The sequence below is a fragment of the Podarcis vaucheri genome (assembly GCF_965113315.1).
Source record: "Podarcis vaucheri genome assembly, chromosome: 1".
NCBI lineage: Eukaryota > Metazoa > Chordata > Lepidosauria > Squamata > Lacertidae > Podarcis > Podarcis vaucheri.
This window is the reverse complement of record NC_138759.1, coordinates 9,817,974-9,962,152: the sequence shown is the minus strand read 5'-3', so window position 1 is coordinate 9,962,152 and position 144,179 is coordinate 9,817,974. Positions and strand designations below refer to the sequence as shown.

General features: G+C 46.2%; 1 protein-coding gene across 1 annotated transcript; it reads right to left on the bottom strand.

The window, feature by feature from the left end:
- Positions 1-27,845: 27,845 nt before the first annotated feature.
- On the bottom strand, positions 27,846-133,900 carry PRKCH (protein kinase C eta). Its single transcript, XM_082217824.1, has 14 exons — positions 132,450-133,900; positions 101,615-101,678; positions 84,077-84,227; positions 82,984-83,018; positions 81,717-81,805; positions 80,283-80,412; positions 77,683-77,810; positions 75,654-75,797; positions 75,008-75,181; positions 68,482-68,636; positions 40,956-41,094; positions 39,052-39,240; positions 31,024-31,167; positions 27,846-29,391 (listed from the first exon to the last, which is right to left on the bottom strand). Exons 1-14 carry the CDS (start codon positions 132,795-132,797, stop codon positions 29,209-29,211), a joined length of 2,073 nt encoding a protein of 690 aa, XP_082073950.1. The 5' UTR covers positions 132,798-133,900; the 3' UTR covers positions 27,846-29,208.
- Between the last annotated feature and the right edge of the window lie 10,279 nt (positions 133,901-144,179).

Genomic DNA, 144,179 nt, shown 5'->3' with positions numbered 1-144,179 from the left:
CTTCACCTGGTATGCAGGCTGAGATCCTACCTGCCCGCGGACTGTCTCGCCAGAGTGGTGCATGCTCTAGTTATCTCCCGCTTGGACTACTGCAATGCGCTCTACGTGGGGCTACCTTTGAAGGTGACTCGGAAACTACAACTAATCCAGAATGCGGCAGCTAGACTGGTGACTGGGGGCGGCCGCCGAGACCACATAACACCGGTCTTGAAAGACCTACATTGGCTCCCAGTACATTTCCGAGCACAATTCAAAGTGCTGGTGCTTTAAAGCCCTAAACGGCCTCGGCCCAGTATACCTGAAGGAGCGTCTCCACCCCCATCATTCTGCCCGGACGCTGAGGTCCAGCGCCGAGGGCCTTCTGGCGGTTCCCTCATTGCGAGAAGCAAAGCTACAGGGAACCAAGCAGAGGGCCTTCTCGGTAGTGGCACCCACCCTGTGGAACGCCCTCCCATAAGATGTCAAAGCGATAAACAACTACCTGACATTCAGAAGACATCTTAAGGCAGCCCTGTTCAGGGAAGTTTTTAATGTGTGATATTTTAGTGTATTTTTGGTTTCTATGGAAGCCGCCCAGAGTGGCTGGGGAAACCCAGCCAGATGGACAGGGTACAAATAATAAATTTTTAAAAAATTATTATTAGTATTATTATTATTATTACTACTACTGCAAAATGTGGCAATCTGGTTCTGCAAGTCCTACCCTGATAGTACCACTGTAAAAGCCCCAATTGCTTTTTTGTAGGGAATACTAAAAACATTCAGCGTTACTGGTCCCCCGAAACAGGATTCCTGTTTGTTTTCATAATTGCATGGCAGGCTATTACGCTTGCCACCTGAAGAGGTTCCGGATAAGGAAGGCATTGTGTGAGATGGTAAGAAAATGACCTTTTGTCACTTTCCTTATTGCAATCTGTGGGCTAGGCAAACAAACGTATAAAAGAGAGAAACAAGTTGTGTTCTTTATTAACTTGAAACTGCATACAGAACAGGTGGTAAGCCAGCAGGCTGCAATCTAACAGATGCAGCTTTCTGCCTCTCTGCTGACTGGTTTACATGACAAAATAAGCCAAAACTATGGCTTAAAAGGACTGCACAGATTGCCAGTTTGCTTTCAGGTTTCAGCTGGGGACTTGCCAGCGACTAGCTAACCACTATACTATGCCAGCTGAGCCTATGTGTCACATGGCGTTAGGTGTTGGCTGTGCAAGTGAGCTTGGGGCATGTCGACCTGAAGACGAGGAAGCTCTGGAAGATTAATGAAGCTCATTGTTTCGCTTGGACACGTCTCAATTCTGTACACTGAGCGCCAGGAAAAGCCAGCTAATGCTGGCCATGAGAAAAATCTAATTAAGGTTTCAATACCTCCTGCCTTTTGTCTATGGATTCAGCTGTAAGAATCTGGCCAAATTCGACCTGTAAGCGCATCTTGCAGATCCGTCCTCTGGACACACATTTAGCCTGCTGTTGAGGCCTGTCTAACCAAAAAGCTTGCACACCACTTTTAAATTGCTCTTGACCAAGCGAAGTATAAAAGATATGAGATCTGGTGTTCAATGGCTGCCTCCCGACTGCACAACAACACTCATCTCAGACAGTACTGATGCCTTTGCACAATGTGCAGGCATGAAAGCGATTTCTGTCACATCTCCATGCTGGGAGATGCTAGGTCTGTTGTGTTTCTGCCTGTGAAAGATCTCCGGGCGTTGGCAGCAGGATGCCCTGCAATCAGTAGATGTCATGTCAGAAATCCACAAGGCATGAGAAAACGTTTGTTCTTCCTGCTCAGTTGCTGTTTGCACTGGCTAAGCATTGTGCACCACTCACCATGGGCATAGCCAGGATTTTTGTTAGGGGGGAGCATTTGTGTTGATTTTTATTGATGGGGGGGCAGCTGCCCCTACCTGCCCCCCCCCCGGTTATGCCCATGCCTCAGGGTTGTTGTGAGGATAAAAATGGGAGGGGAAGACCATGGACGCCGCCTGGAATTCTTTGGAGGAAAAGGTAGCAGTCTATAGGGTTGCCATATACGTCTAGAATTTCCCAAACATAGCCAGGATTCGGCCATTGGAAACAGTGTCTGGGTGGAAATCGCTGAAATGTCTGGGGAAATCCAGACGTATGCCAACCCATGTTGGTAGTGTAGGTTTTGGCGAATTTCCTTAAAAATAGCTGAACTTCATTTCTTTTTTATGTTGTATTTTAATATTTTGTTATTGTATTTTAATATTTTAATATTTTGCTATTGTATTTTAATATTTTGTTGGAAGCTGCCCAAAGTGGCTGGGGAAACCCAGCCAGATGGGCGGGGAATAAATAAATTATTATTATTATTATTATTATTATTATTAGAGATATTGCAAAAAATAAATAAAAGCTCAACAACTTTGGGCAAAACTATATATATATACCTTTCCTGTCCAGATTTTCACTTTTTGAAATACGGCAGCCCCACGTTACATAGACCCTACATTATATGTAGCCTGGAGAAGAGGAGGTTAAGGGGTGATATGATAGCCATGTTCAAATATATAAAAGGATGTCACATAGAGGAGGGAGAAAGGTTGTTTTCTGCTGCTCCAGAGAAGCGGACACGGAGCAATGGATCCAAACTACAAGAAAGAAGATTCCACCTAAACATTAGGAAGAACTTCCTGACAGTAAGAGCTGTTCGACAGTGGAATTTGCTGCCAAGGAGTGTGGTGGAGTCTCCTATTTTGGAGGTCTTTAAGCAGAGGCTTGACAACCATATGTCAGGAGTGCTCTGATGGTGTTTCCTGCTTGGCAGGGGGTTGGACTCGATGGCCCTTGTGGTCTCTTCCAACTCTATGATTCTATGATTCTATGATTCTATGATTCTATATAAATATAACAAATAAATTGAACATGTGCATTTAAACATGCCCACATTTAAACTAATTCTGAACAGAGGAGAGGTGCAAAGAGCTTTTTTCTCTGTGAGCAAGTGCGGCAGCAGCTGATGTGGGTGCCATTTTTCCATTGATGGGAGGGGCACATCAGCGCCATTTTGTGTTTTCTGCTCTTTCAGATGTAGCAGCCATTTTGTGTTTTGCCACCCACACCCACACGCCATTTTGTGACTGGAACCTCCGTCACCTTCAAAAAATTTCAAGGGTTGTTTAGGCCGTCATCCAAAACGAAGTGAACAAGCCTTCTTCTGTCCCCTGCTCCATTCCTTGCTTGCTGTTAGCAGCTTAGCATTTGCACCATCCAGAATCGAGCCACAAAATGACTCCTCAGTTTATCCTCTTATTTTAAGACTGAGGTTTCCTTTTTCTTTCTCGAGACAAAACAGAGCAACAAGCACCAAAAACAGCTCCAGATATTTTCTTTGTTCCCACCCTCACCAGTTTGTCTTGTCAAGACAGCCTAGTCATTTTCTGCTTCCAGCAAAGAAAAAAAAATTATAGGTTTATTCACAGAAAAAATGCTGCTTCCACCGGTTACGACCCAAAACCCTTTCTAAAAGTGAGGGAACCTTTCCCTCTGACTTACAAAAAAACAAAACTGGGCATAAACGGCACTGTTTGTTAGTTTGCTTCTTTGCTTCAGTATGCTCTAGCTGGCTTTTAAATCAAAATTCTCAAGACAGCTTTGAAAAAACGTAGCTGAAAGACTGCAAGGAACCAGCTAACAACTGTATAAATAAAGCGGAATAAAAAGCAAACATCAGAAAGGCACCAAAATAGGGCATTTTTGTTTATTCAGCCCAAACCAGTAAAATGTGTGAGTGAATAAAAAAATAAAAAGGATGTCTATTACTTTTCAGGTTGTACACCGGGAAAGCAGCTCCATTGTGAGGAAAGCATTCCATAATTGGGATGAGAGCCTTTCTGTTTTTGCCACTTTTTGTTTGTTTTTGTATTACATTTATATCCCTCCTTTCTTCCAGGAAGCTCAAAGTGGGATGCATGGTTCTCCCTCACTCCCCAGTTTAACCTCACACCAGGCATGTGAAGAAGGCGCCCTGCAAACACTGAATCCAGTGCTTTTTCCCGGGGGGTACTGTTGTAAATAAAAATATGCCCTTTTCCCTTATGGGGTATCCAAGAGCCCATATAGAGTCCTTACATAGGTTCCCTATTGGTAGGAGAAAATAACAGAGGCCAACCAGAGAATATTGAGAAGCAAAGCAGCTAGTAAGCTTGATCTTTATTGATCTGTTGCAACAGGGTGCTCCCCTCACCCGCAGGAGAGGAAGAGGACCCAGAACAATAGCCTGCAAGGCCTTATAAAGACTTTTGAAATTCCCATCCTGTAGATCAAGACCACCCCCAGAAACATTATGCATACATCACAGAAGGGGTGTAACCTAAGACCACCCCTCAGATACATCCCACCTACATCACAGAAATTTTAATGTTGTTTTTCTCTTCTCCTTGTTTATCTCCTGTCTAGCAGGTTACTTGATTGGATTTTCTGGGGAGCCTGGCCATTCTTTTGTAGTGGTAAAATACTTATTTCCTGGGCCAGGTCACAGGCTCACACCTTATTCAAACACAGATTAAGACAGGATTTGTGAAGGAAGAGACAATGGGGAGGCTTTTCCATTTTTAACCTTGCAGAGAAAGGATTTGGTCAGTTTAGGAATCAAAATGGTTCCAGGTTGGCTTTCCTGTGCTGATCTATGTATGTGCAGTTATGAACATTACTATATATCTAAGACCAAAAAATTTCTATCACAGTACGCAGGGGTACGCATACCCCTAAACATTTTGTGAATCTTTGTACTTTTGCCCATTTACTATATGTTATGTACTGAGTTGAATAGGATCCAAACTGCAGCAGTCTGATTGGTCCTAGAACAATAGGATCCAAATTGCAGCAGTCTGATTGGTCCTAGAACAATAGGATTCAGAATGCAGCAGTCTGATTGGTCCAAGAACAATGCAGCAGTATGATTGGTTGGCAGGAACCACCCAATCATGCTCCAGATATAAGTGAATCCACAACCTGATTGGCTTACAGTAGAATTCCAGAATTAACCAATCATGTGCAGCCCATTGTGTAAATAATGTATATAAAGCAGATACTTTGAGGGGACTTCCATTCATTCCTCCTCACCACTATGAGCTGAATAAAGAGCATGAAATCACTTTGCGACTCTGAGTATATTTCACTATATTTATTTTTTCCTGATTTGAACTATGAAATGGTGATTTTACTGAGTCAAAATGAGAGTACCCCTAAACATTTTTTTTTAGAAAAAAAGCACTGACTGAATCTGATATTCAGCATCTTGAGAATCTCATTTTAAAACCCGGGTTTCTAGCCCATGAGAATTCCTTCCCCCTGTCTTCAGTTCCAATTTTATTTACTATTTGCAAAGTTATAAGAAGCATGGCATCAGCCAACCAGCCCTCCCGTTGTTAAGCACTGAATTTCCATTGTAACCTGGAACTGCAAAACCTGGATAATTATAAACAGTCCAAGGTGGGGATCAGGAAGCTGCGACCCTCCAAGAATTTGGTCTCCAATTTCTATCAGCCTGAAATATACTCGGGAGTCGAGAGTGGATTTCATGCTCTTTATTCAGCTCATAGTGGTGTGGAGGAATGGAAGTTCCCCCACAATATCTGCTTTATATGCATTATTTACACAATGCACGTGATTGGCTAATTCCGGGATTCTCCTGTAGGCCAATCAGGTTGTGGATTCACTTCCACCTGGAGCTGGATTGGGTGGCTCCTGCGGACCAATCAGACTGCTGCATTGTGAATCCTATTGTTCTAGGACCAATCAGACTGCTGCATTTTGGATCCTATTCAACTCAGTACATAACACAGCCCCAACCAGCGTGGCCAATATCCAGGGAATATGCATAGAACTACACAACTGTAGAATTGGAAGGGACCCTGAGGGACATCTACTCCAACCCTCTGCAATGCAGGAATCTCTACTAGATCATCCATGACAGATGGCCATGCAACCTCTGCTTAAAAACCTCCAAGGAAGGAGAGTCCACCACCTCCCAAGGGAGTCTGTCCACACTCGAACAGCTCTTACTCTCAGAAAGCCCTTCCAAATGTTTAGTCGGAATCTCCTTTCTTTTAACTTCAATCCATTCTAGTAACTTCAGCCCATTCCATCCTACTCTCCAGAGCGGGGAAAAACAAGCATCTTCCATGTGGCAGCCCTTGAGTTATCTGAAGATGGGTTGGGGAAGATGGAGGGCAGAAGGAGAAAGGGACGACAGCGGACGAGATGGTTGGACAGTGTTCTCGAAGCTACGAACATGAGTTTAACCAAACTGCAGGAGGCAGTGGAAGACAGGAGTGCCTGGCGTGCTCTGGTCCATGGGGTCACGAAGAGTCGGACACAACTAAACGATTAAACAACAAGAACATCATATCTCCTCTTAGTCCTCTTCTCCAGGCTAAATAATACCCAACTCCCTCAACTGTTCCTCATCAGGCTTGGTTTCCAGACCCTTGAGCCTCTTGGTGTATGCATGGAGGAGCACACGGCGGCAGTTCTGTGCTATATCAATCACTGCACAGACACTGTCACAGTAAATAAATCCATCCGGTTTTACCCCAATCAGAAACCCTGGATGAATAGAGAGGTCCAGTGCCTGTTGCGGGAAAGGAACAGGGCTTTCAGGTCGTGCGAGGTGCAGCTTTACAGTGTAGCAAGAGCAAACTTGAGGAGGGGTATTCGACGGGCAAAATTGGACTATAGGCTGAGGATTGAGGATAATTTAAGGAGCAACAACACAAGACAGATGTGGCAGGGGATTCAGCATATTACCAACTACAAACCTAACCTTGGTGCTGTCGACGGTGACCCCTTGCTGGCAGAGGAGCTTAACCTCTTCTTTGCTCGCTTCGAGAAGGAGCCACCTGAGACGCCGGTATTACAGCCACCAGCCCATAGGGGCCCCTCATTCACGGTAGAGGAACATGAGGTGAGACAGGTTTTGAGGATGGCGAATCCGAGGAAGGCGGCTGGACCTGATGGCATCACTGGAAAGGTGTTGAAGGGCTGTGCGGATCAGCTGGCGAGGGTCTTTACTAAGATCTTCAATAAGTCCTTACACCAGTCTATTGTCCCACCCTGCCTGAAGTCGTCAACTATTGTCCCTCTGCCTAAAAAATCCACAATCAGTAGTTTGAATGACTATAGACCAGTTGCACTGACTCCAATCATCATGAAGTGTTTTGAGAAACTGGTGCGCCGTCACATTATCTCCTGTCTTCCATCAACTTTTGACAACTACCAGTTTGCATACAGAGCAAATAGATCCACAGAAGACGCCATCAATACCACTCTCCATGCTGCTCTGTCCCATCTGGAGCAGCCGGGGAGTTATGTGAGGCTGCTGTTTGTGGATTTTAGCTCTGCTTTTAACACTATCCTCCCCCATAGACTGGTGTCCAAGCTAGAGGCGATTGGACTCTCCAACTCCACCTGTCTCTGGGTTTTGGATTTTTTGTCAGAACGTTCCCAGAGGGTTAGAGTAGGGTCACACATGTCCACAGCCCTTAGCCTTAACACCGGCTCACCACAGGGTTGTGTGTTGAGTCCCCTGCTCTACACTATCTATACGTATGACTGTACAGCCATCTATTCCAGCAACAAAATCATCAAGTTTGCTGATGACACTACGGTGGTAGGGCTCATTTCAGGAGGGGATGAGTCCGCCTATCGGGACGAGGTGGAGCGGCTCTGTGTTTGGTGTGGAGAGAACAATCTGGCTCTTAATACGGCTAAGACCAAGGAATTGGTGGTGGATTACAGGGGAAAAAAGGCGGACATTCAGCCCTTGTATATCAACGGGGAACGGGTGGAGAGGGTGGCGGAATTCAGGTTTTTGGGAGTAGCTATCGATCAGGGCATGACTTGGAGCGCACATACCACTGCTCTGGTGAAGAAGGCCCAGCAGAGAATTTATTTCCTCAGACTTTTAAAGAAGAACAATCTGAGTGAGAGACTGCTGGTGTCCTTCTACCGAGGCTCCATAGAGAGCATTCTTACATACTGTATTTGTGCTTGGTTCTCCAGTTGTACAGCTAGGGAGAGGAAGGTGCTCCAGAAGGTCATAACCACAGCCCAAAGGATTATTGGTCATCCTCTCCCATCTTTGGAAGAACTGTACGGTTCCCGTTGTCTTAGGAAAGCAAATAACATCCTGCAGGATTCATCTCACCCGGGACACTGTCTGTTTGCACTACTGCCTTCTGGCAGAAGATATAGAAACATCAAGTCAAAGACAAATAGACTGAAAAAGAGCTGTGGCCCTTTTGAATGCTGTAACTCGTTAGTGTGACCTGGGAGTTTGATGGGTGTGGTGTGGGTGTGGCTGGAATGTGTTTGGTTGTTTGGTTGTTGTTGTTGTCTTGCTTTTGTTGTTTTAAGGGATGGCATCCAATTTCGTTGCACTTGTGTAATGACAATAAAGAATCTATCTATCTATCTATCTATTTGTTCAGAAATGGTGTTCTAATTCTTTTCCCATTTCATATTGCTGCCTCCAGCTAAGGAGGCAAGAGTATAGCCACCATGGCTAGGAGACATCAGCATCCATACCCTCCATGAGTTTGTCTGGTCCTCTTTTAAAGCCATCTAGGTTGGTGGCCATCACTGCTATAGAGCAAGTTCCATAGTACAGAGTCGTGATAGGACTAGTCCTGTCTCTTTAGATATTGATATGCCAGTTGGAGAGGGTGGCTGGCTTTGCAGAAGGGGCTGGTGGGGACATGGGGTTAGGTGGGGTTGGCGAGCAAAGCGAGCAGGAACACTACCAAACAACCACACACACACACCCCATTGCAGAATTCAGCATACACAAGTAGAATTTGATATATACAGTGGTGCCTCGCAAGACGAAATTAATTTGTTCCGCAAGTTTTTTCTTCTTGCGAGTTTTTCGTCTTGCGAAGCACGGTTTCCCATAGGAATGCATTGAAAATCAATCAATGCGTTCCTATGGAGACCGTCCAGGGACAGAGGGGAAGCGCCCCTCTGTCCCCTCTTTTGAAGCAAGGGGCGGAGGGGAGAAGATCGCTTCTCCCCCTTGCCGCCCCTTGGTTCAAAAGGGGTCCAGGGAGAGAGGGGAAGGCGCTGCACCTTCCCCTCTGTCCCTGGAGCTTGCGGGGCTGGCAACGGGGAGAAGTGATCTTCTCCCCGCCGCCCCTTGCTTCAAAAGAGGTCGGGGGACAGTGGGGAAGACGCACTGCACTTCCCGCTATCCCCGGAGCTTGCGGGGCAAGCTTCGTTTTGCGAAGCAAACCCATATGGAAATTCGTCTTGCGAAGCAACTTGAAAACAAAAAAACCTTTCGTTTTGCGAGTTTTTCGTCTCGCGAGGCGTTCGTCTTGCGGGGCACCACTGTACAATGTGTAGTGCTTCTGTTCAAATACTCCACACACACACACACACACACACACCCTTCCTTCCTGACTTTCTGATTTTTTTCTCTCCCACAACCATTCAGTACATGATCCTTGGGCCCATTAAAAAGAAGAAGATACTTAAATTGCAAATATTTTCTTGTACTTCTGCATAACTTGGGCTTCTCCCAAGTCAGCCAGCACTATCCTCTTTCGCCTAGATGATGCCATTTTGCCTGTTTAATGGCCAGCACTTGGAGTTTCCTTATTAGTACATACAATATTTAAAATTCTACCGACAACCGTTTATACTTGTTAAAAGAAGGCTAATCATTCTGCTCCTGCTAAATCTCACAGGATCCAAGTGTTTCTGACATTAATGTTGGCGGCAAAGCAAACACATTACAATAACCGGAGGTTGTGAGAAATTGCGGTTTCTGCTCAGGCAAGAGTGCAACATCGATGCATTTACTTCTCACATGAACTGGCCCAGCGGCAACAGAATGAAGCAAGCGCTCATCTGCTTTTGGAAAATGTTTTCTGGAGAAAACTGGGAGCCTCTGCTTTGGGGGTGTGCAGATTTATTATTTTTCTTAGCAGTTTTGTAAGAGTCCCTTAACTGGACTTTTTCTGCAGTAGAGGAGTAGTCACTTAAGGGCCGAATGACACAGTACACTACCCATACTTAAGAGTGCTTAAGCTGGGCAATTTTATTTTGAAGAGAAAAGTAATTGTGGGGCCCTGACGTGGAATATACACCTAGCGGGGGGCTCTTGACACAGTTTGGTGGGTGACAGATCCTTCAAAGCCCTGGGACCCTCAGCCAGGGCTCAAGCTGGCCAACTGCTGGCGCCACACCTGGGCCCAAGGCATTTTGCTGCCCGAGGACAATATGGTGCTCTACCCATTCTATGTACACAGAGTCCAACCAGACCAGCAGTTGAATCTTCCTGGGGTCAGGACTGTGCATACCCTCCAACATTTCTCCAATGAAAATAGGGACGTCCTATTCCATAATAATAATGATGATGCTTTTATCATTTATATCCCACCACTTTGAATCATAGAATCATAGAATCATAGAGTTGGAAGAGACCACAAGGGCCATCGAGTCCAACCCCCTGCCAAGCAGGAAACACCATCAGAGCACTCCTGACATATGGTTGTCAAGCCTCTGCTTAAAGACCTCCAAAAAAGGAGACTCCTTGGCAGCAAATTCCACTGTCGAACTTTGACTGGGTTGCTCCAGTCACTCTGGGCAGCTTCTGACATATATAAAAACCACAATAAAACATGGAACCGGTAACAACTTCCTTATACAGAGCTGCCTTCAGATGCCTTCTAAAGGTTGCATAGTTGCATAATTACTTATGTCCTCGGCTCTGGGGAGGGTTGCAAAACTCCATACCCTCCAACATTTCTCTGATGAAAATAGAGACATCCTAAGGAAAGGTGGGACATTCCGGGATCAAATCAGAAACTGGGATGGCTTCTGTAAATCTGGGGCTGTCCCTGGAAAATAGGAGTTTTGCCCCCCACCCCCCGAGCCAAGGAGAAAAGTAACTGTGCAACCTTTAGAAGACATCTGAAGGCAGCTCTGCATAAGGAAGCTGTTAACTCAGGCATAGGCAAACTCGGCCCCCCAGATGTTTTGGGAGGGTCTGACAGTGTTCTTCACTACACCTGAGGGCAACAGATTAGCTTAGAAACGATGCCATCATTTCACGTCTGGGATCTTCCGTCTGAGGTGGTTGCTAGTCTAAGGTTACCAGATGTCCCTGTTTCCCGGGAACAGTCCCTGAATTTACAGCTTTCTCAGCATTCACATGTACATGTTGTTGTTGTTTAGTCGTTTAGTCGTGTCTGACTTTTCGTGACCCCATGGACCAGAGCACACCAGGCACTCCTGTCTTCCACTGCCTCCCGCAGTTTGGTCAAATTCATGCTGGTAGCTTCAAGAACACTGTCCAACCATCTTGTCGTCTGTTGTCCCCTTCTCCTTGTACCCTCCATCTTTCCCAACATCAGGGTCTTTTCCAGGGAGTCTTCTCTTCTCCTGAGGTGGCCAAAGTATTGGAGCCTCAGCTTCAGGATCTGTCCTTCCAGTGAGCACTCAGGGCTGATTTCCTTAAGAATGGATCGGTTTGATCTTCTTGCAGTCCATGGGACACTCAAGAGTCTCCTCCAGCTATAATTCAAAAGCATCATTTCTTCAGCGATCAGCCTTCTTTATGGTCCAGCTCTCACTTCCACACATCACTGCTGGGAAAACCATAGCTTTAACTATACGAATCTTTGTCGGCAAGGTGATGTCTCTGCTTTTTAAGATGCTGTCTAGGTTTGTCATTGCTTTTCTCCCAGGAAGCAGGCGTCTTTTAATTTCGTGACTGCTGTCACCATCTGCAGTTATCATGTCACATGTACATAGCAAACAATAAGTGTCCCTGGATTCATTGAAAAACATCTGGTAACCTTATGCTACTCTCTGCCTAATAGTAGGGCCAGCACTGGCTCATGATTTGGATTGTAACCCCTTGCCAGTTTACCGCTGAAAGTCATCCCCCCACCACAAAGCTGTTTGCCCCGGAAGCTGCTATTTACTGCAAATAGCACCTTCAGAGGCAAACTACAGCCAGGGAGAGGGCAGAAGTGGCATAGAATCCCCAATCCGGCTCAGAGCCTGGGGTGTTCTTTAGGGCCTGCTTCATTTCTTCTTATTTGTTACTGCTGCTGCTGCTGTATTTTCCTTATCTGATTTTGAAGGGAAGCGATTACGTTCTGTGCACCTACTCAACTGCAGAGTTTTCTGTTACGTGATGGAAACCCCACCCGCAAATGATATCAGTTCTGAAGCCTAATCTCCATGTGCCCCATTCTGGATTGCGTTTCTCCTTTGGGCTTTCCATTTTACTTCTGTTTTTTCCATCTGCATCTGAAATGCTTTCGAAGCAACCGCTGGTGCAAAACGACGACACTGGAAACCCTGTAAGAAGCTTGCTTCTGAGCCAAAGGGCATGTTACAAAGACTGACGCTTGGCATATACATTTGCAAAGTCAACAACTTAGCTCTGCCGCGGCCATTATTCCTCCAGCAATACCCATGCTCTGCTGCCTACGGCATCCTCGGTTCCACTGACCTATCTTGTGTGCAGAGAAGCTGCACTCCTCTGCCGCTCAGCTTTGCATTGTCCTCATGGAGAGGTCATCGCTTGCAGGCGAGCAGCGAAAACCGCGCTCAAAATAAAGAGCATATGATATTATCCCCCCCCCACGCCCAAACACCGCTGATGCGCAGCTCTTCAGTGGCTGCCAATGGGAAAGCTGACCTTGTTTGCTCTTGGACTGCCTAAGTCGCTGCCCTCCCTCTGGCAGGGATTAATTAAACACACTCATTCATGTAACGATGCAAGAGTGCAGTTAAATGCAGGCAAACCAGCAGAAAAGGGGTCGGTTTATAGATAAAGACGGCTTTGTCCATTTGTGGGGCGCTGGGATTGTGAGGGTGCTCTCGTAGCATTACTAGGGGAATGCCACAATTGGACATTTGCACATCTTTCTCTCGAAATGGACGGGTGAGAGAGAGAATCGATATCTAACGCAGCATGTGACTTCCACGTCACCCAGTCCGCCGAAATGTGGAGCAAATGTCAGTCCAGGACACCTTCGCTACTCATTAGGGATGGGGGTGGGATTTGGTTTGGCTATCAGTGCCAAGCTACCTAATTCGCGATTCCTGGAGCAACACGTGCAATGGATTGCGGGTGTCCTTCAAAAGCCACGCTTCGCTGGATTTTGTGATGCAGTTGTCCAAGCCAAAAACGCATGCAGGAATGAATGTATTAGGTGGAAGCATGCATTAAAATGCAAATGACTAAAAATAGCGTACAAAGATGCACTACACTGGGAAACATTGCTCGCAAAACTGCATGTTGGAAGTAATGCAGAAATTTCCAGCTTTTTAAAAAAATGAGCTCAAATAATTGCAAGGTGATACAGAAATATACAGTGAGCCGAACTAGGATTGGGGAGGTGGAAATAGAAACTTGAGTGAAACTGAAATGGACAGATTTGTCTTCTATTGCTGAAAAGGTCATTTATACATCTCTCTCCCTCAGACAGGAGAGCTGAACGGAGGCTCACTCTGGCTTCTGCTATCAGCCAGCTGAACCAGGCACAATGGGAATCTGTACCTCCTTCCCTCCTGAAAGAATATTATGGTCTGGGGGAGACCAACTGGCCACATCCATTGGGCAGTAAAGAAGCAGCTCCTCCAATGCTTGCTTTATTCTTCCCTCCTCATTCCCTTTTCCTTTTAGATCACGTCTGTTAGATTCTGAACCTGCAGACAGGAAATACCTTACCTTTCAACAGGGGCCACCAACCATTTTTGGCACATTACGCCCATTTGCAATGTGGAGTAAGTGCCATGGGTGCCAGTCACAAAATGGCTGCCATGGGGGCATAGCATAACACAAAAAAATGGCTGTTGTTGGCGTGTGTGGCAGAATACAAAATGGCTGCCACATCTTAAAAAAGACAGGACCACAAAAGGATACAGGCATTGCACCATCTGCATCCCCTCCACTGAAGACTTCAGGTGTAAATACGTACAAAATAAACCAGATTTCTTCAAGATACCAGCTTCTAGTGGCCAACCTTGGGATGAGCCTTGAAGAAGGCTGTCAACAGGGGGGAATGAAGGAAGGTGAGGACAGGTGACCCCACCTAGGCCTGAAGTCCCCCCCCCAACCAGGCCTCAAACTGTCCAAAATTCCTTTTGTCTTCTAAAAATCCAAAACAGCTTTTCTCTGCTCTTCTCTGCTTTTCTCACAAGATGCTGTGGCAAGGGCAAACCGTTACTTTTTATCAGTACAAGAATGCTTCAAAAAGCTAATGAATAGACTCTGAGACTGACAGTTATCTCACTCTAGTTGCAACATCTTTGGACATGCTGAACTGCTCTCATTCCCCCTTTCCTGGGAAGGGTGCCAAGTGTCCCAAAAGAGTCCCAAAGCAGGAGCTTTCTGTTCATTCTCAGAGGAACTCATGGGGCAGGACTCTGGAAGAAGGAGGAGAAAGGAGGAGGGAATTGGAAGGGAATATAAACTCTGTGCTCAGGATTGTGAACTCGTGCATGCTTTTTGTGAACTATCACACTTGCTCCTTCTACCAGTTCATGGATGGTAGAAATAAATGCCTTTTCTCCGAAACTATTCCTTGAGTGTCTGTTGACTACCATCTCCCTTTCCTGGGCGCAATATTTTTCCCACCCGAGGGCAAAGCCTCATAAGGCTACATGCTGTGCCTCAGTTTCCCCAACGTAAGCCCTGGGTGAGCTCCTCAAACCCCCTGGAATCTTGTTGCTGCTCGGCAGAGATTGGGGGTGGCGCGCAAACCTTCGTAACAATAATTTTGCATAGCTGTGGCACTTTGCATATTGCATTTTTGCTGACAATCTTGGCTGTTTCGATTTTAGTGGTTTCTTGTAATTATTGGGGGGGGGAGCGTTAAAGCCATATGAAATATGCTTTATATGTGACCACCATTATGTAATACTAGATCTAACGTGTGCTTTAAGCTACAAGATGTAGATTTGGGTTGAGTGTGAGAGGAGGCTTCATGATGATCCAAGCAATTTAACAATGACCTGGGAGAGGGGGCTGTCCTTAAAGACTGAAGGAGAAAAGTGCTGGATTTCTTGACTTGAGGCTAGTTCTGGACTCTGTTATCCTACTATTCTCCTCTTTGCTGTCAGAGGAGAGCTGTAGCCACAAGAGCAGCGCATGCTCGTGTCAAGCCTCAAGAATGCGTTGCTGCTCTCTCGTGTTATGGATGCAGACCGCAAGGCATTTCCCAAATCTTTCTCAACATGTTGTGGTTTGTAAGGTTTTCAACATGCCGGTTGCTCAACAAGCCCTATGGATACCCAACAGCCCCAGAAAAGCAACTGCAGCTCCCTGCGTGATTGGTTCATGAGGGCCTCAAAGTGATGTTTGTTTTAAGATAATGATCCAGGTGTCATTAGCAACGTAATAAAACATCCACAAACATACACATCTTCTTATTCTTCTCCCTTCACCAGCAAGCAGCATATATTTCCAGTTTCTACACCAGCCACAGATAGACACTTCAGGCATACAGGATCTATTTTGTTTTTTTGCTAGACGTCCCTTAGGTGGTTCCTGGTAGAAAATGGCGGCTCCTGAGGCAGCACCAGTTATTCAATGAGTGCTTTTACCAGGTTGACTTAAGAGGAAAGGTTAAAAGATGTGTGTGTGTGGGGGGGGTCACTTGAGAAAAAAAGACAAGGAGTGGGACATGATAGAGAGGAATGGAATTATACATAGTGTATAAAATTATGCATAGTGTGGTCGTAGCTCAGTATAGAACCATAGAATTGTAGAGTTGGAAGGAATTCCGAGAGTCCTCTAGTCCAATCCTCTGGGGGTTATTGGGTTGTTTTTATTTTGATTATATATTTTGTTGTTTTATATTTGGATTTTGTTCTGTGAACTGCCCTGAGACTTCCAGGTATTTGGTTGTTGTTGTTTAGTCGTGTCCGACTCTTCGTGACCCCATGGACCAGAGCACGCCAGGCACTCCTGTCTTCCACTGCCTCCCGCAGTTTGGTCAGACTCATGCTGGTAGCTTCGAGAACACTGTCCAGCCATCTCGTCCTCTGTCGTCCCTTCTCCTTGTGCCCTCCATCTTTCCCAGCATCAGGGTCTTTTCCAGGGAGTATTCTCTTCTCATGAGGTGGTCAAAGTATCGGAGCCTCAGCTTCAGGATCTGTCCTTCCAGTGAGCACTCAGGGCTGATTTCCTTAAGAATGGATAGGTTTGATCTTCTTGCAGTCCATGGGACTCTCAAGAGTCTCCTCCAGCACCAGAATTCAAAAGCATCAATTCTTCGGCGATCAGCCTTCTTTATGGTCCAGCTCTCACTTCCATACATCACTACTGGGAAAACCATAGCTTTTACTATACGGACCTTTGTTGGCAAGGTGATATCTCTGCTTTTTTAAGATGCTGTCTAGGTTTATCATTGCTTTTCTCCCAAGAAGCAGGCGTCTTTCAATTTCGTGACTGCTGTCACCATCTGCAGGGATCATGGAGCCCAAGAAAGTAAAATCTCTCATTGCCTCCATTTCTTCCCCTTCTATTTGCCAGGAGGTGATAATAATAATAATAATAATAATAATAATAATAATAATAATAATAATAATAATAATACAGGAATGCATGAATATTCAGGTGTCCCATATGTGGTAGAACACCTGCTTTGCTGCAGAAGGTCACAGGTTCCATCCTCAGCTTCTTCTCTGCCTTAAACGCTGGAGAGCCGCTGTGTTTCTGTAATTCGGCAACTGCAGGTGGAAGCTCCTGTGCAGTTCAAATTAATTTCACCAGCGTGTTTTGCATTGCAGAACTTTGTGACAGACTGTGGCCTGTGAAAATGATGCAAGGCAGAAATTGCTTTGGCAGGAGTGGCCAAACTGAGGTCAGTGTCTGCGGGTTGGGGAAGAAGAGAGCAGATACAAGAAGCACTCACATATACATATTCATCTCTGAGTAAGCAGGAAGTCCAAATTGTCAAAGTTCAAAGGCTTTAAAAACCCCAACAAATTGGGGATGGAATCTACCAAATTGGATGAACCTGTGACAAAAGGAGTGGGCAGGGGGTTTATCCATGCATTCCAGGCATGGTCCGTGTTAGGTTGTGGGTGAACATATCAGACGACACAGCGATTCTTCAAACAGCTCTTGTTTATTCACAGACCCAGAACAGAACTGAACTGAAGAGTTCAGCCAGCCTGCTTATATAGAGCTCCACTACAATGCAACAGTAACCATTTTCTATAACTATCCAATCACTGAATGTCACTTTCAATCCCTTATTTGCATATGTGGACCTGAGTGAAAACTATCTACAGTATCCCCCTGCTGGCCCAGGGTGAGAACTTTAATACATAGCAGTCCGCACTTTAACGTTCCGTGTCTGAGCACCTTTGTTTTTGCTTCCGAGCTTTCACTGAATTATCAGAATTTAGGGATACATTCCAGCTGAGCAAACAATCTTGGGGATGATGCATGACTTGTGTAGAATCATAGAATTGTAGAGTTGTGAGGGACCACAAGGGCAGACCCCTATTTTCCAAGGACAGTTCTGGATTTACGCAAGCCACCACGGTTTCTGATTTGATCCTGGAATGTCCCACTTTTCCTTAGAACGTCCCTATTTCCATTGGAGAAATGTTGGAGGGTATGGAGTTATGCAACCCACGAGCCAAGGAGATAAGTAACTATACAACCTTTAGAAGATATCTGAAGGCAGCCCTGTACAGGGAAGATTTTTTTTTTAAAAAATGAATGTTTTATTATGTTTTTAAATGTGCTGGAAGCCACCCAGATCCATCTTGAGTGTCAATATCCCAGCGTCAGAGTGTAAGTCTCTAATCTATAACACAACAGAGGGGATGTAAGAAGAAAAACACCTGAGGATGTCCGGCCGAGAGAGGCTTTGAGGTCACTTGGGTATAATTTCTGTTTATGGCCCTTAGCAGAGGAGGGGAAAGAGCAGAAATCAGACAGGCAGGCTTAATCTGCTTCCAGTTTTCAAATGCCTTCTTTTCATCCTGCCTTCCTCATTCTTTTCTTTTTGTGTGTGGAAGATGCAGGTTTTCATTTCCCGTTTTACTGTCAGCTGTAAAAAAAAAATTAAAAATTAAAAGCTTCTTAAGTTCATACACTGATGGGATCTGACACTTCGATCTTCAGCGAAGCATTTGGCTTCAAGGTTTAATCACTTCTCCCACAATATATATTTAAGCAGGATGGGGGTTGTTTAATTGCATGTTCCCATTTAACACAGTACTTTTTAAAACGAGAAACGAGAACCAATATTGAAAGATCAGTCCATTTTAGGGGCACTGTGAGAAATCAACGAAGGTGGCTAGATTTCTTGCAGTGGTAGTTCTGCCTCCACAGCCAGGTAAGTCCTCAAACCAGGATTCGGCCCTTCACTGAGCATGATGGCTGAGGTTGTCTTCAATCACTTCTTTCTAAGATTTTCTGAGTCACTATCTCCCACCCCACTGAATCACAAATTTCCTTTGATTTTGCATCCTGGCGTGTTACCAAGACAGAGCCAAGCAATGATGCCTCACCTCCCTGGCTCCATCCAACCAACCACTGATTCGAAACCTGCCTTTCTGAAACCCCACTGATGTCTACAGGACTACCCCAGAGGCTTCCTGTGGTTTGTGGACAGCAGCCTTACACTTAACCTCTCAAGTGTCTCTGGGCTGAGCAAAGCATTTAAGCTCTTCCTCCCTGAACAGCAGACATGAGGCATGCAAGGTCAATATCAGGAACTGCTCTCAGAAGCCACTGCTGAGTTGGGTGTTCCTCAAACATATCTCCCCAATGTATGCAGAAATCTTTGGCGTTATGAGCATCGTGAATTTTTCAAAGGCTCCCAGAGATTCAAACTCCAAAAGCGAAACCTGAAAGTGTTAGACCTCTTTGAGAACATCACATGCAGATTTCACACCCAATTTTGGATGGGTGTGAAATCTCCATTTAAAAAAAATAAAAATCTTTTTGCACATGCAAGGCCCGTGACTTGAGTGGAGATTTGCAGGGGAGTGAATGAGGCATCGCAGGTCAAACACCAGGTGCAAAACATTCACCCTCGTGGCCTCATGTCACCCTGGTGGCTCTCTGGAGGGATTCAAGGCAACTGCGCCTCTTGCTCGAAATCTTCTGCCTATCTGGCTTTGTCACTGGGCTAGAAGTGATCCCAAAGATGAAATGGATTAATGGTTAAGATGCAAAGCTATGGAGTGAGCTGCTTATTTTGGCCCCATTTATAGTATGACCTCCAGAAGCATCACTTAACACAATAATCACTGAGGTCAGAATGTGATGGTTTAAATATCCCTCTAATGCGAGCGCTGAACTGTATCTACGATACATAGCCCTCTAACACTCTTGCTAATTGTTGGATTTGAAAGAGAGGGGATTAACTTTCGATCTCATTATACTTATCTAATAGGCTGCAAAAGTGAGCGGATGTGCCTGGCATTGTTTTATTGTCTTTGTAAAGAATTGAGAGGACTGTCATCAAATCTGCAGGTGACACCAAACCGGGAGGGGTAGTTAGCGTCACAGAAGGCAAAATTAGGATTCAACTGGTTGGAGAACTGGGCCCAAGCCCAACTGAATTTCAGTAGGGACAAAAGTTAGGTCCTGTACTTAGCAGGAAAGAATCAGCAGCACAAATCTAAGATGGGGCACACCTGGCTTGTTAATAGCACATGGGGAAAGGATCTGGGGGTCTTAGTGGGAGTCACTGGTGTGATGCAGCAGCAAAAAAGACTAATGCTATTCTAAGCTGCATCAACAGAAGTCTAGTGTCCAGATCAAGGGAAGTAATAGTACCACTCTATTCTGCCTTGGTCAGACCACACCTAGAATACTGTGTCCAATTCAGGGGACCACAATTTAGGAAGGATGTTGAAAAGCTGGAAGGTGTGCAGAGGAGCGTGACCAAGATGATCAACGGTCTGGAAACCAAGCCTGATGAGGAATGGTTGAAGGAGCTGGGTATGTTTAGCCTGGAAAAGAGGAGACAGATATCTAGAGGGCTGTCACATGTAAGATGGAGCAAGCTTGTTTTCTCCTGCTCTGGAGGGCAGGACCCTAACTGGGTTTAAACATGGGTCTGGAGAAGTTCAAGGCCACACTTCTGTATTAGTATCAACAACAGCCACTCCAAGTCCTCATACGCTCCATTAAATTAACACACATTGATATCATTCTCTTCCCTTCATGCACATCAATCATTATTTCTATCTGGCATGCAAGGTAGATACTCTGCACACACAACTTGTTCATTATGTCCAAGGGCAGGGCGTGTGAGATGGGTGGAGGCAGCAAGGAACAGGTTGTCCCTGCAGCATCAAGAGCCTCCAGACTGGGGCATATGCATTTCTTTATTTAATTAAAGTATCCTTACCCTTCTTTTTGGCTAAAAAACAAAGCTACCAGGGCAATTTACCATGATCAGTAATAAGGCAGTACCTGCCCCTGGACTTGCAGCCTACAGCCACAACACAAAAGGAAAAAGCGATTGGGAGGGAGGAGGAAAAATGAAGATTCAGATACTAGGTCTTAAGGCTCATCTAATAGGTTTTTCGTTTGCCCTAGTACTTTCCCTGGGAAAACCTGCTGTTTACCGCTGAATTGAAACAAATGTCTATCTGCAGAATACCCAATTGACGTTTGATTTGATTCAGTGGTATACAGCTGGTTTCCCTGGAAGAAAGCAGTGGGACAAGCAGGAATGTGAACGATCTTTCCATGACAAAGTTCTTTAAATTATTGGGGGGGGGGTGTTCTTTCAACGGGGAGAGGGGGTAAAGCAATAGGGCCAGGGTGATCTCTCCCCTTGCCTTGATGTTGTCTCCTGACAGCCACGGGGAGCAGCCTCCCAGAGTCCCCTGGCAGATGTCAGAGGCCAGAGTGTTTTTCCCTTCAGCTCTGAAGTCTCAGGGCAATGAGCAATTGGAGTTCCGTGTATTTTCTGATAGGAAACTTAGAGCAACTCTAAATTGTACATTTATCAGGACAAAGGCTCAAGTACAACTCATCCATGAGTCCCTTTGGAGAGGCAGGGCAGCTGGCTCTGGAATCAACTGGATCCCTTTTCTCCCAGTGCATAATGGGTGGGAACAGCTTTGAGCTGTGCACGGTCACCAGAAAGGCCTCACACACATGCATGCTGGGTCCTGGCAAGTCTTGGTCACATCTGCCCTCAGGGTGGGAGATGGGGGCTCAGCGAACCCTCTTCCTCCCATGCCATTGGCAGCATGTGACCTACTTTAAAGACCTCTATGTGAAAAAAGGATCTTCTTTCTTAAGGGCTCTCCCGTCTAAGACTGCTTTAAAGAGAAAAAACTGTAAGAAGGGAGTTAGCCATCAAAAGTCAGCGGCAACACTGCAAACTCAACAGGCACACTGATCACTTGGCCAAAGTCTTCTTCCCCCCTATGTATGTCTATTTAAATGACAGCAATTACCTCTGAATTTGCATACATGTAAAGTAGCACATAGTTAAAGCTATGGTTTTCCCAGTAGTGATGTATGGAAGTGAGAGCTGGACCATAAAGAAGGCTGATCGCACTTCCGGGTTGGCGCGATCTGGAAATGGCGGATTCCCTCCGAGCTCCGGAGGGAATCGGCTCAACTGAGGACGGGTCTTTGCCGCGCCGGCGACGCGGGGACCCTTAAAAACCGCAGGCGCGGAAGCCTGCGGACTGAAGACTCGGTGGGTGCCTTAAGCGCCCCCGATTCACGAAGAGCCTTTTTAAAGGCTGCAGAGAGGATACGGGGGGCGGCGTGGCGCTGAGAGTCGATCGCTACCTCGGTTGAGTGAAGCCGCGAGCCATGACCGGAGAGCGCTGACTTCCTTCCTTGAAATTCGGACTGAAAAGAATAACCTGTGAGTAAGACGGAATTGGACTTTAAGAATTTTATCCCGTGAATTTGAGACGACCGGGGGGTGTGCTAAAAGGAAGTCCGCACCCCCCCCCTTTGCAGACGATCTAGAGCAACGATATAAGAACTAAGCTGGAGAGCCTACCCTACGAGGGGTGAGTTAAAAAAGACATTAACTTCCAAGATTTGGCAAAAAAGAAATTTTGAGCAGGAGAGTGGAGTTTCGGAAGTTTCCTTTTTTGTTGTTGTTGTAAACAACCCCCCCTCCCGGGCCCGGGAGCGTCCTGTTCTGGAGTTTGTGTAAAAGGTGCAGAGTTTGACAGCTGTCAAACGGACAGTTTAGAGCGGAAAAATTCTTACTTAAGATCCCTCTGGACTAAAATGAGTTACAATTGAACTAAAATTGTTGGAAACAAAGTAATAACATTAAGTTAGAGGATTGTTGGAAAAAAGAATACCAAGTAACCAGATTCCCTCCAGGGGGAACTCTGTGAAATTACAATGGCTGTGGATGGAAAGATACTAGTGGAAATCGAAAGAATGTTTCATTTGGTGGGAATCTTACAAGAGCAGACTCTGGCTATGAATAAACAACTTATGATCTTGACTTCTGGAACAAGCAGCTCTGCTCAATGTAGTGAGGACTTGAATGAGAAAGAATCCACAGCTGAATCCGAAATGATATCTAAAGAAGTGGAAGAGACTAAACAAGAAAAAGAGAAAGTAAAGTTGGAAAGTACCAACCAGAAACTGACACCTGTGGAATATAAGCAAGGAGACTTTTGGATTAAATCTACTACAAATCTGCGAAAGATGCAAAAGACGAAAGTGGAGGTCCCGGGAGTTTATGGAATGCAGGAATTCAAAATAAAGAAATATAATTGGGGCCTCCACTTTGACTCTGACTTTGATTCTGAAGATCCAGGCCTTGTGGAAATTTTGCAGCAGTTGTTTTCAAATACCCTTATGGGAAGAGACTATGGGTTGATGGTGATAGAACTCTTTTGAGATTCGATGACCGACATAAAGGACTACCAACAAGACCGGCGGAGAGGGACTGAAAGAGACTTGAGAGCCTCGGACGTGAGGAACCCAGGCTAAGAACTGTCATTTTGGACATGTATTGGGAAGGGACGAAAATCGGGGATGGGAGGGAGGGAAGAATGGAATTAAAAAAAAAAAAAAACCACTCAAGACCATGGGGTTTAGTTAATATGATTTTTATTTAAGACAAAATGGGAAATCGATGGAAGGGAACTGGGGTCCAACTTAGAAAATTTTATTTTATTTTATTTTATTTAAAAAGGAGTAATAATAAGATGGTTAAGAGGAAAAATACCAAGTTGCTGACATAATTTTGGGAATAGGGATGCAAGGGAGGGGGTGGGGGGAAGTCAGGGAACAGGGTTAGGAAAATAAGATCTTCTGAAATTATACATGTTTTTGTCTTTTGTCTTTTTCTGTGTGTGTATTTGTCTATATAAAAGGTGAAAAACCAATAAAAATTTCTATTAAAAAAAAAAGAAAGAAAGCTGATCGCCGAAGAATTGATGCTTTTGAATTATGGTGCTGGAGGAGACTCTTGAGAGTCCCATGAACTGCAAGAAGAACAAACCTATCCATTTTTAAGGAAATCAGCCCTGAGTGCTCACTGGAAGGACAGATCCTGAAGCTGAGGCTCCAATACTTTGGCCACCTCATGAGAAGAGAAGACTTCCTGGAAAAGACCCTGATGTTGGGAAAGATGAAGGGCACAAGGAGAAGGGGACGACAGAGGACGAGATGGTTGGATAGTGTTCTCGAAGCTACCAGCATGAGTTTGACTAAATTGCGGGAGGCAGTGGAAGACAGAAGTGCCTGGCGTGCTCTGGTCCATGGGGTCACAAAGAGCCGGACACAACTAAACAACTAAACAACAACAACAACAAAGTAGCACGTGCAATTTTCATTCAAATCTGTACTGGTGCATAAGTGACTACATAGCAATGGAGTTTATTCCCAGATAAAATGAATTGCCCTGAGTCTCTGGGCAAAGGACCCTGTTCTGTGGCTGTTCTCCATGACAACACTGTCCCTGGGAGGGGAAGCACTGGAATGGATAGGAGTTGCATTGTGACCTATTCCTGTGTGGCCCCAGGGCATCTCATGTTAGCTAAAAAACAATGTAGTGGGTCCCATACCATCAGTCGGCTAGCTCAGCTGTTAAAGCATGAGACTCTTAATCTCAGGGTTGTGAGTTCGAATCCCGCATTGGGCAGGGGGTTGGACTAGATGACCCTTGCAGTACCTCCCAACTCTTATGATTCTATGAGAGAAGTGTGCCTGAGGTTCTGGAGGGCTCATGTCTGCCCATATAGACCAGGGGTAGCCAACACAATACCTGCAAGTTGCTGTCAGACTCCAGCTCCCATCAGCCTCAGCTAGCAGGGCCCAAGGATGATGGGAGTTGTAGTCCGACAATTTCCGAAGGACACCGCATTGGCTACTTCCTGATGGGCTGGATGGATTAGGGGCCTGAGAGGAACCCCTTGCTTCACATGGTACCTGGTGACCTTTTCAGCGCAGTGAGAGACAGGATCGTGATTTGTGCAAACTTGTCTGGGGTAAAGAACAGGGCAGGGACAAAGAATCTTGAGATTAAGTGGAAGCGGAACTGGAAGAAAGAAAGGAAAAACCTCCAGCAGGCTTAAGAGGAGAGACTGAAAGATCAAATTCAGACAGCAGCAGATAAGCCGCCAGCCTATTAGTGGCGATAGAACGCTGAGTCAGGTTTAGCTGCAATGCTTACTCAACTTTTACAGCTCGCTCCTTCCCGCAAACTGCAGGGTGTGTGCGACAGCAAGCGAATCCTCTGGCGAGAAGTTATGTCGCAACGTTTATGGCAAAATCCAGTAAGGGCAATGTTGCTGCTTGTTCCAGTTCCTCCTCCCCCTTCCCCACCCCACACTTTCTGGCTTGGTTGCAAACTCACAAAGGAAATTTCCAGATGAGACTTTTCTGGGCCTGCAAAGATGGAGAAAGGGCAGTTTTCGGCTTGCCCTAGCGCTGGACGTTTGCAAGGAAGCGGTTGGTTCTAACTAGGCTCCTTGGACACCTGAAAGTACCTAATGTGGCACATGAGAACATGTTTTCGCAGTAGGATGGCACATGCTTACGTTTGCACAGTGGCAGCAGGGCAGCAGGGGGAGAGAAGTCAGTGCTCTGTTAAAAAACGCAAGGACATGACGCTGCCACCTCACAAACCCACATTCAGCAGCATTTAGTGCCAGTGGTGAAATAATTCAGCAGCATTGCTGCTTGAATACAGATTTCCACTGGCTGAGCCATTCACTTACCATAGGTGCATGCGTACACATCCCCTCCAACATTCCTCTGATGAAAATAGAGACATCCCATTCCATAATGATAATTTTATGATTAATACCCCACACATCTAACTGGGTTGCCCCAGCCACTCAGGGCAGCTTCCAACATACTTGTATATAAAAACATAATAAAACATAGAATCATAGAATCATAGAGTTGGAAGAGACCACAAGGGCCATCGAGTCCAACCCCCTGCCAAGCAGGAAACACCATCAGAGCACTCCTGACATATGGTTGTCAAGCCTCTGCTTAAAGACCTCCAAAGCAGGAGACTCCACCACACTCCTTGGCAGCAAATTCCACTGTCGAACAGCTCTTACTGTCAGGAAGTTCTTCCTAATGTTTAGGTGGAATCTTCTTTCTTGTAGTTTGGATCCATTGCTCCGTGTCCGCTTCTCTGGAGCAGCAGAAAACAACCTTTCTCCCTCCTCTATGTGACATTATATATTTGAACATGGCTATCATATCACCCCTTAACCTCCTCTTCTCCAGGCTAAACATGCCCAGCTCCCTTAGCCGTTCCTCATTAAATAGTTTTTTTAATTAATTTTTTATTTATTTTAATTTCACTTTACTTTTTTTACCATCCCTACAGGATTGCCTTCAGATGGCTTGGGGGGGGGGTCACATAACTCCATACCCTCCAACATTTCTCCAGTGAAAATAGGAACAGAAAAGTGGGACCTTCCGGGATAAAATCAGAAACGGGGACGGCTTCTCTGAATCGGGGGCATCCCTGGAAAATAGGGACACTTGGAGGTTCTGTATACAGGACAGGAATAGTGAACCTCTTGCCCTCTAGATGTTGTTGGACTTCAGCTCCCATCAGCCTCAGACAGCATGGCCAATAGTGAGGGGTGATGGGAGTTGTAGTCCATGACATCCAGACGGTGCCATGTTGGCTACCCTCACTGAATCAGAATTCCGGGAATGAAGGCTAGTAGGTACCATTCTTCTCATCACTTGCTGGGCTCATGTAAGGTGGACCAACCTGAAGATGGATCAAGGAAACCAGGCCTATCGTGATGGGTTAGGTAAAGGGTAAAGGGGACCCCTGACCACTAGGGTTGTGGCGTTCATCTCGCTTTACTGGCCAAGGGAGCCAGCGTACAGCTTCTGGGTCATGTGGCCAGCATGACTAAGCCGCTTCTGGCGAACCAGAGCAGTGCAAGGAAACGCCGTTTACCTTCCCGCCAGAGAGGTAACTATTTATCTACTTGCACTTGACATGCTTTCGAACTGCTAGGTTGGCAGGAGCAGGGACCGAGCAACGGGAGCTCACCCCGTCGCGGGGATTCGAACCGCCGACCTTCTGATCGGCAAGTCCTAGGCTCTGTGGTTTAACCCACAGCGCCACCCGCGTCCCTCGCGATGGGTTACCTCTTGGTAAATGCCACACCCAGGGTGGTTCGCAGTGATGCAGCAGAAGCCAAATGCTGAGAGTCTGATGGCAAGGAGCATGATTTTTATGGCTCAAGCTGGGTAAAGTCATGATGCGCAAATAAATAAATAGGACTTCCCTTGCTCAGGGCTGCTGCGACCAGCGGCACGGGGCAGGAGGCACCTTCTCCCTGGCTGTGCCACGCATCTGCGCCCCCTCCTGACACCCATTCTGCTGGGTGCCCTTCTTGGCCCTCGCACTCTGTGTCCAGCTGCCACCACCATGCGCTCCGGCTCCCCTCAGGCAGGCAGGCTCGGGATAGGGGAAGCGGGCCACGGACAATTTCCAAGTTGCCTCTCTTACCTCCCGCTCTCTCTCCTCCCCTTGCCCCCTCTCTATTAAAGTGGGGTGCTCCCCACTATACACAATTTCCCTTCTGCATGTTGGGGCCCCCACGTAAGTTTTGGGGAAGACCCCTGTACTGAACACAGTCTGCTAGCCGAAATCAGTACCCCACTTAACTCATATAAACTAATGTTACTTGTTATGTACTGAGTTGAATAGGATCCAAACTGCAGCAGTCTGATTGGTCCTAGAACAATAGGATCCAAAATGGGGCAGTCTGATTGGTCCTAGAACAATAGGATTCAGAATGCAGCAGTCTGATTGGCCCTAGAACAATGCAGCAGTATGATTGGTTGGCAGGAACCACCCAATCCTGCTCCAGATAGAAGTGAATCCACAACCTGATTGGCTTACAGTAGAATTCCGGAATTAGCCAATCATGTGCAGCCCATTGTGTAAATAATGTATATAAAGCAGATACTGTGAGGGGACTTTCATTCATTCCTCCTCACTCTGAGTATATTTCATTACTCATTCAAATAAATATACTTTTAATCAACTTAAGAACGTAAGAAACCAAGAGGAACCCTGTAAGCCAATGGGCCATCTACCTGTAGTCCAGCATCCTGTTTTCAAACTAACCAACCAGGTGCCCACCCACTGGAAGCCTGCAAGAGGGCCCTGAAACCAACAACCAACAACCCCCCCCCCCCACTTCTGATTCCCCGCAACTGGGTATGCAGAAGCACATTGAGAACCAAGCAGTTGTGGCATAAGAACCTCATCTTCCGCTTGTGTGAAATTTCCCTGTTTTGTCCCAAAATGAGGTCCTGAGTTGTAAGCTGAGTGCCTGGCAGAAAGGTCATGCCGCCAGTGGCGAAATAATTTGAGGGACCACCATTTTGGTTTCAGTTTTTTCTTCTTCTGTTTTTAATGAGCCCTGAAGAAAACATCCATATTTTTTCTCAAGGGAATCAGGGTAAAAATCCTCTTTGAGGTAAAAGGCAGAGAGTACTTTACACAGTCTGTTTTAAACAGGAGAGGAAGCACTGAGGATGGGAGAAGAAAATGCTTAGGAAGCCCCAGGTCATCTCGGTTCTTTGACAAACACAGGAAATAAATTCCCTCTCATCTTACGGTTAGGAAGGACTCATCCAGAGTCTGTAGGCATGGATCCAAGCAGGTTGTTTTGTTTTTGTCCCATTGTGAATCACCATAAAAGTCAACTGGGTTTGCTGTGGATTGGCGTTTTCTCAGATGCAGCAGTAAACAGCCAGGTTTTCTGAGGAAAGCAGTGGGAGGAAAAAAAATCTACCCTGCTCTTGACGCATGTCTGGAAAACATGGACCTGCACCTACAAATTGTGGCACAAACGGAAGTCTCTAACACAGAGAGGTAGCAGGTGGTCTCACTCTGTTAACAACAGTCACAAACTTTCACCCCAACTCAGCAAGGAAGATTCATTCTTCACCTCCTCCTCCTCTCTTTCTCTTTCTCAGAGCAGATATGAAAACCTGTTTTATCCTCCTTTCAGTTGACAGGACACATGTGATGGAAATGAGGACAGTACAATCCCATCTGGAGCCACCACTAGCATACAACAAATCAGAACGGGGCCTGGATCTGGCCCTATATACCATGGAAGACTTCCTTGCCTCGAGGATATTTTTTAAAAAAATGTTTTTGACAATCTGTGCAATGAACTATCTCTTCAGATGGAAGCCTGAAACATTTCAGAGACCCATTTTTGCCCAGGAAGGATCTACAACGTTCTTCCTCGGAGGAAGAACAGTATACTATATAAATTCTTTAACCAAGGTAATGCCATGCATAACATTTTTCTTGATGCAGTTCGACCCAGTCATTGGCTCCCCTCTTTTTGTTACCCCTGTTTTGTGGAAGGTGCAATTGCAGGACATCAGTGGGGCATAAAAACTTGGCCTGCCTCAGAGTTCATTTCACCCTTCTGGTGACTCCCCAGACGCACTGCAAAGTCGAATTTCCCAGCCAGCTGTCCCGAGTCAACAAGGTCAAATTATTTCTTCTTCCCACATCCACACCATCCATTTACCGAAGGGGATTCGTTGCCCTGCTATAAATATTTGTTCTTGCTGCTTCAAAAATTCCAGGACAGAACCTCTGCTCCGATATTAAACTAACAGTGCTTCTCTTGTCTGCGAGGCATGAATATTAGGCTGTCGGGTTTCGATCTCCCAGCTGGACAAATTTTCAGGAAAGCCTAAATTGCCACTGTTCCTCATTGTCAGGGGGAGAGGCTAGTAGACGCCCGCAAATGTGGTGAAGACTCTAGTTCTGGGTCTGTGTAAGAAAAGTTTTTAAATTCGTCTTGGTTAATCATAGAAAGAATTCCTTCTTCAATGGGAGTTAATATTGGCTCCTCTTTTAAAAATTCGGGATCGAAGTTGCTCACATCTTCTTTCGATTTCTGTCATATGCAAATATAAAACAAATATATTAGGTTTTCGTTCTCTCTCCCCCCCCCCTATTAACAAGGGTGACATTCACATTGGTTTCTCAGTATTTTGAGGATTTTGAAAAATTGGCGTTGTCATTTTCTAAAAATTGGGCAGGATCCTAACTAAGTTTGTTACATCACACTAAGTACTTGCACCACACAGAAATCAGTGTGAAAAGGTAGTTAACACAGTGATTTCTATAGGACCTAAGCGTGAGTAATTTAAGCTTGGGTCCAATCTGTTAGGCTTATATATCAGAAATTAGCTGTACTCAGCTTTTCTGTTAAAAGCAACCCAAAAGTGGATTACAGAAATGGCTGCATACACACCAGACATATAAAGCACATTTGAAAGACATTTCTCCCAAAGGATCATGGGAACTGTAGTTTTTTTTAAAGTTGAGAATACTAGCTCTATGATAGGTAAACAACAGTTCCTAAATTTTTGGCGTGTGTTTTAAATGTATAGTGTGTACCCAACCCAAAATACCAACAACCATCTAGTCCAAAATATTACATTAAAGGCTTATCCAAGGAAAACAATACACTAGCCTGGTTTGCACATAATGCTAAACCATAGTTTTCTTAACAAGTTGTCCCACAGACTATCAAATAATTCTTGTTTCTCCAATGTTTGTTTTGTCACTTGGTGATGGGATGGGATGACCAAGCAAACCATGGTTAACTGAGAGTGCTGGATTCACACGTAACACCCAAGTTTTGTAAACAAACGCTAGTTTCATATTGTAGTTTGCTGGCAGCAAATAAAGCATTGTTAAATTACCGAGCAGGGTTCACCAATAACTTTGAGCCACCGTTTAATAACCCACAGTTATTAAACTTAGGTCCCTCGTATTTATGGGACCGCCTCTCCTGGTCTGCCCCGCAGAGGACCTTAAGGTCCATGAATAACCATAGTTTAGAGGTCCCGGGCCCTAAGGAAGTCAGATTATCCTCCACCAGGGCCAGGGCCTTTTCAGTGATGGCTCTGACCTGGTGGAATGCTGTGTCCCATGAGACTAGGCCCCCTCAGGATTTAACCTCCTTCCGTCGGACCTGTAAAACAGAGCTATTCCGCCTGGCCTTTAATTTGAATTCAGCCTGATCTTTTATTTCCCTTCCCTTCCCTTCTCTTCCCTCTCCCTCCCCTTTTATTAAGATTACCTGCTCTGAGACCCCACAGCTAATTCTCCCCTGGCCTCCTCGCTGGCCCAAGTAGGACCAATTCAGCCAGCTAGCCCTGGGGATTACCTAATGCTTATTTCCCCTGAATTGATTTCTGAATTTTGAATTTTATTGTTATTCATGTTTTTATACTGTACTTTATGCTGCTTTTACAATTAAGTGTTTTGAATTTGTTGTTAGCCGCCCTGAGCCCGGTTTTTGAACCGGGAAAGGCGGGGTATAAATAAAAATGTATTATGATATTATTATTATTATAGTTCAGTAAACTGTGGTTTGGTGTTATGAGCAAACCAGGTCATTGATGTAAATGCGGTTCAATTCATAGCTGCCAGGGGTTGAATCCGGGGATTTTTTTCATGTAATGCATGGTATCTACTTCTGAGTACATGCACACTTGAGAAAATTCTAAACACTCACAATTCGAGGACGGTAAGGCGGCTCTATCTGACGCTGGTTCAGCAGATCCCAATCCAATTCCTTAAAATATGGGTGCAGTAGGATAGCATTCTCTCCACCCAAGGCAATGCTGCCAAGGCGCATTTTGGGGTTCTTGGTCATGAACTGCAAAAAGAAGAAGAAAGGTTTAGCTGGGAAGAAAGTGATGCTCTTAGCCATCCACTATCAGGTCCTGTTAATTAGAGACATGGGAAGCTGCCGTATCCTTGGCCCATGTAACTGAGAACTGTCTGCTCTGACTGGCAGTGAGCCTCCAGAAATTCTGACAGGGGTCTTTCCCTTGCTTATCTGGAGATGCTGGGGGAAGCCCTATTGACATCAACGAGTGGCAGGGCCTTCTTGGTGGTGGCTCCCCATTTGTGGAATGCCCTGCCTGATGAAGTGCACCTGTTCTCCCCCCTCACATTTAGAGTTCAGGAGGAATTAAAAACCATTGCCAAGACATTTGATGACCAATAGATACCGTTTCTGAACCAAATTAAATACTTCTGTTATGAGAATCATAGGAGTGTAGAGTGGGAAGGGACACCAAGGGTCATCTAGTCCAACCCTCTGCTCGTAATCACTTTAAGCCAGTGGGTGGGGAGCCTTTTTCAGCTGGAGACCTGCTTTTCCTTGTAGGTTCAATGGCCACTCCCGTGCAAGTTGTGGGCAGGGCAAGATGGAAAAGTTGGCAGAGCAATGAATGCTAATTTTGCCCTTGTACAGAAAGCTAGTTTCCACACAGGCTCCTCTCTGCCCTCCACCCAGGCAAGCAAGAGACCTGACCAGAGTTCAAGGACACATTCCAGCCAGGCAAAAACATTGAAGGAGGATGCAAACCAGGGCTGCTGAGGTGGTATGGCCTGGGGAGAAGGGGGTGTGGCCTGAGAAGGATCCCGAGGGCCAGATAGGGAGGTGTGGAGGGCCACATTTCGCCGCTGAGCCTGAGCTTCTGCAAAACTGCCATAAAAATTCTGGATATTGTAGGTTTGCATGCTGGGTCTGATGCTGGTTTAATGACGCTGGTGAAAAGTTTCATGGTGCCTTGTAAAAAAATTCGCAAAAGTATGTTTGTGGGAAGCTAGCTTCCCTCGCTGCCCTCAGCAAAGCGCTGTAAATTCCTTGTTACAAAAGCAGGGGAAGGAGAAAGAAGGAGAGATGAGCCAGAATCTGCCATCTAATTGCCCTTGTAAAATAAAGAAGAAGGAGAAATATCTGGGAGAGATAGTCATTAAATGAATGGCTGGAAAGAATGAGGGATGAATTAGATCAGAAGGGAAGAGAAAGGCAGAAGAAGGGGAGAGAGGTTCACTCCAACATCCATTGGCCTTTAAACAAAGAGAGAATAGTTATTTAAACAGAGCAATTACTCTAATTAAGGTTTCCTTCCATGTTGCCCCAGGACTGGAGGCTGAAGGTCCTGTAAGCAATTTCATCTGATTATTATGTAAGGAAAGTGGGTGGGAAGAAGCAGGGAAAATTGCTGCTCATTATGTGCTTTGCTTGTGGTTGGAAAATAAGACAGATAAACTGGAGCAGACTGGAGTCAGACCTGGGGTTCCATTTCTGCTGGGAAATATACCAGGTGCCCGAAGACAAGTTGCCATCTCTCAGCCTAGACCACCTTGCTCTCTAAAATCCAAAAGAGCTCCCCAAAATTCAGGACGTGAACTTTGCAGCAGCAACAGCTCACACCAGAAATTCCCATCTGCAGCCCAGAGTGTAAACTTTGCCCTTTGTGAGTCAGTGAGAACTCTTTTTGACACTGTAAACCACAGACTGGTTTGATCTCCTTCCTGGTACCTTTTCCTGTTGAGAAATACCTAATCACACTCCCCTTAGTGAAATCTGCTCTGCATGGAAAACTCTGTTCTGCCAAGCAGATATCCCTTACTAATTTTGAAAGGTTGCTATTTTACCACTCGACTTAAGTAAAGGTAAAGGGACCCCTGACCATTAGGTCTAGTCACGGACAACTCTGGGGTTGTGGCGCTCATCTCGCTTTATTGGCCAAGGGAGCTGGCGTACAGCTTCCGGGTCATGTGGCCAGCATGACTAAGCCGCTTCTGGTGAACCAGAGCAGCGCACGAAAACGTTGTTTACCTTCCCGCCGGAGTGGTGCCTATTTATCTACTTGCACTTTGACGTGCTTTCAAACTGCTAGGTTGGCAGGAGCTGGGACTGAACAACGGGAGCTCACCCCGTTGTGGGGATTCAAACCGCCGACCTTCTGATCAGCAAGTCCTAGGCTCTGGGGTTTAACCCACAGCACCACCTGCATCCCCGAGAGCGCTACCCGCATCCACACTCGACTTAGGAACAGCGTACCGTATTTTTCGCACCGTCCCATAAGGCGCACCTAGTTTTTTTTTGGGGGGGGGAATAAAGGGGGAAAAATTATTCCCCCCCAGCCCCCAGAACAGGCAACTCTCCGCAAGCCGTGGGAGCCCGGCGCCTGGCTCCCACAGCTTGTGGAGATCTGCGCGAAGCCTGGAGAGTGAGAGGGATCCATTCCAGAGGCCCGTTCGCAACCTGAAAAGAACGCAACCCGTGTCTGCCTGTCTGCCCATGCACGGGTTGCAATTTGCCGCTTCTGTACATGCGCATGACGTCATTTTGTGTGTCTGCGCATGTGCGAGTGACAAAACCCGGAAGTAACCCTTTCCGGTTACTTTGCTGCAGGACGCAACCTGAAAACGTGCAACCTGAAGCAAACGTAACATGAGGTATGATTGTACTTTTTTCGTTGAAGGCAGGAAAACCCAAGCCCAAATATGTTGGGTATCCCCAAAACAATGTTGGAAATCAAAATAGTGTGACAGCGGTTACTCTTTGGAACTCCCTGCTGTTGCACATCAGACAAGCACTGCCTTTATTCGTCTTTCTGGTGCCTGTTGAAGACCTCCCGGTCTAAGAAATCTAAGGGGAGATTTCTTTTATTCCAGCCACTCACCTGTGTTGGATTTCAATTGGTTTCTATATATTTTTATGATTATTATTTCATTATTTATTACCCCCCCCACCGCCCATCTGGCTGGGTTACAATTGGCTTTTATACATGCAGCTTTTAAAATACAGTTTTGCATTTTTTTTAATTGTATAGTGAAATTGTTTTGTGATGCTTCATGGGAACCAATTCCGAAGTTTAATCGGTTAATTGATTAATCAGGAAAGATCCTTTGGATTTGCCTGAAAGTATCCTCCAGTGGCTCTGTTTTAAAAAATAAAGACATTTAAAATTTGGACATATGCTGCTTCAGATTCTTTTAAAAAGAAAAAATATATTAAAGCTTTTCTTTGTTTACAAGAGTACTGTACAGTCACACCTTGGGTTGAATGTGCTTCAGGTTGAGCGCTTTCGGGTTGCGCTCGGCAGCAACCCAGAAGTAACGGGGCGCATTACTTCTGGGTTTTGCTGCACGTGCATGCTCAGATGCTCAAAATGACGTCACACGCATGCGTGGAAGCAGCAAAACGCGACCTGCGCATGCACAGACGTGCCATCGCGTCTTATGTTCCGTTTGGGATGCGAATGGGGCTCTGGAACGGATCCTATTCACATCCTGAGGTACCACAGTACATCCATTGCCTCTTTTTCAGGTTGTAGAGTCCTTTCTACAGATCAGTTACATTTTATATGAAACATTATTGTAAACAGAATATCGTTGGGGAAGAAGGAGGAAAAAGGGGGAGAGAAGGGGTAGAAGAAGAAGAAGAGTTTGGATTTGATATCCCGCCTTTCACTCCCTTTCAGGAGTCTCAAAGCGGCTAACATTCTCCTTTCCCTTCCTCCCCCACAACAAACACTCTGTGAGGTGAGTGGGGCTGAGAGACTTCAAAGAAGTGTGACTGGCCCAAGGTCACCCAGCAGCTGCATGTGGAGGAGCGGGGAAGCGAACCCGGTTCACCAGATTACGAGACTACCGCTCTTAACCACTACACCACTCTGGCTCTCATGGTAGGGGGTGGAGTGGTAAAACTTACATTCTTTACTTAGTATGTGTGTTGGGAGGGTTGGGACGTGGGTGGCGCTGTGGGTAAAACCTCAGCGCCTAGGATTTGCCGATCGCATGGTTGGTGGTTCGAATCCCCGCGGCGGGGTGCGCTCCCGCTGCTCGGTCCCAGCGCCTGCCAACCTAGCAGTTCGAAAGCACCCCCGGGTGCAAGTAGATAAATAGGGACCGCTTACCAGCGGGAAGGTAAACGGCGTTCCGTGTGCTGCGCTGGCTCGCCAGATGCAGCTTTGTCACGCTGGCCACGTGACCTGGAAGTATCTCCGGACAGCGCTGGCCCCCGGCCTATAGATGTGAGATGGGCGCACAAACCCCAGAGTCTGTCAAGACTGGCCCGCTCGGGCAGGGGTACCTTTACCTTTACCAGCGGGAAGGTAAATGGCGTTCTGTGTGCTGCGCTGGCTCGCCAGATGCAGCTTGTCACGCTGGCCACGTGACCCGGAAGTGTCTGCGGACAGCGCTGGCTCCCGGCCTATAGAGTGAGATGAGCGCACAACCCTAGAGTCTGTCAAGACTGGCCTGTACGGGCAGGGGTACCTTTACCTTTTACCTGGGAGGGTTATGTCAGCATCACTTGGGTGGGTTCTCTTTCTATTCGTTTGTCTATCTCATTTCCTTGGTAATGAGAGAGGTTGGGGAGCCCAGATCATGGTTGGTTGTCTTTAGTAAGATTTATTTGTGTGTGATGGGAGGAAGAGTATTGTTGGGTTAAGTTAGCCTAGAGCTGCCATCTGCCCAGATTTTAGAGGACATGTACTGGAATCTGCCTCCAAAAATGGTGTCCTGGATTATTTTTCGGAAATCAGGCAAATGTCCTGGAAAATTGGCAGTGGGGGTTAAATTGTGCTGAAAATGCCTTAGAAAGCTCCAAAAAATTTTTGGGGTCTTCCTTAAAAAAAGCTGAAGAACTTTCAGGGTGTCCTGCTTTTTACATTTCGAAATATGGCAACCCTAAGTTAGCCATATTGATTTGTAGGCTATCGGTGTTCAGATTCTTTTATAAGAACATAAGAAGAGAGCTGTTGGCTCAGGGCTATCACCATTCTAGTCCAGCATCCTGTTTTTACAGTGGCCAGTGATTATTTTATTGTTTGGAAATGTTATTTGCCTTGGAAAGCTGACAATAAATTGTTCGTCAGAAACAAATAACTGAAGCTGGAGCGAGGGAGGGAGGGAACCTTGCTCAGTTTTCCCCCTTGTGCATTATAGGTCACTGCCGCTTTCTTGCTAAAGAATGTTCTCAGGAACATTCCAGGAAGAGAAGTGACCTTGTAAGACACAAAGAGGAATCTGGAGAAAGTCAGATGGTTCCTAAGAGGAAACAGCTCTGCTGCCCAAGGGAAGGAGGTTGCCTTCAAAGGAGCAGCAAACTTGGAACTGCAGACTTGTCTTTTGGAATATCTCAGTCGGTGGAGCATAAGACTCTTAATCTCAGGGTTGTGAGTCCCATGTTGGGCAAAAGATTCCTGCATTCCTAGGGGTTGGACTAGGCTATGGTTACCAGACGTCCCCGTTTCCCAGGGACAGTCCCTGGATTTACAAATCTTTCTCCGGACAAAATCTGTTCCCAGATTCCATTTAATGTCCCTGGATTTATATTCTAAGTGTTGTAGATTTATTAGTAGGGAATGAATGTTGCGTGATTGGTTCAACAGCACAATACACATCACATGGGGACTTCCAGCGAGGCAAAATGGCGGGTGCCACAGCAGCGAGCAGCTCCTGAAGCCAGCCAGAGCCAACTGCGCTACCAGGCTGGCTCTGGGCTGCTGAGACTCCCGCTGCCGCTGCCACTGCCAAGGGGGAACTGGGGACACTGGCGTATCAACTGGGGGAACCGCTGACACCCCCCCATGGCCCAAATCGAGCCAGGAGTGAGAGCGGCCAGCCACCAGGAGTGAGAGCGGCCAGCCACCTGGCCGACTGCCCAGCAGCGCTCCTGGGCCAGTAAAAACCCTGGAGCCGACGCAGGGAGAAGGAGGAGAGGAGAAGGAAGAGAGAGAAAGAGGAAGGAGAAAAAAGAGGGGAGCCCCGACCTTGCCACGCCGTCGCCATTACTACCGGAGAGGTAGGAAAGCACTGGGAGGGCAAGGACATGTGGCCGAGCCCAAGCCCGACCCGACCCTACTCCACAGCAGGGTAGCGATCCAAGAGAGCAGGCCAGGGCCCAGAGGAGGGCCATGTGACAGAGGAGACCACAGAAGAGAAGATATTACTCCTTAATTTTTTTAAAAAAGATTTTTTTCGATTTTATTTTTTTTAATGTCCCCAGATTCTTTGAAAAAAATCTGGCAACCTTAGACTAGGTGATCCTCTTGGTCCTTTCCAATTCTATGTTTCTGCTCCTGCCTCCTTGGCTCCACTCCCCTTTTGGGTAGCTGTGAGGGACAATACTTGTGAGCTCAGCATTTCATGAAAACAGTTATTGCCCAGTAGTGGCTTGTTCTCACTGGGACCGACAGGGCAAAAGGCAGGGAAGATCTGCATTAGGTGGAGACCCAGGCAGTGACAGGCAGAGAGCCACATCCTGACCAGGTGTAAACAAGGAAGGTGGGGTTGGCTGGGGACAGACTGAGACTGGTGGGACCACGGTCCATTCCCCCCAGATGAACTACCAAAGGAGCAAAACAATGCAATTTTAAAGAATCAAAACAATGACAACACCTGAGAACATTATAGAACAGCCATAGAAACTCCAGCGGGTACAGAATGCGGCAGCCAGGCTCCTCACGGGGTCTCTGCCATGGGAGCATATTCACCCAGTGCTTTTCCAGCTGCACTGGCTCCTGGTGGAGTACAGGGTCAGATTTAAGGTGCTGCTTTTGACCTTTAAAGCCCTTCATGGCCTAGGACCCTCGTACCACGGGACCGCCTCTCCCGGTATGCCCCACGCAGAGCCTCAAGGTCCATAAATAGCAACACCCTAGTGGTCCCGGGCCCTAAGGAAGTTAGATTGGCTTCAACCAGAGCCAGGGCCTTTTCAGCACTGGCCCCAACTTGGTGGAACGCTCTGCCTCATGAGACCAGGGCCCTGCAGGATCTGATTTCTTTCCGCAGGGCCTGTAAGACAGAGTTGTTCCACCTGGCCTTTGCCTTGGAGCCAATTTGATTCCCTCCCTTTCTTTTTTCTTCTCCTCCTACGATGAGGCTACATTTTAATATTCCATTATTTTAATGCTGTATTTTATTTGTGTTTTTAAGTTGTAATCATTCATCTTGTTTTTATTATTGCTTGTAAGCCGCTCCGAGCCCGGCCTTGGCTGGGGAGGGCGGGGTATAAATAAAAAATTATTATTATTATTATTATTATTATTATTATTATTATTATTAATCACCACAGCTGATATTTCCAAGGTCACCAGGAACAGTATCTTTCATAGAATCACAGAATCATAGAAAATTGTAGGGTTGGAAGGGACCCTGAGAGTCATCTGCTTGGCAGGGGGTTGGACTCGATGGCCCTTGTGGTCTCTTCCAACTCTATGATTCTATGATTCTATGATTCTAAGACCGGAATCTCAGCTAACGCATCCCTGACAGATGCCCATCCAACCTCTGCTTAAAAACCTCCAAGGAAGGAGAGCCCACCACCTTCTGAGGGAGTTTGTTCTGCTGCTGAACAGCTCTTACCGTTGGAAAGTTCTCCCTAATGTTTAGTTGGAATCTGCTTTCCTGTCATTTGAACCCATTGGTTCGGATCCTACCCTCTGGAGCAGCAGAAAACCAGCTTGCTCCATCTTCCATGTGACAGCCCTTCAGATATTTGAAGACGGCTGTTCCATCACCTCTCAGTCTTCTCTTCAAGCGAAACCTCCCCAGCTCCCTCAACCGTTCCTCATCAGGCTTGGTTTCCAGACCCTTGATCGTCTTGGTTGCCCTCCTCTGCAAATGCCTGGGTGAACGGGGATATTTTAAAATTCCTACTGACTCTTACTGTTTAGCAAAAGATGTAAGTCAGAGGGAAGTTGTGCAAACAAGACAAGTGTATACATACGGCCTTCAGAATTGAAACGGCATCTTCTGGGAGCCAAGACGGGTAGGAGATTTCATCCTTAAGGATGGCCTCAAAGAGGTCATCTTCGTTTTCAGCTTCGAAGGGAGCGTGGCCGCAGAGCATCTCGTAGAGCAGCACTCCCATCGCCCACCAGTCGACGTCGGGACCATACAGCATCTCTTGTAAAATCTGCCGTGAGATGAGCAAGAGTCAAAATCAACAGTGCTACCCAGTCATTCTTATTCCCTGCCTGTTGAGGACTGCAGCGCCGAGTATTGGCATGCATATGTGAAAGAGAATCACAGATCAAAGCCCAGTGAGATTTCGTAATGGTTTCCAGAAGAGCAGCCATGTTAGGCTCTTACAGCTAATAATAATAATAATAATAATAATAATAATAATAATAATAATAATAATAATTTATTTATACCCTGCCCATCTGGTTGAGTTTCCCCAACACTCTGGGTGGCTCCCAATCAAGTGTTTAAAACAATACAGCATTATATTAAAAAAACTTCCCTAAACAGGGCTGCCTTCAGATGTCTTTTTAAAATAAGATAGCTGCTTATTTCCTTGACATCTGATGGGAGGGTGTTCCACATGGCGGGCACCACCACCGAGAAGGCTCTCTGCCTGGTTCCCTGTAACCTCACTTCTCGCAATGAGGGAACCGCCAGAAGGCCCTCGGCGCTGGATCTCAGTGTCCAGGCTGAATGATGGGGGTGGAGACGCTCCTTCAGGTATACAGGACCAAGGCCATTTAGGGCTTTAGAGGTCAGCACCAACACTTTGAATTGTGCTTGGAAACGTACTGGGAGCCAATGTAGATCTCTCAGTACCGGTGTTATGTGGTCCCGGCGGCCACTCCCAGTCACCAGTCTAGCTGCCACAAGCAATCAAAAGGAGTCAAGCAGAACCTAATAAATGTATTAGGGTCATAGAATTGTTGGAAGGGACCACAAGGATCATCTAGTCCAACTCCCTGCAGTGCCCACCATGGGACTCGAACCCACAACCCTGAGATTAAGAGTCCCATGCTCTACCGACTAAACTATGGAATAAGCTTTCATAGACTCAAACCCAATTCTTCAGATGCAGGAAGTGAAATCTTGGCTGGTAGGTATGGAAAGGAGAAAACCATAAGATGGGAATTGAATGGCAAGCAGATCCAACAAGTTGCATTGGTAGATAACTAGAGCTTAAATATATGTTAAACAGGCACACCTTCAACCTTTTACAGTAGCAAATGGGCAATAATTGCTGAGATGATTGTATTAACGCCTGAAGGGACTGATTTGCAAGGACAGTCATAGACAGCACAGACATTCTGGCATTGGCCAGCTAATCAACACATGTCTCATGATCAAAATCCTTTGCAGTGTGATGGAAATTTGAGTACAGCATTCTCCAACCCACACAAATGTCAAGCAATCAAGTTACCTGTTCAGAAATAAAGCCATTCAGAAACGACTTGGACCTGTGAATGAGCCACTGCAGGGCTAATCTCACAGAAAGAACTTTTCTGTCACATGTCTCACAATTGGCTGCGAATCACCAAGTGCTCAGAAACCAAGAGAAGTACTAGATGCATGCATGAACGATGAAAGAGCAAGTTTAACATGTGAACTGGCGCATGGACGGGACATAGCAACATCCATGGCAGAACAACACCCATGCTGCATGCAGAAGAGTCTTATGGTTTTGAGGCAACTACATATGTAAACCCTGTGCAAGCATATATCCAAACGCCTCGCAAATACTGTGCAAGCATTTCTAATTTGGAATCATTTATTCTGCCACATAACCTGGCCTAGCTCGGTTTCTGCACTGCTGAGCCAAGCGTGGTGGGGAAATGCAGGGTTTGAGAAAGCAAAGCTCCTGCACAGGCGACATCTTTCCTGTACCTCTGGGGCGATGTAGTCAGGTGTTCCACAGAAGGTCGCCGTGGTGACCCCGTCGCGGATTCCTTCTTTACACATCCCAAAGTCAGCCAGCTTGCAATGGCCCTCGTGATCGAGCAGCACGTTATCCAGCTTCAGATCCCTGCAACAGTGGAGACACACGTCAGTTTGCAGGTGGTAAAAGGTAAAGGTAAAGGGACCCCTGACCATTAAGTCTAGTCATGGCCGATTCTGGGGTTGCGGCGCTCATCTCGCTTTACTGGCCGAGGGAGCCAGCGTACAGCTTCTGGGTCATGTGGCCAGCATGACTAAGCCGCTTCTGGCGAACCAGAGCAGCGCACGGAAACGCCGTTTACCTTCTTGCCGGAGTGGTACCTATTTATCTACTTGCACTTTGACGTGCTTTCGAACTGCTAGGCTGCAGGAGCAGGGACCAAGCAACGGGAGCTCACCCCATCGTGGGGATTCGAACCGCTGACCTTCTGATCGGCAAGCCCAAGAGGCTCAGTGGTTTAACCCACAGCGCCACCCACGTCCCACCTTGCAGGTGGTAAATTGAGACAAAAAGGAAGTGTGACAACAAGTTGAAGATCAACACCAACAAAAAAAGGTTATTCGTGTATGCCACTACTGCGGCCTGTGTTTTGTTAGCCCCAAAATGGAAAACGAGAGAGGTCCCAACCAAAAAAGAATGGCAACTTAAGCTGATGGAATAGGCACAACTTGCAGATTTAACATACAAAATAAGAGAACAAGAAGAACATACGTTTAGAGAAGACTGGGAAACGTTTATTGAATACACGGGGGAAATTGTGTACAGCATTAAGATAAATTCAACAGTGCAAATAAGTTTTGATGGATGTAATAATGGAATACTGCATGGTTTAGTTTTTGTAAAATATGCAGGTATTTTTACAATATGTAAAATGAACTATGGGAAGAGAAGGAGGGAAATCATTGATATTTTAAGGATGTTTAAATGAGTATTTTAAATTGTAAAACCAAAAATTTAATTACTGTACATACACCCACCCACCCAGCATAGATGCTACCCCAAATTCTGTTTTCAGTGGTTCCCCCCTGCCCTCCCCAAGTGACGCTTCAATCATCCAGACCAGTGGTTCCCAAATCTTTTTAGATCTGCCCAGTCCCCCCTACCCCACCACCTAAAAAGCATCATTCAAAATAGCAGTTTGCATGACCCACCAAGGAAGATAAAAAACACAATAAAATTCAAAACAGTGACCACTGGTTACACATTTATTCAAAATCCAGTTAAAACCATTTAGTTTAATTCAACAAAAATGATGGACTTGATCCAGCAATATCCACTTTTCAGAGTCATAGTTATTTACAGCTCCCCTTGGTGCCCCCTTGACTCTTAATACCCTCCCCAGGTAATCCCCCCCCACAGAGGGGGGCACTGCCCACAGTGGGAACCACTGATCCTATCATGAATCACATGAATATCATACAGGTGGTACTCAATCTTACTCAGAGTAGACCCTCTGAAATCAACAGAGGTGAGTAAGTTAGGGCCATGCATTCCAGTAAGTCTGCTCTGAGTAAACTTCAGTTGAATAGCACCTATTGTGTTCTTTGAGTCACTGTCATTTGGGAAGAATCATCGATCCCTATGATGTTGTTGTTTAGTCGTTTAGTCGTGTCCGACTCTTCGTGACCCTGTGGACCAGAGCATGCCAGGCACTCGTCTTCCACTGCCTCCCGCAGTTTGGTCAAACTCATGTTCGTAGCTTCAAGAACACTGTCCAACCACCTTGCCCTCTGTCATCCCCTTGATCTTCTTGCAGTCCATGGGACTCTCAAGAGTCTCCTCCAGCACCATAATTCAAAAGCATCAATTTTTCGGCGATCAGCCTTCTTTATGGTCCAGCTCTCACTTCCATACATCACTACTGGGAAAACCATAGCTTTAACTATACGGACCTTTGTTGGCAAGGTGATGTCTCTGCTTTTTAAGATGCTGTCTAGGTTTGTCATTGCTTTTCTCCCAGGAAGCAGGCATCTTTTAATTTCGTGACTGCTGTCACCGTCTGCAGTGATCATGGAGCCCCAGAAAGTAAAACCTCTCACTGCCTCCATTTCTTCTCCTTCTATTTGCCAGGAGGTGATGGGCCCAGTGGCCATGATCTTAGTTTTTTTGATGTTGAGCTTCAGACCATATTTTGCGCTCTCCCCTTTCACCCTCGTTAAAAGGTTCTTTAATTCCTCCTCACTTTCTGCTATCAAGGTTGTGTCATATGCCAAAAGCAAATATGATGGGAAGCACTTTATACATAAAAACGTCAGCAAAATCCCAGCATCCATTAATGGCTTCTCTGTTGGGAATTGTAGCACTGTGGAGGTAAACTATAGCCGTGGTTGTTTAAGGTGGCCTCCTTGCGCTATATCTGAATGAAACCTCTGCTGCAACCTCAGGAAGAGGAAAAGAGCAATAGGATCCAGCTTCAGGCAGTGAGGTTGGAAAACAGGCCCAGGCAGGAGACAAATAACTACTAGCAGAAGATTTAAAAGGGGAGAAGAGCCAAGCAGAGCCAATAATTCGAAAGAGAAGGAACAAGGAACAAGGAAAAAGAGAAACAGATCTTAATGACAAGCAAAAGAAGACCAACATTACCACCCCAGTCAATACATTACGTCTGGGGAGGGAAGAGGGAAATAAATTTTCCCCAATAAGTCATCCGGTTCAAGCCTTGCTCACAGATAAAGTTTCCAATAGCGAAATGTCTGGGGAGGCTTTTTTCTAAAGCTGTACTGCAGTCATTTTTAGTTTGTTGTTCCTTTTTTAGCTTATTTGTTGTGACAGCCTGTTCCAAGAGGCAAATTTTAAAACCACGACTACAACCCTATAGAACTGAGAACAGGGAAAATATGGTAGCTCCTCTGCACCTGAAATTTCAAGGGGTTAATCGTCACCCACTCCTAAATGGAGTGATCTCGCTTGCTCCCTGCTCCACATAGTCATAGGGTGGGGAGAAGAATTCTTGACTTGAAAGCCACATTCTTGATTGGAAGGTCGGCAGTTCAAATCCACTCAATGGTAGTAAGCTCCCGTTGCTCTGTCCCAGCTTCTGCCAACCAGCCATACGTCTGGAATTTGCATATGCCATACGACCAGACATACACAAAATACCACAGTCAGAAGCAGTGTCCCCCCCCCAAAAAAACCTCAACAACTTTTGTGTTCGGATTTTCACTTGTTGAAATATGGCAACCCTAGCAGTTTGAAAGCACAACCAAACTCGGCCCTCCAGCTGTTTAGGGACTACAAGTCCCATCATCCCTGACCACTGGTCCTGTTAGCTAGGGATGATGGGAGTTGTAGTCCCAAAGCAGCTGGAGGGCCAAGTTTGGCCATCACTGGATAACCAGTGCAAATAGATAAATAGGTACCACTGCGGCGGGAAGGTAAACAGTGTTTCCATGCGCTCTGGTTTCTGTCACAGTCTTCTGATGTGCCAGAAGCGGTTTAGTCCTGCTGGCCACATGACCCAGAAAGCTGTCTGTGGACAAACACCGGCTCCCTCGGCCTGAAAGTGAGATGAGCGCCGCAACCCCACAGTCGCCTTCGACTGGACTTAACCGTCCAGTGGTCCTTTACCTTTTTACTGTATACTGTTTAAGGCAGTATCATACCACTTTAAACAGTGAATGGCTTACCTCAAATAATCCTGGGAGCTCTGGTTTGACCAAGGCAGAAAAGAGTTGTACTATTACTTCCCTTGATCTGGACGCTATACTTTGGTTGATGCAGCCTAAAATAGCGTTAGCTTTACACATGTAACTTTAAACAAGCATGGCTTCCCCCAAAGGATTCTGGGAAGTGTCACTGGATGTTAAGAGACCCCAAGTCCCGCTCACAGAGCTTTAACTCTCAGAGTGGTTTAACAATCAGTCCCTCTTCCCCGGGAGCTCTGTGAGGGAGAATACAGGGTCTCCTAACTATTATTCCCCCTCAACAAACTACAGCTCCCAAAATTTCCTTCTTCTTTTGATCGCTTTGCTTTCTCTCCCCTATCCCCTCCAGCTCTTTTGGGTACCTATCCGCTAGGCTTTGTCATTCTCTTAACTTTCACCATCTCCTTCCTGACACATCAGCCTCTGGGAGACTTTGCTTCAAGGCTCGCTTAGGTGATGCACCTGAGACCTCTAGTCCAGCTTGGCATTACTCGCCTTCTCTCTGAAAAGGGCAAAGCACAGCCAGCCTAAGGCCTGTCTGTGCTTCTTGCCTGTCGCCATGACAACGGAAACACTGGCTCCCATTCATCTTCAGCTACCTCCCCCTGTGCTTCTGGGGGAACTAGAATTCGTTCCTTTTCCTGGACTGCTCTTTCTTATTTCTTTGCTGTATGAAATGGCCTCTGTGCTCTGGTTCTGCGGAGAGGCTCAGTGCCGGGCAGAAATATGTCCTCCTTTTCCAGGACACATCCTCTTTTCCAGGTCTGGGTGCAAATTTGGCACAAAATTTGGCCAAAAATGACGGCAGAAGAAGATTGGAAGAAATTTAAGGACTATCTTGGGAAATATTATAAAATTAGTGAATGTTAGATTGATGTTGGACTGAATTTAAGTGGTTATCAGCTCTAATGATTAAGATTATTGGGGAAAAAAGAAGAAAGAAAGGTGTAAAATTAAGTGAAAATTAAGGGTGAGGATTTGCTGAATGAATAATTTGAATTGGAATACAAAAAGGGGAGGTATGAGGAGGTCCGAGAAATAAGTTAAAAGAAAATAAGTGAATGAAATTATATGTGTTTTTACTTTTTGTATTTTTGTTTTTTTTGTATAAATTTTGAAAGGTTATTAAATATATTTTTTAAAAAAATGGCCAAAAATGGATTTTTTAGCTTGGTTTTTTTGTTTGCAGTAACCCAATAAACTTTTTCTACTGCATTAGACTTCGATCTAAGGCACCCGGCTAAACTTGTCTGCAGCAGAGAATCACAACAGAGCAGCATCTCAAATTATTATTATTATTATTATTATTATTATTATTATTATTATTATTATTATTTTGCTGAAAGCATGTTTTTACATGAGTAGAATGTGTGCTTTTATTTAAAATGCATCTCTTGGTTATTTGTGGGGCATAGGAATTTGTTCATCCTCCCCCCAAAAAATATAGTCCAGCCCCCCACAAGGTCTGAGAGACAGTGGACCAGCCCCCTGCTGAAAAAGTTTGCTGACCCCTGTTCTATAGCCTACATATAGTAGGCATATTTTAAATGATAGTTGTCATAACTATCTGTAGTTAAAAGCAGAGGAGGGCAAATGTGTCTTCCTTTTTCGCTCTTCAAAATATGGCAACCCTAGGATAGCATAAAGCTCCATGGATATAAAACTCCTATATTGCTTCAGCAGTGAGATGGAATGACCCTCAACCCTATTAAAAAAAATGGGTTCAGTTTGCCTGCAAGATCGCCATACCCAATATATGCCCATTCGATCTCTTCGATCACGGAACTGGCACTGTTAAAGGTGCCATGTAACAACCATTCCACATTTGTAAGATACCGGTACCAATATTTTAGTTCCTCTGGAACTCCCTGCCTATTGAAGTCAAACAGGGGCCTTCACGGTACCCTTTTTGGCACTTGCTAAAAACATTTTTATTTAGACAAGCCTATCAATCAATTTGCTTTTATATTGGGTGTTAGCCGCCCTGAGGAGGGCTGGGGAGAGGGCGGGGTATTATTATTATTATTATTATTAATAATAATAATAATAATAATAATAATAATAATAATCCACATGTGTAGAATGTGGATGTATGTTGTTAATCCTGTTGTTAGTTTATTGTTGATTTTATGTTTTGAATGATTGAAAGATTAATTGTTATGGTTTTTTGCATATAATTCTATTGTTCTGTCCTCTTTGTAAACCGCTTTGAGGTTTGTTTTTACAAAAACCAATCAGTGTATAGATTTTGCAAATAAATAAACACACACACATATACGTATATATATTAAGTAGAAACACAGCTGCCTCCTGATTGCGAGACCCAATCAAACTGGAAGGTCATACTGAGCACTCAGCTAGTAAAGGTAAAGGGACCCCTGACCATTAGGTCCAGTCGTGACCGACTCTGGGGTTGTGGCGCTCATCTCGCTTTACTGGCCGAGGGAGCCGGCGTACAGCTTCCGGGTCATGTGGCCAGCATGACTAAGCCACTTCTGGTGAACCAGAGCAGCGCACAGAGACGCCGTTTACCTTCCCGCCGGAGTGGTACCTATTTATCTAATTGCACTTTGACGTGCTTTCGAACTGCTAGGTGGGCAGGAGCAGGGACCGAGCAATGGGAGCTCACCCCGTCGTGGGGATTCAAACCACCGACCTTCTGATCGGCAAACCCTAGGCTCTGTGGTTTAGACCACAGTGCCACCCGCTGTGAATTATACGAATGTGACACAAGATGGCGATGGTGAGCTGATGACAGATTCAATATATTTTTAAAAACTTTTTTTAAATTTTTTAAAAAGCATTTTTTCACAACATTTTTTTATATATGTGTAGATTCCATCTGAGTCAGAGCCACAGCCCTTCCCTAATGTTCGAATGCCCCTTCTTATGTTCTAATGGTCAGCACACTGTCCAGGGGGCTGGGTTGCAGCGGGCAGTGGGCTGGAGCCATCTGCTCTGCAAGGCTAAGTTTCTCTCTGCAGTTTGGAGCATGCATGCTTTGGGCATTCTTTAGCAGCAATGCTAGGAAGGAGGGACTATGGGAAGCAGGGAGGAAGAGAGAGGTTGGTGTTCCTTTGCAAACCACAGACCCTGAAGCTGTGAATCCAGGGAGCCAAATTAACCCTGCTGGCTTTTGTGTTCTATTCTCATCAGTTGGAAGAACCTCCCTTGCTGGATAATTGGGTTGCTAACTTTGGACAAGGCGAACGTGGTAAGTTCCACACCGCAGGAGGAAATTGCTAAGCCGTCATGAGAAGACTGCCCAGCCCGAGTCCTCTGACGGAGAGGGAGAAGAAAGGAATATCTGTTTAGCATTAGCAAGTGGAATATTAGCGTTGCAACTGCCCAAACCTTTTCCATTTAACAGAGCACCATAGAAAAGGCAGCTGCCTGGGAGGGATTGCAATGAACATTCCTACACGTTGAAGCAATTGCAAGGGTTTTTGCACTTCTTCCGACGCATTTATTACGAACTGCTCAAACTACAGCATCCGGAATGAAACACGGGAGCATGAACCTGCAGCAGAATCTACCGTATTTTTCGCTCTATAGGACACACTTTTTCCCCTCCAAAAATGAGGGAGAACTGTGTGTGCGTCCTATGGAGCGAATGCAGGCTTTCGCTGAAGCCTGGAGAGCAAGAGGGGTCGGTGCGCACCGACCCCTCTCGCTCTCCAGGCTTCAGGAAGCTACCCGCAAGCCTTTGGAGCGCAGCGGGAGTCCCTGCCGGGCTCCAAAGGCTTGAGGATAGCAGCCTGCAGCCTGAAGCCCGGGGAGCGCAGCGCTAACTCCCGCTGCATGCCCCGTGCTTCAGACAGCTATCCGCAAGCCTTCGGAGCCCGGCGAAGGCTTGTGGATAGCAGCAAGCTCCCGGACCTGTTCTGGGGGCTGGGGTCAGGGAAAGCTCGGGCTTCCCCCGCCCCCAGCCCCGCAGCTAAAAACGAAGCCAAGACAGCGAGTGGCATCCATCCCGCTCACTGTCTTGGCTTCTGCCAAAGCCGCGCGCAGCCTCTCCCGGCTGGAGAGGTTGTGCGTGGCTAAAGAGGAAGCCAAGACAGCCAGTGGCATAGGCGCCGACTCCATGGGGCCTGAGGGGGCCCGAGCCCCCTCAAAAATTCATTTGGGGGGGCTCTGCCCCCCCAACAATCTCGGGCACCCTTCCAGCAGAGCGCCACCGCCGCCCCTCCCCCAGCCCAAAATGCACAGGGTCGGGCTGCATGCCTCCTGCCCTCCCTCCCGAGCAAAAGCTCCACCCAATTTCCTTCGGAGCTGATTAATAGGCGCAGCACGCTCTCCCCTATTTGCTCACGAGGAGGCGGCGCCACTTTATCTGCATATTCATGAGCTTATTTATTATTCATGAGCTTTCGCGGGCTCCCCCAATATTTTTTATAAGTCGGCGCCCCTGGCCAGTGGGATGGATCCCTCTCGCTGTCTTGGCTTCTTTGCTCTTTGAGGATGGGGGGGAAAAATAATTCCCCCCCCTTTATATCCCCCCCTAAAAACTAGGTGCGCCCTATGGTCCGGTGCGCCCTATGGAGTGAAAAATACGGTATTTGTTTCATTGATGTGGTTAGATAGTTTTTTGGGGGGGAATCGGCAAGTTTGCAAAAAAAAAACCCGAAGGACTGCTGTCAAAAATATTGCCAAAAAAAAAAGTGATTACAGTGTACAACCTGTTCTAACAAGATGTTACATGGGAGGATAGATGTGGCCAACCTTATTTCTGCCAGGAGATGACATCCCTTGAGGGTAGTCTGTCAGGGGATTCACATTCTGACAGAGGCAAGGGCCAGAACTGATCGTGGGTTGAACCAGAAGCATAAATGTTTAACAAATTTGGAATAAAGGCCCTCTGTGGAGCAGGCCATTACAGCTACTGTTCTGGAAAGCAAAGACACAAACGTTTGCATGGGTATGACAGAAGCTTGCCAGTTTGTTCTCAGACAGCTGGCAGCGGAACAACTTTTTTTCTCCAGCCATACAACCTGGAAAACGTAACCAAACCCAGACCCATCAAGCTATTTTTATCAAACAACATATTGTCTCTTCCAAATACAGTATTCTAAAACTAAATGAAAAGATTGGGGGGGGGGGGAGAGAGAAAACACTTAAAAGTTTAGGGAAAATAAGGAGGCAATAGGAACACAAGTTCATCTTTAGTGTTTCTCAAACTGAGGGCTCCAGCTTTGTTGGACTATAACTCCCATCATCCCTGACCACTGGTCCTGCTAGTTAGGGATGGTGCCTACCTGTGATGAAAGACATAAAGCCATTAAGCCCTCCGTCCAATGGCTTGTGGGAGCAGTAACTTTAGCTTCGAACTATCTCTGTTGATGTGCTTCTCAGAGTCCCACTCAAAGGACTCTTAAAAAAACACCCACCTAAAATCCTATCTAAAGAATCATGGGAAGAAAAATTGATGGACTATGCAGAACTGGCAAAACTGACATATAAGCTACGGAACAAGGATAACTGCGACTTTAAAGATGAATGGGAACCCTTTACAAAGTATTTGAAGACGCAACAAAGCGAACTGGACTCCTTGGCTGGCTTTGAATAAACATTCACAAACTTTTTATTGATAAATAATTAGCTAAATAGTTTGAGGATCTATACAACTTTGTAACATGCAGAAATCAGCATTCTCAGAGAAATCAAAGAAGGGAACTGAGAGAAGTCGGGGGGTGGGGGTGGGTCGGTTTTGTGTGGGAGGGGAGGGGGAGGGAGGAAAAATGGGGGGGAATAAGGATGATATGTTTCTGGATAATATGTTTTGTTTTAATTTTGAAAAACAAACAAACAAACAAACAAACAAACAAACAAACCACCTCTCCACTTATGAACATACAAAGCTGCATCACACCTACACAAACCATTTGTCGGTCTAGCCCAGTCTCAAAAGCATGCTTGTCCGCCAGCAACAGATCTTTGCAGCGAGGCCATTTTGAATTCTGATGCCTTGAACCAGGGGTGGGCAACCTAAGGCCCATGGGCCACAAGCAGCCCACGGGGGTCGTTTAACCGGACCACGAGCCACCCCCGAACCAAGCCACGCGCTCAGTGAGTCCCCACACACTGCACTAAACTGGTGCAGTGTGGCATGGGGACTCGCTTCCACGGTGCTGGAAATCGCATCTGCGCATGCTCAGACGCCAGAATTCATGTCTGCACAGACGCAGAGACCGGAAATCGTGTCTGCACAGACGCCGGAAATTGTGGCTGCGCGTACGCAATCCGGCCCACGGAGGGATCTCCGCTAGAGTGAACCGGCCCAGGCCTTGCTGACCCCTGCCTTGAACCATCCCATGGCTTCTAAAACAACCCAGGGGCAACGCACATCCCACATTCTGCTAAAGGTTGTGGTAAAATCGTTGTTCTTTCATACAGACTGAGACACGCAGTCATTTCTCAGAACTGACGGGGGGGGGATGCGATTTCAATGAATGTATGACAGACACAGGGGAAAATCCTTCCTCTGTGGCAGGCAGACTGGGCAAACCTCCTGCTGACCAAATAACCAGCAACCCAGAAATGTAGTGGATTCTTTCATCTCACTGGACGGAGCTGCTGGAATTTTTTTCTAGCCTATCCGACGATGGAGCCGATTTGCTCTTAACAGTGCTGCTATTTTATGCACGCCAAGCGGGGTGGGGGGGGGGGCAAGCCTGGAGCCCTGAAGCACATTGATGACAGCGGGAACAAAATAGATCTGGTGTATCCCAGATAAAGGCTTTTGGGCACATTTCCTGAGCTAAAATTCCACGCGGTAGCTCTTCATTCACATACAACTCGAAAAGGCATGCGAATGGCTCATAGAATCGTAGAATTCTAGAGTTGGAAGGGACCACGTGAATCATCTAGCTCAGGCATCCCCAACCTGCGGCCCTCCAGATGTTTTGGCCTACAACTCCCATGATCCCTAGCTAACAGGACCAGTGGTCAGGGATGATGGGAATTGTAGTCCCAAAACAGCTGGAGGGCCGAAGGTTGGGGATGCCTGATGTAGCTCAACCCCCCTGCAGTGCAGGAATCTGTTGCCCAGCGTGGGACTCGAACCCACAACCACTGAGATTAAGAATCTCATGACTCCAGGAACATGGGCAGGAATCCTCCTAGTCAGGGTGTAATACAGTGGTGCCCCGCAAGACGAATGCCTCGCAAGACGGAAAACTCGCTAAACGAAAGAGTTTTCCGTTTTGGAGGTGCTTCGCAAAATGAATTTCCTATGGGCTTGCTTCGCAAGACAACAATGTCTTGCGAGTTCCTGCTGGTTTTTTCCCCTCCCCCCTTTTTCTAAGCCGCTAAGCTGCTTATCAGCTGATCCGATCAGCAGATAAGCCGCTAAAAGCCGCTAATAGCGCTAATCCGCTAATCCGTCAATGGGCTTGCTTCGCAAGACGAAAAAACAGCTAGACGAAGAGAATCACAGAACGGATTCTTTTCGTCTTGCGAGGCACCACTGTAATCCCGTGTATACTTTCCGGTGTGGCAGGGGGACAAGAATGACGTGGGCCTCCATATCCCTTCTTCACTGACTATTGGCCATGCTGCCTGCCTGGGATGACAGGAGCTGGGAATCCAAGAACAATGGTGACCCCTGCCAACAACACTCAGAGTAAGAGGGCAGCTCATCACTTTAGCTGTGTTTACTGCACTGCAAGGCGGTTGGACTAGATGATCCCTGGGTACCTTCCAGCTATAATAATAATAATAATAATAATAATAATAATAATAATAATTTATTATTTGTACCCCGCCCATCTGGCTGGGCTTCCCCAGCCACTCTGGGCGGCTTCCAACGAAGATTAAAAATACATTAAAATGGCACACATTAAAAACTTCCCTGAACAGGGCTGCCTTCAGATGTCTACATTTTTATGCCTCTTTAATTTCAGTTCACAAGCGCAGCAGCTAACCAGAGTAGCACCCTCAAAGGGCAGGGCAACAGTCAAATCAGAAGGGGAGCAGAAAGAGAAGGGAATCAAATCACAGAGGGAAAAGTAGCTTGCCTAGTACTGACAATCACACTTCTCAGGCGCTACGTGGGTCAGATTCGCCCCTCCCCCCCCCACGCCATCCCCTGCCGAAAATGAACTTTAGCACAGTAAATCCAATCTTCAATATGCAAGTTGTGTGTTAAGTCACAGGTATAAATGCACATATATGCACTGCGCCTTATGAAGGAATAAAGCATGGAGAGATTCTGGAAAACAATGTACCCATTTTACAGTTGGGAATCTATGGAGTCAGGAATTTACACCCCAATGGAAACAAACCATCACCTCTGTCTCATGCAGAATTAGGGTTTGCTTAACTCTGCATTGGACTAAAACAGCCATCTCGCCCCTGCATTTTCTCTCTCTTTTTTTGGTCAGATTAAAAGATATATGGGAATGGGTTATAGCTCAGTGGAGGCGCATCTGCCTTGCATTAAGCAACAGCAACAGCAACAACATTTATATATCGTCCCCCTGACTGGGTTGCCAGAGCCACTCTGGGCAGCTCCCATCACAGCCCTCCCTGGAGATGTCAGGACTTGAACCCGGGACCTCCTGCCTGCATTGCAGACACCCTGTCTCTGAGCCATCAGGCAAGTCTGAAGTGTGTAACAGTGGCAAGTGTGGAGATCTGAGCATAGAGCGCCATAATGTCAGATTGTGCCAGACTGTTCTTTGCTGCTTGTTGCTTCTTGCCTCCTCCACATGTCAAACCATCGCTCCTTGATGTGGAAACGCTTTTGGAAACGTGCGCTGTGAGATGCCACCCTTCAGAGGTGCCAGAAAAGTGACTCACTCCTATTACTGAGTTGCGAGAGGCAGCTCAGAAGAGAGAACCATGCCAAGGAATTACAGTGCGATCCTAGGCAGGCCTACTCAGAGGTAATCCCTATGGACTTCAACAGGGCTTCCTGTCGAGATACATTTGTGAAGCAGAAGCTGTGGCCCTCCAGGGAGTGTAGGGGTCCTACTACCATCACCCCAGCTCTCCGGACATGCTGGCTGGGGATGATGGGAGTTGGAGTCCAACAATTTCTGGAGGGCACTGCAGCGGTGTTGACCTTTCAAGCAATCTGAGACCATGCCAACCTGCCTGTCTCTGCTCCTCCCTCTTCATGCCTCTCCTGGTCCTGGAAGACCAGGGGGAGAGGGGAGCTTGTTGCAGACAGAGAGGGAGGCACCCATGACTCTTCCCCAGCCTGACTCATCTCTGCCTCTTGGTCTCCCTCCTCCCCTGCTTCAGCTTCTGCCCCTGATTCTGCACTTTTCTCTGCCACAGACTCTCCCAGCTCACTAAGCCCTGTTGTCCCTTCTGCTTCTGGCACCTTCTCTTCCCAGGCTTCTTCCTCTGACCACCCATGGTTGACCACCACTCCCTGGGCTCTGAGTCTTCTTCCTTTGGCAGTTCCCCAGTTGTTTCCTCTATCCACTCCTCTGCATCTGGCTAGTCCATGACGTATCCTGGTGTTACTGCAAGGTTTAAATAGGGGCAGCTTAAAAGCTAGGGGAAGGTTAATAATAATAATAATAATAATAATAATAATAATAATAATAATTTATACCCCGCCCATCTGGCTGGGTTTCCCCAGCCACTCTGGGCGGCTTCCAGCAAAATATTAAAATGCAATAATTCATCAAATATTAAAAGCTTCCCTAAACAGGACTGCCTTCAGATGTCTTCTAAAAGTCAGATAGTTGTTTATTTCTTTGACATCTGGTAGGAGGGCATTCCACAGGGCAGGAGCCACTACCAAGAAGGCCCTCTGCCTAGTTCACTGTAGCTTTGCTTCTCACAGTGAGGGAACCACCAGAAGGCCCTTGGAGCTGGACCTCAGTGTCCGGGCAGAATGATAGGGATGGAAACGCTCCTTCAGGTATAGTGCAGTGGTAGAGCATCTGCTTTGCATGCTGAAGGTCCCAGGTGCAATCCTCAGCATCTCCAGGTAGGGAGAGCTTGCCGGGTTCTCTTCCGGGTCCTACATAACATCATTTTGCCTCCCTGCCTCCAGCATGCTGCATGGTGTCAACTGCTAAAACAGCTCCTGCTGAAACCCTGACCCAGCAGCTCTCGGGAAAGGACTGCTTGTAGGAATAGTTCCATGTGAAGTGTGCTTCGAATTTATTTGGAGATACAACATGAGGCCCTTTAGAACACAAACAAGCTGAGCAGAGTTGCAAAGGGCGCTGAGCTCTGGGTTCACTTTGCAACTCTGGACCAGAGATTTGAGTGAAGGGAAACTGGCCTGTAAATGCCCAACAACCTGTTGTTGTTGTTTAGTCGTTTAGTCGTGTCCGACTCTTCGTGACCCCATGGACCAGAGCACGCCAGGCACTCCTGTCTTCCACTGCCTCCCGCAGTTTGGTCAAACTCATGTTTGTAGCTTCAAGAACACTGTCCAACCATCTTGTCCTCTGTCGTCCCCTTCTCCTTGTGCCCTTCATCTTTCCCAACATCAGGGTCTTTTCTAGGGAGTCTTCTCTTCTCATGAGGTGGCCAAAATATTGGAGCCTCAGCTTCAGGATCTGTCCTTCCAGTGTGCACTCAGGGCTGATTTCCTTCAGAATGGAGAGGTTTGATCTTCTTGCAGTCCATGGGACTCTCCAGAGTCTCCTCCAGCACCAGAATTCAAAAGCATCCATTCTTCGGCGATCAGCCTTCTTTATGGTCCAGCTCTCACTTCCATACATCACTACTGGGAAAACCATAGCTTTAACTATACGGACCTTTGTTGGCAAGGTGATGTCTCTGCTTTTTAAGATGCTGTCTAGGTTTGTCATTGCTTTTCTCCCAAGAAGCAGGCGTCTTTGAATTTCGTGGCTGCTGTCACCATCTGCAGTGATCATGGAGCCCAAGAAAGTAAAAGCTCTCACTGCCTCCATTTCTTCCCCTTCTATTTGCCAGGAGGTGATGGGACCAAAAGCCATGATCTTAGTTTTTTTGATGTTGAGCTTCAGACCATATTTTGCACTCTCCTCTTTCACCCTCATTAAAAGGTTCTTTAATTCCTCCTCACTTTCTGCCATCAAGGTTGTGTCACCTGCATATCTGATCGGTACCTAGGAGCACACAAAACTGCCTTATGCTGCCAGTCCATTGGTTCAGCCAGCCAGCGCTGTCTGCCCCGGGGGCAGCCAATGTGATGGCCTCCACATTGGCAGACTACAACTCCCAGCATCCCTGGTCAGCATGACCAATGGTCAAGAATGATGGGAGCAGTAGAATATCTGGGGAGGGAACACACCACATTGACCAATCCTGGTTCTCTGCTGTCTAGCAGGCGCTACCTAAGGCGCAGATGCTGCAGAACCTTTGATGGGAAATTGACAGTTGAACCCAGGACCTTGCATGGGCAAAGTCTGTTCTCTCAGGCTGAGCGTTGGCCTCTTTTTAACCCTGCCACAAGCCAAGTGTTCTGCAGTTTGCCAGCTGGCAGGGCAAAGGTCAGTGGCATTGGAAAAATCTCCTTTCCAAGATGTTCACAGACACACATGCACATTTCCCAGGAAACAGATTACTCGGCTGTATTTACAGTAATTGTGGATTGTCAGCAGATCACAAGGGGGAGGGGGGAGATGGATCAGGAACCCTTTCCACTTGTGACTCAGACACCGGCTCTGTGATACAACCATCCTTGCAATGCCAAAGGAGGCTTCAAATGCCCATCTCCACTTCTCTTTACCAGCTTCTTCCCCCACAATCATCATGGTTTCCAAAGAACTCATAGAATCATAGAATCATAGAGTTGGAAGAGACCACAAGGGCCATCGAGTCCAACCCCCTGCCAAGCAGGAAACACCATCAGAGCACTCCTGACATATGGTTGTCAAGCCTCTGCTTAAAGACCTCCAAAGTAGGAGACTCCACCACACTCCTTGGCAGCAAATTCCACTGTCAAACAGCTCTTACTGTCAGGAAGTTCTTCCTAATGTTTAGGTGGAATCTTCTTTCTTGTAGTTTGGATCCATTGCTCCGTGTCCGCTTCTCTGGAGCAGCAGAAAACAACCTTTCTCCCTCCTCTATGTGACATCCTTTTATATATTTGAACATGGCTATCATATCACCCCTTAACCTCCTCTTCTCCAGGCTAAACATGCCCAGCTCCCTTAGCCGTTCCTCATAAGGCATCGTTTCCAGGCCTTTGACCATTTTGGTCTCCCAACTCATCAGTGGGCACACCAAAAGGTTTCCACCAGGACGCCCGACACACATTTGAAGCACGCGACCTCCCCAAGGAATTCTGGGAAGTGTAGTTTTCCAAAGGGTGCTGGGGTGTGTAGCTCTCTGTAAGGAGGGAAACTACAGTTCCCAGGATTCTTCAGGGGGAATCACATGCTTTAAATGTGTGTTGGATGCGCTTTAAATGCATGCAGTGGATCTGCTCTTAGTGATGCTCTTCCAGCTGAAATGCTAAAATCGACATCATCCAGGGGCAGAGGAAGGGCGGTGCAGTGGGGGCAGCCCACCCGGGTGTCATCACTGAGGGGGTGACATTCGGTGCGCCGCCTGCCCATGACTCCCAAGCCTACCCCGAGCTGTCGGGGGGAAGGCTTCCCAGCGGCCTTTCCCCCTTCCTCCTTCCTTTTGACAGCTTGGGGGACGCTTGGGAGTTGCAGGTGGGCGGTGCGCTGTTGCCCCCCACTCCCGGGCTGCTTCCTGGGGGGGGGAGCCTCCCCCCGAGCTGTCAAAAGGAAGAGGGAAGGGAGGAAGGCTGTTGGCAAAGTGGCATGGCTCCCACCCACCCCACCCCGCCCAGGAAGCAGCCTGCCATGGGCGGCTCGGTCCTTGCCCATGGGCGTCTCCCCCCCCCCAGGATGCTCTCCGTGGCACCCCCGGGGATTCTGGCCCTGCCCCCATGGCCCCACCCCCGGGTGCACGCTCCGGGTGCTGGAACAGCTAGCTCTGCTTCTGACACCATCCAGGGCGCTTCTGGACTGACGCAATTATTGAGTTGGATTCGGTCACATACCGGTAAATCAAGTCTGTGGATTAAAGCGGATTGAGAGCTCTTGAGCAACAAACCCACTTCCCCAAAAGACCAGACTTCTTTTTCCCCCTCTTTTTTTTTTTTTTGCAAGAGGGGAAGTGATTTGGCGGGGGGGGGGAATGCACTGGGAAAGTGTGGGGCAACTCTTTCTTTGAACCAACCCCGTCTAGTCTCTCTGCGCACAAATTGGAGCGAAGAAGGCTCATTAAAAACAAAAAAATTCCTTCCAGTAGCACCTTAAAGACCAACTGTGTATCTGAAGAAGTGTGCATGCACACGAAAGCTCATATCAAGAACTAACTTAGTTGGTCTTTAAGGTGCTACTGGAAGGAATTTTTTTATTTTGACTATGGCAGACCAACACGGCTACCTATCTGTAACTGGAATAATTAAAAACAGCCAGCTTGCCTAATCTCCCTGCAAACAAACCAGGATGGATGCTCTGTAAACATGGCTGCTGGAAGCGATGACCCTAGATGGCTGTTCTCTGCATATTAAGAACCAAACTACATGGCATGCTTTGAGATTTGGGATTGCATCTCCCACCTTAACAAAAAACTGAAATGCAGTTGAGTGGCTCATTATGCCCCACTCAGCGGCCTCATGCGTGGTCGGGGAAAACCCAAGAATCTTCAATGATTCAAATGGCCCTAATTTTTAAGCCAAGGCACCAGTGGTCAGGGATGATGGGAACTGTAGTCGGGCCAAGTTTGCCTATGCCTGCTCTAGATCATCCTTGCGGATTTTCAGTTGTTGCTGGCTTACCATTTGCACCTTGTTGGCCACTGTGAGAATGCTGGGTGAGATGGGCTTTTGACTTGACCCAGCAGAGCTCTTCTTATGTATTTCAGCTGGTGAAGTGAACTTGGTGCTTGTAACCCAGAGAAGACTCTTCTACTTGGACTCTCTGCTAAAGTTGTGAATATGGCAAAGTCTCAGACAAAGATGCGCTCTCCCAAGCCCACAGTCCCGGCATGGTCACACTCCTGTCTCAGCGACTTCAATGGCAGGAGTTCAGCCTACACTCGAGTAGGACCCTGGCACACATGCCCGACTGGCATGTTCCCTCCCTCCTGGTCAATCGTTCGGGAGCTTCATAAGCTTTCTTCTGCCTGAACATCACAGCGACCGATGTCAACCGACACCGGCACACTTAGGGATCCGCAGAGTTTGTGCCTCATGTGTGACAGACCTCAGCAACTCCGCATTTTGGCTAATCTACTTTATTTACATATAAACACACACGGAGCACTGCAACATGGCTCCCTCTCTCTCTAGCATCAGACAGCAAAGAGAAAAAGAACAAAAGGACAATAGTCCCACTTCACGGAACACAGTGACACAAACATCCTGTCTTCGTGACTTCCCACTCTGTGGAGTCAAAACATATCATGTCATGTGAAAGACAAAAATCCCATGACTGCAACCATGGAGCAGGAATTCTAACAGTTTGGTCACATCCATAGAATGGAAGGTGGCAGCATCCTCAAGGACGTGCTCTACGGGGAGCTGGCTTCAGGCACCAGGCCTGTTGGCAGACCAACTGTGTTACAAAGATGTTGGCAAACATGACATGAAGGCTGACAACATCAACCCTGCCGTGTGGGGAATCCCTTGCAGATGACCGCAGTGCCTGGAGACAGACGGACAGGTTGTGCATCCACCGCAGTGACCGGAGGAGGAATGACCTCGGGGAGGAGCGCAGAGAGAAGAAATGCCATGGTGCATCTGCAGCAGCACAACCGGACGCCTTCATCTGCCTCAGCTGCAACAGAACATGTCTCTCCCATATCGGTCTCTACAGCCACTGCAGGCACCGCAACCTTCCAACACCTCCATTGTCCTTCAAGACAGATGGATGCATATGCTCAAGAGCTGAGCTGGCTGGGGACCATTCCTGTGTTTAGGAAAAGGCAACCAGCAGCTGACCAGGTAAGAGCCCTGCAGCCTCTGAGCCAACATGATCTACTAAGGGTGTGAACCCTGCTTCAATAATAATAATAATAATAATAATAATAATAATAATAATAATAATAATAATTTATTATTCATACCCCACCCATCTGGCTGGGCTTCCCCAGCCACTCTGGGCAGCTTCCAAAAATATATATATTAAAATACTGTAATACATCAAACATTAAAAGCTTCCCTAAACAGGGCTGCCTTCAGATGTCTTCTAAAATCTGGTAGTTGTTGTTCTCTTTGACATCTGGTGGGAGGGCGTTCCACAGCCGGGTGCCACTACTGAGAAGGCCCTCTGCCTGGTTCCCTGTAACCTCCCTTCTCTCAGTGAGGGAACCGCCAGAAGGCCCTCAGAGCTGGACCTCAGTGTCCGGGCAGAACGACGGGGGTGGAGGCGCTCCTTCAGGTATACTGGACCGAGGCCGTTTAGGGCTTTAAAGGTCAGCACCAACACTTTGAATTGTGCTCGGAAACGTACTGGGAGCCAAGCTTCCTCTTCCACAGTAGGCTCTGCGAGACTTGCTGTGCTCTGCCAGCCACGTCCAAGGCGCTTATGACCCAGAAGGGCTATTAAAACAGAACATGCCCAAACAAGGGAGGGTGAACATTAAAAGACTAAGCGGAATAAGGGAAGGCTCAGGTGGTGCCAAGTGCTTAAGAGGAGCCTGCCAGGGCAGGTGAGAGGGCTGAGCTGGAGCAGAGGAAGGCGGCGAGGCGGGCAGAAGAATATTAGGAGTGGTGTAAACATTTTTCAGAGCAATAGAAGGAGACAAATTCAGATTGCAAGACAAGCCCAAAGAGCCTCTTCGGTGCTGGTTTTTCTAAAGCTGCAAAAGAAGAGGGGCTCATAGGAGCCAGAATGAGTGCGGTGCCAACCTCACGCCTCCTCCTTTTCCTCCTCCCCAAAGCCACTGTATTACATGCCAGCTTTCAACTCAGCCGCCGATTCACACATGTTGAAGCCTGCGTGGAAAACTATAACCTGGAAACATTTGCAGCTATCAGCTGCAAACGTTGCAGGAATCTTGAGACACGAAGGGGAAAAAACTCATCACGACCCAAAATGTCCCTCTCTAGTCATTACTGACATTTATTAAGGACTGGAAGCTTCTTGTGGACTTTTTACATGAAAGAGAAAATATAATATCTGGATTTGAAGATTGAAAAAATACTGGCTTGTGGAAAATAGAATAGTTGGATATCAGTTTGAATGAATACTTTGAGCAAGTTGCTGTAGATAGAAAAGAAGTCTTTTCATCTTTTTCTCTTTTCTCTCTCTTTCCCCTCTCGTCTTTTCTTTTCTTTTCTTTTCCCCTTCTCCTTTATCTTTGCTCCTGTTTCTTTTTAGATTAGATTTTTAAAACATTTCTTTTATTCTGGTGTATTATAAAAAGATACTTTGTACTGGGTATTTCCCCTCCTGGGCTGAGACAGCCTACGATTCGTAGCAGATCCGTATCTCCGGGCCTGGCAGGGCCATCTTTACCCAGGGGTGCAAGGGGTGCGGGGCACCCTGGCGCTGAATTCTGGGGGGTGCCAGGCGCCAGCCGGCGAAGCCACCTAAGCTCTTAACTATCTACCTGTTATGAAATAATAAATAATTTTGATCGAGCTAGAAAAACAAAATACATATACAGTGGTACCTCGAGTTACAGACGCTTCAGGGTACAGACGCTTCAGGTTACAGACTCCGCTAACCCAGAAATAGTACCTCAGGTTAAGAACTTTGCTTCAGGATGAGAACAGAAATCGCACAGCAGTGGCACAGCGGCAGCGGGAGGCTCCATTAGCTAAAGTGGTATCTCAGGTTAAGAACAGTTTCAGGTTAAAAACGGATCTCCAGAACAAATTAAGTTCTTAACCCAAGGTACCACTATATACCTAGGTATTACTGAAATGTATATCTACTGTTTCACTACAGGACTTTTGACTTTGCGGGCTCATTTACCAAACACGCGCCACGCCAGCGGCGGCGCTTGTCACTCAGAACGGTGGCGCTTGTCATTCACAACGGTGCAGTGGATGCGAAATTAACTCTTCCATCAAAATAATATGTTTCATATTGTATTGAGCTGCTATGCGGCAGCAGCACCTTTGACACGACTGATGTATCTCCTACTTAGGTGCCTAAATAATACTTATAAGTTTAAGTGTGGTGGTGTTGTACACTTAAGTATAAGTGTATTGTAAATAAATGAGCAAATAAAAAAGTTTGTTTAGTTTCCATCCCTTCTTTCGTAAACAAGAGATAAGGCGTAAGCATAATAAAAGTTAATTTGGGGGCTAAACTAAATTTGGGGGTTCTGGGCGGATCTTTGTACCCTGGTGGCACGTATGCTAAAGACAGTGATAGGGCCTGGTATGGAATTTCTTGAAATCAGGGTTATTTACTTCTGAGTAAACATGTATCAGATCGGACTGCTAAGTCAGCTCCCTCGTTTGTACCCAAAGGGGATCGGAAGCAAGATTACTGTTGTCATTTTAAACAGAAAAGGTGACTGAATAAATTCAGGGGAAAGATTTCGCAAACACACTTCCTGCCTCTCATTTAATATCTTTTTCTTACGAACTGCCTTTCCCCGAGCAGAAAGAAACCCACGACTGTGTCCTATCTGCCCTTTATTACAAATCTTCTGCCTTAAAAAAGAACCCACACACAACAACAACAACTGCCAGGATTATTATATAAGGCACCTTCTAAATGTCAGCAGCTGCAGCTTAGCCATCAAGTTTATGAACTTGTTGATAAAAAGCATGTCCTGTATTAAAAAAAGCTATAAAAGAAGAAGGAGAAGAGAATAAACCCCGAAGCCCTGAGATCAATGAGCGGGATCATGCCAGGTCGTATAATAAACTTTGCGAGGAAGGCAAGCTAGCTTGTAAACCTCAGTCGGGAGGAGATAACCATTCAAGGCAAGAGGTTAAGGCGAGATGTGAGCCCTGCCAACTCACAAAATGCAGGAACAAAACATGAGGAAACTTTTTGAATCTTTTTTAAAGCGTGCAAATCAAGGTCATAACTATAACCACCATTTCGCTGGTAGATTAATCTGCTAAAGGTTGAGTGGGTGGGAGCCCATTTTAGAATCTAGTATTGTGGAGTTGGAAGGGACCCCCGAAAGCCATCTAGTCTAACTCCCTGCAATGGTGGAATCTCAACTAGATCATCCAGGACAGATGGCATCCACTGCTTAAAAACCTCCAAGGAAGGAGAGTCCACAACCTCCCGATGGAGACCGTTCCACTGTCAAACAGCTCTTGCCATCAGAAAGTTCTTCCTAACATTTACAGTAGTCAGAATCTCTTTCTTTGACATTTGAAGCCATTGGCTTCGGTCTTATCCTTCTTCAGCAGCAGAAAACAAGCTTGCTTCACTAAATCAACCCAGCCAGATGGGCAAGGTATTAATAATAATAATAATAATAATAATAATAATAATAATAATAATAATAATAAATTATTTATACCCCGCCCTTCTTGCTGGCTTTCCCCAGCCACTCTGGGGGGCTTCCCACAGAATATTAAAATACAATAGTCTACTAAACATTAAAAGCTTCCCTAAACAGGGCTGTCTTCAGATGTCTTCTAAAAGTCTGGTACAGTGGTACCTTGGGATGCGAACGGGATCCATTCTGGAGCCCCATTCGCATTCTGAAGCGAACGCAACCCGCGCATCTGTGTGGGCTCGGGTTGCGTTTTGCCGCTTCCGCGCATGCGCTTGACGTCATTTTGACCGTCGGTGCATGCGCAAGCGGCGAAACGCTCCGTTACTTCCGGGTCGCCGCGGAGCGCAACCCAAAAATACTTAACTTGAAGCACATTTATCCCGAGGTATGACTGTAGTTGTCTTTCTCTTTGACATCTGGTGGGAGGGTGTTCCACAGGGTGGGCGCCACCACCAAGAAGGCCCTCTGCCTGGTTCCCTGTAGCTCCGCTTCTCACAGTGAGGGAACCGCCAGAAGGCCCTCGGCGCTGGACCTCAGTGTCCGGGCAGAACGATGGGGGTGGAGACACTCCTTCAGGTATACTGGGCCAAGGCCGTTTAGGGCTTTAAAGGTCAACACCTTCTTCTTCTTCTTCTTACTACTGCTACTACTACAAAAAGTTACAGGATTTCGGACATTTGGGATTGGAAACGATTCCTGCATTGCAGGGGGTTGGACTAGATGACCCTCAGGGTCCCTTCCAACTCTACAATTCTATGATTCTAGAAGCACGAAGTCTGCCCCAAAGCAGGCCAAGACCACCATGAGCGCAAATCATGGATGCACAAGAAAAGGAAGTCTGGAGGGGTCCTAAATAAATATACACCTGACCCTACAACGTCCCCACCCTGCCTCATTCACTCTCAGGCAATTCCACAGCTGTTTTCCAACCAAGACAACCAGCTGCCTATCTCTCCTGCCTTCAGAATGGCTTAATATCTGGACGTGTGTTTGTTTCTGGGTGTGCATTAAACTGTAATATGAGGGCCCGTTTCTCCGCAAGACCAGCCTGCTGCCATCAGTTTCCCTTCGAATATTTATTGTGACACTTGGCGCCAGTGTGTGTGTTTGTGTCTGCATGCGCTGAAGGGCTCCTAGACATAAGATAATTTATTCCACCGTCTCTGGGAGAATACATTCGAGAGCAGGCAGAAGCCTGGGGATGCTCCGATCGGTGTAAACAGATCTCTTCGGAGGACTGACTGAATGTCAATGGCTGTTGCTCGTCGCTGTTTGAAACAGGGTCTCGGTTGCGTAACCATTTGGCATCTGCTCTCCTTCGGGCTTTGGCATCAAGCGCGAGAGGGGAAGTGAGAACGAGACGCGAGTGCTGTATTAACAGGACATTTCTTCCTTCCTTAAGCCTTGCCAGAGGCGGCCTGTGCCCGCAGCAACCAGCTTTTGCTTCCATATTTACAGGCAAAATGTTATCCTGGAGTGGGAGAGTTATTTATGCAATTTCCCTGGTAAAAACAGTCTCAGAGTTTGGCTGATATGAGAGTGTTGCGGCGCCTGCCTGAGACGCAGAAGGGAGGAAGATTTGTATGGCCAACAACACTTTTCCAGTGAAAACGAGGGCATGCTTGCATTCCTGAAAGGCCCCGACTCTCGCACCTGATCTCTTGCCCCTCGCGGCTCCTCGTGGTCTTTTCTCTAAGGCTCTCTGTGTTGCATTCATCCAGTCTGCAAACATCTCTCATGTTTTTTCACTCAAATATACTAGTCTCAACTTAGAGCCAGGGCCTTCTCAACACTGGCCCCAGCCTGGTGGGACGCTCTGCCTTATGAGACCAGGGCCCTGCGGGATCTGATTTCTTTCCGCAGGGCCTGTAAGACAGAGTTGTTCCGCCTGGCCTTTGGCTTGGAATCAACTTGATTCCCTCCCTCCCTCCCTCTCCCTTTCTTTTTTTCCTTTTTCCTTCTGTGTTGGAACTCCTATTTGGGGACTTCCCTGGCTTTTTTCTGGCCCACGTAGGACCAGTCTGGATAGTTAGCCTTGGTAGACTTGACGTTTTCATCCCCCCAAAAGCTTTTGATTTGAGTTTCCATTGAAATGAGGCTGCATTTTAATGTTTTAATGTTGTATTTTAATCTTGTATGTTAAGATGTATTTCAATCAATTTGTTCTTATATCTGTTGTTAGCTGCCCTGAGCCCGGTCTTGGCTGGGGAGGGCAGGGTATAAACAACAACAACAACAACAACAACAACTCTAAAAACATCACTGTCCTTGAACAAAGATGGGCAACCTTCGGTCCAGGGACTAAATATGACCCTCCAGACCTCTCTGCCTGGCACTGGGGACTTTCCGCAGGCCACACAGCCTTCTGAGTCACGCCTCTTACCACCCCTGATTCACACCCTCGCTGAATATTTGGGCCTGTCTAGGATCACAGAATCATCTAGTCCAGGGGTCAGCAAGGCTTACCATGCCTGGGCCAGTTCACTGCTGTGGAGCCCTCTCTGTAGGCCAGATTGTGGGTGTGTGTAAGCGCGCGCCTGTGATTTCTGACGTCTGTATCTGTGCAGACGCAATTTTCGGCTTCTGCACAGACGCAATTTTTGGTGTCACCGAAGTGAGTCCGCACGCCACGCTGCGCCGGTTTAGCACAGCGCGCAGGGATTCGCCGAGAAGGTAGCTAGGTTCAGGGATGGCTTGTGGGCCGGTAAAACAACCCCCATGGGCCGCTTGTGGCCCATGGGCCTTAAGTTGCCGACCCCTGATCTAGTCCGACCCCCTGCAATGCAGGAATCAAACCTCTGGTCTCCCATCCGATTTGAGACCCTGCTTGACCCTGTTTATTTTTGCAAACTCGCTGTGCAAACTCACTGTGCCCTTGAATTCTGACAATGTTTATGATGCCCATGCAGGCCAAGGAATATGCCAGCCTTAAAAAGCTGTCGAAGTCTCCTCCTCTCCAGGGTTTGCCCCCAAAAACCGGAGACCGTGCCTGCAGGAAGCCAACCTCTCCTCCGTCCTTTTCATGCCTCTTTTGGTTCTGCAAGACCAGGGGGAGTGGACCTTGTCGCAGCAGGAAGGGGAGACACCAGGACACCAGCAGGACTCGTCTCTGCCTCTTGGCCTCCCTCCTCTCCTGCTTCAGCTTCTGCCTCTGATTTTTGACTTCTCTCTGCCACTGATTCTCCCATCTCACTAAGCCCTGTTACCTCTTCATCTTCCGACATTCCTCCTCCCAGACTTCTCCCTTTTCTCCCTCTGACCACTCACTCCAAGCCAGCATTCCTCTGCGTCCAACCAGTCCATGACAAGCATGATGAGTGGGGCCTTTGCCTACTAATAAGTGGACCCATGATACCCATGATCTTTTGAGACTACATTTCCCATCATCTCTGATCATTGGTCCTGCTAGCTAGGGATCATGGGTATTGTAGGCCAAAAAACATCTGGAGGGTTGAGGAAGCCTGTACTAGAGTCAGCAACTGCTGAGGGAATGGAGGCTAGTCTAGCAGGGTGAAAGGGGGCACTGCCCCATCAACCTCCAACAGCCCCCAGCAAGCCCCTACCTGCCTGTCTTCTGAACTGCAACCAGACCAGAGGGCGGCCATGGCTACCCGCTTCCTTCTCCATGTCACACTTGTAAAACTCAGAAGGAAGATGGTGACACAGCCAGAATCAGCTTCATCTGCCTGCCACTGGCTCCACCTCCGGTTGGCTTTGTGCCCTGCCAGTCCTAATGGGCAATGGGCACCACCCAACACTGCGCTGGCGCAGCTCCCTACTTTGGTCTAGCTGGGTATGATGGGAGTGATAAATGCATCACCAGTATTTAAGAACTTGGGTAATTCGCAGCACCACCTCCTTAGAGCTCTGCTTCTGTCTCTGTTGATTTATAGTCGGCCATGACAGGTCAGGATGGGCCACCTCTGCCCTTCTGGTTTCCAGACGCTCACCAGCTCTGAAGATTGCCATCAACTTCTTCGTCTTCTTTGGGGATCCCTCATAGCTGAGTAAGATTGTCTTCCATAAACACGGTCTTAACAGTGAGTCCGTAAGTGACCGTGGAGGCCAGTTCTGGACCCCACATGTCCACAGTGGGGACATAGGTTTCCGGGCGGTAGTTGATCATGGTGTGGATTTGCCAAGCATGTCTTCCTCTTAACGTGTTTCTCCCTTTCGTCCTGAGTTTGAGCGTCTTCAAAGCCCACGACACCTTTGGTAAAGGCTGTTCTCCAATTGGAGCGCTTGCAGGCCAGTGTTTCCCAGTTGTCGGTGTTTATACTACATTTTCTTAGATTTTTCTTGAGACATCTTTAAACCTCTCTTATTGACCACCAGCATTACGCTTTCCATTTTTAAGTAATAGAGTGGTTGCTTTGGAAGACGATAATGAGGCATCCACGCAACATGACCAGTTCAACGAAGTTGATGTTGAAGAATCATCGCTTCATCCCTGGCGAGCTTTGCTTCTTCCAGTACACTGGCATTAGTTCACCTGTCTTCCCAAATTATGTGTAAAAAATTTTTGGAGACACCATTGATGGAATCTTTTGAGGAGTTGGAGATGGCGTTTATAAGTGATCCATGTTTCACAAGAGTACAGTAAGGTTGGTAGGAGAATAGCTTCAAGAAAAAAGCTGGCAGCAGGTGTTGGGCTGTGAGCCAGTAAAAGGGTGAATTGGGGAGGGTGTTTGATTTCCCCACATACAGTGGTGCCCCGCAAGACGAATGCCTCGCAAGACAGAAAACTCGCTAGACGAAAGAGTTTTCCGTTTTGGAGGTGCTTCGCAAAACGAATTTCCTATGGGCTTGCTTCGCAAGACGACAATGTCTTGCGAGTTCCTGCTGGTTTTTTTTCCTTCCCCCCCTTTTCTAAGCCGCTAAGCCGCTTATCAGCTGACCCAATCAGCAGATAAGCCGCTAAAAGCCGCTAAAAGCCACTAATAGCGCTAATAGCACTAATCCGCTAATCCGTCAATGGGCTTGCTTCGCAAGACGAAAAAACCGCTAGAAGAAGAGAATCGCGGAATGGATTCTTTTCGTCTTGCGAGGCACCACTGTACTGCTATATGGCTGGAAAAAATGGCACCTGCTGACATTTCCCTGTGAGGCTGCTTTTATTGATTTTATTATTCTAAAAAGAGAAGGAGGCATAGAATCGTAGAATTGGAAGGAGCCACAAGGGTCATCTAGCCCAGCCCCCAGCAATGCAGGAATCTTTTGCCCAACGTGGGGCTCAAACCCACAACCCTGAGATTAAGAGTCCCGTGCTTTACTGATTGTGCTATCCCAGGTCTATTCATTTGGGGGGGGGGGTTTAATGCTGTGAACAGACCTGTCATCATTAGTTGAAGGGCAGGGTATAAATGGAATTTATTCATTTAATTTAATTAGCAACAACAACAACAACAAATTATTGCATGGTGTTCTTGCTCACCTGTAAATGATGCCTCCTTCGTGGAGGAACATGAGGGCCGAAATTATTTCTGCGGCGTAAAACCGGGCTCGGGCTTCGTCGAAGCGACGGGATTTCTGGATGTGAAACATCAGGTCCCCTCCATTCACAAATTCCATGACGAAGAAGAGGCGGTCCTAACAGAAGACATTGAGACACCATGCTCAACGGGAGCCCGTTTGGTAACTCTGGCAATGCACTGAGGCACCACGTCACAGGCAGCCTGAAATTTCACACACTGCTTTGATTAAATTCATTTTAAATAATCATTAAGTGTTGGAAGTGCTGAATGCTTGAGGAGCATCGGCAAAGCCCCTATGGGCTGCTCTCAGACACTCCCCCAGTCCAGGGCCAGATTTAGGTTTGATGAGGCCCTAAGCTAATGAAGGTAATGGGGCCCTCGATATGTCCAGCTGTCCTTTGTCAACAACAAATTGTCGCAGTTTTGTTGTTGTTAAATATATGCTATATGGTAATTTATGAACCTAATAGGTATCTAAAACCAGTGATATTTTAGGGAGCAGGCAGGCCCATTACTTACCTCATTGGAGCCTACACAACACAAAACACTGTTGCTGTATGTAGGTTTTAATTTATTTGTTTTTTATCTTATATTTTAGAAATGAACATCCAGTGGTTTTTTCCATTAAATTTTTTAGGGGGGCCCAAGAGAATGGGGCCCTAAGCTATAGCTTGTTTAGCTTATACGTAAATCCGGCACTGCCTCAGTCTAGTAAGAGCTACTCTTGTTTATTATCTTGCAGAGGAAAACGAAAGCCAGCCAGGCAATCTTTTATCTCATGGCCGGCGCCTGAGCGCACCAGAAGGGAATTCAAATGCGATGAGCGTTCCCACACCCTGAGAGCGATGTCCTCTGCTATTTCAAACACAAAGAGCCAAAGTTAGGCCTCAAGACCAGCCACCTAAAAATTCACCGCAGATATTTGAAATCACCAGGTGGCTAAGTTTTATCTCAGGTATGTGCACACAGCAGCGGTCCGATTACAGTCCTTCGTACCCACAATGGGCTTCTTAAGAAGGTCACGACTACACTGCAACTTGTGCAATAGTTGTGCATGAAGAAGGGTGCAACATTTTTAGGAAGGTGGGAGCAGCTGTGGAAGCACTTTCACCCCATTCAACCCAATCACACCTTTCTTTTCCAAAGTGGAGCTTCTGCACATTTGCACAAAGCAGTGGCTGTGCACAGCACAGATTGGCTAGCTCCTGTGATGTAACCAAGGCTGTGTATACAACCATACACTTAAACCAAACTGTAGAGAGCCAGTGTGGTGTAGTGGTTAAGAGCGGTAGTCACGTAATCTGGGAAACCGGGTTCGCGTCTCCGCTCCTCCACATGCAGCTGCTGGGTGACCTTGGGCCAGTCACACTTCTGTGAAGTCTCTCAGCCCCACTCACCTCACAGAGTGTTTGTTGTGGGGGAGGAAGGGAAAGGAGAATGTTAGCCGCTTTGAGACTCCTGAAGGGGAGTGAAAGGCGGGATATCAAATCCAAACTCTTCTTCTTCTTCTTCTAGTTTACCCTTCCCAAAGCTACCATTTCCAGCATCCTTAACAAACTACAGTCCCCAAGATTCTTGTACTTTAAATGCATGGTGTGTGCACAGCACAAGAAACCTTATCCCCACCCCAGCCTCTGGAGCAATTTTGCATTTATGAAAGTTTTCCATTAAAAAAACAATGAGGGAGAAAGTCACAAATGAACGAATGTTCACACGACACGCTAAGGTTCCCTCCAGGCTGCCAGTATTTTGCAGGAGGGACAGGAAGAACAGAGGAACATGCTCCATCTTCCTTAGTATTGTCTACACTGACTGGCAGTGACTCTCTAGGCTTCAGGCAGGGACTCACCTACATTAGTAAAGAAATGGCAATTTGAATGAGCTATAAACATGCAACACCAGATGGCGCCAGAGGGCGGAAAATTTTAAAACTCGATTTTTTCATAGAGATTTTTTTCTTTTGTTAAAATGATCTAATTTCTTACTTATTTCCACCCCCTCCCCCGTGTTTAGATCCACCCCAGGAGTCTCTCCCAGGCTGGCTGAAGGGAGGCTGGGAGAGATGTGTTGGCTTCAGGGCTGCACTACTATGGGTGGAAAGCCCCTCTTGATATGGCCATGCTGTAAGATCTGGGCTGGATCTACACAGACATAAAAAAACGCTATGAAAAAAAACTTCATATATATGCGCAATTTGTCACTGAGCTCTACAGTGCCATCTGCTGTCACATTTTTATAATGCACTTATAACGTTATAATTGAGGCTGTGCAGCTGAGTCCCTGGACTCTCTCCATGCAGACTGAAGGTGTAAATAGGTGAATAAACCACATTTCTTAAAGGAACGGCAGTCTCTGCCACGTCTCAGTACTCTAGAGGAACACAGACCCTGGGTGAGTGCCTGGAACCCCCTGGGATAGATAGATATCTTTATTGTCATTGTCCCATACAGAACAATGAAATTGTTCTTGCTACCAATCTTGCTACCACTCGGCAGAGAGTGAGGGGTCGGCGCCCAACTTTTGTAACCATATTATCCGGGGCGGAAGCTGGCAGTACTAAGAAGTGGCAGAGAAAAGCTGGCGTCGACAGGAAGCTGTGTGGCATCAAAAGGCCATGCAATTGGACATGGGGACCAGAAGAGAGAGAGAGAGAGAGAGAGAGAGAGAGAGAGACCCCATTGCACAATGTTCTAGGCTGGAATCCAGCCGAACAAAAAGGCTGCAGAGAATTTTTTTTACTGTAAATGAGCGAAAGGCTTGCAATAAAAAACGAGAAACATTTAGGAGGCTCCTAGGTACTCAGAAATTAACCAGCAGCATATCTCTTTTTTCTTGTATCCAAAAATGCAAGAAGGGCTTTTACACTTGCCAGAAGCTCGGCTCTGCCCTCGCCAGTCTTGGAAGGGTCCTTTAAAAAAGTCCCATATGACCAGAGAATTTGCACCTGTTCATTGGGGGATATAGAAAGCCCCGAACACATATTTTTAAGATGTCCCTTTTATAATCAGGCACATAGAGAAACCATTGACCCCTTGCTGGTGAGGTTTGCTGACCTCCCGGTAAAGCAAAAATTTGATCTTCTCCATCCCCTGATTCAATCTAGTTTGTTAAGAAAATTCCCAAACTTGGATCCACAGGTCACTCTGGGTCATTTCTCTAAGTCAGTCTATCTTAAAGTTTTTATGTGTTTATATGCCTTATCACATTTTTAAACTTAAAATCCATTGTTGTATATTGTTTTAAATGTTTGTTTTGCTATTGGGATTGTAGTTCCATTTGTGTTTCACAAGCTGGTCTCTGACTGTAATAAATTTCATGTTCATGTGCTCAGAAATTGATCTAGTTGAGTTCTCAAAGGTGAGGCTGGTAGCTCAGTGAACGCTGCCATGCACAAATTCTTGGGTTCAGTCCCAAGAGCCTCCTGCAAAAAAAGTGAAAGGGCTTTTCATTGGCCACCGCTGGCGAGGATGCTACCCACATCACTTTCACCTGCCCCTTTGGCAGGAGGAAGGAGGAGCTCCGAGCCAGAATTGTGACTCTGGCATCCCGCCACAACTGGCAACCAACCAGCGGGAGGCTGGCGCAGCGACCCCTCTGCCCAATCCAACCCACCCCAGCCTGGTGCAAAGGGACTTTGAGTCGCTCTGCAAGAAGCACATAATCTTTTTAAAAGATAAAATGGAAAAAGAAATCATTGTTGCAAGCAGAGACCTGTGTAAGTGTGTTTGTGTTTGTGTGTGTGTGTGTGTGTGTGTGTGTGTGAGAGAGAGAGAGAGAGAGAGAGAGGGAGAGGGAGGGAGGGAGGGAGGGAGGGAGGGAGGGAGGGAGGGAGGGAGGGAGGGACTGGGAACGGTTCCATAATGAATCATAATGAATATTATTATTGTATCAACAACGACGGTCAGGAGGCTGTTTCTGCGACCCTATCTTTCCTGGCAATTCATTCTGGGTTATTTTTCTAGTCTGCTGCTGGTGACGTGGCAGCTGGTTCTATGTCAAGCAGGAAAGCATTTGTGTGACTCAAATGAGGGAGAGGAGAGGAAATAATAATGATGATGATGATGATAATAATAATAATAATAATAATAATAATAATAATAATAATAATAATTTATTTGTACCCCGCCCATCTGTCTTTCCCCAGCCACTCTGGGCGGCTCGCAATAGAATATTAAAAACAGGATAAGACACCAAACATTAAAAACTTCCATAAAAACGGGGGGGGGGGGAGGAAAGGAAACATTAAAAGCTTCCTGAAACAGGAAAGGAAAAAGAGGCAAGGGGGATGTTTTCAGACCTGGCATCAAGAGTTGGTACAACTGGACATGTACTGAGGGCCTATACTTTAGGAGGGGGTCACTGATAAGAAGAGACATCACCTTGCCAAGAGACATCACCTTGCCAACAAAGGTCCATATAGTAAAAGCTATGGTTTTCCCAGTAGTGATGTATGGAAGTGAGAGCTGGACCATAAAGAAGGCTGATCGCCGAAGAATGGATGCTTTTGAATTATGGTGCTGGAGGAGACTCTGGAGAGTCCCATGGACTGCAAGAATATGAAACCTATCCATTCTGAAGGAAATCAGCCCTGAGGGCTCACTGGAAGGACAGATCCTGAAGCTGAGGCTCCAATACTTTGGCCACCTCATGAGAAGAGAAGACTCCCTGGAAAAGACCCTGACGTTGGGAAAGATGGAGGGCACAAGGAGAAGGGGATGACAGAGGACGAGATGGATGGACAGTGTTCTCGAAGCTACCAGCATGAGTTTGACCAAACTGTGGGAGGCAGTGGAAGACAGGAGTGTCTGGTGTGCTCTGGTCCATGGGGTCACAAAGAGTCGGACACTACTAAACGACTAAACGACAACAATACTTTAGGAGGGGGTCACTGATAAGATCCCCCAGTACTTGCTGCAGGGAGGAGGTGGACTCATTTGGGTGGGGGCCCAGATGGGTTGTCTTGCCCAAAGACCGCCCTGGAATCAACACTGGAAGTTTTGAAAACAGCCTTGCTCACCGTGAGCAACAACCGCAGCTGTGTACACACCACACATTTAAATCACATGGCTTCCCCCCCAAAGAATCCTGGGAACTGTAGTTTGTTAAGGGTGCTGGGGGTCGTGGCTGTGTGAGCAGCAAACAGCATCTCCCAGGACTCTTTGGGGCGCAAGACATTTTGGCACCTGAGGCGAACCACAAAATGGCGGCTTACCCCACCCCACCTCCCGCTACCCCGGCCAGGGAAAAAGGGGCAAGCGAGGAGCTAAATCGGGAACAGTGGCAACAACAGTGAGTGCTGCATTCCTTGGATCTGCTGCCCATGTGCATCCTGCCACCTGAGACGGTCTCCTCACCTTGCCTCATGGGTGGGCCGGCCCTGGGGGGGGGGTGAGTTGTGTGCTTTAATGGTATGGCATGGAGGCAGCCGGTTTCCTTGGCAGGCATTGTGGGGAACGTATGAAAAGAGGAAGATCAGCCTCTCAAAAGCTGAGTCGCTCCCAGGGAAAACTGGTAATCCCGTTTTATTGAAATGCTTGTGAGGAAAGTTAATGCCGAGGGACTCACAAGCCTGTCCTTTGGCAAGAATGCGGACTGTGGTTGTGAGGTCCCAATGAGGCAGCTGCTGCCTCGTTTCCTCAGCTAACCTTTCCTGGGAATTTTTTTTTTAAGGGTCACGTGACTGGCTGCATTTTTCACTTGCGACGCCTGCCACCTAGTGCTCACTCTCAGGAAAACACAGCCCGTTCCTTGCAAAGTCAGAAACTGTATTGCAGTCAAGACAAGTAGATTCATCTCCAGAGCTGTCAGCTTTTTGCAGAAAGAATCATAGAATTGTAGAATTGCAAGGCAGGAATCTTCTTTGACCCAACGTGGGACTTGAACTCACAACCCTGAGATTAAGAGTCTCATTGAAATATACTCAGAGTCGAGAGTGGATTTCATGCTCTTTATTCAGCTCACAGTGGTGAGGAGGAATGGAAGTTCCCCAGGATGTCTGCTTTATATACATTATTTACACAATGGGCCCCACGTGATTGGCTAATTCCGGGATTCTCCTGTAGGCCAATCAGGTTGCAGATTCACTTCCACCTGGAGCTGAATTGGGTGGCTCCTGCGAACCAATCAGACTGCTGCATTCTGGATCCTATTGTTCTAGGACCAATCAGACTGCTGCATTCTGGATCCTATTGTTCTAGTACCAATCAGACTGCTGCATTCTGAATCCTATTGTTCTAGGACCAATCAGACTGCTGCATTCTGGATCCTATTGTTCTAGTACCAATCAGACTGCTGCATTCTGAATCCTATTGTTCTAGGACCAATCAGACTGCTGCATTTTGGATCCTATTCAACTCAGTACATAACACTCATGTTCCACCAGCTGAGCTATCCCAGCAGGATCCTCTCTATACTATACATTTAGGAAGCGAAGATCTCTGTGTTCCTAAGGCTGATTTTGCTGTGGAGGTTGAGAAGAATACTTACAGGTGTCTGAAAGCAGCAGTAGAGCTGGGTTAGGAATGGATGATTCCTGGCCAGGGTCAAAATCCGCTTTTCCGTCAGAGTGCATTCCACATCGTCGTCTTGCAGAATCACATCCTTCTTCAGCACTTTTATGGCATAAAGGAATCCCGTCTGTTTTGTTTTAGCCAGCATCACCTAACCAGGCAGAAAGAAATGTTTTTAGTTTGCGGGGAAAGGAGATACGAGTTTATAAAACGATGGATGTTGTGGGGGAACTGGGTAGAGGGGCTTTTTATGCTAGAATTTGAGCTCATTTGGTGCTGGGCAGGAGATTCTGATTTCTTCTGCTTTTCTCCCACCTTAAAAAAATAAATAAATCTATGGGCACAAATAGAAATAGGTTAATTAAGTAGTGATGCAAAGAGGAATGGTTTTAAATTGTTGTTTTTTATATATTGAGTTTCGTACACTGCTTAGATATCTTTATTCAAAGTTAACGGGTTGCAAATGTCCTTAAATAAGTAAGTATGCAAAGGTGGAACCAAATGGCCGGGAAATTGGGTGCAACCCAGTTTTCCTTCCCCTCTACACGCAAATCCTGTGGAAATGAAATGGAAGTTGCACAGAAGAAACTGAGGAGCAAGTTCTGTCGACGAGGAACTCTTACCTTTCCAAAACTGCCCTTTCCCAGAACTCTAATGAACAGCAAATCCTCAATTTTCAGCTTGCTTGCCGAGACTTCAGCCACTTCGTTGCCATCTTTTCCACTCTCTTTTTTCTGTCGCCTCAGCGTTGACCTGGAGACCAGTTTCTGGGAGGGGGAGAGAGAAGGCAGCAAGCCACTACTTATTTTATTTTATTTTTGCAAGGAAGCGCCATAGCTGACGTATTCACACCCACATGATGTTTGCATTCTTTTCTCCATAACAATGAGGGACATGAACTTGCTCCGTCTGATCGAGTAAGCTAATAGCAACAGCATAGCTGTCAACGTTTCCCTTTTTTAAAAAGGGAAATTCCCTTATTCCGAATAGGATTCCTCGCAAGAAAAGGGAAAAGTTGACAGCTATGAGCAACTGTGGGGACTGTTTTGAGGCTTTGCGGTTGAGGTGGGCTGAATACCCACCCTCAACTTTTGTGGAAACACTTCTCCCTCACAAAGATACTGTATTTGGTGACATTTGGGGGAGGCACATTCTTAGAATTTTCAGGGGCGAAATTAAGATGGAAGGTGGCCAAAAATTTCCCTCTTTGTTTGCTCTTTAACTCCTCCAAAAGAAAACCTTGCTGCCACTTCAGGCAAAGGGGGCACCCATATCTCTCCCACCGCCACAAAAAAATACTTCTAAAAACAAGGCTCTGCGGTGGGATTATCAAGCCTGCTATTATATATTTTAGTGTGGCATATATTTTAGTGTGGCATTGTTTTAAAGTGTTGATGTGTTGTATGATTTTTTTAAAAAAATAAATATATTTATTTGGTTTTATTTGGTTTTTCAGATTAAAATTTTACAGTCACATATCCATCATACAACATAAAAAGAAGATTCCAATGAATCTCTTGGACTTCACTCTTCCCCTTTGTGGGTCCTATTATTAATTATTTCCTCCTGCATCTATCTTTTATGATGATCCAAATATTTTATATCTCCATTGTGTCCAAAATTCACCATTAAACTATATGTGTTATTCCAATCCTACTAACAATTTTAGCTGTTTACAATGGTCTTTAAGATAAATTATAAATTTTACCCATTCCTTATTAACATTTTGGTCTTCCTGATTTCTGATTCTTCCGGACATTTTAGCCATTTCGGCATAGTCCATCAACTTGATCTGCCCTTCTTCTCTGCCAGGGACTTTATCCTCTTTCCATCTCTGGGCCAATAACACCCACACAGCATACATAAATAGTCTTTTCTGCTCCCTTGGGATATATTGTGCTGTATGGAAGTGAGAGCTGGACCATAAAGAAGGCTGATTGCCTAAGAATGGATGCTTTTGAATTCTGGTGCTGGAGGAAACTCTTGAGAGTCCCACAGACTTCAAGAAGATCCAACCTCTCCATTCGGAAGGAAATCAGCCCTGAGTGCTCACTGGAAGGACAGATCCTGAAGCTGAGGCTCCAGTACTTTGGCCACCTCATGAGAAGAGAAGACTCCCTGGAAAAGACCCTGATGTTGGGAAAGATGGAGGGCACAAGGAGAAGGGGACGACAGAGGACGATTTGGTTGGACAGTGTTCTCAAAGCTACCAGCATGAGTTTGACCAAACTGCGGGAGGCAGTGGAAGACAGGAGTGCCTGGTGTACTCTGGTCCATGGGGTCACAAAGAGTCGGACACGACTAAACGACTAAATAACATGATTCTAATTGTGTTTCACTAGCTGTTTTGAACACCGCCTAGGTGTTGCCATCAGCCTCTGCCATCCTGGTGCCTTGAAGGAGTTTTGGACTCTGGCTCCCATCATCTTGACATGCTTGCTTAGGCTATTGGGAACTGTATCCCAAGGACACCTTTGGAGCCACACGTCCCCCACCCCTTGTGCTAGAGGGTGGGGCAGCTCTTTAGCAAAAGCAACCCAACGAGTGACTGTTCATCTGGCCTGTGCGCTCCTCTGTGCTGCGGGATTCGATTTGAGCTCCTGACGTAGAGAAGAGGGGAGGGCCAGAAAGAAGGGATAAACAAAGCCTTACCCCGTTTGGAGATATGTTTCCTGGTTGCAAGCCCATACACGCCAGAGTCTTGGCCAGCTCTGCAGCGTTCACGCCGCAGTTCGGTGCTACGTTGGCTTCGCAACGAATATGTGCATTCATTTTGCATACTGAAAGAGGGACAAAGAAAGAAATGGGACAAAGAGTAAGCGGGGGCAGAATCAATGCACTGAGCAATGCACAAGGTAATATTTCCATAAACCTGAATTAGAATGGCAGAAGGGCAATGGCATCTGCCTGGCTGTTTATTTATGTTATGTTATTTCTTAAAGGTAAAGGGACCCCTGACCATTAGGTCCAGTCGTGACCGACTCTGGGGTTGCGGCGCTCATCTTGCTTTATTGGCCGAAGGAGCCAGCGTACAGCTTCCGGGTCATGTGGCCAGCATGACTAAGCCGCTTCTGGCACACCAGAGCAGCACACGGAAACGCCGTTTACTTTCCCGCCGGAGGGGAACCTATTTATCTACTTGCACTTTGATGTGTTTTCGAACTGCTAGGTTGGTAGAAGCTGGGACCGAGCAATGGGAGCTCACCCCGTCACGGGGATTCAAGCCGCCCACCTTCTGATCGGCAAGTCCTAGGCTCTGTGGTTTAACCCACAGCGCCACCCGCATCCCTATGTCATTTCTTAAATTCGTATTCGTCCGAAGATCTTGGGGCAGTTCACAGCATAAAAATACAAGATGAAAACATAAAATACACAATAAAAACAAGAACAGGAGCAAAACAAACCAATACCATCCCCCCAAAAAGCACATTTGGAAGGCTATAGGATGTTAATTAGCCAAAGGCCTGGCTGAAGACTTCTCATTGTCAGCCAGTTATGAGAACCTAAAGCTGTAGTTAGAAGCTGTAGAGGCAACAAGGTTTAGTGAGCGGGGAGAGTCTCTCCATGGAGAAGCAGGTCAATTCTGTGTCCAGGGCAGCTCTTTACCAGCTCCATCTGGTACGCAGGCTGAGACCCTACCTGCCCGTGGACTGTCTCGCCAGAGTGGCGCATGCTCTAATTATCTCCCGCTTGGACTACTGCAATGCGCTCTACTTCGGGCTACCTTTGAAGGTGACCCAGAAACTACAATTAATCCAGAATGTGGCAGCTAGACTGGTGACTGGGAGCAGCCGCCGAGACCACTGGTCTTGAAAGACCTACACTGGCTCCCAGTACGTTTCCGAGCACAATTCAAAGTGTTGGTGCTGACCTTTAAAGCCCTAAACAGCCTCAGTCCAGTATACCTGAAGGAGCGTCTCCGCCCCCATCGTTCCGCCCGGACACTGAGGTCCAGCTCCGAGGGCCTTCTGGCAGTTCCCTCGCTGCAAGAAGCCAAGTTACAGGGAACCAGGCAGAGGGCCTTCTCGGTAGTGGCACCCGCCCTGTGGAACACCCTCCCACCAGATGTCAAAGAGAACAACAACTACCAGACTTTTAGAAGACATCTGAAGGCAGCCCTGTTCAGGGAAGCTTTTAATGTTTAATAGACTATTGTATATTAATATTCTGTTGGAAGCCGCCCAGTGTGGCTTGGGAAACCCAGCCAGATGGGCGGTGTATAAATAAATAAATAAATAAAAATTATTATTATTATTATTATTATTATTATTATTATTATTATTATTATTAACGGTTGTGGGGAGGCAGGGACTTTCAGCGTCAGCAACTGATGCATGGGACAAGCCCTCCCAGGGATGAGTTGCTGTGCTCATTAGCTCTGACACTCAGCCAAGTCTGAGCAGATCGTGTTCTTGCTAATGAAGAGTTAACTCCAACTCGCACCGTGTGATTTACTGTCCACTTGCTCTTGACACTATGGCACCTCCATTAATTATAATACGATTCCAGCCCTCGTGGTTCTGAAGATTGATTTAAATAGGAACAGAGTAGCTGCCAAGTTCATAGTCAGACCCATTGGTCCCTCTAACTCAGTATTGTCTCAGTATTTGCAGCGGCTCTCCAAGGTTTCAAGCAGGAGATATTCCCAACCCCATCTGGAAAGGCCTGGGGATTGAACCTGCTCTATACCATTGAGCCACAGCCCTTCCAAATGCTCAGCTTGTATATTTGCAAATGAAACAATTATGACAAAGACACCGTAGGTCTCTGGTGCTCTCTCATCCAAAAGAAACCAGACCCTAGGTTGCTCTGACTAGGGACTTTTCATTGCTTGGGGGGAAGTACAAACTTGAATGAATGTTCAACAGCTTCCCCTCGCAAACAGGAAACCCAAACCATCATATGAGGAACGGGCTGTTGGCCTTTTGCAAAAGAAGAAGAAGTAGAAGAGTTTGGATTTGATATCCCGCTTTATCACTCCCTTTAAGGAGTCTCAAAGCGGCTAACATTCTCCTTTCCCTTCCTCCCCCACAACAAATACTCTGTGAGGTGAGTGGGGCTGAGAGACTTCAGAGAAGTGTGACTGGCCCAAGGTCACCCAGCAGCTGCATGTGGAGGAGCGGGGAATCGAACCCGGTTCACCAGATTACGAATCTACTGCTCTTAACCACTACACCACACTGGCTCTATAAATAATAAAACAACTCTATAATAAAACAACAAGTGAGAAAGTAATTTGAATTCTGGCTTACTTTTGCACTGTAGACCTTGCCTCATGATGCCCCAAAGCAAAGAGCCGCAGTGGTCGCAGAAGGTGGGAACTTTGTAATTGTGGATCCGGAATTTGTGAGGGATGTTGATTCCAAATCTCTGCTCAGAAATCTGAGGAGGTAGCAGCAATAGAGGAAAGGCTGGTTAGTTGGGGAGGTGGGAAATCAAGTAAAAACACACACAAGAATATCCTCCTCTCCCTCCCAGCAAAAAATACCATTAATAGCCAATGGAGGGTTACACCTTCCATTGCCTTGCAGAAACAATGCAATGCTTTTCTAACTTGCCTAGTTCTAACTGCCTAGCAAGCCTTTATTTTATTTTATTATTTAAAAATTTATTAACATATAAAACACATACATATACTTTTACACAATACACATACACAACACACTACCTTATTTTCATAACATAAAACATACCTACATTACTCTATATAACACCTACCAATACTGTGCATATCAACATGCCTACACTCCTACCGTACATGAACACCCACCAAGTGACTTAGAATCATAGAATCATAGAATCATAGAGTTGGAAGAGACCACAAGGGCCATCGAGTCCAACCCCCTGCCAAGCAGGAAACACCATCAGAGCACTCCTGACATATGGTTGTCAAGCCTCTGCTTAAAGACCTCCAAAGTAGGAGACTCCACCACACTCCTTGGCAGCAAATTCCACTGTCAAACAGCTCTTACTGTCAGGAAGTTCTTCCTAATGTTTAGGTGGAATCTTCTTTCTTGTAGTTTGGATCCATTGCTCCGTGTCCACTTCTCTGGAGCAGCAGAAAACAACCTTTCTCCCTCCTCTATGTGACATCCTTTTATATATTTGAACATGGCTATCATATCACCCCTTAACCTCCTCTTCTCCAGGCTCTTCTCTTGACTTCCAGCCGTTCTTGTTATGCTACTTTATTTTTCCAATTAGCTTAAACGCATTCCATTATTTCTTTAATCTCTTCTTCTATCTTGACTATACTCTCCTTTCACTCTAATCGTTTTCTGGATTCACTCAATATCTGTCAGAAATTCTACTTTTTCCACATAAATTTTGATGTATTCCTTAAAGATAGCCCACTCCTTATTCACTTATTCACGGACTTGGCATAAGTCAGAGGATTAAGCCCATTGAAGTGAATGGACCTAAGGAGGTTGTATTCGACTCCAGGACAAAGGTGGAAGTGGCACAGGAACATAGGGTGAAGTTACTCCATCTCAGCAGGGTACAGCCATCCATCTTTTATCACACAAAAGCAACAGACCCTGGCACCAAGTAGACATGCAAACCCACAGCCTGAAAATGCATTAAACAAAGTGTGTTGCTCTATAGAAACAGGCGGATCGACAGAGAGGTGAATAAATTACATTGCAATAAGCTACAGAACCCCAAATGTGCAACTGTGGCTTTACCTTTGTGTTCACCTTGTGACTATTGTTCTGGCACGTGCAAGCTGTGACAATGAGATGGTGGCAGCGCTTGTGTACGACGCACGTGCAAACTGGAAAACAGACGCAGGCATGGGGGGGAAAGGGTTGAAACAGAACAGGAAGATGAGATCGACAAGAATCACTGGGAAGCCCAATGCTCTGTATTACATATATCAGGGTCAACATCTATTAGTTGCCCTGGAAAATGGAAGCACCAACATTTTTATCTTGTTCTCAAAGGAGCTGCGGAGGTGATGGGTAGGTGTTGGAGTCAAAGCACAGGAGGAAGGGGCGGATTTAACCATTTGCCCCTGTGCTGATCCCCTAACAGCACCCTAGCTCAGTCGGTAGAGCATCAGACTGCCAATCTCAGGGTTGTGGGTTTGAGCCCCGTGTTGGGCAAAAGATTCCTGCGTTGCAGGAGATTGAAATCTTGGTCCCTTCCAACTCTACAATTCTAAGACTCTATGAAATCCCCCAGGCTGCTGTTAACTACAGGGGCAAACAACAAACTACAAACATCAAGGCAATTGCAACATTCATAGCTGATGACAGGTCTGTGTTCCATCCATTTGTCTAATCCTTTCCCCGTTCCACCCCCCTACAAAGGCCCTCTAAGTTGCCACTAACTACATCTTGTGGCAAGGAGTTCCATAGGTTCATCGTCCCCCACATAGGGGTGACAAGAAGTGACAGACCGGACTTCTCCAGAATAGACTGACCATCAATTGCAACCAATATAACTATCAACAGAGATAGTTACAGGTAGGTAGCCATGTTGGTCTGCCATAGTCGAAACAAACAAAGAAAATTCCTTCCAGTAGCAACTTGGAGACCAACTAAGTTTGTTATTGGTATGAGCTTTCGTGTGCATGCACACTTCTTCAAATACGAAAGCTCATACCAATAACAAACTTAGTTGGTCTCTAAGGTGCTACTGGAAGGATTTTTTTATTTTTATTTTGTATCAACAGAGAGGCAGAGAAATTATTTGGCGATATCCATCTGCGTCATATGGACTCCGAATGGACCCTTTCAGATCAAAATGGCCTTAGCTGGTATGACTAATGTTGTCTACCAGCACACCCAGAGATATGCATAACCTCAGCCTAAACTTCAGCATGGGCCTGATTCACTGAGAACCAGCCTTGAGTATATCTCCCATGCATTTTAATGGGGTCTGTGCGGCAATAGAAAAGGCCAATTTGTGGCATGTGCATTTCGGCGAGAGACAGATGAGGCACGCTACCTTGGCACTGGTATCCTTGCTTTCCAAATACTCCCCTGTTGGAGACAAAACAGAGAAAGCGCATGACTCAGGAACAGATAAAAGAGCCAAAATCAGGTCAGGTTTGTACACAACACCACAGTGGCTGGGAAAGCAGCAGTGACACAGTTTACAATGCAAATGTAAAAAACAGCTCTTTTGGAGACTTTTTCACCTCTCCTTGAGCAGAGTCAGAGCAGACTGACGCAATCACGGCTGATCCTTTTTGCTCCCCACCCCTCCCTGGACAGACATAGCAGGTTCATAGGCTTCTCTTGCGTATGAAAACAAAAACAAAAAACCATACATTTAAAGAAGTTTCACTATTTGGCCTAACAGTAATATTTTTGCAAGGCAATTCTCTCGAACATTTCGGTATGTTGTTTTCACTAATAATATATGCATTCTTATGCATGCTTCGGGTTGAATACAAAGTTCACCCTACTCATAGAGGACCACTGGACATTAATGGACACAGCTGAGCTAGGTCGGTTCATTTCAATGGGCCTACTCCATATTACTTGGATACAACTCTTTACCCTTCTATATGCAGTTTTGCACATGTTACTTGACTGAAGAACCAAATTTGGAGAAGCGCAAATTTCCAACAATGGCTGCGTTTCGGCACCAGTGGCGTAGTGTGGGGGGTGCAGGGGGGGCCGGGCGCACCAGGCGCAACATCTGGGGGTTAGGGTTAGGGGGCGCAAATCCACGGGTTAGGGGGCGCAAATTCCTTGCCTTGCCCCGGGTGCTGACAACCCACGCTACGCCACTGTTCGGCACAGATGTTGCAGACAGTGCAAATCAGGCCAATCCACCTTTAAATTTAGGGTGAATCTAATTCCTCCCCCTTCCCTTTAGATATTCTACGGGCTGCCTGCAAATCTTCATAAGCAGACACGATGGCTCTATCTTTTCCACCCCTATCTTAGGTCAGAGAGCTGCACTTTGTGCCTCTGTTGTGGCCCCTTCTCTTTGATCTGCGGAGAGAAATTGTTGCAGGTAGGGCTGTTCCTAGCGAAGGGATTAGCAAGAGACAATGGGAAGACTCTCCATTTCGAAGCCTCTCTCTCACCAGATAAACTCCCGGCAGTGCGAGCAGTACGTGGGTTGCCGCAAATAGGTAGCCATAAACTTGTGCCCATTGACTTGATGGACTCGCCGCCGCATAGCCCGTTGGCGCTTCCGGGTGAAGTTCTTAAATATTCTGTCCCTCTGGAGAGTTCCTGCGTGTACAAAGGTAAAGGAGACAAAACAGGGAAGCAAATGCTTATCAGTACTAGTTCTCGGTTATTTGCCACTCTTTTCCTTTAATTGTCGACCACAAGTTATCTCAAAACATGATACAGTGATACCTCGATGTTATGTACTGAGTTGAATAGGATTCAGAATGCAGCAGTCTGATTGGTCCTAGAACAATAGGATTCAGAATGCAGCAGTCTGATTGGTCCTAGAACAATGCAGCAGTATGATTGGTCCACAGGAGCCACCCAATCCAGCTCCAGGTGGAAGTGAATCTGCAACCTGATTGGCCTACAGGAGAATCCCGGAAATAGCCAATCACATGCAGCCCATTGTGTAAATAATGTATATAAGCAGATATTGTGGGGGAACTTCCATTCCTCCTCACTACTATGAGCTGAATAAAGAGCATGAAATCCACTCTTGACTCCGGGTATATTTCACTCGGGTTACAGACGCTTCAGGTTACAGACTCCACTAACCCAGAAATAGTACCTCGGGTTAAGAACTTTGCTTCAGGATGAGAACAGAAATCGTGCTCCAGCGGCACGGCAGCAGCGGGAGGCCCCATTAGCTAAAGTGGTGCTTCAGGTTAAGAACAATTTTAGGTTAAGAACAGACCTCCAAAACGAATTAACTTCTTAACCTGAGGTACCACTGTATCTTTAAGCACCTTCATTCCTTGCTCCTCCTTATCTCCTCTCCTCCCCCTCATTCTCTCTGCTCCATCAGCCATCCAATCGCCTTCTGAAACCCAGGATCTCCACTTCTGGGATCATATGGTCCCTATCCTTTATTTTTTGCTTGCAGATCCTTTTCTGCCCTGGGAGCATATTCACCCAGTGCTTTTCCAGCTGCTCTGGCTCCCCGCAGAGGACAGGGTCAGATTTAAGATGCTGGTTTTGACCTTTAAAGCCCTTCACGGCCTATGACCCTCGTACCTACGGGACCGCCTCTCCCGGTATGCCTCACGGAGGACCTTAAGGTCCATAAATAGCAACACCCTAGAGGTCCCGGGCCCTAAGGAAGCCAGATTAGCCTCAACCAGAGCCAGGGCCTTTTCAACACTGGCTCCAGCCTGGTGGAACGCTCTGTCTCATGAGACTAGGGCCCTGCAGGATCTGATTTCTTTCCGCAGGGCCTGTAAGACAGAGTTGTTCCACCAGGCCTTTGGCTTGGAGCCAATTTGATTCCCTCCTCCTCTTTCCTTTTCCTTTCTCCTCCTGTGATGAGGCTGCATTTTAATGTTTCAGTGTTTCAATGTTGTATTTTAATCTTGTTTTTAAGTTGTATTCATTCAACTTGTTTTTATTATTGCTTGTTAGCCGCCCTGAGCCCGGCCTTGGCTGGGGAGGGCGGGGTATAAATAAAAATTATTAAATTATTATTATTATTCTCATATCTCGAAGCTCTGTCTGAATCGCTGCAGTGTGATCAGATCGTATAAGCACCCAACTTTCAACCTTGTGCAGTTGGATGCCGGCCGGCTGAAATCGTGCAAATTAACTGCAGAGAACCTAAAAGCTCTTTTTTGCCAGGTTTCCCCCCCAAGCGGAAAGAGCTTTTAAGCTCTCCCTGTTGACCACCTTGCCTAGCAGTCTCTGGGATGCTCTCAAGAGACCATGCGTGAACTCAGACATCCCTGAAAGAGCTTGCGAGAGCAGCGTGCCAGAAAGTAAGGATGCTCGTGCAAGGGCAGTTCCAGATTCGAGTACTATACTGTATGGAAACTGTGGCCTTCCAGATGTTGTTGACAGAGGCCACCTCCCATTAACCTCCACCAGTTGGGCCAGAAAGCAACATCTGGGCAACACGTTGGATTGGGGAAGATGTATTGCAGTCTTTAAGCTGTGTGCCTCCACCTATATTCAACCTGTATATTTGTAAATACATGCAAACATCGCCAAACACCAGGAAGCCTCCGGTGACCTCCTTCCAAAGGAAATCAAAGCTTTGTAAGCACCGCACCCCTGAAATCTTGGCGAAGTGAGGTGCACATAACACTATATTAAGGCTACCACCAGATTAGCTGAATGTCAAGATGATTAACTGATTAAATTTGCATATGAGTAGAAAAAAAACCCCCAGTGTTCTCAGAAACACCAATAGGAGTGTTAAGGCACTGAATGATGGGTTCCAAAACCTGCTATTAATTTCTTCCAGTTCTTCAGAATGGCTATTTTTAAAGCTGCACATCACAATCTTCCTGTTTCCACACTGACACATGGCTCTTATAAGTGCCTTTACACACACTTGTCTGTCATTCTGCTCCATGACTGGCCAAGGAAAGAGCCAGGTAGCTATTTCCAAATCACACTCAGACATCGCACATCAGGAAAGGGCTTGGGAACTGGATTCTTGCACACTGAAGAATTTGGACAGACGTCTGTTTGTCTAAGGTGGCCACTTATGTATTGCCAAAGAAAGCAAGGAAAGGACTCAGAGTTGCATATGCTGATTTATACGCACAGATGCAAATTTAGCAATCATTGGTTGTATCCAGCTAAATCCTACCCAGTGTAGACCCACTGAAATCAAATTACTGTATTTTTCGCTCTATAAGACGCACCAGACCATAAAACGCACCTAGTTTTTGGAGGAGGAAAACAAGAAAAAAAATATTCTGAATCTCAGAAGCCAGAACGGCAAGAGGGATCGCTGTACAGCAATCCCTCTTGCTGTTCTGGCTTCTGTGATAGCTGTGCAGCCTGAATTCACTCCATAAGACGCACACACATTCCCCCTTACTTTTTAGGAGGGAAAAAGTGAGTCTTATAGAGCAAAAAAATATGGTACTCAAGTCCATTGATGTCAATGATCCATTCCATGACTTAGACAACACCCTCTCCTTCTTTCTTTTTTAAATTTTTTAATTAAATGTTCACAATTATAACAAAAACAACCTAGCAAAAAGGAAAAACAACAGCAGAAAAACATACAAAAAAACTTAAACCACAACAATAAAAAACATAATCTTTATCCCATATCCCTTAAAACCCAAATTTTATTTACATTGTTAATTGACTTCCTCCATTCCCTCCCTTCTGAATTTCCTCGTATCTGCATATAACAGCTTTCCAATATCATTCTTAAAGAAAAACATTTCCAGCTGTTATCTAATTTATTCACTTTTCTTACTGTTCTGAATCCCATTTATTTAATTAAATCCTAATTTAATCCTAGGCCTATTTGGTACTTTCAAGTGATTTCTAATTTTTTATATTACAATATTTATTCAAATACCAGATGGCGCTCTGGAGTTGAAATTGGAACTCTATGAAATTTTCCATTGTGAGCTTTAAAACGGATTTTTCAGAGCGTTTTTCTATAGCAGTGTAGATGCAGCCCATGACTATAATTTAAACAGGAATACACAATTGTAAAAAAGACTGTGAGCAGGCGACTTGTGTGCCTAAGTCAGTTTTCCAGCTGCTTCTAACTGCCAATGGGCAACTTCATATATGCAACTATAATAATAATAATAATAATAATAATAATAATAATAATAATTTATTATTTATACCCCGCCCATCTGGCTGGGCTTCCCCAGCCACTCTGGGCGGCTTCCAAAAGAACATTAAAATACTATGATACAGCAAACATTAAAAGCTTCCCTAAACAGGGCTGCCTTCAGATGTCTTCTAAAAGTCTGGTAGTTGTTGTTCTCTTTGACATCTGGTGGGAGGGCGTTCCACAGGGAGGGCGCCACTACCGAGAAGGCCCTCTGCCTGGTTCCCTGTAACTTGGCTTCTCGCAGTGAGGGAACCGCCAGAAGGCCCTCGGTGCTGGACCTCAGTGTCCGGGCAGAACAATGGGGGTGGAGACACTCCTTCAGGTATACTTCTCAGTTGCTTGACCTTGGATTGTTCGATCTGTGCTCCTCCTGCAACCCTGATTGGGTCCCTGTCCCCTGAGGGTGCTCATGGTAATGGGACACCCATGTTAGATTATAGCCAAAGTGCAAGAAGGAATCACTCCTCTTCCAATCACTAGGGCTTCCAGCCTAGAAAGAATGAGGGCAGGGGGAAGCAAAACCTTCATTGCGGGCGGCTGGACCAGATGACCCTTGGAGTCCCTTCCAACTCTACAATTCTGATTCTATGGAAACTGCCAGGTGCAAAGCAAGCTTATTTACAAGCTAGTCCACATGTTCCTGACTTGTGGGTTCTTCCAGAGGGGGAAACCATTCAATGTATCACACACACACACACACACACACACACACACACACACACGGCTTTTCCTGGGGGGGGGGGTGCAGGGCTCCGCATATCCCTAAACATTTTGTAAATTTAGTGGGAGAAGAAACTAAGAATTTAAAATCGTCAGTTCTGTTGCTACCCCCGATGGTGGCCTCATTTCCTGTCACTGTGTTTCCTGAGTCTCAGACGGAATGAGAGTACCCCTAAACATGTTTTTAAAGAAAAAAAAGCACTGTGTGTGTGTGTGTGTGTGTGTGTGTGTGTGTGTGTGAAATCTATACCACCCTTCATCAGAAGATCACAGGGTGTTTTACAACCTAAAACTATATACCATAATAACAAACAGAAACACCCCCACACAGTTATTTTTATTGTAAAGTCCATTCTGGTTGATATTCATGGAAAAGCCTCTCTCTCTCTCTCTCTCTCTCTCTCTCTCTCTCTCTCTCTCTCTCTCTCCATTTGTCTAGACTACTAATGACCTCCTGATTTACATATTGAGAAGTTTCCCCTAAAGCAATGGTTCTCAACCTGTGGTTCCCCAGATGTTGTTGGACTACAACTCCCATCATCCCTGAGCTCTGGCCTTGCTAGCTAGGGGTGATGAGAGTTGTAGTTCAGCAACAACTGGGGACCCACAGGTTGAGAAAGGCTGCCCTAAAGGAAGAAGGTTCATTATTTGGGAAATTTGGAAATAGGTTTGGAATTAAAATTGGCTGCACTTACAGATGTCCTCTTCATTCCCCTTGCATTTCCATAACACTCATTCTCTGTAACCTTAGACAGAGCAGGATCTTATAAGCAGGTGAGGGAGACATGCTTTCGAGTTGCCAGGTCTTCTAAGACTCACACCTTTAGGCACAGCAGGTGGAGCTTGAGAGCTAAGAGGTGGTACCTAGCAGTTTATAGGGTGGAGCCTGGTGGGATAGGAGACAGATCAGAGGAAGTTCATGCTAATGCCTAGTGCTCCAGGACTGAAGCCCAGTGAATATCATGGGATGGATGGAGTGATTGAATGGCAAAATATATCCAGCCCTCACCCCTTTGCTTCTGAGCACTTGTCTTGAGATCTTACCCCTTTTGCCAGAAGGCCTAAGATTAAGTAGAGTTGACACTTTTGTATTACCCAAGAAAGCTAAAAGAGAATAGTTTTGCATAGCATTTGCTTTTGCTAATTGATATGCAAATCTGGAAACAATGGGCACAATTCTGATAGAAATAAGGCCTCTCGCCATGGTGGGAGAGACGGTGAACTTAACAGAGGACTGTCCCATGACAGCCCTTCAAATAAACAACTGAAAGTTCAAGGTCAAACTGATCGCTCACAATCTTAACTGCGGATGTATCTAGAATAGCTGAAAACCCACAGGACCAGGAGCCTGCACACCTGTGTGCCACTCACCTGAGTGGTGAGCCACAAGTCCTACTGGTTGGAGCATCAACTGTTTGTTCCAAAGCTCCGTAACACCTCCACCCACTCGGGCCAGCCATTGAATTCTCCTGACCCAGAAGAACTATACAGGATTTCCAGGTCAACCTGTGTGACTCTGCTTGTGCAATGACAGTATTTACTTGCATCTCACTGCATCTCACCTAGGAGTTGCCTAGGGTGAATCACTGACAGTACCCTTACTGTATGCTTGTGAAATGTGGACCACTTATAAACGCCACCTCCAACTCCTCAAAAGATTCCATGAACGATGTCTCCAAAAATTTAGGAAATACAGGAAGAAGCAAAGATCACCAGTATCAAAGCAATGATTCTTTAACATCGACTTCGTTGGACTGGTCATGTTGTGCGGATGCCTGATTATCATTTTCCAAAGCAACTGCTCTATTCCCAACTTAAAAATGGAAAGCCTAATGCTGGTGGTCCACAAAAGAGGTTTGAAGACTCTCTCAAGGAAAATCTAAAAAAAATGTAGTATAAACTGGGAAACACTGGCCTGCGAGTGCTCCAGTTGGAGAACAGCCTCTACCAAAGGTGTCATGGGCTTTGAAGACACTCAAACTCAGAACACAAGGGAGAAACGTGCTAAGAGGAAGGCACACTTGGCAAATCCACACCGTGATCAACTCCCACCTGGAAACCTGTGTCTCCACTGTGGAAGGATGTGTGGATCCAGAATTGGTCATTTACAGACTCCCTGTTAAGACTGTGTTCATGGAAGACAATCTTACTTGGCTATGTGTGATTGCCAAAAAATAAGAAGACTGACAGAACATACATGGAAATGTATTGCAAGGTGTGTGTGTTTTAACAAAACAAAACAAAACTGTGTTATTAGGTCTTGTCTTTTTGCACATGAGAACTCTACCAAGGATGCTGAATTTGAATTGCTGCTTTAGTTCTTGATCCCTGCCTGGTTCCAGCTGCACCCCTGCTTTTGGTCCACTGGGGCTAACAGCCGACTTCCGCAAAATCTTGGGACCCATATGCCTTGCCCAGTCCTGAGATTGTTCAACATTCCACTCCCAATATCTCTGCCTGTTCACTCTGGTGATGCGCAGCAGTATAGAGAAGCTAGAGCCAAATTGAAAAAGGGCATTAGGAACGCCAAAGCTATGTACTGCCGGAGGATCGAAAAACATTTTGAGAGCTCCGACCCTCGTCGAGTATGGCAAGGCTTGAGACAAATTACAGGGCAAAATACTAAAAATGAATTGGCTAGCAGCAGTGCGCACCTAGCTGATCAACTGAATCAATTTTTTAGCCGCTTTGAGGAGGGAACTGGAACTACCGTCACTACAGCATTGGCCACCAGCACGTCATCAGAAACTACTACTGATAGACAACCACTTTTATTACAGACCTGTGACGTACAACGCGCCTTTCGGAGCATTAACATCAGGAAGGCAGCTGGACCGGATGGAATCATGGGACGGGCTATTAGGGACTGCGCTGCAGAATTAGCCGGCGTATTTACGGACATTTTCAACCTATCCCTGTTGCAGGGTTTTGTCCCTACCTGCCTGAAGACATCGATTATAGTGCCAGTCCCCAAGCAGTCAGTGGTGGTATCTCTCAATGATTATAGACCAATAGCTTTAACATCTGTTGTTATGAAATGTTTTGAGAGACTGGTGCTAGATTACATTAAGGCTAGTCTTCCATCCACTTTAGACCCGTTCCAGTTTGCATACAGAAGAAACAGATCTACTGATGATGCTATTTCCATCGCCGTCCATACTGTATTGAGTCATCTAGAACGACAGGGAACCTACGCAAGGCTGTTGTTTGTGGACTACAGTTCTGCCTTCAATACAATTCTGCCAGACAGGTTATTTCTTAAAATGACCAACTTGGGTATACATCAGAAGATCTGTCTGTGGGTAAGGAATTTCCTGACTGATAGGCCGCAGACAGTGAGAATGGGACCTTACTATTCTTCTACTCTAGTATTAAGCACAGGAGCCCCTCAGGGATGCGTGCTAAGTCCCTTTCTCTATTCTCTGTACACATTTGATTGCACCCACTGTATAAGTCCAACACAATCATCAAATTTGTGGATGATACAACAGTGGTGGGGCTCATCAGTGAGAACGATGAGACTGCTTATAGGAAAGAAGTACAGGGGTTAATTCAATGGTGTAAAGAAAATAATCTTATGCTTAACACCAAAAAAACCAAAGAACTCATAATTGACTTTAGGAGAAAGAAAAGTGTATTTTTACCATTGCACATAAATGGCGAGGAAGTGGAGAGGGTTGGTAGTTTTAAATACCTGGGCATTTATATCTCGGAGGACCTCTCATGGACTGCAAATGTTAATATGGTTGTGAGGAAGGTGCAGGGGAGGTTGTATTTCCTGAGAATGCTCAGGGGACTGAATCTATCCCAGCACCTACTTCTGTCCTATTATCATAGTACCATCGAGAGTGTCCTAACCTATAGTATATTATCATGGTATGGGAGCAGCTCTGAAACGGATAAAAAAGCTTTACAGCGAACAATAAAAATTGCCCAGAACGTTATTGGGCTCCGACTACCAACCCTGGATGAGATCTTCACGTCTCGCATCTTGAAGAAGTCACATAATATTCTGAGAGACCCCACCCACCCTGCTCACAACTTCTTTGAACTATTGCCTTCGGGCAGAAGATATAGGACAATGAAAACACGAACCACACGCCTTCTGAATAGTTTCTATCCAAGAGCTCTGATTGCACTAAATAACGATCTCAGGGCCAGTTGCAAGGTTTAGTAAGTAGGGAGTAGAAGGAATGAGATAGGTTTTAGGTTATGTTATGCTTTTAATAGGTTATGCTATATTCTGGATTATGTTATGTTTTATAGATTATGTTTAAATAGGATGAGAGTTCGGAGATACGTGCAAATGTATATGTGAACCCGGTCTTTGGGTGGGTGTTTGATTTTCGTTGTTGTGTATACTGTGTATATACGGACAATGACAATAAATTTATCTATATCTGTTAAGTTCCACATTATATTTGAGCTTTCACAAAACGTAAAAGTTTCTTTTGGAATTCTAGTGGAATATTGGTGCAAGTTTAACGCTCATTTTCATGTTATTTCCTTCTGGGGTGGGGGTGGGGGGGTGGGATCTGTTTCGAAATGTATTTATTTATTTATTTAAATACCGCCCTATGCCCATAGATCTCACGGTGGATCACGACGTAAAATGACGTAATATGAAAAACACAAAATGCATAAGAAATATAGGAACAAAAGCTAACCAATATTCGCCCCCTTTTACAACACATTTTAAAAGGCCATTGGATGTCAATCAGCTGAAGAGGAACATTTTCGCCTGGCATCTAAAGTCACCAGGCGAGTCTCCCCAGGGAGCGCATTCCACAAACAGGGGGCCACTGCCAAAAATGTAATATGAAAAATATAATATGGAAATGAGTAATAAAATTGTGCTTATATTCTACAACGGTTCCATCATATTACACCATGGGTAGGCAAACTAAGGCCCGGGGACTGGATCCAGCCCAATCGTCTTCTAAATCTGGCCCGTCGATGGTCCGCGAATCAGCGTGTTTTTACATGAGTAGCACATGTCCTTTTATTTAAAATGCATCTCTGGGTTATTTATGGGGCATAGGAATTCGTTCATTTATTTTTTTCAAAATATAGTCTGGCCCCCCACAAGGTCTGAGGGACAGTGGACCGGCCCCCTGCTGAAAAAGTTTGCTGACCCCTGTATTACACGATAGTTGTAGAAGAGGCTTTGACATTGTGTGCAAGCTCAAATATAGTGTGGAAACCGCAACGTGTCGTGAAAATGGAGCACATTGTCATGTCAGTGCTGCCTACATGCCTCCCTGTGTCTCAGAACTGAAGGACACACACACACACACACACACACACCAAACCCATTGGTTTTCAGCCAAAGAGCTTGACCATTTTCCTCAGCGACGACAAAGTAGGCTTTATGCTTCATCGGAAAATGGCTGAGGTTTCCTCCTGACTCACACCAGCCCTCCTCTTCCTTCCTGCAGCATCCGGGTTTTCCCAAAGGAGCCAAATTCCTAAGCAGGTGTAGGCCAAGGTGGTCCAGCAGGATACCTTAGATGGATTATCTGTGATCTCCACACGCCCCTTGGGCAACTAGGATGCAACACAGGTTCCTCTGGTTCTCAGGTGCTTCTATCACTTCCCTCTCCCACCTTGACTCCTACACAGAGGAAGGGAAGCAGGAATATTCCCTCCCCAGTCCATTTCATATTCAGAACAAGTGCATTTGGCAAAGCCTACCAGGCCAATGATTATCAGAGTGTTGTTGTTGTTTTGTCATTTAGTCATGTCCGACTCTTCGTGACCCCCTGGACCAGAGCACACCAGGCACTCCTGTTTTCCACTGCCTCCCGCAGTTTGGTCAGACTCATGCTGGTAGCTTGAAGAACACTGTCCAACCATCTCGTCCTCTGTCGTCCCCTTCTCCTTGCGCCCTCCATCTTTCCCAACATCAGGGTCTTTTCCAGGGAGTCTTCTCTTCTCATGAGGTGGCCAAAGTACTGGAGCCTCAGCTTCACGATCTGTCCTTCCAGTGAGCACTCAGGGCTGACTTCCCTAAAAATGTTTAGGCCCAATCTTCTTGCAGTCCATGGGACTCCCAAGAGTCTCCTCCAGCACCACAATTCAAAAGCATCAACCCTTCAGAGTAATAGTCGCTTATTGGAGTAATAGTCCCTTATTTCTCACAAGATACCTGAACATCTCTAACAACTGAAGTCTAGGCGGGTTCCCACAAGGCAAGCCACAGTGATAACAACAAGAACCTTGATTGAAGTACAAAACAGGGACAAAGCAACTGCTTATATACATTTCTGAGGGTCTGGACCACTCCCACTCCCAGCGTGATTGGCTGTCTAAACTTCCAAGCTGCGAATCATGACTCAGAGTTTAAGGGCCAATGGAAGAGGCCCAAATCCTGAAATGTTCTGTGATTGGACATCATGGAACAAATCAGAACACAGGAGCTCAGAATCCTTAGTCCGGACCCAAGCTCAGGCAACACCGACCACTGAATACATAACACAATGATGCCTCAGATGTCTGCCAGTACAGCAACCTTCCTGCCTCTTTTTTGGAACTGCTGCACTGACATGGGCAGGAGACATATAATCAGAAAACACGGAGAAGAGTAAAAACACTTGGGTTTGCCCAGACAACTGCCTCATTCCCCCAGGAAAAGCATTAAGCAAAAGGTTCTCTCGACAAAAAGTTGAGATCTATTGCAGCATGAGCAGGCAAATCCAGCCGCCCTGTTTGCATGTGTGAAAACTCCAAATTGGAATGGCAAGCTGAGCTAAGGTGTAAATTTCAAATGTCATGAAAATATAAGAGCCTGTTGGATCAAGCCAATGGGATTTTTGTGAGTGTGCTTTTGCATTTTTTTAAAGAGAGTGTTTCCAGTGTCGTTTTTAAAAATAGATTCTCTTCTTTAACTGGTGTTTTATTTTCCATATCTTTTAATTGCGTGTTTTACACCTGTTTTAATTTATGTCCGGAGCCACCTTGGGTCCTGTCCTGGGAGCAAGGCAGGATATAAATAAAACAAGAAACTAAATAACTTGCTGTAACACTTGGACAATGAATGGGGAAAGTCTGCGCTTACTAGAGAGGGTCATATAAGTTACTGACTCTTTGAGAGGAACTTTCAGCTAAGCTTGTGAAAGCTTGCCATCTTAGAGTACCCAAAAATGTCATTACGGAGGCAGAGAAGTAATTCAGCATTCCTGGGCAAGGCATTGCATATAACACCAGTTTTTCCTATCTCTTTTGTAAGGATGAAGTTGGGCCAAATTAAGGAGAGGAAATGTTTGGCTCTGTGCTTCAGGTCTCCCCATGTTGCTAAGTATGTTCCGCCTTTGAGCAGATGATGATGATAATAATAATAATAATAATAATAATAATAATAATAATAATAATAATAATTTATTATTTATACCCCAACCATCTGGCTGGGTTTCCCCAGCCACTCTGGGTGGCTTCCAACAGAATATTAAAATACAACCATCTATTAAACATTAGAAACTTCCCTAAACAGGGCTGTCTTCAGATGTCTTCTAAAAGTCTGGTAGTTGTTTTCCTCTTTGACATCTGCTGGGAGGGCGTTCCACAGGGCAGGTGCCACCACCGAGAAGGCCCTCTCCCTGGCTCCCTGTAACTTGGCTTCTCGCAGTGAGGGAACCGCCAGAAGGCCCTCGGCATTGGATTACTTGCAACACATATTTAGGGCACTCTTATGCCACTGTAACAGTCATTAATTATTTTACTGGGAACTGTAGCTCTGTGAGGGTTAAACTATAGTTCCCAGGATTCTTTGGGGGGACGCGCGTGCTTTAAATGTACGTTGCCGATGTGACCTAGTACATATCTTTAGCAGTGGCAGAAAGCTCTGCAAACTGAAACGAACGAGTGGCCGAAGTTTCCCACAGCCCAAAGCCACAGGTGAAAAAAACATGCTCTGCATTTGCAGAAGAGAAGAACGATACACTCCAGGACGCAAGGCAGGCTGAAAATTGTCTGTCTCCTTCTCAAAACATATGATTTATCACCAACCCATCTCCCTTCTCGGGGCTTTGTCAGCATTTCCCAGCACATCTCACTTGCTCAGGCTGGAAGCAACGTGTCAGACAGATTCTTTTGCACTTCAGAGGTAGGTACACCTTCTGCAAATATAGCCGAGCATGAAATATTCAGGAACCAGCCCCATAAAAATTGCATTAGTAAATTCTGAATTTACTCCCTTTGATCTGCTTGTGCTGCCTATAGCTTCCATTTGTTTTTGTCTTAAAACTGGGGATGAGACTCTGAGTCAATATTCCACTGCACACATAACATTATTTGCTCTGTTAAGCCACAGAAAAAGGCTAGATTAGCATGGCAGTGAAAGGAGTGTGTTCTGGGAAGATCTTCATTCAATAATAATAATAATAATAATAATTTATTATTTGTACCCCGCCCATCTGGCTGGGTTTCCCCAGCCACTCTGGGCGGCTTCCAACAAAGATGAAAAAATACACTAAAATGCCACATATTAAATACTTCCCTGAACAGGGCTGCCTTCAGATGTCTTCTGAATGTCAGGTAGTTGTTTATCGCTTTGACATCTGATGGGAGGGCGTTCCACAGGGTGGGCGCCACTACCGAGAAGGCCCTCTGCCTGGTTCCCTGTAACTTGGCCTCTCGCAGTGAGGGAACTGCCAGAAGGCCCTCGGAGCTGGACCTCAGTGTCCGGGCAGAACGATGGGGGTGGAGACGCTCCTTCAGGTATACTGGACCGAGGCCGTTTAGGGCTTTAAAGGTCAGCACCAACACTTTGAATTGTGCTCGGAAACGCACTGGGAGCCAATGTAGGTCTTTCAAGACCGGTGTTATGTGGTCTCGGCGGCCACTCCCAGTCACCAGTCTTGCTGCCGCATTCAAATCTTACCCTCGCTATAAATTCACCAAGGAACCTCAGTGCTTTAGAGCAACTTGGCATCCCCCAGACATTTTGAACTTCAGCTCCCGCCCACAACATCCCAACGGCTCCATGTTGCACAAGGGTGCTTCAGAGCATTCAAAGCACGGTTCAAACATGCCATTGCCAATAATATGCATGCTTCCAGCAAGAGCGGGCAACCTTAATTCTGTCAAGAGAGCCATCCCCCCTTAGGGTTCATAGAATCATAGAATCATAGAGTTGGAAGAGACCACAAGGGCCATCGAGTCCAACCCCCTGCCAAGCAGGAAACACCATCAGAGCACTCCTGACATATGGTTCATCAGCCAGGCACTGCAAACTGCCAATGGACAGAGCCTAGACAAACGTGTTATCGTACCTACGGGACCGCCTCTCCCGGTATGCCCCACGGAGAACCTCAAGGTCCATAAACAGCAACACCCTAGTGGTCCCAGGCCCTAAGGAAGTCAGATTAGCCTCAACCAGAGCCAGGGACTTTTCAGTGATGGCTCCAGCCTGGTGGAACGCTCTGCCTCATGAGACCAGGGCCCTGCAGGATCAGATTTCTTTCCGCAGGGCCTGTAAGACAGAGTTGTTCCACCTGGCCTTTGGCTTGGAGCCAATTTGATTCCCTCCCCCTCTTTCTTTTTCCTTTCTCCTCCTGTGATGAGGCTGCATTTTAATGTTTCAATATTTTAATGTTGTATTTTAATCTTGTTTTTAAGTTGTATTCACTCAACTTGTTTTTATTATTGCTTGTTAGCCGCCCTGAGCCCAGCCTTGGCTGGGGAGGGCGGGGTATAAATAATAATAATAATAATAATAATAATAATAATAATAATAATAATAATAATAATATTAACGGAATTAAAACCACCCTGCTTCAATTTTCACCACAACTTACTCAGATGAGAATTTGCAACCCTGTGCAGGCCTACTGAGAAGTAAGCCCCACTGGGTTTGATGGGGTGCCAGATAAATAAAAGAATTTTATTTGTTTATCTTTTCAGCCCAATACAGCTACTATTCTGGGAACCTGGTGAAGCCATTCCTTTCTGACTTTCGTGTGCTGCAAGGGGCAGACCTTGGTAATATGCTGCCCTGTGTGAGGCCAACATTTGTCACCCTCCCCACCAGTCCCTGTGGCACAAGCTTAAGCCAGGTAAACAAGGCGCCCGACTTGGGGAAGGAGGCACAAGGCTTTGGCAGCGTCCTAGAGACCTCCTACCCCAGGGGTCTGCAACCTTTAAGACAAAAAGAGCCACTTGGACCCGTTTCCAAAGGGGAAAAAAACTGGGAGCCGCAAAACTCGTCATTATAAAAATAACTTTTTTCTCACTTTTTATTATTTCTTTGTTTGACCCCTCAGAATTACTCCTCCTCATAGAAATAAACGTTAAATTAACAAGTTACCTTTTTGTGTGTGTGTATTCTTCACTCCCCTTCAAAACAGTGACCAGCGTACATGCCCCCTTTCAATGCAGTGACCAGCGTACATGCCCCTTACAATGTAGTGGGCGGGAAGGTGACGTCGGGACGGTGCGTGACTAACGCACGCACCGCCCCCATGCGACGTCACAGCCATTACAGCGCCCGCCACAGTGGGGAGTGTCGGGGCGCACAATGCGCCTCCTCCCCTCGCTAGTATCCACCCCGGAGCCGCGGCAAAGGTGTAAAAGAGCCACATGCGGCTCCGGAGCCGCGGGTTGCAGACCCCTGTCCTACCCCCTTCCCAAAGGGCTTTGAGAAGGAGCTCGGCTGTGTGCCATTGGTCTATTTAGCTCCATAGTGCCTACACTGACTGGCAGCACCTCTCCAGGGTTTCAGACACAGGCCTACTTGAGAGATGCCGGCAATTTAATTTAGGACCTTCTGCATGCAAATCAAATTGGAGGCGGTTGCAGGATGGATGGCGGCTAACAAATGGAGGTTGAATCCTGACAAGACAGAAGTACTGTTTTGGGGGAACAGAAGGCGGGCTGGTGTGGAGGACTCTCTAGTCCTGAATGGGGTAACTGTGCCCCTGAAGGACTAGGTGCGCAGCCTGGGAGTCATTTTGGACTCACAGCTGTCCATGGAGGCACAGGTCAATTCTGTGTCCAGGACAGCTGTTTATCAGCTCCATCTGGTACATAGGCTGAGACCCTACCTGCCTGCGGACTGTCTCGCCAGAGTGGTGCATGTTCTGGTTATCTCTCGCTTAGACTACTGCAATGCGCTCTACGTGGGGCTACCTTTGAAGGTGACCCGGAAACTACAACTAATTCAGAATGCGGCAGCTAGACTGATGACTGGGAGAGGCCACCAAGACCATATAACACCAGTCTTGAAAGACCTACACTGGCTCCCAGTACATTTCCGAGCACAATTCAAAGTATTGGTGCTGACCTCTAAAGCCCCAAACGGCCCAAAGGCCCAGTATACCTGAAGGAGCGTCTCCACCTCCATCGTTCTACCTGGACACTGAGGTCCAGCGCTGAGGGCCTTCTGGCGGTTCCCTCACTGCGAGAAGCCAAGTTACAGGGAACCAGGCAGAGGGCCTTCTCGGTGGTGGTTCCCGCCCTGTGGAACGCCCTCCCACCAGATGTCAAAGAGAAAAATAACTACCAAACTTTTAGAAGACATCTGTTTAGGGAAGCTTTTAATGTTTTTGTATTTTAGTGTTCTGTTGGAAGCCGCCCAGAGTGGCTGAGGAAACCCAGCAGATGGGCAGGGTATAAAAAATAAATTATTATTATTATTATTAATGCTCTGTCGCTGATCAGCCTCAATAAGTTCTGTGGTTCCAACTCTTCTTCTTTGCTATGCATAACTATCTAAACTTTTATCGTGCTCCTCTTTACTTGCCTTTTTATTCCTGAATGAAAGAGACCAAACCATAGGTCAAGATTTGCCAAAAACCAAACAAAAACTCTTCATGTATGCTGCAACCGCGGCAAGGATGCTACTGGCACAAAGGTGGAAAAGTGATAAAATACCAACCAAAGAAGAATGGCAAGAAAAACTTAGGGAATACGCCGAAATGGCAAAACCGAAAGACTTCGAAATAAAGGACAAAAAAATCCTTGGGAACCATTTTCGGCCTACGTAAAGAATCAATGCAAAGAACTGGACTCATTAGCAGGTGTAGTGGTTGGGAGTTACTCGTGCGTAATCCTGCTCCGTTTGAGCATCGGATTGCCTGGTTAAACCCTCCGGACTGCGCAGCCCATATTTGCGTGGCTGCCCTTAGTCACTCGTAGAATCTGTCTGTGGGCGTTTCTTAAAGCGCTGCCAACATAAGAGTTGTTTGACGCCCAATCATCTCCGCCTCTCACTGCGCGGGAGTCTCCTGCGCAGGGTGGGCGTGGGCAGCAGGGTGCTTGGGCTCTCCTCGCTAACTTCCAACGAAGAGTCCTGGAGCCCCTGCACCTCCCTGTCCCGTTGCTCTCCTGGATCCCTGGTGTTACACTCATTCTCTTTCCCTTCTTCCCGGCTGAGTCTCCCTCTAGCGCTTGGACCTTCCCCTGCAGAATCAGAGACCCTCTCCTTCTCCCGTGCCTCTGATGGCAGTTCCCTGACATCCGGTTTTGAATAATCATTTACAATTAGCAAAAAAATGATATAATTTATAAGTTAAAATATATTTTTTTAAAAAGGAGCGAAAAAGGAAATATGCAGGAAATGATATTATTTTGAAATAAACCAGAGAAGGAGGTTGAGGGAAGTCCGAGGGGAATGGGGAAATTTTGGAATTGTGAATCATGTTATTTGTTATGATGTAATATTCAGAAAAATGGAAAACTTAATAAAAATGATTTTTAAAAAAGAGACCAAACTGTTCTTAATTTTCCTCGCAGGGGACTTGTTCCAGGCCCCAGATCCACCCCAAGGCATGAGAGACGGCAGGACTGAAAGGATTACGCACCCTCTCCATTCCTAGTGCATCTACATTCCATCTTCAGTTCTCCCCTTTTGAATCTCCTCTTTAAAATAAAAAAAAAGCACCAGGGTTCAGATGTGCCCTTCAGACTCGCTCTGTAGCTTGAGCTTGTTAAAGGAGATCTTTGCTCCCATCCAGGTATCTCCTGCTGTTATTCCGACAAGGATGCTTAAGCTATGTGAACCCCGGGCAATTATGACATCCTTACGTTCTGCTCAGTGGCCACAGGAGACTCTTGACTGCAGCAGTTAGAGGCTAATGGTTTGTTATGTGTAAGCTCTAAAAATATAACGGGGAGGTAAAGGGGGGAATGGTATTCCTCTTACCTTCAGTAAAGCTTCCTGAGAGAGTTATTGCTACAAACACTTTCCCTTCTGGTTCCAGGTCCACCTGTAAAAGGAGAATTATTATTAATTATCATCATCATCATCATTTTTAAATTAATTTATTGAATGCAAGCTGCCCAAAGGCAGGAAAGGTCCCCTACTATAATGCTGAACAATATCTATTTATTGCATTTCCCTTTATACCCTACTTTTCCCCAAGTGCGCTCAGAGTAGTGCATATGGTTCTCCTCACTCCCAATTTATTGGTTTATTTCCAATATTTGTAGGCTGCTTTCCCCCGCACTGTGAAAATCTCAACCATCACAATATAGGAATGGACTAGACCGTTGCTTTCTGCTCCCTGCCACCAGTTAAGATCAGGGCTTTTGTTTTTCCAGACCAAATTTAGTGCTAATTGGAGGGTGGACAAATCAATCCATTTCAGTTTCTCTTGTTTTCCCAGTTGACTAAGCGGAAATCATCTGCGTTTCTCCCAACAAGTAGATTTTTCTAAACAATTTTGCATCCTGTACACGTTTTTTTTTTGCCACGAATTTTGCACGCTTTTGCAAATACACAGGTATTTTCGAACATATTTTGGCATAGAGAGACCCAGCACAAAATTCAGAGAAGAGGGGGGGAAATCAAGAGAGCAGCATTTCCGTCCATGTATGGCGCTGTGGGTTAAACCACAAAGCCTAGGACTTGCTGATCAGAAGGTCGGCGGTTCGAATCCCTGTGACGGGGTGAGCTCCCGTTGCTCGGTTCCAGCTCCTGCCAACCTAGCAGTTCAAGAGCACGTCAAAGTGCAAGTAGATAAATAGGGACCGCTCCGGCGGGAAGGTAAACGGCGTTTCCGTGCGCTGCTCTGGTTCACCAGAAGTGGCTTAGTCATGCTGGCCACATGACCCGGAAGCTGTACGCCAGCTCCCTCGGCCAATAAAGCGAGATGAGCACTGCAACCCAGAGTTGGTCACGACTGGACCTAATGGTCAGGGGTCCCTTTACCTTTACTATTTGTTTCAGTAAGTGCCCTTGTTGCGTTCACAAAGTAAAGGAAGGATTGAACTCTGATTAATAAGAATACACACAGAGACTTGAACCAGCAAGACTCTGGGAAGGGTGCGTATAATCGTGTCTCTCTGTGCCTGTCCATGTGATCTCCGCAGCCCCTGGCCCAGGCCGTTTTATTACAAAAGAACTTTTTACAGAGTGTCCGTAAGAACCAATCAGTTTTCTTCTGAGCATTTCCACAAACCCACGTGGGGACAAAGTTAAACTACTAAAACTAATTACAGTGGTGCCTCGCAAGACGAAAAGAATCCGTTCTGTGATTCTCTTCGTCTAGCGGTTTTTTCGTCTTGTGAAGCAAGCCCATTGACGGATTAGCGGATTAGCGCTATTAGCGGCTTTTAGCAGCTTATCTGCTGATCGGATCAGCTGATAAGCGGCTTAGCGGCTTAGAAAAAGGGGGGGGGAAACCAGCAGGAACTCGCAAGACATTGTCGTCTTGCGAAGCAAGCCCATAGGAAATTCGTTTTGCGAAGCACCTCCAAAACGGAAAACTCTTTCGTCTAGCGAGTTTTCCGTCTTGCGAGGCATTCGTCTTGCGGGGCACCACTGTAAGCACAAATATTTCTGGGGTAAACAAAGAACAGAACTACAAAGAAGAGCATCTGGCAACCCCGGAGGTAGTAAACAATCAGTACACATGATAAGAAGGATGGCCAGGAGGACAGTGACCATTATCCCCTTAATGTGAGATCTGCTTCCTGGCTCTAAGATTAACATCCTAAGATTAATATATTGAAAGCTACTTCAAAGAAACTTGCCCACTATCTTTATGGCCCAGGATGCCTGCCTGGCGAAGCAACTGCTGTGTACAGTGGTGCCCCGCAAGACAAATGCCTCGCAAGACGGAAAACTCGCTAGACGAAAGAGTTTTCCGTTTTGGAGGTGCTTCGCAAAATGAATTTCCTATGGGCTTGCTTCGCAAGACGACAATGTCTTGCGAGTTCCTGCTGGTTTTTTTCCCCTTTCCCCCCCTTTTCTAAGCCGCTAAGCCGCTTATCAGCTGATCCGATCAGCAGATAAGCCGCTAAAAGCCGCTAATAGCGCTAATCCGCTAATCCTTCAATGGGCTTGCTTCGCAAGACAAAAAAAACGCTAGATGAAGAGAATCACAGAATGGATTCTTTTTGTCTTGCGAGGCACCATTGTATGTGACATGTGAAGAGAGAAATGGGCAGCACAGGGAAAAGGGCATGAAAAAGGCGCGAATGTAGAATCTTATGGGATTTAATCAGAAATTATCGTCAATATATCAAACCCAGTCCACACAATGTCTTCATCGTGGACACGATGGCTTGATGTATATTTTATAATTCCTCATGGTAATCCCATCTGATCCCTACATGCCCTAGCTTAACAGAGTCTGTAACTAAGGCTGCATGCACAACATACTTTACAACTAAATATCAGGGAGAACTTTCTGACAGTAAGAGCTGCTCAACAGCGGAATGGTCTCCCTTGGAAGGTGGTGGACTCTCCTTCCTTGGAGGTTTATAAGCACAGGTTAGATGGCCATCTGCCTGGGCATGGATGGTGCTATTTTGACTACATAAGCCAGTTAACACTCACAGCCTGAACACTAGAAACAGAGGGAACAATGATAGGCAATAGCTGTACAGCAGGTGTCTAATAGGCACTGCTTTGAAGCTCAAAAAATTCTGAATTTGGCTGGGTAAACTAAAGGAGAATCAGGTTCACATTTGAACAATTTCTGGTCGTTTTCAAAATCATTTCCTCCTTACTTGCACCCCAGCAGGGCCCCCAGACTCATAGCTTTCACTTTAAACAAACAAAGAAACAAAACAAACAAGCAAATAAATAAATAAGTAAGTCATCTATAAAGGAAGTTAGAAAGTAAAGCGTGGAGGCAACCTTCCAAGACCTATTAGGCAGCTAGGGAGGTGCTACTTTTGCTAAGGATGCTTAGTCACTAAATCACTGTTGCTAAGCAACAGAAGGCAGGAATGTGAGGCATTTCCTGTATCTTCCCTGAGGAAGAGAGTAGCCGCAAGAAGCACAGGAATAAAGCAAATGACACCTTGTGTGGATGGCCCAAATTAAACAGGTTAACCCTTTTTTAGCATGGAAATATGATTATGGTGAAAGCTTCACCTGTTGATATTATGCCTGTCATACACTGTATCACTTGTATGCGGTCCCTGATTTACTTTCTAAAAGTGGCACAGCAGTTTGTAACAATCTGAATGCTGGGAGGGGGGTTGAGATTGCCAAGACTGAACTTTTAGAAACTAACTGGAACCAGAACGAATTCATTTTTGAACAGGACGAACTTGAACTACACCTAGTTCCTTTTTAAAATGGGCATTCCAAGCACTAGTAACAGGCAATTACCTAGTTCTGTTTCCCAGCCAACATCTTACACCAGGATTCTGTTGACGGAATTTGAGGTTCTAGGTTTTTAAAAAAAAAAATGGACCCTGCAAATCCAGTTTCTGCTCACCCCTGTTTTAAATAAAACCATTAGCTTATTTCCCACAGGTCTTTACAGAGACTCCATTAGTTTTCAGCTCTTATCTGAGCAAAATACAGGTCAATAATCGTGGAAATTTTTATTTAGCTTTCTTTTTAGTGCGATTCTGCTGAGATCTGCAGAGTTCAAGTCACCCCATCGCGTGCTATCTATAAAAAGCTCCCGGTTAATTTGTTTCTTTAATCACACCTGATAAATGTAAACATAAGCCTCACGCTGCATGCAATATTCGCAACAGTTGAAAGATTCTGAAAATAAAGTTCTCTGGAAGGATGACTCAGATTCTTCCCACAGCCTGTCCGCATGCCCTGACTTGCAAGCAGACCCAAAATAAGTGTTTCATTTTAACAAGCCACATTTTTTTTTAAAAAAAATAACGAGGAAAAGCGCCCAACCCAAACAACTCTGCCCATTTGCTCTGAAGTTTAGCATGAAGGGAAATATGCCATTTTTCTGGGGCTCCAGTACAGAAGTTCAGCTGTCTCAGGAGATGGTTTAAGGTCAAACTTATAAGACAGGGGTTGGGGACATTTATTTATTTTTCTGACGAGGACTACACTCCCACAAGGGTGATCTGTTGGGGGAATGCATATCAGTGATGGACAGGGGCTGACACTAGTAGGGTGAGAGCAGAAGTGGCCAGAATTCTCTCTCACTCATAGAATCACAGAATTACAGAGTTGGAAGCAACCCTGAGGGTCAACTAGTCCAGCCACCTTCAATGAAAGAATCTCAGCATGCTTAGCAAATGCAGAAAACAACAAGACACCGGCCCCTTGCTGCCGGAATGCCTGGTTCAACGCCTTACAACACGTCATGTGCTCTGTAATCCTAAACTGCACAGAGGAAGCTGCTTTGTTGTTATGTACTGAGTTGAATAGGATCCAAAATGCAGCAGTCTGATTGGTCCTAGAACAATAGGATCCAGAATGCAGCAGTCTGATTGGTCCTAGAACAATAGGATTCAGAATGCAGCAGTCTGATTGGTCCTAGAACAATAGGATCCAGAATGCAGCAGTCTGATTGGTCCTAGAACAATAGGATACAGAATGCAACAGTCTGATTCGTCTACAGGAGCCACCCAATCCAGCTCCAGGTGGAAGTGAATCTGCAACCTGATTGGCCTACAGGAGAATCCCGGAATTCGCCAATCACGTGGGGCCCATTGTGTAAATAATGCATATAAAGCAGACATTCTGGGGGAACTTCCATTCCTCCTCACCACTGTGAGCTGAATAAAGAGCACGAAATCCACTCTCGACTCCGAGCATATTTCATTTGTCCTAACTTCAGCCCATTAATTTCAATGCATCTACTCTGGGTCAGTCCAGCATTGAATAAACCAGAGGTTTTCGACCTTTTTGAGTCCCTTGACCAAGTACACTCTTTCTGAGGCCCCCCTGTGGGGCTCAGGAGCCCAGTGATGCCACCGCTTGCCTGCAGAGCTGGCAGCCCCTCACCCCTTTTCGAACAACCTCCCTTGTGGAGTGTTCCCTCAGCCTCTTCTCCTCTCGCCTCTCCTTGGGAATCCTCCGGGCAGCCGCTGCTGCCACCCCTGGTCTCTGAACTGTCCCAGAGAGAGGTGCCTCCTCACACTGCCCTACAGGGGCCTGGGACTTGTCTGTCCATTCCCAACAGCAAGGGCTGGCGGACTGGCTGGCTGGGCTTCCTCGCCTGCTTGCTTGCTTGCTTGCTTGCTTGCTTGCTTGCTTGCTTGCTTGCTCTGAGGCCGCCTCAGCTCCTGGCACCCAGCACCCCCTGGCCAGCCCCAGAGGCACCATTTGCCCGGAGAGCTTGTAGCCAGGGCTGCTGCAACAAACGGCTCTGCAAGAATACTTAGAATTAGCCAAATTGACAGACATAATAAGACACAAACCAAAAAGTGAAGTAAAAAAAGAATGGGAGTGCCTAAATGAATACCTCAAAAGTCAAGGTTCGAGGACAGAAATCTGGGTGAGTCTGGAATAACCTTGTGAAGTGAAAGGATAAGAAAGAGGGATTTATATCTAGATATTAGGATAGAGATGATAAGGGAAACAGGAAGACACAATGAGAGATAAAGGAGGTGCTGTGGGATTGGTGGAAGTCAATGTTTTGTTGTTGTTTTAGTGTTTATATTATTAACTTGTAAGATATGGATTTGTTTTTGCTTTTTTTTAGTTGTTGTTGCTTTCTTAGTTTTTCGAATGTTGGTTTTTGTGTGTTGTGTATTGTTATTTTTCGATATTTTTCGTGTTGTTGTTGTGTGGAAAATACTAATAAAATTTATTTAATAAAAAAAACAGCTGCGCAAGCCTTTGGGAGTTAGAGAAGCAAGAGGGCATCAGAGAAGAAAAGAGGAACAGAGGCCAGTGTTGGCCACGGCACCTCTGACCAGCATTCAAGGCACCCCAGGATGCCATGTTGTTGTTGTTGTTGTTGTTGTTGTTGTTGTTGTTGTTGTTGTTGTTGTTGTTGTTGTTGTTGTATCGGGGGGGGTCACAAGGTTGGCAGGCTGACACAAGTCCTTTTCCTGCGTTCACACCACCTTCTACCTGATCCTTTTAATCAGAAAAGCCAGGGATCGAACCTGCATGCCTGGATAGCTCAGCTGGTTAGAGCGTGGTACTGATAATGCCAAGGTTGCAGGTTCAAACCCTGTCTGGGACAGCTACATATTCCTGCATTGCAGGGGGTTGGGCTGGATGACCCTCAGGGTCCCTTCCAACTCGACAGTTCTATGATTTTATGTATTCTGCCTCCTCCATCTCCCAAGGATGCCCCTTCAAAACCCAAAGGAGAAACGAGTTGCAAGACCGAAACGCAGAGGGATCTTTTAAATTGGCCCATCTCCCATTTGTAACAGAAACTGGCTGCGGATTAGTCATCACCAGTAGAGGGTTTCAAAGCATCACACACACACACACACACACACACACACACACACACCTTACACTGAGAAAACAGGGCAACGCACTGACAACCAAACAAGGCACTCAGTGAAGTGGTGGAGCAGGTACGACCGGTTGATGTGGGAAAATAAAGCTTGGCTTCTTCTTTTTCCGACAAAAGAAACTTCACTGCTGTGATGAGAAGGGGAGGAGAAAGACGGCAAACTAAGCTTTCATTTGCACCGTGCTCACATCCACAACGTACAATTAAAGCGCATGTCTCCACCCCCCCAAAAAAAAACTCCTGGAAAATGTAGTTTCCCTCCAACAGAGCTACAACTTCCAGCATCCTTTTAACAAACAACTGTCTCCAGGATTCTTGGAGACCTTGCGAGAGAGAGAGAGATAAAGGTTTCTAGAATACAAAGACAGGTGAAATATGAACAAGCATTTTTTTTCAAAGATGCATTACCTCTTTTTTGGCGACGCATAAGTGGTCTCACCAGACTGCAAGGAGCCTTGCTTGCACCAGAGGAAACTTGCTAAAGGTCGCACTAGACTGCAAGGAGTCTTGCTAAAGCAGCAGACTGTCAGGTTTCAGAGTTAGAAGTGTTGTTGTTGTTGTTGTTTAGTCGTTTAGTTGTGTCCAACTCTTCGTGACCCCATGGACCAGAGCACGCCAGGCACTCCTGTCTTCCACTGCCTCCCGCAGTTTGGTCAAACTCATGCCGGTAGCTTTGAGAACACTGTCCAACCATCTTGTCCTCTGTCGTCCCCTTCTCCTTGTGCCCTCCATCTTTCCCAGCATCAGGTTCTTTTCCAGGGAGTCTTCTCTTCTCATGAGGTGGCCAAAGTCTTGGAGCCTCAGCTTCCCGATCTGTCCTTCCAGTGAGCACTCAGGGCTGATTTCCTTCAAAATGGATAGGTTTGATCTTCTTGCAGTCCATGGGACTCTCAAGAGTCTCCTCCAGCACCATAATTCAAAAACATCAATTCTTCAGCGATCAGCCCTCTTTATGGTCCAGCTCTCACTTCCATACATCATTACTGGGAAAACCATAGCTTTAATTATACGGACCTTTGGACCTTTGAGCTAGAAGCAGGGCTGGTTAAATGTGTACATTTTTGCTTTCCTTAGTTTATCAATGTTCCAGGTTAGTTTGCAAATTTTATTTGTTCAAAGTCCTAATGAAAATTCATCGCTGGGTTTCTCCCAATATAAGCAAGTTTATATGCAATTCTTCCTAATAAACAACTTCTGTAATGCAGTTCCCCCGATATAATACACTAAGTGGGGAGTGCCTGCCGACGCCGAGGAATTTTGGAAACCCAAAATATATTGTGATTTTTAAGCGGAGGGTGTAATTTCAGAGTTCCGTGCCAAAAAAATCAAGCGAAGTCACAGCAAAATCATGTTTTGGTCAGCTATCTTGATTTGAAATGGAACCTGGCGCCCAAATGTCCACCTCTAGGTCACTCATGCCAAGTTTGGTGACAATATCTCGAGAAGCAACGAGTTCGAGTTATGCCAAAGTGAGATTTCGGTCCACCATCTTGATTCAAACTGGGGGCTGGGGGCGCAATATCAGTGAAAACTGCTGCAGTCAAGGAGGTTTGCCTTTCAGTGAGAACTAAATCCAATCCGCCCCCCCATCCTCAGCTTTAAGTCTAGAAAAATGGAGGCACCCAATTGTCTAGTTGCTTAGGTTTTGCTGCTTCTCCTGAGCTGTTTAATTAGGAATTTGCAACATGCTTCCAGCCCTGGACAAAAAGAGGCTGTGAACTTTCCCCCCTCCGCCTTATTTTGCTTTGACTCAAGTTGTAACTCAGAAAAGTCTGCCCTCAGCTTCCACGGTGAGTTTCACCCTACAAAGACAGCTAGAGCATTCATATAAAATACTTGTGTCTCCTGACAAACCTGTTTGATCGGCCCCTGAAACCTATTCAAAAGGAACAGAAGGCAGGATTCCCCCCCCCCCAAGGCTTTCATTATGGGGTCTCATTCAGCAGCTGTTGCCTTTAGCAATAATACCAGAAACAGAGATTATACTGAGAGCCTGTTCAAACACACACAGAGTGGAATTGATTCTCGCAATCCTCCTCTCTAAAAAGAGGTGCCATATTCCTCAACTCTGACCGAAACGAAGTGCGCTCCGTTTGCTCAGAGTAAGCCCATGACTGAATACAGCTTCGTACGAAGCAATATCCCTGCATGTAGAAAATCAGCTTGTCAGGGACAAAAGCTCTCCACTAACCTGCTCTTCCATACATAATTTAAATTCCTCACACATAGAAAGCTAGTGTGCCAGGGGGTGCTGAAGCTAGAGTCCTTCCTGAGGTATTGGTTTTCAATGAGCAGGGGGGAAATTGTACAGCGGAGTATCAGATCCTGTGAGTCAGGGACAGGGAACTTGCAGTCTTCCAGAAGGCTGTAGCTCAGTGGCAGGTATTCCCAGGTAGAGCTGAGAATGTCCCCTGCCTGAAGACCTCAGTCTGCAGACAATGTGGGCCTAGCAGGTCCAACGGTCTGATTCGGTACAAGGAAGCTCCCTATTTTTCCAAATGTTGTATAGAGAGTCAACAACCACTTTGCCCAAGTTTGCAGGGAGTCTGGCCTTACCTTCTTCTTCTTTGGCGATCATTCTTAGCCGAGTAAGATTGTCTTCCATAAACAGTTTTAACAGTGAGTCCATAAGTGACTGTGGAGGCCAATTCTGGATCCACACGTCCTTCCACAGTGGGGATATTGGTTCCCGGGTGGGAGTTGATCACGGTGAGGGTTTGCCAAGTGTGCCTTCCTCTTAGCATGTTTCTCCCCTTTGTCCTGAGTTTGAGCATCTTCAAAGCCCATCTTTGGCAAAGACTGTTCTCCAACTGGAGCGCTCGCAGGCCAGTGTTTCCCAGTTGTGGGTGTTTATACTACATTTTGTTAGATTTGCCTTGAGAGAGAGTCTTTAAACCTCTTTTGTGGACCACCAGCATTACGCTTTCCATTTTTAAATTGGGAATAGAGCAGTTGCTTTGGAAGACGCTAATCAGGCATCCGCAAGACATGACCAGTCCAACGAAGTTGACGTTGAAGGATTGTTGCTTCGACATGGGTGATCTTTGCTTCTTCCAGTACACTGGCATTACTTTGCCTGTCTTCCCAAGTGATGTGGAAATTTTTCAGCAGCCTGATGAAGGCCAACAGTCAGGACGTCACCAGCATTTGGGCATCAGCATTGGTGACCACACACTTGAGGTGATAGGCGATTCTGCCTTCCTGGGTTCCACTACAATCAGTAGCCTCATCCCTTTGTACCCCCAAAATTGGCTCTGGGAACCCCCCAAAAAGCACACAGGAGGAAGAGAAGGGGGAATAATCTCACCAGGCAAGTCAAAATGCTTATTCCAGAGGGACAGTCAGAAAAGCATGATGTTGAATTCCTCCCTGCGTTCCACATTTTAATATTGCATTTCGTCATTTATATTCTATGAGCTGCTCAAAGAACATGTGTCGATAGTCCACCATACAAATAGAGCAAATTCTCAGTGAGCAGGACGCCTCAGACTGGAAGTTCCTTAGAGGACGAAGCTTCTATTATTCCCTTTATTCTGTAAAAGTGCCACATACGTTACTACTGCTGTGGAAATTTGTGACATGAAATATCAAGCATGCTGCTGGGATTTTTATTTATTTTTTATTTTAAGAAAAAGAACAGCATGGAACACAATGGAAGTGTCTTCTGTATATAGGGATTGAGAAGCTGGAAGGTGTGCAGAGGAGGGCGACCAAGATAATCAAGGGTCTGGAAACCAAGCCTGATGAGGAACGGTTGAAGGAGCTGAGTATGTTTAGCCCGGAAAAGAGGAGACTGAGAGGAGATGTGATAGCCATCTTCAAATATCTCAAGGGCTGTCACATGGAAGATGGAGCATGCTTGTTTTCTCCTGCTCTGGAGGGCAGGACTCGAACCCATGGCTTCAAGTTACGAGAAAGGAGATTGAAGCTAAAGATCAAGAAAAACTTTCTGATGGTAAGAGCTGTTCAACAGTGGAATGGTCTCCCTTGGAAGGTGGTGGACTCTCCTTCCTTGGAGGTTTTCAAGCAGAGGTTGGATGGTCATCTGTCATGGATGCTTTAGCTGAGATTCCTGCATTGCAGGGGGTTGGACTAGATGACCATGGGTCCCTTCCAACTCTATGATTCCATGATTCCCAGAATGTAAAAGGTCTTTACAAGTTGGGACTATCTTCTCTAAGAGGTAGCCTTAAGACACATGTTTCCCCTTGACTGTTTCAACCGGTGGAATTGGCACTACGAGAGGTGCCACATAATATCCATTCCACGAGAACTCGGTTGTTGAGGACAGCAGCAGTGCCTAGACTTTGGAACTCACTGCCTCAAGATCAAGAGGTGCCTTCACTGTACTATTTGCGGCACCTGCTGAAAACATTCCTGCTCAGACAAGCCCACCCAGATGCTTAGGAAGTTGGCGTAATTTTAATCTGTGTTTCCGTATTTTAACTTTGGTACGCTTTAAAGCACAGCTGCGGATTTTCCTTGATGTTATTGTTTTATCATCTTTGAGGGGTTTTTTAATTTTATTTTGCAATCAAGGGGTGCATAGGTTTTATGAAATGAATAAAACAAAAATTCTGCAAGTGCTGGGCCCCTTTGTCTTTCATAAGAAGACACTTCTCCAATTGCGTAGAAAAAGAAGAAGAAAATGTGTCTCTCTCTCTGCAAAGCATCAAGTGAAATCTCCCTCCTTTGCTGGCAGAAATGACGGGCAGAATCCGAGACCAGGGAGAAGAGTCGGTGGAAGAAGACTGGAAGAAATTTAAAGACTATCTACAGAAATATTGTAAAATTAATGAATGATAGAATGATGTTGGATAGCAACTAAGGGGTTTCCAGCTGTAATGATTTAAGAGAATATGAAAAAAGGGTTATAAATGGGTTAAAATCTAATGGTAAGGATTTGCTGAACCAATAAATTGAAGTGGAATACAAAAAAGGGAGGTATGAGGAGGTCCGGGAAATAAGCTAAAAGAAAATAAGTAAAAGAAAAAATGTATGTTTTTAACTGTTTTTATTTTGTATGTTTCTTTTTTCTTTTTCTTTTTCTCCTGTTATATTTCAAAAAAAATTAATAAATATTTTATATATAAAAAAAACCTCCCTCCTTTGCAGTCAACCACATTGAATGTGGACGTTGCGCAGTCTTGGCTGGGACCAGGCGCACTTCATGTTACCGTGCGACATCTCTGTGTAATCACATGGGTGTTAACCACGTCTCCGAGTGCTACATCCTGCCTACTGGGCCAGGTAGCTGACACTTTTCTTACTCACAACTCACAAAGGGGGAGATTTGTGTTTGTTCAGATATTCAGTGTACAGTGGTACCTCGGGTTAAGTACTTAATTCATTCCGGAGGTCCGTACTTAACCTGAAACTGTTCTTAACCTGAAGCACCACTTTAGCTAATGGGGCTAAACGCTGTTGCCGCGCCACCGGAGCACGATTTCTGTTCTTATACTGAAGCAAAGTTCTTAACCTGAAGCACTATTTCTGGAGTCTGTAACCTGAAGCGTATGTAACCCGAGGTACCCCTGTAACTTGGATGGACACAGCAGAGGGCCACCTCAACTTTTAAATGAGCAAATCTCATGCAGAATGGGGTGGGTCACTGAGAAATGCAAAGTGGGGAGGTGAACCCTCCATCTAAGCTCTACTACTCTACCCATAGCCCCTATAGACTTTGTCCATGCATTTAAAGCACGTGTCGTTTCCCAAGAATTCTGGGAACAACTATAGTTTGTTAAGGGTGCTGGGAAGTATGCTACTGTTCCTCGCCATGTGCTTCAAATGTGTTGATTTGATACACTGCCTGATCATAGGAAAAATCCTCATGTCTGTTTACAAAAAAAAAATTAAAGCAATAACATTATTGGTAAAAGCAGTTTAACACAAGGCAATATTGGGTTAAGGCAATATTGCAGACAGAACCACCCCAAGTTGCCCAGGACTTTATAGATGAATGATAACACATTGAACTTGACCCTGTTTAGAGCTCAAGTTTCTGAAGCACATGACATGGTGTCATTAAGTTGCATCTTTCATCCATCATCAAGCCGTTTGTGTGGTCCTACAAGCAAGCTGCTCATGTGTTGGTGCTGACCTTGAAAGCCCTAAACAGCTTTGGCCCAGTATACCTGAGGGAACGTGTCCACCCCCATCATTCAGCTCAGACACTGAGGTCCTCCTCTGAGGGCCTTCTGGTGGTTCCCTCATTTTGAGATGTGAGGTTACAGGGAACCAGGCAGAGGGCCTTCTCGGTGGTGGCACCTGCCCTGTGGAACACCCTCCCACCAGATGTCAAGGAAATAAACAACCATCTGACTTTTAGAAGACATCTGAAGGCAGACCTGTTTGGGGAAGTTTTTAATGTTTGATGTTTTATTGTGTTTTTAATAGTTTGTTGGGAGCCGCCCAGAGTGGCTGGGGAAACCCAATCAGATGGGCAGGGTATAAATCATCATCATCACCATCATGATGTCCCAGGCAGGACTCATGGAGTGCATTGCAGGGTGCGAAAAGTAACTCTGCCTGCTCCATGCAGAGGTGCCAGATTCTTAGGAAAGGGTGAGGGTTGCATGATGTAGAACTATTCCAACTGCAGGGTGTTTGCACAAGGCCAGGACTAAGGCATTTTGCTGCCCGAGGCAAAGGACAAGATGGCAGGTTCCCCAATTCCACATACAAAAGCAGTTGAAATACGCTTCGAAACGAGGAAACGAACAGCACAGCACACCTGAGGGCAGGAGGGCAGGCCAGGCTCCATGATACATATATAGCTGTGATCACTCCACACCCCTGGGCGATCTCTGTCTTTTCAATACTGTGATATTGTTGGGATACTGCCAGGGAGATAAAGTCCATCATGGCCCCAAGCTGTCTGCCGGACGATCCATCGATCTCCCGTAGGCACGCAGTATCAGCAATTAGCGACATGAGTTTCCAGAAATAGCTTGCCACATTCCAGAGCTCATGCACACTCTATCAGCAGATAATTCACAGCAGAAGTTGCACGCAGATGAGCATTATTTAAGTTTTATTCAGCGTTGGTCAGAACAAAGAAAAACATGACTGCCTGCATCAGTGTCTCCAGACACAGAGAGAAACGAAAGCAACAGAAAACATAAACTTCCTGTGAACAGGAAATACGCAGACTCTGTGACTCTCAAAGCCTGCTCCCTTTTTAAGGTGGAATGGAAATATCCCCAATTCCACATACAAAAGCAGTTGAAATTCGCTTCGCTTCGAAACAAGGAAACAAACAGCACAGCACACCTGAGGGCAGGAGGCCAGGCCAGGCTCCATGATACATATATAGCTGTGATCACTCCACACCCCGGGCGATATCTGTCTTTTCAATATTATGATATATCGCAATACACTGATATATCACAATGTCTGAAATAAGGATGCAGTTACAGATAGGTAGGCGTGTTGGTCTGCCATAGTCAAAATAAAAAAAATTCCTTCCAGTAGCACCTTAAAGACCAACCAAGTAGCACCTTAAAGACCAACCAAGAACTAACTTAGTTGGTCTTTAAGGTGCTACTGGAAGGAATTTTTTTATTTTGAAATAAGGATGGACCTCGTAATTTTTGCTGGCACCTGTACTTGTGATTCAGTTAACAGAGGCTGCAGGGATAAAGAGAAGCATTGGCTGGCTTCACGGTCTCTCCCCCCCCCCCCCCACATTGTGTTGTTTGCATAGCACACAAACACACATCACGATTCACGATATATTGCCAGATTTAAAATTACGAAACTGATATTACAATATGGACTTCAACGTTTGGGCGATATATGGATGTATCTCCCAGCCTTACCCCTTATCATCTGCTGCCCAGGGCAGCTGTCTCCCTCTGAATATAGAAGAGTAGCCCAGCAGGATCAGGCCAAATGAACTACCAACAGTCCAGCTGTTTTCATAGTGGACAACCAAGTGTCTGCACGACGGCCGCCAGCAGAGCTAGAGAACAAAAGTTCTTTCCCTTCCTGCAATTCCCTGCCGCTGGTATTCAGATTCATTGTGCCTCCTCTTATGAGCCCCGTTCAGGGTGGGACCAGATTGTGAGCTTTAAACAAAACCCTGCTGTGTATGCCAAGTTGATCCGGATACATGACTCAAGGATGTTTCTTTGCCAAAAGGGAGTGCAAGGATACCAGGAGAAAAAACCAGACCAGAAACAAAGCTGTTTTAGGGTTGCCATATTTCAAAAAGTGAAAATCCAGAAACAAAAGTTATTGATGGTTTGCCCAAAGTTTTTGAGCTATTTTTCTGGAAATTGGCAGAAAAAACCCGACAACCAACACATAGGATATGGGCTGCCGTATGCCTGGGTTTTCCTGGACATTTCAAGCGATATTAGAAAATTCCTCCCAGACGCCACTTTTGAAGGACGAATCCTGGTGATGTCCAGGAAATTGCAGACATATGGCAGCCGTACTTTATTTGCCAGCAACTTGTAAGAGCAAGGGTCTTCTTTCCCTGATAAACAGAAACCCTGGGAATGAGGAATGGAAACTGGAGGGAAATAAACCTTAATTCATACAGGCAGGGGATGGGGTAGACCCTCACTCACACATGCCAAAGGCCCAGGCTAGGGATCCTGTAACAAGCAAAAATGGTCAATTGTGACACTCCTGCCACAGTGGACGTAGAAGATAGGCATCATAGTTAGTTGCCATTGGCAGCCTGATAAAGGTTAACACTGAGAACAAGGGAGTGAGTGAAGATCAGGAACAAGGAGAAGGAATTGAATCAACCTTACACGATAGTTGAAGTGGAAATCAGAGGCCGTGACAAAAGGGGGCGTAGCCTGCTCAGAATCATGCCAGGTGGGCACAGAGCCCAGGAGACCCCCAGGGAGCAGCCCCTAGGGGTGAGAGGCAGGGGCAGAGGAAGGGGGGTGCGGTGGGGGCAGGCCACCCAGGGTGTCATCACTAAGGGGGTGACAAGATGCCGGGCGGCACTCACTGCAGGGCCTGCAACGCACTCGAGCCATGCGTCTCTCCTGGGAGTGACGCGGTGGCTTGGGCGCCCGCAAGCTCTGCGCTGCCCCAAATGGTCTGCCCACCGCCTCCCCTTCAGCTGTAGGCCGGCTGAGTGGGAGGAGGTAGACAGACTCCTCAGAGGCCCTGCAGAGCATCCTGCCTTGGCTAGCCCTGCCCACAGGTGGCTGGCCCCGCCCCTGGGTGCAGGGCATGCGCACCGCCCCAGGCGCCAGATCGCTAGTGGGAGGAGACCAGCAGCACCTCCTATTTGCCGTAAGACCATGTAGAAGCAGCATGGCAGCGGCTGTCAAGGAGACAGGGAGTGTGTCACAGCTGTTACTGCAGCTGCAGCAGCAGCAGCAGAAGAAGAAACGGGCAATGCATTCCTTGGAGCCCAGGCCTGCTCTTCCTGTGGATCCTGCCGCCTGAGGCGGCCACCTCAACTTGCCTCATGGATGGGCCAGCCCCACCATCTAAAAGCTCAGCACATGGAAGGTTCTTAAAAAAGGAGATTTACAAACTGCCTTGTTCTGCCATGGTGGCACAGATGGTGTTGGGAATCCCAGGAAGAGAGGCCTTGATGCAGACATGCAAGGTGTTCTCTTCCCCCGCCCCAAAGGATGGATCTAGAAAACATCTCTTTGTGTGTATTATGCAAAAAAAAAAAGGGGGGGGACCACATCAAATTGGCTGTTTCAATTTATAGAAGCGATAAAATCTGTTTTCAGCATTCTTTGTCAACAACACCCATTGTGAGAACAATACCAAAGAAAAAAGTTTCCAGCTCATATTGTATCTGGCCTAGATTTTGTCAACTCTGGAAATTCCCCAGCTTATCCAAATATTCCCATTTGTCGCAGAGATGGCCCCTCTTCCGAAATCACTGCTCTATTTGGCACAGGTCTCCTTCGGTGGAAGACACAGGCAGTTGCTAGTTCACCTTTCTAACTTCCCTTTAAAGTGAATACACAAAAGTGGAATGCAGGAAGTATGTTATATAAGTTCCCCTACAGAAACCATGGACAATCACAAAGCAAAGTAATCCTGGGTGTTTCCCTTCCGTCATAAGATATTGTAGAAAGGGGTGCACAAATGTCTTTGTATAACCATTACGGAAAGAAAATAAGTATTTGAAATATGCAGAGCAGGTGTAGCAGCTAGAAGAGGCAAATGGTTGTGCAAGAGATTCCTGGTTTAAATTTCAATTCAGCTGGGAGCTTGTAAAGTAATCCTCACCAAATCACACAACTTCAGACAGCACACAGAGCGTTCCACCTTTAATGGGAAGGTAATGTTTGGTCTACCATACAGAACCATTATAATATAAAGCACTTAGTAAACTTGTTGTGTTATTATTAGGACATTCCTGATAAAGACACAAGGAAACAGCATCCAACCCGGGACACTTGTGGTTTCTCCTAGCGCTGCAGTTAAAGGCTGGCGTTTCATCAGGGTAACTCCTTGACGAAGCCACTCTGCAGCTGATTTTTTCCTTTTGAACTTATTGTCCTAGCAAAGGCCATGACTAGCCATAGTACTGATTTTAAAAAAAAAGAATATAGAAAAATCCATCCATAATATAAGCCCAACACCCGTGATGTAAGAGAGAGAAGTTACCAGAGACACCAACAAACTCGAATCCAGCTTGATTTCACATGAAAGCTCTGAATCGCCACAACAATTTATAGTGATTTTGTCTAACTCCTTTTTTTCCTGATTTTTATTCTTATTTTTATTATTTCGGTGGTCAATACAGTGGACGCTCGGGTTGCGAACATGATCCGTGGGGGAGGCACGTTCGCAGCCCGCAGCGCTGCATTTGTGCATGTGTGGGTTGCAATTCGGCACTTCTGCACATGCGCAAAGCACAATTTAGCACTTCTGTGCATGTGTGACCGCCAAAACCCAGAAGTAACCCGTTCCAGTACTTCCAGGTTTTGGCGTGTCCTTAACACGAAAACGCGCAACCTGAAGCGTCTGTAACCCGAGTTATGACTGTATGTAGAGGACCACTCTGTGTCTTACAAAGCTATTGTTGTCACTCCAAGGAAACCGAACCATTTCTGCCCAGGTGTATCTGCTTGCTTGTGTGAACAAAGGTTTCAGAGAGCGATCTCTTGGGTGTCTATATAAGGGGCAGCCTTAAAGATACTGAGCAATGTCTTCCACCTGAGGTGGAAATATCCCATCCTGTCACCAGTCTTGAAGTTCCAGTTGTCAGACCAGCTGAGCTTTTATACATAGAAGAGTTATTTCCTTTGCCTCGTGCAGTAATATTTCTTGAGCCAGGCCTGGGTGGACACCACAATATTAAGACATCTCAAGGCACATACATTATTTGCCTTTGACCATGGATGCAGGGTAGATCAGGATTAAATTTTCCACTCTTCCATGGAGCTCGCTGGGTCACTTCCACTCAGTCTAACCTTCCTCATAGGGCTTTTGTCAGGATTAAATGAGGAAGTGGAGAACCACGTACACCACTTTGAGCTCATTGAGGGGTAGATGGAATAGAAATGCAATAAATAATAGCAGCTGTCGATAGCATTCTCCTCCATGATTTGACTCAATTCTCCTCTGAAGCCATCTAAGTTGGGGGCAATGACAAACCTAGACAGCATCTTAAAAAGCAGAGACATCACCTTGCCAACAAAGGTCCGTATAGTTAAAGCTATGGTTTTCCCAGTAGTGATGTATGGAATTGAGAGCTGGACCATAAAGAAGGCTGATCGCTGAAGAATTGATGCTTTTGAATTATGGTGCTGGAGGAGACTCTGGAGAGTCCCATGGACTACAAGAAGATCCAACCTCTCCATTCTGAAGGAAATCAGCCCTGAGTGCTCACTGGAAGGACAGATCCTGAAGCTGAGGCTCCAAGACTTTGTCCACCTCATGAGAAGAGAAGACTCCCTGGAAAAGAACCTGATGTTGGGAAAGATGGAGGGCACAAGGAGAAGGGACGACAGAGGACGAGATGGTTGGACAGTGTTCTTGAAGCTACTAACATGAGTCTGACCAAACTGCGGGAGGCAGTGGAAGACAGGAGTGCCTGACGTGCTCTGGTCCATGGGGTCATGAAGAGTCGGACACGACTAAACAACAACAACAAAGTTGGGGGCCCATCACTGACTCCTGTGGCAGGGAGTTCCACAGTTCCACTGTGTGCTGTGCTCCAACTTTGTGCCCCCACACAAATGTCTGTCAATGTCAGAGATGGGGTTATTGTTTTGGTTCAATCATTTACTTGTGCTTTATCTTGTATTTTGCTCTGTGAAATGCCCTATGATCTCTTGATGAAGGGCAGTTATATAAATTTAATAAATTTAATCATAATAAAAATAAATATGCGTGCCCACCTCCACACATAGGGGCCAGAGTGGGAAGAATCCTGCCCTTGGAGCAGGCGCTGTCCAGGTTTAGGCCTCATCCGTTCCAAGTCACTTCCTCCCCCCTCACCACGCACTTTCTTTCTGCCGGAGATTGCTCTCGAGCGCAGCCGACTGAAGCACCGCACAAAGCTGCCTCCGCTATAAATAGCTGTGTGGTAAATAGTGCAAGAAACTAATGACCGACCGGAAAAATTAAGAGCCGAGAAATGGAAAGATCTCAGAAGCTTGTGAGGCGCGAGAAACACCCACACGCGTCTGCAGTGTGGGTTTCTCAACGGGCCACAGGGGCTCTTTCCTGGGCGGAGCTCGGTTCCTGTGGAAAACAGTTGCTGAGCACCCTGAGGTGCCAGATTCAGAAGCACGAATTCAGTGAAACAATCCCAAATGGCTCCTTCTAAATGCCCCACTTTCCAACACCGGTTTCTTAAAAAAACAAAACGCCATGAAAACACCATCTAGCAACAGTGTGGTCAAGTGGTTAGAGTGTTGGACTAGGACCCAGGAGACCAGGGTTCGAAACCCCACTCAGCCATGAAGCTCACTGGGTGGGCTTGTCGTCAGTCCCCATCTGTTAGCCTAATTGTGGGCACCACAATTCAAGAAGGACACTGACAAACTGGAACGTGTCCAGAGGAGGGCAACCAAAATGGTCAAAGGCCTGGAAACGATGCCTTATGAGGAACGGCTAAGGGAGCTGGGCATGTTTAGCCTGGAGAAGAGGAGGTTAAGGGGTGATATGATAGCCATGTTCAAATATATAAAAGGATGTCACATAGAGGAGGGAGAAAGGTTGTTTTCTGCTGCTCCGGAGAAGCGGACACGGAGCAATGGATCCAAACTACAAGAAAGAAGATTCCACCTAAACATTAGGAAGAACTTCCTGACAGTAAGAGCTGTTCGACAGTGGAATTTGCTGCCAAGGAGTGTGGTGGAGTCTCCTACTTTGGAGGTCTTTAAGCAGAGGCTTGACAACCATATGTCAGGAGTGCTCTGATGGTGTTTCCTGCTTGGCAGGGGGTTGGACTCGATGGCCCTTGTGGTCTCTTCCAACTCTATGATTCTATGATTCTATGATTCTATGATTCTAATCTACCTCACAGGGCTGTTGTGAGGGTGAAATGGGGAGGAGGAGGAAACCATGCGCCACCACCTTCAGCTCCTTGGGAGATAAAGGTGGTATATAAATATAAATAAACAAACAAATAATGGTGTCACGTGCCTGATAGGTTGGGTTGCCCCCGCAGCCTGTACTTTCTGTGGTGAGGGCAGAGAGCACACTGGCGAAGAAGCACCCAGCAGGATTGAACTCACAAGGGGATATTTCAATCCTGCATACTGCAGGCATGTGCTTCAAACAGAGGAGTGGCCTCTGTAAAGGAGGACACCTGACTACCCTTTCTGGTTTACAGTCAGATGGGTGGAGAACAACAACAACAACATGAAATGGTGTCTGGACTACAACACCTCAGACTGGGGGCTGCTCACATGTCTGAATGCTGCTCTGCACCAGTGGGCTGGGAGAATTCCCCGCACGAAGAAGACTAGCATATCAAGAAGAAGAAGAGAAGAAGAGTTTGGATTTGATATCCTGCTTTATCACTACCCGAAGGAGTCTCAAAGCGGCTAACATTCTCCTTTCCTTCCTCCCCCTCAACAAACACTCTGTGACGTGAGTGGGGCTGAGAGACTTCAGAGAAGAGTGACTGGCCCAAGGTCACCCAGCAGCTGCATGTGGAGGGGCAGGGAAGTGAACCTGGTTCACCAGATTACGAGTCCACCGCTCTTAACCACTACACCACACTGGCAGGAGAAGGTGAGAGCAAGCAAAATTCATAAAGAATTCCTCTTCGAAGGACTCTGTTGCTGTTCCCACTCGGAAAAATCAGGCCGAAGAGGCCTTGGCAGCTGCATCTTGACTCGCAGAGGGGAAGCAGAAGAATGACAGAATTGTAGAGTTGACCACGAGGATGACCTAGTCCAAACCACTACAACACAGGAATCTTTTTGTCCAACGTGGGACTCGAATCCAGAACCCTGAGACTGAGATTCCCATGCTCTCCTGACTGAGCTATCCCAGGAGATGTATAAGGGATGCGATCCAGTGGTGAGGGATAAGCCAGAGGCCAGAGGAGAGGGAAGCCTTTGGGGACCAAGCAAGGATTTAGTCATTAACTGCCTATCCGTTTGGCTTCATTGTTTATAACAGCAGGGCTGTGCAATATCTGGCTTTCAACTTCGTGATATATCACCAGTTAAGCGTTGCGATATACCGGTATAGTGGTGCCCCGCAAGCCGAATGCCTCGCAAGACAGAAAACTCGCTAGACAAAAGTTTTCCGTTTTGGAGGTGCTTCGCAAAACGAATCTCCTACGGGCTTGCTTCGCAAGACAAAATGTCTTGCAAGTTCCTGCGGTTTTTTTCCCCTTTCCCCCCTTTTTTCTAAGCCGCTAAGCCGCTTATCAGCTGATCCAATAAGCCGATAAGCCGCTAAAAGCCTCTAAAAGCCGCTAATAGCGCTAATCCGCTAATCCATCAATGGGCTTGCTTCGCAAGACGAAAATACCGCTAGACGAAGAGAATCACAGAACGGATTATTTTCGTCTTGCGAGGCACCACTGTATATCACAATGTCTGAAATAAGGATGGAGCTCTGTGGAGGCATCGGCTGGCTTCGCTGTTTCCCCCACATTGTGATTTCTGCATAGCGTGGCCAGGTCAAAAATTATGGACTTCGAACCAGTTTCGGACGATATTCTCAATATATCGCCCAGCCTGAAGGCACGGAACGTTGCATTCCCAGAAAGTCCCATGCTTTGTCCTGGACAAACATTGGACCCTGCTCTTGCCTGTGTGCAGACTGCTCCACGTAGCTAACCGTTCGAATTCTGCCCTCTCCCAACTGCTGGGAAAGATTAGGTGCATGGGAGAGAGCGATGGCTCCTAAGGACAGGTCAGGTGACTGCCAGGCCTGGGAGGCTTAGTCAGGAGGCCACCTCAGGTGGCAGGCTGGAGACAGGCAGGAGGACAGCATGTCCAGAGCCAGCAGTTGTGTAGTGGTTAAGAGCGGTGGACCCTGGTGATTAACAATAGGACCCACAAAGGGGAAGAGAGAAGGCCAAGAGATTCCTTGGAATCTTGTTTTAATGTTGTATGTTGGATATGTGACTGTAAAATTCTAATCTGAAAAACCAAACAATATTTTTTTAAGCGTGCAATGCAGCCCAAGCGCACTTTGCTCTGCACCTGCCGCACACGAAAACCTCTGCCAAAATATGTCAAAACAGCTGTGCTAATCTGACATGCCCCTCTGGCACCAAGGCAAGAGGTTGCGATGTAATTACAGCAGCCGTGGAGTCCTTATTACAGATGTCTGCTTCCTTACTGCTGCTTTGGTTTTGTTTTGGAAAGAAAGCAAAGGATCTGGGTCGAAGGCTTGAGAGACTGATTAAGTCCTTGTGGTTGTGCCCCGTGGAATTTCCAGTGAGTTGTGTCTGGGAGAGGACAGGTGACTGGAGACGATGGAGCCCTTCCCAAGGAGAGCCAGGCTTGATGCAACATCTCCTCCTGCTTCTTTGGGGGGGGGGACTATCAAATGAAAGGCATGTGCAACATCAGAACTACCTGTTCCTCGGAAGATCCCACTCCCTGCATTTTTGCATGAGTCACGGACCTGGCAAGGCCTCAGTTCTGGAAGGGAGCAAGCCCAAAGTAGAAGGAACTTGCTTTATACAGCCAGGCCATTGGCTGTCAATTAGCCACCAGGCTAGGTTTAAAGTGTTGGTATCGGTGTATGAAGACAGCTTGAGACAAAGATATCTAAGAGATCACCACATTCCCTACATTCCTAATCGATCACTGCATCGATCCGCAGACCAGCTTATCCAGAGCTATCTTCCTAATGCTGTCAGAACTGGAGCTTTAAGGTGGCACCCTTTGGAACTCCTTGCCACTGCAAATCAGCCAGGCACCTGCTCTTTTTGGTGCTGCTTAAAGGCGTTCGTCTTCGAAGGAGCCTTGGAAAATCATTATCTCAGCTGGAGTCTGTACTGGATTTGAATCGGTTTTAGGCACATGCTTAAAACTGCTTTTTATATTTATAACTGTTCTCAAATTTGTTTTTTTATATATGCAACTGTTTTTATATGTGCAAGTTTCTTAACTTTTTTTGCATATATTTATTTATAACATAACGGAGTATAGCAGCATAGGGCAAATGGAATAAAAGTAGAAAGGAACATCGGGCGCTAAACAGATTTCTACACCAAAAGCAAACACAATAAAATCATATCATAAGGTTCCAAGAAAGGCAAATGGGTTTACATTACTCTGTATCTTATTAATCTGGTAAACAACAACAACAACAACAACAACAACAACAACAACAACTTATTACTTATATCATGCCCCTCTGGCCAGGCCTCCCCAGCCACTCTGGGCGGCTTCCAAAAGGATATTAAAAACATCAAACATTAAAAACTTCCCTAAACAGGGCTGTCTTCAGATGTCTTCTAAAAGTCAGATACAGTAATTGTTTATTTCCTTGACATCTGGTGGGAGGGTGTTCCACAGGGTGGGCGCCACTACCGAGAAGGCCCTCTGCCTGGTTCCCTGTAACCTCACTTCTCACAGGGAGGGAACTGCCAGAAGGCCCTCGGAGCTGGACCTCAGTGTCTGGGCTGAACAATGCGGGTGAAGATGTTCCTTCAGGTATACTGGGCTGAGGCCATTTAGGGCTTTAAAGGTCAGCACCAACACTTTGAATTCTGCTTGGAAATATACTGGGAGTCAATATAGGTCTTTCAGGACCAGTGTTATATTGTTTCAGCAGCTACTCCCAGTCACCCGTCTAGCTGCCGCATTCTGGATTAATTGTAGTTAATCTCTTGATAAAAACATCATCTTCTTCTCTACCCTTTCTGGTTCTTACTATATATGTAAGCTCAACCATGCATACTATGCCCCAGATTTAAGACATCCATTCTCTTGTGGATGGTTTTCCCACCCCCCTGCCTACAATTATAACAAATAATAATTACAGCAGCAGTTAAGAGATGTTGCGTTAATGTCTTCTATTGGTACAGATTCTTTAACATATCCAAATTGTAAAATTAGAGGATTTTACTATTACATGGATAAAGTCTAGCCAGTTATAACATCAGTCTCCATATACATAGAAAGACAGATGACAGATAAATAACGAGCCAGCTAGATAAAGCAGCTGTTTTCAAGGTTTTATATATGCAACTGTTTTATATATGTTATTCTATTGCAAATAGTTTTGGGAAGTGACTCGAAAATATTGGTACTGTACTGTAATGTCTACATGGCTCAGCCTTGTTTGCAATGATGGGTGGTAGCTCTGCAATATTTCAAACAGGAGACATATCAGGCCCGCCCTGAAGATGCCAGGGCCTGAACATGGCACCTTCTGTATCCCCAACACATGTCCTTCTGCTGAGCTATGGCCCTGCCAGGGGGGTTGGGGAGTGGGGTTTGGTGGAGATTTGGCAGGGAATGGCAAGCGAAACAAGCAGGGGTTTCCATCCCTGGTTAAGGCAAATTCACACTGAAATGCTGGCGAATTTTCGTGAGGACACACGCAAATGGGGAAATGAGAAGAGCTGAAGTCAAGAATGGGAATATGAGGAGCTCACCTCCTGGCAAATAGAAGGGGAAGAAATGGAGGCAGTGAGAGATTTTACTTTCTTGGGCTCCATGATCACTGCAGATGGTGACAGCAGACACGAAATTCAAAGACGCCTGCTCCTTGGGAGAAAAGCAATGACAAACCTAGACAGCATCTTAAAAAGCAGAGACATCACCTTGCCAACAAAGGCCCATATAGTTAAAACTATGGTTTTCCCAGTAGTGATGTATGGAAGTGAGAGCTAGACCATAAAGAAGGCTGAACGCCGAAGAATGGATGCTTTTGAATTATGGTGCTGGAGGAGACTCTTGAGAGTCCCATGGACTGCAAGAAGATCAAACCTATCCATTCTGAAGGAAATCAGCCCTGAGTGCTCACTGGAAGGACAGATCGTGAAGCTGAGGCTCCAATACTTTGGCCACCTCATGAGAAGAGAAGACTCCCTGGAAATGACCCTGATGTTGGGAAAGATGGAGGGCACAAGGAGAAGGGGTCGACAGAGGACGAGATGGTTGGACAGTGTTCTCGAAGCTACCAGCATGAGTTTGACCAAACTGCGGGAGGCAGTGGAAGACAGGAGTGCCTGGCGTGCTCTGGTCCATGGGGTCATGAAGAGTCGCACATGACTAAACGACTAAACGACTAAACGACAACAAACCTGTCCCTGACCCTAGTGATGCACATGCACTCGCTATGCCCCATGTCAGGCACATATCCAACTGCCATGTGAAGCGATGTCACGCATGTGCCAACATATGCACACTGAGCTCCTCCATGCAAGGGCCAATCCGGAAGCTGCAGTGCTGCAACACTGCCAGAATAAGAATACCAGTGAGACTTGGATCGCTTCCAGGCAACCTGATTATCATGCGCTGACCTTGATTTGGTTGCAGAGAGGTTATATACAATGTCGCCTCGATAAATTTCCACCCCACACTTTCCAGTGTGTTCCCCCGTCATGAACCTTACTGCAAAAAAGTTCAGCGGGTGGGTGGGGAAGAGAACGGGTTTGTCCTGCCTCAGTACCAAATTTGCTTTAATTGGGCGACCCGAATTTGCCTGCATGTGATTGAATCCCACCCACACAAGAAAAAGATCAGAAATGAAACCACCGAACTCGGTCCATGATGCAACATTAAGAACGAAAGCCGTTCCTCTTAAGATCCCATTCTTGCTACAGAACCAGCCGATCGACATCTCCCCATGGAGCGTGGCTCTCTCTATGGGTCATGTGTGGGCAAAACCTCATTTGTTAAGCTGAAACGAATATGTTCAAACAAACTCCACCCACATTGCCTAATGGACAGAGAGGCCAAGAGGGAGGCGAAGAGTTTTGTTTGCCTTTGTCTAATACCTGCCACAAGAAGCAAGATCACAAGTGGGACTTCAGATGGCCTAACAAAAACCACAGGCTCTCCTCCCCTGAAGCAGCTAAGGCAGATTTACGGGAGGCAAAACCCCAGGACTACCCACCCTGAAACAACTCAATAAATGTGGTCCTATCTCCCTGGCCTGCAGGACTGCCATGAAAAGAGGAAGCCGCTGAACATTAGCCTCCTTTTCCAAGGCTTGATCAAGGCATAGCGTTCTATCCTCGCAATATTCATCTGAGTACAGGAGAAATTTGATTAAGTTCGCATTTAAAGGTGAACCTAACAAACTCACACTTCCCCAAATCAAGATGTGAACTGAAGGACAGTCATCCTTCAGAATTTCACACTGTTCTAAATTTCATAAGGCAGCTCTTAAAGCAACCTGTCTGTGTGTGAAAGTTATTGGCATTCGTCTGTGTTCGATAGCTATTGTTTAATGGTTCACTCTTTCCTTTCTGTGCAGGACCCATAGCGACATTTCCTTTAAGGACAAAGGCTCAGAAAGAATCTACAAGTACGAGCACAATGCACTGCCTGGCTAGATCACACCAATTCCACCAAGCCCAGTGTTCTGTTTCCAGTGATGGACAGCCAGAATGCTTTGGCAGCTCACAGGGCAGGAAGGACGGTTACAGCCACCCTGTTGTCATCCACAAGTGCCTGATACTTCACCTTTGAATGTGAAGATCCAATTTAGTTTCATGGTGAAGAGCAGGGGTCTGCAAACTTTTTCAGCAGGGGGCCGGTCCACTGTCCCTCAGACCTTGTGAGGGGCCAGACTATATTGGGGGGAGTGAAATATGAACGAATTCCTATGCCCCACAAATAACCCAGAGATGCATTTTAAATAAAAGACACATTCTACTCATGTAAAAACACCAGGCAGGCCCCACAAATAACCTAGAGATGCATTTTAAATAAAAGCACACATTCTACTCATGTAAAAACATGCTGATTCCTGGACTGTCCACATGCCGGATTTAGAAGGCAATTTAGAAGCCAGTTGAGCCTCCTGTCTTCCAGGAGAATGTCTAATCCACGGGTAGGCAAACTAAGACCCAGGGGTCGGATCCAGCCCAATCGCCTTCCAAGTCCAACCCCTTGCAACGAAGGAATGTTGAAAGCTGACTCCTTCTCACTCCCGTTGCTGCTTCTTTGCTAGGAGAGGACTGTTTGGACACATGGAAGAGGCTCAGCAGCCGCCTGAAAGCATCAGGAACAGCGGTGAAGCCATAGTTTATCCGTTATCTCTGAATCGGGTCAATGGCATTCTGCTGTATTGTATATTATTGGATGTGGGGAGGATTGCTGTGTGGTCCAGCCCCCTCAGGAATATCTCAGCTGCCTTCCCTGTAGGCTCAGTGGTCATTTGAAGAATTCAGCAGGGAGCACATAGCCTTGTTAGTTTCTGTTGCACGGGCACAGTCCACAGGCCTGTGAAATAAGCTATGAAATGCAGAAAATAACTAACATCGCAAAGGATGAGGTATTCGTTTGTCTTCCGTCAGCAGTGGAGCTGCCTGCAAGCAAGGGATGTTTAAGTGCCAGTGGAAATGATGGAGGAAGAGGATGAAGGAGTCAGCCCTGGCAGAAGACTTGGGAGATTATAAGAAAACCAGGGCAAGGAATTCTCTCGCTGAGATTCCTGCACTGCAGAGGGTTGGACTAGATGACCCTCGCGGTCCCTTCCAACTCTATCTATGGAATGGGGAACCTGTGGACCTCCAGCTATTGTTGGAGCACAACTCCCATCATCTCTGACTGCTAGCTACATTGGCAGGAGCTGATGGGTGTAGAGGGTCCAATGAGATTTGGGGGGGTTCCCCCCAGATTCCCCCTTGAGATAAGAGACAAGTCTGCCCAGCTCTCATTTCAATGCAAACCTAGTTCTGAATTAACGCTTCCCAAGACAAACCGAAACGCAGGTACAATTCAAACTTCCTCTGAATTTTGCAATGTGGTTTTCCAAAAAAACCAAGCCTTCAAAAACCATATATATGTGGGGAAAGGGTAGATTTAAAAAAAATAAAATGCATATGTTCATGGAAAGCAACATGCAAAAGTGCATTGTTAAGGGAAATTGCTGGCAAAAAAAATATTTACATCAGGCAAAAATGCACACACAAAATGTCTTCCTTAGGAGGAATGCACACAAATTCACACTAGTGAATTTCTGCGAGGGTTTTCAAATCACAAGCTGATGCAAACTGAACATAAGATTTGGGGGAAATGATGAAATGGGATTAATAGGCTTATCCACCACTAAGCGAGTCTGATTTAAAGGCAGCAGCAAATCTCCGACAAGGAAGCTCTGACAAGGTAGCTGAGGCCTGCTTCTTTGAGTGTGTGTTTGCCTGACACATTCAGCACTACAGCAACGGATGAAAGGGGGTACAAGGAACTTGTACCTTTAATGATTCTGTAGGAGAAGGGCTGTCTACGTGTTCAACGTGCCTTCACCCCATGTGGCAACGGGGTTTGCCAGCTTAGAGGTCGTCCCTCCCCCCGGCCAATACATTTGAAGTGTAAGGTTTTCAATAGCTGGCATCTTTCCTGAGAAATTTCCAAATACCCCCATGTCTTCTGATGCGGGAAATCAATAGGCACACATTTCTTGTTGATGCCTGAATGACCGCGAGGTGCAAACACTCTCTCTAGCCTTCTCATTAGATGTGCAAGATAGTTGGCAAAAAAAAATATGTCGCCTTCGCGCAGCAAATCTTCCACCTTTTGCAAACGTGCGGGATTTTGAACTGCACAGGATAAAAGATAAAATAGATCATGTCTGGCCACTCACAGGACCCAGCTAATCATTCTGAAAAGTTTTAAGGCTGCGACTCCACACACACTTACCTACCTAGCAGCAAGATCCCGTAGAAACAAGGAGATTTATTGCTGAATAAACCCGTGTTGAATTGTGCTTTCGGTGACTCTCAAACTTACTGTTTTCTCTTCTCCCTCCCTCCCTTCCCACCCCCCCATCAAATGCGCCCCATTTGTTTTAGCCATTAAAATGCAGGGATTTCAATGAAAATGGAATTCTGATTGAAAAACCCATTCATCTGATTCATTTCTCTTCCAATTTCTTTTCATTAATATGTAGCTCATAGACTTGGATGCACCTTTATTCAAAAAGAAGGCTGCGGATCCTGTTGAGAAGCAATCAGACACATCTCTTTCCTGGAGAAATAAACATTGGCTTACCCAGAAAAAAATATATATCACAAGAATGGTAGCACCACCTTTGGGTATTTTGAGCACCCGCCCCAAAGTAGGGCTGGGTGAAATGTCAGATACCAGGTGCACCCGAAAAACAACAGACGCTGGGATTGGTTAAGGAGCAAAGGAAGGATTTCTGAAAACACATAATTAAGTGATGGAACACCTTGTCACAAGGTGCAGCGATAGCCATTAGGTGAGATGGCTTTGGAAAAAACAGACAAAAGTCCTGGGGCAACAGGGTTCTGCCTTCTTTTTGGTGAGGATGGAGAAATGTGCTATTGATTCATGTATTTGAAACATTTCCTACGTGTTCTTCGTTACGCAGCAATTTCAGAGCAGGTTACAACTCAAACACTCTCAAATTCGCGACGCAGGTGCTAAAATCAGCAGCAGCTCATCTAACAACGACAATACTGGCATCAGATGTTACTAAAAGACAGGTGCCCAAGACTTAAAAGAGAGCAGGTGCCACAGGGTCTCCTCTGCTAGGTCACAGAGGGTAGGGAGTTCTAACGCTGGGGTGCCACCACTGAGAAGGCCGCCTCTCATGTTGCCATTTAGCAGACCACAGCCAAAGATGGTGTAATCCAAAGGAAAAACTCACTGGCATAGCCCAGTACACTAACCAGTGGGGGCTGCTGCTCACTGGGACTCATAGGGACCTCCACTGGTTCAAAACCTACACTGTATGGGGCTTTGTAAGTCAGTACGGATGGTACTTGCAGGCTCAAAGAGGATGAACCTCCAAATGCCACATGATCAGAGGACAGAATAACACAGGAAGCTGCCTCAGGCCATCTCAGGCCAATGGTCCATCTCAATCTCCAGAGCTTCAAGCAGGAACTTTTCCCAGTCTGACGTGGAGATGCTGGAACTGAACTTGGGGTTTTTTGCATGCACAGCAAACACTCTACCACTGGGACACGGACATTCCCTGGTAGATGCCCATCGTCTGAATACCAAGCTTGTTTTCTCAAGCTCTGGAGGGTAGGACTTCAGCCAATGGCTTCAAGTTACAAGGAAGGAGATTCCGACTGAACATCAGAAAAAACTTTATGGCTGTAAGAGCTGTTCAGCAGTGGAACGAACTCCCTAGGGAGGTTGTGGACTCTCCTTCCTTGGGGGCTTTCGATGAGAAGTTGGGTGGCCACCTGTCATGGATGCTTCAGCTGACATTCCTGCATTGCAGGGGATTGGACTAACTGGCCCTTGGGGTCCCTTCCAATTCTATGATTCCTGGAACCTCATGGTGAAGGTTGGGTAAGAAATGTAATAATCAATAGCAAGGTCCACCATTGTATGATGGCCGAGGGAGATCTTTGGTCAGGCCCAGCAAGATAATTAATTTGTTCTTTTAAATTCCTATGTGCCAGGCTTCTAACTACCCTGGTAACCAGGTTTTTTGCGCGCATACACACCTGAAAAAGCCTTGATTCCACCCCCCAAACTATCAAGTACCCCAAAGCAGGCAAGAGAGTCCTTGAGCATACACATGTGCATAGGGGAACAAATGGCTCTCCAGATGTTTCTAGCTCCAGTTTCCATTATCCCTAGCCAGCACAGCCAATGCTGTGGAGTTTTAGTAGTCCCGACACATCTGGAGGGCCACGGGTTGCCCCAGCCCTGGTAGACAACAACATACATCACACCACAAATGGACACAGGTGCCAATCTCCCTTAGAAGCCAAACAGCCCCAGGAGAAGCTCAGTGACTCACCCAGCCTTCGAAGCTGTCTGAGGACCCGGTGCCGTGCAGGAGGTCATGGAAGTACACGGTGCAGTTGGCCACAAAGTCATCGTAGCCAATGGGGGTGCCGTGGAAGACGGCCAGTTCCAGCTGCCGCCCGTCGTTGACCGGGGCGCAGAACTCCTCATTGTAGGTCGGCGTGTTGGTCTTCTGCTTGGTGCTGGTCTGACCCACCCTCACCTGGTCGACGCTCAGCGTGATGTAGGGGTCCAGGAGCTGCTGCCCCTTCTTGAAGAGCGTGTGCCTGAGGGACCAGCGGGTGGGCTGCAGCCCCACGGCCTCCCCGATGCGCACCTTCATGTAGCCGTTGAACTTCATGGCTCCGGACGGGGGGAGGGAAACAGAGGGATGCGTCCTCTTCGGAGAAGTAAGGTGCTGTCCTACTGAGTCTGTTGTAGCCAGGAGAGTAGCTTGGCAGTCCTCAGGGGACAGGGCAGCCTGTGGTGGCAGCTCCTGGTCTCTGGGCCATGCTGTCGAGGGCACCGACCCAAACCCAGCCCTTTGCCCCCCTGCCTTCCCTTTCCAGGAAGGAAGGAGACGAACCAAGTTGCTGAATCACTTCTCTTCTTCACAGCGGAGAGGAGCTAATTCCTTCACCTCCTTTGGGAGATAACAGAGCATGGAAACACACACACACACAGAGAGAGAGAGAGAGAGAGAGAGAGAGAGAGAAGCGAAGCAGCTTTCCAGAGCCCTGCTGTCTGGTGCCAAACACCCCAGCGCTCCCGGCTATGTGCACATCAGCCACAGAACACCCTTAGCCGTTCTTGGTTCTCACAGACAAACCGCTTCAGTTTCCCCCCTCCCTTTAGTTCAGGAAGAAACTGCAGCAGAGTGAGAAGGGGGGGGACCTCTCTTTCCCCCCTTTTCCTGAGCCGCTCACCCAAACCACAAGCCACAAATCCACAGATAAGAGAGAGCAGGCTTTCAGTTCGGCAGAATCTTCCTCTCTCTCTGCTCAGGATTTGCTTCCTTCCTTCTCCTGCCTGGGTGGTTTGAGAAGAGCGTCTCCTCCTCCTCCTCCTGAGAGACACAGAGAGAGAACAACCCAAGTGGTTGTTGAGCAAGGGAAACACCTGAGAGATGTGACTAGCCCACGAGAAGGGAAGGCCAAGGGGTGGGGCTTCCAGCTAGCCTTGCAAGGACTTGTCCTGGCGGTGGCGGCTGCTGTGTGTAGCTCTAACCTGTTCTTCAGAACTACAGCTGTCATTTTATCACAAGCACACACTCTCCAAACCCCATAGTGCAAAGAGCTCTCTTTCTCGCCCCCTCCTGGCTCCTTTGCTGGGAAAGGTCTTCGGCCAATTCCTGCACCTTCAGATTCCTCCAGGAAGGCGTGTCTCCAAAGCCACTTATTTGAATCTCTGTTGGCAACTTCGCTCCCTCCCTCTTTCTCTGAGGAGGAGCCACAGCTGGAATATCCACTTCTTCTTCTTATCCCCCAGCAAAATTAACTTCTTGTCTCAGAGGACAGGAACAGCCGGAAAAGAAGGGTGAAATTTCTTCTCAACTTCTTTGCATCTTAACCCACGTGGAGGCGCATCTTGCTTTGCATTTTTTAAAAATAAAATAAAATAGCTTTCTTTATTCCCTCCCCCCCCCCTTTTTAAAAGCATATTTTTATTGGGTTTTATTAGTTTACAAAGCTGAACATGAAAACAATAAGTAAGGCATCATAAGAAATAAGAAACATCCCATATTCATTCCTATTCAAGTCAGTTAAAAATTAAATTTCGTTTCGTTATGCAGCTTGGGGTTATCAGGAGGGCGGAGTTTGGTTTGTCCATCGTAGTGGACACACCATCAACCTGTCGCAGCGATGCTAATTTGATGTTCGTATGCTGATGTTATGATCGCCATATCTGTTGTCGAATGGATGATAACTGGTCTGTCCCATGATTGTCATTAACAGATGAAATAAAGGGTCACCAAATGGTAAATAAATATCTAGTTTCTCTTTGCTTTGCTTCCCCTTCATTTTTAGATTCTGTTTGCAACATTCATTTGTTTTAACTGTGTTAACTGGGGGCAGGGTTACAACAACAACAACAACAACAACAACAACAACAACAACAACAACAACAACAACAACAACAACAACAACAATTTATTTTTTATACCCTGTCCATCTGGCTGGGTTTCCCCAGCCACTCTGGGTGGCTCCCAACAAAATATTAAAAACACAATAAAACACCAAACATTAAAAACTTCCCTAAACAGGGCTGCCTTCAGATGTCTTCTAAAAGTCAGAGAGTTGTTTATTTCCTTGACATCTGATGGGAGGGCGTTCCACAGGGCGGGTGCCACTACCGAGAAGGCCCTCTGCCTGCTTCCCTGTAACTTTGCTTCTCACAGCAAGGGAACTGCCAGAAGGCCCTTGGCGCTGGACCTCAGTGTCCGGGCTGAACGATGGGGGTGGAGACTCTCCTTCAGGTCATTGCTACTGCTTGTTACTATGGTATGATTTGTGTGTGTGTGTTTATATTGCAAATTCAGGTAATCATTGGGTGAAGGGCAGTATTTAAATTTAATAAATAAAATTAAATAAATAATACATCTTCATATTAGATTGCTGCACAGCAGCCTAATCTCCAAGTGGCACAAAATTCCAGCGGTTTGAGGCGCTTACCCAAGGTTTGAGTATTCTTTTGGGAATGAGGCATAGCAGAGGCTGTGGTGTCTTTGTGATATACGGTTTATTTATATAGATATACAACCTGAGCCGGCGATGAAGAGGTTCACAGCATTAACACCCCATGAGGGTCTTGTTTCTCCCAGAGCTGCAGCCTTAGGTTCAAGCAGAGATCTAGCATGCCTGCCCCCAACTCTGCTTGCTAATATGATTCTAGGCCACATCACTGCCACTTTATAGAGTTGAAAGTCTCACACAGAGCCCCTTTCCTTTGTTCTCCTTAATGGCCCATCACCCAGGCTATCGCTTCCACAGGAAGTTAGCCTGGCTTAAATTGTAATGCTTTTTGCAACCCTACAACTAATCCAGAATGCGGCAGCTAGACTAGTGACTGGGAGCGGCCGCAGAGAGCACATAAAATCGGTCTTGAAAGACCTACATTGGCTCCCAGTACGTTTCCAAGCACAATTCAAAGTGTTGGTGCTGACCTTTAAAGCCCTAAACGGCCTTGGTCCAGTATATCTGAAGGAGCGTCTCCCCCCCCCCCCATCGTTCTACCCGGACACTGAGGTCCAGCACCGAGGGCCTTCTGGCGGTTCCCTCACTCCGATAAGCCAAGTTACAGGGAACCAGGCAGAGGGCCTTCTCGGTAGTGGCGCCCTCCCTGTGGAATGCCTTCCCACCAGATGTCAAAGAGAACAACAACTACCAGACTTTTAGAAGACATCTGAAGGCAGCCCTGTTTCGGGAAGCTTTTAATGTTTGATGTATTATAGTATTTTAATATTCTTTTGGAAGCCGCCCAGAGTGGCTGGGGAAGCCCAGCCAGATGGGCGGGGTATAAATAATAAATTATTATTATTATTATTATTATTATTATTATTATTATTATTATTGCAGAGGGTTGAAATAGATGGTGCTTGGGATCCCTTCCAGCTCTACAGTTATATGATTCTATGATTCCTGGGACTTCATGGTGAAGGTTGGGTGATTTGGAAAGAAGATAAAGTCCCTACCAGAAAATAATGGCAGATTAAGTTGATGGATTATGCCAAAATGGCAAAAATGACCGGAAGAATCGGAAATCAGGAAGACCAAAATTTTAATAAGGAATGGGGGAAATTTATAATTTATCTTCAAAACCATCGTAAACAGCTAAAATCTTTAGTAGCATTGGAATATCACTTGTAGTTTAATGGTGACTTTTGGACACAATGGAGATGTAAAAGATCTGGATAATCATAAAAGATGCAGGAGGAAATGATTAATAATAGGACCCACAAAGGGGAGGAGGGGAAGCCAAGAGATTCCTTGGAATCTTATTTTTATGTTGTATGTTGGATATGTGATTGTAAAATTCTGATCTGAAAAATCAAATTATTATTATTATTATTATTTTTAAAAAAGAAAGTTGGGTAAGAAATGTAATGAACAATAGCAATGTCCATCATTCCCCCCTCCCAATAATTTTATTTTAAGTTTTAATAGCAGACAGGTAAGGGGGAAGGGGGTAGAAATAAAATAAAGATCATTTTAAAGATAACAATAAGTTGTCGCACAATCGCCCACAGGATACAGCTATGCGGTCTACTGAGTCAACAGCAAAACATACCAAGTTTAAAAAGGACGTGTGGTCTATGACTGTAGTCACACACCCATCATGTCATGTCATAAGACTTGGTTCGGCTGGCAGATTGTTTGGGCTGTGTTTAGTGTATTTCGTAAGAACGGGACAGGGTTTTTTTGCCAGCTGTTCAGAGTTTTAACAGCAGATTGATAAACAAGGGGTCAGAAAGGTGTCACGACATTTTGCATTCATCATCATCATTTTTTATTTGTATGCCGCCTTTCCACAGTTAAAAAAAAACAATGCTCAAGGTGGCTTACAGCATAACAGGATTGACATAATTACAAAAGTCAAAAACAATAAATAAAGGTAAAGGTAAAGGGACCCCTGACCACTAGGTCCAGTCACAGACGACTCTGGGGTTGCGGCGCTCATCTCGCTTTACTGGCCGAGGGAGCCGGCGTACAGCTTCCGGGTCATGTGGCCAGCATGACTAAGCCACTTCTGGCGAACCAGAGCAGTGCACGGAAACACCGTTTATCTTCCCGCCGGAGCGGTACCTATTTATCTACTTGCACTTTGACGTGCTTTCGAACTGCTAGGTTGGCAGGAGCAGGGACTGAGCAACGGGAGCTCACCCCGTCGCGGGGATTCGAACTGCCAACCTTCTGATCGGCAAGTCCTAGGCTCTGTGGTTTAACTCACAGCGCCACCCGTGTCCCTAAACAATAAATAAACCACATCAAAAAAAATAATACACAACCAAATGGGAAACAATTTCCACATAAATCAAAATCTGAAACTAAGAATACAGCATTAATATCACAGTTTAAAATGACATAGGTAAAAAATAACAGCAATTTAAACAAAAAACGAAAACGAAACAAAATGGAGCCTTCTCTGCCCAACGGCGGCTGCAGTCCTTTATAGAGCCCATCAGGCCCCGCTCCGAGCCAGGTGGTGAGTGACAGGATTGGGGCCCTCAGGCGCTGAGCAGGGGAGTCCCAGAATTAATCAGCCCCAGAAACCTCCCACTGAATGGCTGTGAGCACCGAGACTGGGAAAACTCCCTGGAGAGGTATTGCTGGCCAGAACACACAGAAACAGATGTCTAGGTTGTCTCTCCACTGCCAGACACAATATCTCAAGTGGGGAGTGCTTTTGTGCTCAGGTCCTGCACGTGGGCTCAGAGTTGGAAGGGACCTGAGGGTCATCTAGTCCAACGCCCTGCAATGCAGGAATCTCAGCTCAAGCATCCATGACAGGTGGCCACCCAAGCTCTGCTTAGAAACCTCCAAGGAAGGAGAGTCCACCACCTTCCGAGGGAGACCATTCCACTGCTGAACAGCTCCTACGGTCAGAAAGTTCTTCCTGATGTTTAGTCAGAATCTCCTTTCTTGTAACTTGAATCCATGGTTCAAGTCTTACCTTCTGAAGAAGGAGAAAATAAGCTTGCTGCATTTTCCAGGGGACAGTCTGTTAGATATTTGAAGACGGCTTTCATATCTCCTTTTAGTCTCCTCTTTACTAGGCTAAAAGGGACACGGGTAGCGCTGTGGGTTAAACCACTGAGCCTAGGACTTGCCGATCAGAAGGTCGGCAGTTCGAATCCCCGCGATGGGGTGAGCTCCCGTTGCTCGGTCCCTGCTCCTGGCAACCTAGCAGTTCGAAAGCACGTCAAAGTGCAAGTAGATAAATAGGTACCACTTCGGCGGGAAGGTAAACAGTGTTTCTGTGCGCTGCTCTGGTTCGCCAGAAGAAGAAGAAGAAGAAGAAGAAGAAGAAGAAGAAGAAGAAGAGTTTGGATTTGATATCCCGCCTTTCACTCCCTTTTAAGGAGTCTCAAAGCGGCTCACAATCTCCTTTCCCTTCCTCCCCCACAACAAACACTCTGTGAGGTGAGTGGGGCTGAGAGACTTCAGAGAAGTGTGACTGGCCCAAGGTCACCCAGCAGCTGCATGTGGAGGAGCGGGGAAGCGAACCCGGTTCCCCAGATTACGAGACTACCACTCTTAACCACTACACCACACCAGAAGCGGCTTAGTCATGCTGGCCACATGACCTGGAAGCTGTATGCCAGCTCCCTTGGCCAATAAAGCGAGATGAGCGCCACAACCCCAGAGTCGTTCACGACTGCTCAGGGGTCCCTTTACCTTTACCTTACTAGGCTAAACATAGCCAGTTCCCTCAAGCGTTCCCCATAAGGCTTGGTTTCCCGATCCTGTATCAACTTGGTTGCCCCCCTTTGCATGTTCCAACTTGTCAATATCCTTCATAAATTGTGATGACCAGAACTGGACACAGTATTCCAGGTGTGGTCTGTCAACATCTGGTTGGCCCTTGTGAGAACAGGATGTCATTGAGATGTGTGCAGTTTTCAACCGTTCATTCTGCCATCTTGATTCCGAAACATGTCCAATAGTATCCAAACTTGGATGAAAACCTGCTTCCCAGTCTCAGGAACCATTGTGCCAAATTGGGCTGCGATACTTTAAGAGGTGTCTGAATGCATAGAGAAAAGACAAGCAGACAACTTACCAAAACATAGATACTGTATTGCGTTCATGTCTTAAATATCCTGTAAGCTCCTCTAAGTATCTTTTGGGTGAAAAACAGGGGGGAAAGCAATCAGGAATAAACATCTCCCTTAATCTCTCCTATTCCTCGACCAAATCAGCATTCTCCGATGAATTGGGGTGGGGTGGGAGTTTAAAGAGTCTTCACATTATGAGAAAATATTAAATGAGAGGAATGAAAGGAGAGAGTACAATAAGACAAAACTACCAAGAACAAAAAGGATATGTGGTCTGTGATTGCACCGGCTCTCTAAAACTGAATTGGAACTGAAATATACTCGGAGTCGAGTGTGGATTTCATGCTCTTTATTCAGCTCATAGTTGTGAGGAATGGAAGTTCCCCCAGAATGTCTGCTTTATATACATTATTTACACAATGGGCCCCACGTGATTGGCTAATTCCGGGATTTTCCTGTAGCCAATCATGTCGCGGATTCACTTCCACCTGGAGCTGGATTGGTGGCTCCTGTGGACCAATCAGACTGCTGCATTCTGGAGCCTATTGTTCTAGGACCAATCAGACTACTGCATTTTGGATCCTATTCAACTCAGTACATAACAGGAACAAGCAGCAATTTGGGTTTCCCATGGATTGCAGTTTGCTCTGATACAACATTGGAGGGGGGAAAACGGGGAGCGTGGACTTAGGAAAAACTGCTAAAAGATAAGGCTAAGACACCAGGCTTCTGTTAAAGGCACAGGAGTAAGCACAGTTTTCTAAAACGTTGGGGACAAGGTTGGCAATGTAAGGTTGCCAACTTTCCCCCGGCAGATTTTATGGTGTAAATAATCAAAAATTCAAAAAGTGCCGTGCTCCCAGGAAACGGGGAGTTCTTAAGAACCATTATAGACACTTGTGTAGGAGGAAAGAGATATAAATAGGCCCACATAGTGAAACTTGGTAAAGAATAGTTCCTTCTTTGCAGAACTGCGGCCTGCAGGGGGGAGGGGGCAGGTGTTACTCGTAAGAAGTGTTTCGTTTGTAAGAAGCAGTATTTTTTTCTAACACGGTAGCTCTGTACATCAAGCTACCTCACCGAGACCCTGTCTGCACTAAACATTTAAAGCACTTTAAGCAGCAATTTCCCCAAAGAATCATGCAAGTTTGTTAAGGGAGCTGAGACTTGTCAGGAGACCCCTGTTCCCCTCACAGAACTACAATTCCCAGAGTTCCCCAGGAAGAGGGATCGGCGGTTGAACTACTCTGAAATTATCGCTCTGTGAACAGAACAGGGAACTTCCTGAAAACCTGAATTGCAATGGGTTCCAACTCAGCATTGAAAAGCGGGATTTTGCAGGGGACACTGCAGGGCAAATCAAGCAGGCAAAGCACTTTTAAACACAGACCTGTCCCTAGAAATGTGGTACAAAAGGAAATCTGGATGAGCCCCTCAATCATCTCTAAACTCTTTCCTTCAGCGCTGGATTTAGGGCAGTGCGGGCAGTTGCCCCCCACAGGGTACCAAGCTGAGGGGGGCACAAAATAATAATAAAGTCATACCTCATGTTACGTTTGCTTCATGTTACGTTCTTTCAGGATACGTCCCGCAGCAACACTGTTGATGGAATCTTTCAAGGTTGAGTGTCATCTGCAAATCTGGTTGTGCCACTTCAGATTCTGAAGTGGTTTTATAAATCACAAACTACAGTGGACACTAGGGTAGCGAACGTGATCCGTGTGGGAGGAACGTTCGCAACCTGCAGCATTCGCAACCCACAGCGCCGCATCTGCGCACGCGGGAGTCATGATTCAGTGCTTCTGCGCATGCACAAAGTGCGATTTAGTGATTTTGCGCATGCGCTCGCGCCGAAACGCGGAAGTAGCCCGTTTCGGTACTTCTGGGTTCAGCGCAGTGTGCAACCCAAAAACACGCAACCTGAAGCGTATGTAACCCAAGGTATGCCTGTATTTATAACATAGATATCATGTGGTTTTATAAATCGCAGGCCATTGTTTATTAAAATAAGCAATACCGCCCTCTTACAGGCTAATGATTAATGCAGCTAACGGGAGAGTAAATTACATTGCAAGGGCTCTTGTTTGTTCACAGCCATTAATAAACATGGGGTCATTAAATGCTAGTATCAGTGGAGCTGGCTGAATTTATTAAGGCTTCCTCGAGAGAAAAAATGTAGTAATATCTGCCTTGCTGGTCTGAAAGGACCTTTTTCTCTTGCTTATTTCTCAATCTCATTTAGACTCCTGTGTGTTCCAAAATGTGACTGATATCAGACGGCAGAACAGGATATGAGATGTGGTGACCTCATTTGAACCTCTTTGCTGGATACACGAGTGCTTTGTTAAAAGGTGCTGAGCATGGTGTGGCCACAGACACATCACCGAAAAGGAGAAAACATAGCACCAAAAAAAGATCAAAAGGTTTGTTGGCATAACATTTGCATATGCTAATTTACATGCAAATTTAGAAATTATGGGTTGTATCCAACATTGCCTAAATTCAGAGTCAACCCATGGGCTCCCTCAGGTTCACTGATTTCAATAGATCTACTCTGAGAAGGACACCAGCCATTTTCTCCTCCCAGAGCTACAATTCCCAGAGTTCCCTGTGAAAAGCAATTGGTTGTAAAACCACTCTGAGAACTGTGGATCTGGGAGAATAGGGGTCTCAAAATTCTTCAAATTTTGCAGTTCTCTGAATTTTTCAATGCAGTCTTCCAGCCATGCATAATGTGCATAAAAGTAATGTGCACATTTTAAATTTGCATATATCGCTACAAATAACATGCAAAGGCGCATTCTATTGGGGAAATCGGCTTTCCAAAATGCAAACGTTAGGCAAAATTGCACACAAATGTGTGTTAAGTAGGAGAAAATCGCACTAAAACGCTGGTGAATTTTCACGAGGACATTTTTTTTTAAAAAAAGAAAGAAATCTGAAAGCTGATGTGTAAATGCAGAGAACGGAACTTAAATTTGGAATCATGAGAAGCTGAGATAGACCAAAATCCACCAATCTGCCCATTCCTGCATTTGACAAAGCAAAACATTGTTGAGCAGCTCTGTAAAACATGATGCTGAACGGAGGTTGATGCGTTGACATGAAATCTTTCAACTCCCGCCCACTCACAGCTTTTATGAGCCACTTTGAAACCAGTCATTCCAGACTAATTATGTAGCCGAAAAGAATAATAATAATAATACTCTGCCCTAAATAAGAACAGGAAAATCTGGACAGTGGTGATTGTACACGTGGATCTGAAGGTGCCAGTGTAGGTGTGTTGCTGTGAAGGTGGCATTTGGAGTCGGGCCATTATTCCCTGCAAGGGTTTTGCAACACCGCGTGGTTCTAGCCTGTGGTTTTGATACATACCACTAGATGGAGATGCCAGACATGATTTGAAGCAAAACTGAGGCAATGGCCAATTCCGGGAAACTCATCCTTCTCTGTTTGTGTAAAGCTTTGTTCATTCTGATATTTTTTTATTTCAAAAAATCTGCAATTTGCAATTTGGGATTATACTGCAGCACCTTCTTCAGGCAGCATGCTGAAGCAGCAAAATCTGAAATACCAAGCATGAGTTCAATAAGGATTATAGAGTAATTTTCATTTAAGGAAAATCTCTGCCCGGGAAATACAAATTCTTTGCTAAGAATGGCTGGATTCTGTATCTTCTATGCATCGTGCAAAATTGCAGAAATGCTCTTTCGTATAACTTATTCTGCAATTATAATTATAACACTTGTATCTCAGCGCTTTCTCAAACGAGCTCCTCATTATCCTCACAACAACTCTTCTCAAGGCAAAACCATGCCACATGGCTTTGCAACTATTTTGCATGTTTGCTAATTGTACTTTAAAATATGGTTCCAAATCATCTACAGTGGTACCTCGGGTTACATACGCTTCAGGTTGCATACGCTTCAGGTTACAGACTCCGCTAACCCAGAAATAGTGCTTCAGGTTAAGAACTTTGCTTCAGGATAAGAACAGAAATCGGGCCCTGGTGGCGCGGTGGCAGCAGGAGGCGCCATTAGCTAAAGTGGTGCTTCAGGTTAAGAAGCATTTCAGGTTAAGAACGGACCTCGGGAACGAATTAAGTACTTAACCCGAGGTACCACTGTATCTATCTTAGCGACAAAGTTAGTTAGTTAGTTAGTCCGTCAGCTAGGTAAAGGGACCCCTGACAGTTAAGTCCAGTTGCAAATGACTCTGGGGTTGTGGCACTCATCTCGCTTTACAGGCCGAGGGAACCACAGACAGTTTTTCTAGGTCATGTGGCCAGCATGACTAAGCCACTTCTGGCGCAACGGAACACTGACACCAGAGCAGCGCACGGAAACGGCATTTACCTTCCTGCCAGAGGAAGATACTTTTTGCGTGCTTTCGAACTGCTAGGTTGGCAGGAGCTGGGACCGAGCAACGGGAGCTCACCCCATAGCGGGGATTCGAACCACCGACCTTTTGATCGGCAAGCCCAAGGCTCAGTGGTTTAGACCACAGCGCCACCCGCATCAGCTAGTTAGACTTTAAAGTCCCTAGCTCGGCTATGAAGTTAGTTATATTTTAAAGTCCCCTAGAAATTCAGCTACTTGTCTCAGCTACAAAGCTAGTTGGTTAGCTAGCTGTATTTTAAAGTCTCCTGGCAATTTATAGATCTGTCTCAACTACATAATATGCACTCTCCTCCACCAACACCCCCCCCCCCGAGCTGGCTGTGGTGTTTCTTGCTGCTATTATGAGTCGTGCCTTTAATGTACAGTTATTGCTTTTTAATTGCCTTCCACGGCCCACTCCATTTGTCAGTAAACAGAAAGAGCAGATCTGCCCCTCCAAAGCCCTTACATCTGGTTCTCATATTGCTTAGCCACCCATGGTGTCCTAAGCTATCCCCTACTGCTAGCCAGGCTACCAGTTTATTGCATGGTTTTCTCCCTGTGCCCTTTTTTTAAAAAAAAGATGAAA

Bases quoted from the DNA above. Each gene is read 5' to 3' on its own strand.
- PRKCH (XM_082217824.1), bottom strand. From the start codon at position 132,797: ATGAAGTTCAACGGCTACATGAAGGTGCGCATCGGGGAGGCCGTGGGG. The intron at 68,637-75,007 runs GTAAGTATTCTT...GTCTTCTGTTAG, and splicing joins ACTGCTGCTTTCAGACACCT to GACCGCCTCTTCTTCGTCAT. The intron at 31,168-39,051 runs GTATGTATACAC...TTCTTTTTGCAG, and splicing joins CCGTTTCAATTCTGAAGGCC to TTCATGACCAAGAACCCCAA.